The sequence below is a fragment of the Moschus berezovskii genome, chromosome 3 (assembly GCF_049115385.1).
Source record: "Moschus berezovskii isolate FMDL1 chromosome 3, NW_MosBer_1.0, whole genome shotgun sequence".
NCBI lineage: Eukaryota > Metazoa > Chordata > Mammalia > Artiodactyla > Moschidae > Moschus > Moschus berezovskii.
Window position 1 is genome coordinate 47810161 of NC_142462.1, and position 102458 is coordinate 47912618.

The 102458-nt window shown below is 37.6% G+C and overlaps 1 protein-coding gene across 1 annotated transcript; it reads right to left on the bottom strand.

Moving 5' to 3' along the window:
• Positions 1-10916: 10916 nt before the first annotated feature.
• Positions 10917-75935, bottom strand: LOC129552342 (platelet glycoprotein 4-like). Its single transcript, XM_088833961.1, has 12 exons — positions 75756-75935; positions 48695-48855; positions 42850-42997; positions 41845-42024; positions 39910-40001; positions 37704-37750; positions 27424-27493; positions 26031-26218; positions 24491-24609; positions 23436-23509; positions 16625-16679; positions 10917-12114 (listed from the first exon to the last, which is right to left on the bottom strand). Exons 1-12 carry the CDS (start codon positions 75879-75881, stop codon positions 11896-11898), a joined length of 1479 nt encoding a protein of 492 aa, XP_088690087.1. The 5' UTR covers positions 75882-75935; the 3' UTR covers positions 10917-11895.
• Between the last annotated feature and the right edge of the window lie 26523 nt (positions 75936-102458).

The following is a 102458-nucleotide window of genomic DNA, read 5'->3' on the forward strand; positions in this document are numbered from 1 at the left end:
TAAACGACTCCACGGGCAATGCAGGAGATGCAGGATGCACAGGTTTGATCCTTGAGTCTGGAAGATCCCCTGGAGAAGGAAATGGCAACCCACTCCAGTATTCTTGCCTGGAGAACCCCATGGATAGAGGAGCCTGGCAGGCTACAGTTCATGGGGTCTCAAAGAGTCGGACGTGACTGAGTGATTATGCGGGCAAATCCATATTTACATGTGGAGGGCTAACTCTGATCTCAGGACTGTGACTTCATTCAGAGTGGATAAATACCACAGGTTATTTGGGGTCATTTACTGGCACCTCCTCCTCAGCTCTGTCTGGACCTCTCCAAGACAGTGCTGTCTTGGATCCCTCAAGGGATGCCTCAAGGAGGTGACCTTAACCCAGAACACCCAGGCCTGAGGGAAATACAGTAGCTGTTTCTCATGTGAAATTTTATCATTGTTTCTATTGGAATATACTTCATTTCCAATGTTGTATTTTTTGAAGGTGCTCAATAACGAGCTTCAGGTATACACTGACCAATTTCTAGCCTTCTCCTGAGTCCTTAGCTCTGTTGGCTATTTCAGGGATTTGAGTGGGATTCCCCTTTGTGTGGTGTAGCCCCTTGTAAATGATGCGTTTTTTTGTACATGAGTGTGTTTATGTTAATCCCTACATCCTGATTTGTTCCTCACCCCCAAAATTCCCCTCAATTTTCCAAGTATGTGAATCTCTTTCATCTGTGTAAATGATTTCATTTTTATCAATTTTTAGATTCTCCCTATAATTAATACCATATGATATCTTTCTTCCTCTGAGTTTTTTAGTTCTTCCTTTAGAGGGGTCTAGTGATCATCCTACTATGTTGCTACAAATGGCATTATTTCAATCTCTTTTTGTGGTTTAGTAACAGTCCCTCATCTGTATAAATATACCACAATTTATTCATCCATTTATCAATGGATGGGCATTATGGTTGCTTCTGTGTCTTGTATACTGTAAATAGTGCTTTGTTGAACATTGGGTTGCATGTGACTTTTCAAAATTGTAGTTCTTTCTTGTAGAGTCCCCAAAGTGTAAATGCTGGATCATATTGTATCTCTATATTGAATCCTGAGAGAGTTTCCTTGTCTTCAGGCTCTCCCCAACTTTTACTGTTTGTAGACTTAAATGATGGTAATTCTCATCCATGAGCAATGATAGTGTAAGTGAAAGTCACTCAGCTGTGTCTGACTGTGACCCCTTGGACTATATAGTCCATGAAATTCTCCAGGCCAGAATACTGGAGTGGGTAGCCTTTCCCTTCTCCAGGGGATCTTCCCAACCCAGGTATCAAAACCCAAGTCTCCTGCATTGCAGGCAGATTCTTTACCAGCTGAGCCACAAGGGAAAGCCCAAGAATACTGGAGTGGGTAGCCTATCCCTTCTCGAGCAGATCTTCCCAGCCCAGGAATTGAACTGGGGTCTCCTGCATTGCAACAGATTCTTTACCAACTGAGCTACTAGGGAAGTGGTGATACCTTCTTGTATTTTTGATTTGTGTTTCTCTAATAGTAGTCTTCCCAGGTGGTGCTAATGGTAAAGATTCTGCTAACCAGTATAGGAGATGTAAGAGATTAAGGTTTGATCCTTGAGTCAGGAAGATCCCCTGGAGGAGGCAATGGCAACTTACTCCTTTATTCTTGCCTGGAGAATCCATGGACAGAGGAAGCTGGAGAGTTGTGGTCCATAGGGTCACAAAGAGTCAGGAAACATCTAAGGCGACTTAGCCCACCACATGCAATATTGAGTGATCTTTACATGTGTGATTTTTAAAAAAAATCCACTGGAATAAAACTTACCCAGTGAAATTGCCTTCTTGAAAACCTGCCCTGTTTCAAATTCTTATAGTTTTACCTGCCCCAGACCTTTTCTTGAGGACAACAGTAATTTCTAGGTCCTCAGGTCTTGTGAGGGATAAGTTTCCATCATCACAGGTTGCAAAGGTGTTGTTAGAGGGATGACCAGAAGGCAGCAGGATTTTTTCATTCCCCAACTCTGGTTATTAGAGCACCGGAGCCTTAGTGAAAGTCCTGTTTCTGGTTTGTCGATGAGAGTGTCATGTGGCAGAACATGTACACAAGCATTTGTATCTCATTATTTCTTCCTCATTAGCCCTCCCACCTGCAATGCCCAGGACAAATCCCCGCCCCTTCAAACCTTTGCTGTTGTTCAGTTGCATCTGACTCTGCAACCCAGTTGACTGTGGCACGCCGGGCTTCCCTGTCCTTCACCATCTCCCGGAGTTCACTCAAACTCATGTCCACTGAGTCGGTGATGCCATCCAGCCATCTCATCCTCTGTCGTCCCCTTCTCCTCCCGCCCTCAATCTTTCCCAGCATCAGGGTTTTTTCTAATGAGTCGACTCTTGGCATCAGGTGGCCAAAGGATTGGAGCTTCAGCTTTAGTCCTTCCAGTGAATATTTCAGTGAATGTTGTGGGTTGATTTCCTTTAGGATTGAAACCTTAAACCTACTGTGCTCCTGACTGGGGGGACAGGTGGTCCCTGATTGGGGCGACTCTAAAGAAAGAGACTAGAGGTGGGAACCCAACCATTGCGAGTTATGGAGTCCAGATAAATTTTCAAAGCTCAAAATTTGAGCCCAAAGGTTCCAGCATCCTTTGGGTCCATTATTCTTGTCTGTTCTGGACTGACCCTGGGGTGGAGATTGTCTGTTCATACAGAGGGACAAACATGACAGGTCCATGAGGGGCTCATTTGCTGGTACATCTTTCTCAGTTCCCTCAGCCCTAGGACAGGCCCCAAGGATGTGAACCCCAGATCAGGTCACCAAGGACTGAAGGTGATATAGTAGGAATTTCATTTTATTTACCAGATTAGTGGATATTTTTTATTGGAGTATAGTTCATTTCCTATGTTGGTTTCGTAGGTGTATAGCAGTGAGATTCAGATATTCATAGACCTAACATATAGTCTTTTTCAGAGGTTTTTCCCCTATAGGTTATTTCATACTGCTTAATAGGGTTCCCCATTATATACAGTCTTTGTGGATGATCTGTTTCTGTACATGGATATATATATGTTAATCCAAACCTCCTGATTTACTTTTCACCCCGACATTTCCACTTCAGTGTCTCTAAATTGGGTTTTCTAAGTCTGTGAGTCTGTTTCAGTTTTGTAAATGAGTTCATTTGTGTCAAATTTTAGATTCTACTTATGTGATAACACATGACATTTATCTTTTTCTCTCTTACCTGCACCACTTAGAAGGACTTAGCAATCATAATACTATATGGCTGCAAGTCATTATTTCATTCTTTTTCTCTGGTTGAGTAACATTCCCTTGTCTGTATATAAACTTACCACAACTCCTTTATCCATTCATCTCTGGTTAGACATTACAGTTACTTCACGGTTTTGGCTCTTGTAGACAGTGCTGCAGTGTACAATGGAATGCATGCATTTGTTTTTGTTTTGCTTCCAGATTACAGTTATTTTCAGGGTAGAGTTCTAAGAACTGGTGTGCTGGATCATACGGCATCCCTGTGTTTAGATTTTTATGGAACTTCCGCGCTGCTCTCCACAGCACTATTACCAATTTACATTTCCCCCAGTGGCCTAGAGGGTTCCCTTTTCTCCAGGCTCTCTCCAGCATTTGTTTTTAGTCTTTTGATGACAGTCATCTTGCCCATTGGGAGGTGATATCTCTTTGTAGTGTTGATATGCATTTCCCTAATTATGTGTGATGTTGATCATGTTTTCATTTGGTGTTTGGAAGTGCAGAGTCTTAATCATTAGACTTATGGGGAAGCCCCTGCCAATGTTTGCCAATGTATGTTAGTTGACTATCTTACAGGTATGCCTTTCCTCCCTGTGTTGTTTAGTCTTTTTTTTTTTTTTAATAAATCTCTAGTTCTGTAAGATCTTTTCTCATAGGTTCTGATCGTCTCACGGATGGTTTTTCTACAAACATTTGTGATTTTGGTTTTTCCTAGGGGCTATGAGCTCAGGGACCTTCTACTTTCTTGGACTTTCTCTCCTGAATAATTTCAGTCATATTATTTTCAAAATATAATCAATGTGATTCTGGTTTACCAACTTTTTTAGTGTATTTATGTAACAGTGTATGGTAATTATTTGCTCTTGTTTTTTTTAAAAAATAGTGTTTTCAAGATAAATAGCACTTAGTTTAGTTCAGTTGCTTCAGTTTATAGAAGAAGCAAATGAAATCCACTCAGAAAGTCATTGCCAGGACTAAGTTTCTGGGCTGGTCTGTTGTTCTTCAACCAGTTGTTCTTTCCCATTTACAATATGGACCCCAATCTGTCTGGATGACCATTTCCTAGAACCGCGTTCTACACAGTAGGTTGTTCTTCAAAAATATTTTTTTAGAAATACTGCATAACATAGCTTGTCCTTGGTAATTCTTGGGAAATCCTTATTAAAAAAATGAGACAATCTGTGTTGAGAAATCTAACTTCTCACCTCTGGACATGAAGCTGCGCAAACTCGAGGAGATAGTGAAGGAAATAGGGAGGCTGGTATGCTGTGGTTCATAGGGTCCAGTGTTTCTTAATGTAACCAAAGAATACTTCTATTCCATTAAAATATTGAGGGTAACAACACAGAAGTCTAATTTGGGAAAGCTAACATAAAGAAGTGTTCAGTGCTTCTATTCAGTAGGGCTGCTAAGTCACAGAGGGATTATGTATATTCCAGAGCTCCAGAGAAATGTGGACAATATAAAGCAATAAAGAAGAAACATGTTGGCTCAAAAAAGAAGCCACTTTACTCCTAAGTGACTGAATGGAAATAAATGAGGATGACACTCAACTTAAGCTCCAAATGCGAATAGATTAGGTAAGCAGGTGCCTAAAGCACCTGAACCTTAAGCTCTCAGTCATGAGAAAAATTTCCTGTTACATATAAAATTTTGAAGCAGATAAGCTAAGAGAAGTACAAGTGCACACACACAGAAATACATATGTGTGAACACACATGTATATATGTGTGCATGTGTTTACCTATGTCTGTGTATATATGTAAGAACATAAGAATTGTCTTATTCACAGAATGGTTTCTCAAACAAGGATATTTCCTGAATTTTATAAACAGAGATCAGAAAACCTAGTGGCTTAAAATTCGGTCAGAAAATATTTACAGAACACCTACAAAGTGCCAAATATTATTCCAGGATCATCAGATTCTAGTTCTCATTTCTCATTAAGCTTACATTACACTATGTGATAAAACACTTTTTGAAAAAAGTAAGTATAAAGAATTAAGTGAGAAAGTGGCTGAGTACTTCCTTCATATTGTGTAATCAGGGAAGACCTCTATGAGGACTTAGCATTTGCAATAAGCAGTGTGGCCCTCTAAAACTGCCTGTGCCCTAGTCCTGATAATCTGTGAATATCCTTCTCATATCACGTGCTTCAGACTTGGCAGCTGATGGGGCTGTGTTCCACAAGGTCACCCAGGAAGCCAAGCTGATGGGAGCCACCATCTCATCTGCATGTTGTCAGATATAGCAGCAGGTGAGTGCTCTGTCGCGCTTCTGAGGAAGACTTGCATACCACTTCCATCCAGTCCGCTAGAATTTATTGTATAACTGCTCCTAATTATAGGTGTCTGAGAGATTCAGGGGAGTGGACAGAATATTTGGAGCCACCACTATCTGTACCACAGCTAATAACACCCATTTTTAAAGCAAAATATCCATGGCATTAACAGATTCATCTATCATACAATTCAGGGGACACAAACTTTTGTTAGATGGTGAATAGAATTTGCACAGAATGTGAATATATTGAATATAAAGAAGTATTAAATTAATAGTAAGATATCTCACATGTAAGAGTAAAAGAATTTTAGAAAGTTACAGCAGGGAGTTAGGAATATTAGCACTTATGTACTTAGCTCTGAAGTCCAGGAATGTGTCATGTGGTACAAAAACTTAACAAAACAGTATAGTTACTACCTTGATCAGATGATTAAGGTTAGCATGTCAGTGAAAGCCACAGAATAGGGAAAACAACCATTTCAAATACTGAGCACTTTATACATACCTCTTTTTGCACTAAGTACTTTATATTCATGCATGTGCTGTGCTGTGCTTAGTCGCTCAGTTGTGTCCGACGCTTTGCACCCCCATGGACTGTTGCCCGCTATGAGCCTGGGATATGCCAGGTAAGAATACTGGAGTGGGTTGCCATGCCCTCCTCCAGGGGATCTTCTCAACCCAGGGATCGAACCCAACATTGCAGTTGGATACATTACCCTCTGAACCGCTAAGGAAGCCCGAGGGATAGGCTACTGGAGCAGGGAGCCTATCCCTCTCCAGGGGATCTTCCCAACCCAGGAACCAAACCAGGGTTTCCTGTATTGCAGGCATATTCTTTACCAGCTGAGCTACCAGGGAAGCCCATATTCATGCATAGATTAAATATAGTACAGTGTTTTTTAAGACAAAGAAATGAATTATGAGAGGCAAGCAAAATAGCAATAGCCAACAGTACTTTTTAAAAAACATACTCGGCATTCGTTATTCTTAAGTAGAAAAATCCACAGTCATAAAAGTTAAAGGAAACACTGAATAGTAATTTTTCCTCTTGGATATTTTTTATCACATTAAGAGCTCAGAGAAGCCTTCCAGAAGAAATCAGTTAGTGTCTTTTACCCAAGGTGATCAAGCTTTTTATCAGATAGGTTAAAAGAATAAAGAAAAATTAACCTGCCATACCTTGCTCAGCTTGGCATACAACTGAAAAACACAAAAAGAAACTTTTCTACCAGTTGGCTTTCAAAGTGGTCAATTCCTGAAATTCAGCCTTCCTCAGCTGTGATGGAAACCTATTATGTGCATACTTTGTTTGAATTTGTTGCATTTCCCTGTGAGATTTGAGATCAGGGGAAACTTGACAGCAGATAGGCTGATACTCATGCTTTTTACTAAGCTGTAACAAAGTCTTTTGTCTCTGTCCCAGGAGTTTCATGTGTCTCCTGCCAACGTATTAGCTTGTAAGTAACGTAAAGTCTAAAATACAATAGTGCAGCATAGTAATAATAAAATTTTTGCTATTTCCATAAGTTAGTTTCAGTACTTTTTCCTGGGCTAATAGTTTTGACAGAGGAGAAATAAGTTACTGGGCAGTCAATTCACAGATGCTCTATCAAAGTTGCAAGGTCTTTTCCTGTGTATGTGTCAGTATCACAATTTATTTTTAGGTTTTTATTTTTAATTAGAGTGTAGGTGATTAGCAACATGTAAGTTTCAAGTGTACAGCATAGTGATTCAGTTATAAATATAGATACATTTTTTTAAAAAGGTTCTTTTCCTAAATGAATGGTTACATGTTGTTGTCATCGAATGGGATCATATGGTAGCTCTGTTTTTAGTGTTTAATGAATCTTCATACTGTTGTCCAGAATAGCTGTATCAATATACATTCTCATGAACAGTGTGGGAGGGTTCCCTTTTCTCAGCACTAACTCCAGCATTTACTGTTTATAGATTTTTTGATGATGGCCATTTTGACGATGTGAGGTGATACCTCGTTGTAGTTTTGATTTGCATTTCTCCAGTAAATAGAGATGTTGAGCATCATATCATGTGCTTTTTGGCCAACTACATGTCTTCTTTAGAGAAGTATGTTTAGATGTTCTGCCCATATTTGATTGGATTGTTCATTTTTTGATGTTGAGCTACATGTGCTGTTTGTACATTTTGGATATTAATTCCTTGATAATTGCTTCATTTGCATGTATTTTCTCTCATTTTGTGAGTTGTCTTTTTATTTATGGTTTTCTTTGCTGTGAAAAGTCTAAAGTTTAATTAAGCCCCTTTTTTTCATTACTCTAGGAGGTGAATCCAAGAAGATTATTCTGTGATTTATGTCAAAGAGTGTTCTGCCTATGTTTTCCTCTAAGAGTTTTATAGTATTTGGTCTTACATTTAGGTCTTTTAGCCATTTTGAATATCTTTTTGTGTGTAGTGTTAGAGAATGATCTAATTTCATTCTTTTACATGTAGCTGTTCAGTTTTCCCAGCACCACTTATTGAAGAGACTGTCTTTTCTCCATTGCATATTCTTTCTTCCTTTGTCATAGATTAATTGACCATAGGTTCATGGGTTTATTTCTGGGCATTCTGTCCTCTTCTCATTTCATGGCTGCAGTCACCATCTGCAGTGATTTTTGGAGTCCAGGAAAATAAAGTCTGTCAGTTTCCATTGTTTCCCATTGTATTTGCTATGGAGTGATGGGACCCACTGCCATGATCTTGATTTTTCGAATGTAGAGTTTTAAGCCAGCTTTTTCACCCTCTGCTTTCATCTTCATCAAGAGGCTCTTTAGTTCCTCTTCGCTTTTTGCAAGGTGGTGTCATCTGCATATCTGAGGTTATTGACATTTCTCCCAGCAGTGTTGATTGCAGCTTGTGCTTCATGCACCCCAGCATTTTGCATGATATACTCTGCATATTAGTTAAATAAGTGGGTGACAATATACAGCCTTGATGTACTCCTTTCCCAGTTTGGAACCAGTCCATTGTTCATGTCTGGTTCTAACTGTTGCTTCTTGACCTGCATACAGGTTTCTCAGGAGGCAGGTAGGGTGCTCTGGTATCCCCATCTCTTGAAGAATTTTCTACAATTTGTGTGATTCACACACTCAAAGGCTTTAGCATAGTCAATGAGACAGAAGTAGATGTTTTTCTGGAATTCTCTTTTTCTCTGATCCAACGGATGTTGGCAATTTGATCTCTGGCTCCTCTGCCTTTTCTAAATCTAGCTTGTACATCTGAAAGTTCTCAGTTCACATGCTGTTGAAGCCTAGCTTGAAGTATTTTGAACATTACCTTGCTAGCATATGAAATGAATGCAGCTGTGCAGTAGTTTGAACATTCTTTGGCATTGCCCTTCTTTGGGATGGGAATGAAAACTGACCTTTTCCAGTCTTGTGGCCACTGCTGAGTTATCCAAATTTGCTGGCACATTGAATGCAGCAGTTTCACAGCATCATCTTTTAGGATTTGAAATAGTTCAGCTGGAATTCCATCACTTCCACTAGATTTGTTTGTGGTGATGCTTCCTAAGGCCTACTTGACTTCACATTCCAGTATGTCTGGCTCTAGGTGAGTGATCACAGCATCATGGATATCTGGGTCATTAAGATCTTTTGTGAGTAGTTCTTCTGTGTATTCTTCCCAACTCTTCTTAATCTCTTCTTCTTCTGTTAGGTCCATACCATTTCTATCCTTTATTGTGCCCATATTTGCAGAAAATGGCCCCTTGATATCTCTGATTTTCTTGAAGAGATCTCTAGTCCCTTATGATTATGCAGTGAAAGTGACAAATACATTCAAGGAATTAGATCTGATAGACGGAGTGCCTGAAGAACTATAGATGGAGGTTCATAACATTGTACAAGAGGTAGTGATCAAAACCATCCCCATGAAGAAGAAATGCAAAAAGGTAAAATGGTCGTCTGAGAAATCCTTACAAATAGCTGAGAAAAGAAGAGAATTGAAAGGCAAAGGAGAAAAGGAAAGACATACCTATCTGAATGCAGAGTTCCAAAAAATAGCAAGGAGAGATAGGAGAACCTTCCTAAGTGAACACTGCAGTTACTAATACTTTGTCCTATAATCTTCTTTGGGTAAAGCACAGAGTATGGTCTGTCTTCCCTTTCTGTGGAAAGCTATTTTAGGGGGAACTCGTACTCTCTGCTGTAAATGAACCCCTGCTAAGGAAAGCAGGATTACCTAACAATATGTATTCTAATAAAAAGAAAATGTCCTTTACAGTCTAGAACTTAAGTCCTGTTGCTGAAAAAGATGAAACCAAGTATCCTTTCCTTTTCTTCCAACTTGCTTTAAAAGTTAACTTAGAAAGGGAGTTCCCTGGTGTTTAAGAATCCACCTGCCTCTGCAGGGGACATGAGTTCGATCTCTGGTCTGGGAAGATTGTACATGCTGTGGGGCAACCAAGCCCATGAGCTGCAACTACTGAGCCAACACACAGCAACTACTGAAACATACATGCCCTGGAGCCCAAACTAGTGGAGAGCAGGGGCTACTAGTTGTGATATGTGGGCTTCTCCTTGTGGCCTTTCTTGCTGTAGACAAGCTCCGCAACAAGAGAAGGCAACGCAAGAAGCCCACACATAACAAGTTTAGCCCCGACTCACCACAACTAGAGAAAGCCTGTGGGCAGCAGTGAAGACCCACTGCAGCCAAAAAATAAATAAATGAATACATTTTTTGAAAAGGTCAGGAAATGCATTTTCAAAAGGAAAAGAAAATGAAAAACCTTATAAAAATTAATTTAGGAAAATGTGGTCAAATTTAATTTAGAAACAATGTTTCAGAAAGAAATACAGATGCAGTCTAGTCAAGGCTATGGTTTTTCCAGTGGTCATGTATGGATGTGAGAGCTGGACTGTGAAGAAAGCTGATCACCGAAGAATTGATGCTTTTGAACTGTGGTGTTGGAGAAGACTCTTGAGAGTCCCTTGGAGTGCAAGGAGATCCAACCAGTCCATTCTAAAGGAGATCGATCCTGGGTGTTCATTGGAAGGACTGATGCTAAAGTTGAAGCTCCAATATTTGGCCACCTCATGTGAAGAGTTGACTCACTGGAAAAGATTCCGATACTGGGAGGGATTGGGGGCAGGAGGAGAAGGGGACGACAGAGAATGAGATGGCTGGATGGCATCACCGACTCGATGGAAGTAAGTTTGAGTGAACTCCGGGAGTTGGTGATGGACAGGGAGGCCTGGCGTGCTGTGATTCATGGGGTTGCAAAGAGTCAGACACAACTGAGTGACTGAACTAAACTGAACTGAAAGAAAGAAAAATTCAAATAGACTGCTTCAGACAGAACATTAGACTAAATGTTTTATGATACAACAGGAACTAGACAAAGCACAGGAATAAGAAAGGGCATCTTTTAATGAATGAAACTAGTCTTCATGCAGTGACTGTAAAAGCAAGAAATATTACAATAAGTAACTATTAATGCACATTCTACTCATTGTACCCTTTCGGGCAATACTTTTTCTTTTCATTTACATCTCTTAACACTAGCACAGAATTCTTTTTATTTTTATTTATTTATATTTTGGCTGTGCTGGGTCTTCATTGCTCTGTGCAGGCTTTCTCTAATAGTGGTAAGCAGGGGCTACTTGTTGTGATACATGGGCTTCTCCTTGTGGCTTCTCTTGCTGCAGAGCATGGTCCTTAGGTGCATGGCATCGGTAATTGTAGTACTTGGGCTTAGCTGTCTTGCTGTATGTGGAATCTTCCTGAACCAGAGTTCAAACCTGGGTCCCCAGCATTGGTTGGTAGATTCTTAACCATTGGACCACCAGAGAATTCCTAGCACAGCATTCTGAAATTGCCAAGCATAAGTTGTATGCAGCTGAGTGAAAAGATCAAAATGTACTCAGTTTTCCAGAAGAGCTGATGAACATGGAAAATGACAAAATCCTTTTACATATCCATTTACATAATCATTGACAAAAATATAAGCATATATTATTAAAGAGAGTAGGATTACAAATAATTCCATAAAGAAAGAAACTGAAGAAATGTATAATAAATGGCTCAGAGGCCAAGCATTTGGTTACCATTCTTAAATGCCTTTCTAAATAGTTGATCCTCAGGAAATGCAATGTACCACCAGCCTTGGGGTCTGTGTTGTTGCAGGGACACTGATAAGGGTAATGACATTTCCTCTTTGAGGAAGGCAAGTGTTCAAGATCCAGGATTTGTTTAGGTTGTCCACTCCTCTGCCATATTTACCACCAGGGAACCAATTAGTAAATCAATACCAAATAAAAATAATTGTATCATGAATAAGTGAAGTCTGTAGAAACGTAATTCAATTGTGTGTGTATGTTGAATTTTAAAAGGTACCTATTTTTGTTCAAAGTGTGGATGGCATCTTAGTAATCCTTTAGAAATGTGCTTATGCTCAGTGCAAAACAGAAACAAAACAAAAAATGCCACTAGTTCTTCAACTATGAGATAAGGTGAGGTTGGAAAGATAAAGCATTTCAAATCTTCATTTTGTAGGTCGATATTAAGAATGGTCCTGACGTAGCTGATGCATGAATGTGAAGACTCATTTGCTCCCTGAAAAGAAGAAAGGTAAGAACTTAGTACTTATCAGAAAGTTGTAGAAAAAAAAGGTAATTCTGACATTCTTTATATTGAAGATGTCATATTTTCTTTTAATTAGCCCAGTTTCTCAAGCTCGAGAGAAACATTCTCTGATGCACTTCGTGGATAAGAGAATTATTTTCCCATTCCAGGGAACATGGAAGCCTCCTTTCCAGCACTCAAGAGCTATACACAGTCAGATAAGGAGGGTCACTCATTAAATCTGCTCTGCATGAGCATTTCCGCTCTTTGCTGTCCCTTCAGACCATCCTCTGTTTAGTGGTATATGTACTGCTACTTTCAAAAAGACTATTGGTTTATTCTCTCTGTGAGTAAAACCACGCGTTAGCTCTATCATCTTTGCTTTATTCCCTCCTGCACATCCATCTTCTTATTTTTCAGTTGTTTATAAATCTGCCCACAGACATAATTATTAAATATTCAACATGAGGCCTGTTTAAGGAAATCTATATCTGTGATTCTTCTAAATCTAGTAAATCAAATAATCTATAGAGAACAGTGTTCTCTGTTTGTAAAGGAAAAAAAAAAATTTGTCATAGTAGAAAGCTACTGCTCTTTACACAATCAGATGTTTAAGAAATATCAATATACATGTTGACAGTGACACGTTAGAGAATTCTCCATCTTTCACCTTAATTTAGCCACGTAGAGACCCAAGATACTGGATATTCAGGGTTCATTTAGTATTGATAAAATATATCATGTAACAGTTACAGGGAAGAATACAGAAGAATTTACAACTATTACAGTTAAATTTGAAAAGCATATTTTCCCACTAGAACAATTTTTTGTTGTAATATGGCTTTTAAGTGGATAATCTTTTCTGTCTATTGTATAAATGGTCACGGGTATTGCTTTGTTTAATCATAACTTATTTGTTACTTGACTAATGACAGGTCTTAAAGGTGATACACTATTTCCTTCATTACAATGTGAATATATTAGATTAGCATTTCGAATATTCTGTTCAGCTGGATTGTAGGCAGAAGTATTCAGTCTTTTTAGTGAATAAATATAGGCAGAAAGCATCAGAACAAAAGATTGAGTGGTCTTCCTAGGCCCAAGTTCTCATTCTTACATACAGAAAATACTGTTGCATGCCCTGTTTTACATTTTTTTAATAATTCATTTTGACTGATGTCACATTTGGAAAATAAACAGATTTGCACTGTTAAAATTTTCTGTAATGTCTCAAAAAGGTAGATTGAATGCTGGTGAATCCCTGGCTACTGGAAATATACAATTTTCTTAGAGATTAGTTGTGATAATTCATGTAAAATGGTTATAATTTTGGTGCATAATAGAAGGTCAGTCATCATCAGTGGCAGCTCCAGAATTTCTGAATAAGACAGCATACAGTTAACAATCTGACTGAAAGTAGAGTAAGAAGATTTGTTTTGAAGTTGTAATTTTTCATAGCAAGTATATTGCTTTTGATTGTATATAGTTTTTGATTTTCCTGGGAAGAAGGGTGGATGGAACCTAATGTAAGTGGAAAATCCTCCCGGCACCCTACCAGGCCATACCAATGCTGCCTATGATTATTAAAGGCTTCCATTTAGGGAAGATTGAGTTAGATGTTCCTCTATTTACAAGGGGGCAGAGGCACTAATAACTAAAACACGGGGACCTGAGCCATGTCTTCAATTTTGCTAAAACTCCTACTGTCCACATTTACCTGATTTTTCCTGTAAACTCTGAGTAATTTGGTTTTACTGTATTGACTTGTTTTTCTTCTATTTTTTATACTATTGTATTCAATTTTAGTTCATGAATTGTAATCATTCATCAAGGCTTCAACATTAAACATGTAGGGTACACAGTGTGATTTTGTACTGTGATTGTAGCATGTTTTTATGCTACAGTCCTTTATATTAATATGTTATCACCATCTTAAAATAGCATATTTATCCTCTTTTCTTACTATCATTTATTGAGTTTCTATTTCTCCTTAATTCCTAGCTTACTTAATAATCCTTTCTATTTTCTTTTCTCTTGTAAATTTCAGTCTCCCCAAATATCTACCATTTTCATTTATATATAAACTTTCCTAGTCTGTGTTTGTATTAATTATTTGTGATTTTAAAATAATTAGCTAGAAATTATCAAGAAATGAAAAGTTAGAACACATTTAGCTTTTGTGCAACATTTTAGCTTTTCAAAAGTGATGATTTCTTATTTTAGCCCATTCCTCTCAGAAGAACGACGTAATGTACTGATCTGCTTGGTATTACTAGGGTTTATTATTCATTCAGCCTTCATTTATGTTTTAATTTACATTCAGTTCAGTTCAGTCGCTCAGTTGTGTCTACTCTTTGCGACCCCATGAACTGCAGCACGCCAGGCCTTCCTGTCCATCACCAACTCCCGGAGTTCACTCAAACTCATGTGGATCGAGTCGGTGATGCCATCCAGCCATCTCATTCTCTGTCGTCCCCTTCTCCTCCTGCCCCCAATCCCTCCCAGAATCAGGGTCTTTTCCAATGAGTCAACTCTTCCCGTGAGGTGGCCAAAGTATTGGCGTTTCAGCCTCAGCATCAGTCCTTCCAGTGAACAACCAGGACTGACCTCCTTTAGGATGGACTAGTTGGATCCCCTTGCAGTCCAAGGACTCTCAAGAGTCTTCTCCAACACCACAGTTCAAAAGCATCAATTCTGCGGCGCTCAGCTTTCTTCACAGTCCAACTCTCACATCCATACATGACCACTAGAAAAGCATCTCAAAACTTCAAAGATATATTAAAAACAATCGTTGACTAGACAGATCCAGAAATATTTGTAGCCTAATTTATAACCTCTTTTTGATAAAATGAAAACAAGTAATATATAAACAATCACTGCAGATGCTGATTGCAGCCATGAAATTAAAAGACGCTTGCTCCTTGGAAGGAAAGTTATGACCAACCTTGATAGTATATTAAAAAGCAGAGACATTACTTTGCCAACCAAGGTCCGTCTAGTCAAGGCAATGGTTTTTCCCGTGGTCATGTATGGATGTGAGAGTTGGACTGTGAAGAAGGCTGATCGCCGAAGAATCGATGCTTTTGAACTGTGGTGTTGGAGAAGACTCTTGAGAGTCCCTTATACTGCAAGGAGATCCAACCAGTCCATTCTAAAGGAGATCAACCCTGGATGTTCATTGGAGGGACTGATGCTAAAGCTGAAACTGCAATACTTTGGCCACCTCATGCGACGAGTTGACTCACTGGAAAAGACTCTGATGCTGGGAAAGGTTGGGGGCGGGAGGAGAAGGGGACGACCGAGAATGAAATGGCTGGATGGCATCACCGACTCTGTGGACATGAATTTGAGTGTACTCCGGGGGTTGGTGATGGACAGGGAGGCCTGGCGTGCTGTGATTCATGGGGTTGCGGAGAGTCGGACACGACTGAGCGACTGAACTGAACTGAACTGAATATATAAACAAATGTTATAGAAGCTGTATATAATTTTTATTATATACTTACTTATTTAGCACATCACTTGGCATGCACAGTATGCAATCATAAAAGCAACAAACATCACTGTACCAGTACTCCATAAGGTTATTTGTATCAGGCGAAGGAGGTTTATTTTTCCAGTTACTTGATCTGTGAACATTGCTGCCTTCTCATCACCAATGGTGGCAGTCTGTAATAAAGTTAATAGTGTTTTGGGGGTAGTTTAGTGAAGCAAAATACTCAAAACCCTCAATTTATGTATCAGTTTTTTTCAAAACACTGCATAAATTTTATTTTTTTCTGTAGAACAAGCTAATGGAAGTCTCTTTGCATGTCAAAGAAGGTAATAAATGTCAAGTTGGAATATTTAGAGAAATGCAATCATTTCCCTTTAGACATGTTATATAGCATTCTTCAATACACTGACTTCTTTGTTCAATACAGTGGTCTTACAGAAATATTTTCCAATTTCCCAAAGAATGTTTCTTAGTAACAGAGGGAAATATCAAGGGTCAGCAGTTTTCTTCCTCTAAAGGCTTATACAATGCCTTTCCTAATTCTGTGGCTAATCCATTCCATGATTTTTACACTAAAAATATCTCATCAGGAGATAAACTGCCTACATTTACTATAATTTCATGTTTATAAACTTGATTGGCTTTTATTAACACTACAATATTCACACTGAGTTATTTGGAATTTTATGTTTACATGACTTCCCCATGACAAGCACTATGACAGGAGATAGTGTTTAATAGTTGCTTTATGGAAATAATCTTAAATGATAGGAAGTACTTTGTCTTTCTAAAATAAAAACACTGAAATCTAACATAATCCTGATATTTCTGCTTGGCTTAGTTCTCTCACTATAATTAATAATGTATAAACTTGCCCACATGAGTAATAGAAAGTCATACAACTTCGAATACTATGCATACTTATTCAGTTTTCAATGATCCAAGGTTTTTTCTATATACAAAGATGTTTGCTATTTTTAGTGACTAATAGATAAAAATACTAACTTCATTAAGCCAAAGAATAGGCACCAAATAGTTCTGCTGCAAATGCTTTAATGATCTGTAATATACATTGAAAATAATTATAAAATGTTAAATAATTATGAAAATAATTATATATTATACATGCATAACAAAATGTTAGTAATTATCTGTATACATGAATGTTCAGAAACTAGTTGCTCTTGTGTCTTGGTTAAATTCCTTGAGTTTTGTTCCATGTGATGAATCATTTAAATTTTAATGTCTGTTTCTGAGTTTTATAATCACTCTTATGAATCTTTCTAATATATATTTCTAATTAGATTCACTTTTTCTAATCGTTTATTTTCCCTTTCAACAAGTGATGCCCAGGAAACTGAGAGAGTCAATTCCTAGGCAGGTTGATAAGAAGTCTGGGGTCCTCAAGGAGAGAGAGGGGTCTGAAATTCTCAAGGAGGAGGAAAGGAGAAACTTTTTTCCCTCTATATTCCTTAGGATTATATAACAATAATGTAACCTGCTTGAGAAAAGTTTCTGGGAAAAAACCTTCTGGCTGATCCTATTATCATAAAATGTAAATTATGGGAGTGGGTCTAATAAGGTCTTTACAACCTCCAGACGTTGTTTTGATTCACTGTAATAACTAATTTAAAGTATGTAACTCCATTGCTAACACTAGTGATGGGGTACTCTTTCTGCCCCCTTCTGATGTCTATATCAGAAGCTTTCGCTACCTCTTTTCAGTTCAGTTCAGTTCAGTCGCTCAGTCATATCCGACTCTTTGAGACCCTGTGAATCACACCACGCCAGGCCTCCCTGTCCATCACCAACTCCTGGAGTTCTTTCAAACTCATGTCCATTGAGTCGGTGATGCCATTCAGCCCTCTCATTCTCTGTCATCTCCTTCTTCTCCTCCCCCAATCCCTCCCAGCATCAGAGTCTTTAACAATGAGTCAACTCTTCCCATGAGGTGGCCAAAGTATTGGTTTCAGCTTTAGCATCAGTCCTTCCAATGAACACCCAGGACTGATCTTCTTTAGAATGGACTGGTTGGCTGAGCAATCAAGCTGCGTCTCTGGCCCTGGATTAAATTATTCTCCTCAGGAGGCCAAGAATCCCGGTGTCTTTTGTGGTTCAGCAACAACCTTTCAAAACTAAACTTTGAATTCTGGAAACTATTGTCATAGAAATATTTGGACAGCTAGCTGAATGATCAATACCACCAACACTCATTCCAAAATGTGTGTAAATACCATTTCAATACAAACTAGATATAATTCTAAATTGCAAATGAAAGTTATTAGCACTTAACGATTTAATGAATTAAGCCAAAGAAGTTGAAATTTTATTTTATATGTTATTTCACCATTTTGGATTATTACTGCATGAGTTTATTCAAGAAAACTAAGAAGTGGCAAGAATACACAGAAGAACTATACAAAAAAGATCTTCACAACCCAGATAATCATGATGGTATGATCACACACCTAGAGCCAGACATACTGGAATGCGAATTCAAGTGGGCCTTAGGAAGCATCACTGTGTACAAAGCTAGTGGAGGTGATGGAATTCCAGTTGAGCTATTTGATATCCTAAACACCCTCTTCCAACAACACAAGAGAAGATCTACAAATGGATATCACCAGATGGTCAACACCGAAATCAGATTGATTATATTCTTTGCAGCCAAAGATGGAGAAGCTCTATACAATTAGCAAAAACAAGACCAGGAGCTGACTGTGGCTCAGATCATGAACTTCTTATTGCCAAATTCAGACTTAAATTGAAGAAAGCAGGAAAAACGACTAGATCATTCAGATATGACCTAAATCAAATCCCTTATGATTATGCAGTGGAAGTGAGAAATAGATTTAAGGGACTAGATCTGATAAAGTGCCTGATGAACTCTGGATGGAGATTCATGACATTGGACAGGAGACAGGGACCAAGACCATCTCCATGGAAAAGAAATGCAAATGAGCGAAATGGCTGTCCGAGGAGGCACATTGACTATGCCAAAGCCTTTGACTGTGTGGATCACAATAAACTGTGGAACATTCTGAAAGAGATGGGAATACCAGACCACCTGACCTGCCTGTTGAGAAACCTGTATGCAGGTCAGGAAGCAACACTCAGAACTGTACATGGAACAACAGACTGGTTCCAAATAGGAAAAGGAGTACGTCAAGGTTGTCTATTGTCACCCTGCTTATTTAACTTATATGCAGAGTGCATCATGAGGAACGCTGGGCTGGAAGAAGCACAAGCTGGAATCAAGATTGCCAGGAGAAATATCAATAACCTCAGATATGCAGATGACACCACCCTTATGGCAGAAAGTGAAGAGGAACTCAAAAGCCTCTTGGTGAAAGTGAAAGAGGAGAGTGAAAAGTTTGGCTTGAAGCTCAACATTCAGAAAACGAAGATCATGGCATCTGGTCCCATCACTTCATGGGAAATAGACGGGGAAACAGTGGAAAAAGTGGCTGATTTTATTTTGTTTGGGCTCCAGAATCACTGCAGATGCTGATTGCAGCCATGAAATTAAAAGACGCTTACTCCTTTGAAGGAAAGTTATGACCAACCAAGATAGCATATTAAAAAGCAGAGACATTACTTTGCCAACCAAGGTCTGTCTAGTCAAGGCTATGGTTTTTCCCGTGGTCATGTATGGATGTGAAAGTTGGACTGTGAAGAAAGCTGATCGCCGAAGAATTGATGCTTTTGAACTGTGGTGTTGGAGAAGACTCTTGAGAGTCCCTTGTACCGCAAGGCGATCCAACCAGTCCATTCTAAGGGAGGTCGATCCTGAGTGTTCACTGGAAGGACTGATGCTAAAGTTGAAACTCCAATATTTTGGCCACCTCATATGACGAGTTGACTCACTGGAAAAGAGTCTGATGCTAGGAGGGATTGGCGGTAGGAGGAGAAGGGGACGACAGAGAATGAGATGGCTGGATGGCATCACCGACACGATGGATATGAGTTTGAGTGAACTCTGGGAGTTGGTGATGGACAGGGAGGCCTGGCGTTCTGTGCTTCATGGGGTCGCAAAGAGTCGGACACGACTAAGCGACTGAACTGAACTGAACTGAAGAGATGATGCTGTGAAAGTGCTGCACTCAATATGCCAGCACATTGGAAAGCTCAGCAGTGGCCACAGGACTGGAAAAGGTCAATTTTCATTCCAATCCTAAAGAAAGGCAATGCCAAAGAATGCTCAAACTATGACACTATTGCACTCATCTCAGTTTGGTTCAGTTCAGTTCAGTCGCTCAGTCGTGTCCGACTCTCCGCGACCCCATGAATCACAGCATGCCAGGCCTCCCTGTCCATCACCAACTCCCGGAGTTCACTCAAACTCATGTCCATCGAGTCGGTGATGCCATCCAGCCATCTCATTCTCAGTAGTCCCATTCTCCTCCCGCCCCCAACCTTTCCCAGCATCAGAGTCTTTTCCAGTGAGTTAACTCGTCGCATGAGGTGGCCAAAGTATTGCAGTTTCAGCTCTAGCATCAGTCCTTCCAATGAACACCCAGGATCGACCTCCCTTAGAATGGACTGGTTGGATCTCCTTGAGGTACAAGGGACTCTCAAGAGTCTTCTCCAACACCACAGTTCAAAAGCATCAATTCTTCGGCGATCAGCTTTCTTCACAGTCCAACTCTCACATCCATACATGACCACGGGAAAAACCATAGCTTTGACTAGATGGACCTTTGTTGGCAAAGTAATGTCTCTGCTTTTTAATATATTATCAAGGTTGGTCATAACTTTCCTTCCAAGGAGTAGCGTCTTTTAATTTCATGGCTGCAATCAGCATCCGCAGTGATTTTGGAGCCCAAAAAAATAAAGTCTGACACTGTTTCCACTGTTTTTCCATCTATTTCCCATGAAGTGATGGGACCAGATGCCATGATCTTTGTTTTCTGAATGTTGAGCTTCAAGCCAACCTTTTCACTCTCCTCTTTCACTTTCATCAAGAGGCTTTTGAGTTCCTCTTCACTTTCTGCCATAAGGTTGATGTCATCTGCATATCTGAGATTATTGATATTTCTCCCAGCAATCTTGATTCCAGCTTGTGCTTTTTACAGCCCAGCGTTCCTCATGATGTACTCTGCATATAAGTTAAATAAGCACGGTGACAATATACAGCCTTGACACATTCCTTTTCCTATTTGGAACCAGTCTGTTGTTCCATGTACAGTTCTGACTGTTGCTTCCTGACCTGCATACAGGTTTCTCAAGAGCTAGGTCAGGTGGTCTGGTATTCCCATCTCTTTCAGGATTTTCCACAGTTTATTGTGATCCACACAGTCAAAGGCTTTGGCATAGTCAATGAAGCAGAAATAGATGCTCTTCTGGAACTCTCTTGCTTTCTCCATGATCCAGCGGATGTTGGCAATTTGATCTCTGGTGCTTCTGCCTTTTCTAAAACCTGCTTGAACATCTGCGAATTCACGGTTCACATATTGCTGAAGCCTGGCTTGGAGAATTTTGAGCATGACTTTACTAGCGTGTGAGATGAGTGCAATTGTGTGGTAGTTTGAGCATTCTTTGGCAATCCCTTTCTTTGGGATTGGAATGAAGACTGCACTCATCTCACATACTAGTAATGTTCAAAATTCTCCACGCCAGACTTCAGCAATACGTGAACTGTGAACTTCCAGATGTTCAAGCTGGTTTTAGAAAAGGCAGAGGAACCAGAGATCAAATTGCCAACATCCACTGGATCATAGAGAAAGCAAGAGAGTTCCAGAAAAACATCTATTTCTGCTTTATTGAAGGCCCAAACCTTTGACTGTGTGGATCATGACAAACTGTGGAACATTCTGAAAGAGATGGGAATACCAGACCACTTGACCTGCCTCTTGAGAAACCTGTATTCAGGTTAGGAAGCAACAGTTAGAACTGGACTTGTAACAACAGACTGGTCCCAAACTGGAAAAGGAGTACGTCAAAGCTGTATATTGTCACCCTGCTTATTTAACTTATATGCAGAGTACATCATGAGAAATGCTTGGCTGGAAGAAGCGCAGGCTGGAATCAAGATTGCCGGGAGAAATATCAATAACCTCAGATATGCAGATGACACCACCCTTATGGCAGAAAGTGAAGAGGAACTCAAAAGCCTCTTGATGAAAGTGAAAGGGGAGAGTGAAAAGGCTGGCTTTAAGCTCAACATTCAGAAAACAAAGATCATGGCATCTGGTCCCATCACTTCACGGGAAATAGATGGAAAAACAGTGGAAACAGTGTCAGACTTTATTTTTTTGGGCTCCAAAATCACTGCGGATGCTGATTGCAGCCATGAAATTAAAAGACGCTTACTCCTTAGAAGAAAATTTATGACAAACCTAGCATATTAAAAAGCAGAGACATTACTTTGCCAACAAAGTTCCATCTAATCAAAGCTATGGTTTTTCCAGTAGTCATGTATAGATGTGAGAGTAGGACTATAAAGAAAGGTGAGCACCAAAGAGTTGATGCCTTTGAACTTCGTGTTGGAGAAGATTATGGTGTTGGGAGTCCCTTGGACTGCAAGGAGATCGAATCTATCAATCTTAAAGGAAATCAGTCCTGAATATTCATTGTAAGGACTTATTCTGGAGCTGAAATTCCAATACTTTGGCAACCTGATGCGAAGAACTGACTCATTTGAAAAATCCCTGATGCTGGGAAAGATTGAAGGTGGGAGAATGGGAAGACAGGATGAGATGGGTGGATGGCATCACTGACTCAATGGACATGAGTTTGGTTATACTTAGGGAGTTGGTGATTGACAGGGAGGCCTGGCGTGCTGCAGTCCATGGGATTGCTAAGAGTTGGACATGACTGAGCAACTAAACTGATGGTGACAAAGAATACATTAATCCACAGCTTACAGTTTCTTCCTTCAGAAATTCTTGGACATAGGTCCTCAAATCATTTGATGGTCATACTTTTCTTTAGTAGCCTGTTTTGACATTCCTAAAAGGGCAGATATTCTAAAGTTATGTAGAAATTAGAAAACAATCTTATCTCTAAATCTTTAAGAGTATCAGTAAGAAAGCTGGTAGCAAGAGTTGAGCTGCAAACCTCTTACAGTGCCAACATGGAAGGATATAACCAAGCTTATACAATTTTTCATATCTCCTTTTACATTTTTTTCTGTGCATATATATTTTCCTCATACAAATTTATGCAGTCCATTCATTGGCTGTCTTCCTTGTCCAGCTACCTAAATTTCAGTAGACTTTCATTTCTATTTACCAACATTTTGCTTTATAGAGGTACAGGTAGATTTTTACTTTCATGACTCCTATTATTATCTGTGTTTGGTCAGTGCCTTGGGCTAAATAACTCTGATCATCTACATTACTTTAAAAAAACAGATTTTTTTTTTTTACATTGGAGTTTAATTGCTTTACAGTGTTGTGTTAGTTTCTTCTGTACCACAGCGGGCATCAGTTATAAGTATACATAAATCCCCTCCGTCTTCAGCCTCCCTGCCACCCCTCTACATCATCACTGAGCTGAACTCCCTGTGCTATACAGCAGCTTCCCACTACCTGTTTTACACATGGTCATGTATATATGTCAGTGCTGCTCTCTCAACTCATTCTACCCTCTCCTTCCCTCGCTGTGTCCACACATCCATTCTTGCATCCTCATCTCTATTCCAGCCCTGGAAATAGGTTCATGAGTCCCTTTTCATATAAATGTGTTAATGTATGATATTTTTCTGACTTAGAGAAGTTGAATTTTATATTCTTTGCCCTTCTTTCCATAGATATACTCTCATTCTTACAAGAAAATACTAAAAATCATAATGAAACTTGTTCAAGAGACTCACTCAATTCTTCTTGCTGGTGTAACCAGTATATTGATCTGCAGCCGTTTTGCAAACTGTAGAGTGAATCCAGTTATCTAAAGACAGAACAAACTAAATTAATTATCAGCTTCCTTTAAAAAAGTATTTTATAAATCCAAAATTTATTTTTACTGTTCCATAGAACCTAAGGTGAAACTCTACTACTTGAAATTTATTAAATAACTAATTGGACATATTGCATTGTGTACACATAATTATCCATAATTAAATTTTTTGTGTACACAAATGGTTGTATACGGATGTATATGCCCATGCATATACATGCACACAAAATTCCTTTGCCCATCCTAATGCCTAGACTTTATTTAAATTTATGATATTTATTTGAACTGGTTTTGAGGGATCCACAACATTACTGAAACCCAGAACTCATATACTGTCTATAAATCCTGAACTTTGCATGATTAAGTATATATCCATCAGAACCCATGTATCATCCGTATAATTATAATACTACTTATTATTCCTTAAACTGAAATGTGACTCCTAAAATTCTGGCATGTCATTTAAATTTTGAAAAGGAGAATATTAAAATAAATGAAAAGTTGAAAACTGTTACTCTATAGGAAATTTAATAGATTTTTCCCTACACTTAGTATAATGAATCTTATGTCAAATGCATATATACCTGTAAAATCTTTTAATTGCTTGTAATCTATAGTGCCCCTTCATGTGAACAGTACTTGCAGTTAAGCTATAAAATGAGCATAAAATCGTACTTTATACCAAATTGTTTTAAGTAGAATCGTTTCTATCATTGCTTCTCCTGACCCATGAACAATTAAAAAGGTGTATAAAATTCCACATGCTAAAAACTAAAACAGAATTACTTCATCTCATAAGCAACAATAGGAAAGAAATAAATGTAATTTTCATTGATATAAAAGTAAGTAATTTATCAAGATTGTGATATAAATATAACCAATAAGTGTGATTGAGAAAATGGAGAGAATTTAATTTTTCTTTCATTAAAAAAATAATGTTAAACCAAACAGGTCAATAATGTAGTTGCTTACAGGTTCAACATCTAAGTACGTGCTATGTTCTTCTTCATTTGGACTTAAGCCTTCAATAGGTTCTGCAATTTCTGGACTTGCATGTAGAAAATGAGGAAGTGAAATGTACACAGGTTTTCCTGCAAGCAAGTTTTAAAAGACAAATGGGATAAATACTTTTTCTTATTATACATGCCTCTCAGAAAAGATTTCCTTGAAGATAAAACTTTTTAAGTTAAAAATGAAATGTAAAGTTTGCTTTGAATACTAATTGGATGGTGAGGGTTAGAGACAGTTATAGCATCTAATCACTTTTGAACAAAAAAGAAATGTAACCAGTCATCCCTTCGGTGTTTATTTCCTATAAGTAAGGCTTAGCTTCTGAACTGAAGGCTTAGCTGGCCTTCCCTGGTAGCTCTATGGTAAAGAATCCACCTGCCAATACAGGAGATGCAGGTTTGATCGCTGGGTCAGGAAGATCCCCTGGAGAAGGAAATGGCAACCCACTCCATTTTCTTGACTGAGAAATTCCAAGAAAAAAGGAGTCTGGCGGGCTACAGTCCATGAGGTCGAAAAGAGGCAGATACGACTCAGCAACTAAGCAACAACAGCAAAGCTTAGCTGCTGAACACAAAGTTACAACCATATACCTTCATGTTGCAGGTAGTGGTGTGCCTATGGACTGATAATTTTTTAAAGAGATTCTTCTTTCTTCACACCTGCTGCTGCTGCTGCTAAGTCACTTCAGTCGTGTCCGACTCTGTGTGACCCCATAGACGGCAGCCCACCAGGCTCCCCCATCCCTGGGATTCTCCAGGCAAGAACACTGGAATGGGTTGCCATTTCCTTCTCCAATGTGTGAAAGTGAAAAGTGAAAGTGAAGTCGCTCAGTCGTGTCCGACCCTTAGCGACCCCACGGACTGCAGCCTACCAGGCTCCTCCATCCATGGGCTTTTCTAAAAGGCAAGAGTACTACTCCAATATGAAATAGGTGAGCAAAATATGATAAATTCCAAACTTTGAGTCAATTCTTGTTTTGGAGACTTCCTGAAATACACTATTTTTATTTACCATTTTCTAGGTTAGAAAAGTTAGAAAAATGTTAGATAAGTTGGGATGTGTAAAGTATTCTGGTAACTATTTTAATTTTATCCTAAATCTAAAAAGAGCACAGAGATTCTGTACAGCAGAGGACGCCATCAAAAATGAAAAGGCTACCTATGGGATGGGAAAAAATATTTTCAGAACTTGTATCCCATAAGTAACATCCAAAATATACAAGGAATTCACATAACTCAAAAAAATAATCAGTTAAAAAATGAGCAAAGGACCTTAAGATTTATTTTCCAAAGTAGCACAGAAAGATATCAGGGTGGTTTTACCTGATAACAACTAACTTTTGAAACAGTGAAAATCAGAACAAAAACAGCCTACCACCTTCTGCCATCGCTGCTTTCTCACTTTAAATTTCTTGCGGAAAGGAATCCTGGGTGAAGTTTACATTTTAAAGAATAATGCAAATTATGCCATGGATTGTGACAGTGAGAACCTGTAAACTTACCTCCTTTGCATTTGCCAATGTCTAGCACACCATATAAGGTACAATTCTTTGAGAAAAGTTTTTCTGTGCAGAAACAGTGGTTGTCTGGATTTTGAAGTGGCGATGCAAAAGCCAAGGACGGAAGAACAAATCTATACACAGGTATTCCTTTCAGATTCATTTCAGCTGAGAACACAGCATAGATAGACCTGAACACAGATACGAAAGAGCTTCATTCTGGTAAACTGAACTTCGTTCTGGAGATCCATTTTCTCTTATTTTAAAATTTATATCATTGCTTTAACTTAGGAAAATTATGTAAACTTGTTAGAATTCCTGCTTAATTCTCAGAAAAAAAATCTTGAGAGATTCTAAGGTATACCAGGACTCAATACTTGGATATTCTTACCTTTGTTTTCAAAAGCTTCTGAGATGAATTTTTGTTTGTGAACTGCAATAGAGTATTTATCCCTTGAGATGGGAATGTCCTATCACACAGATAGTGGAGCCTGGTGGGCTACAGAGCCACAGTCCACAGAGTCGGACATGATTCAGCAACTAACCACGTAGAGTATTTATACAGCAGACATTTCTCATAGTTCATTTCTTCTGTGGATTACTTATCGATGACTCTCTCAAATCCTTAATTTGTGCCCAATTTAAGTGAGATAAAAATAAAGTTTCATTCTTCCAAAACTGAATCATGGAGAGAAATTTTGCTTGGGTGTGTCCATGCTGGTCTTTAATATCTGCCTTCTACATGCCCATCGTTTACAGCTATCCACCATAACCTCAGCAATGTACTGGATCCCACTATATACTTTTTTTTTTTTTGATACCAGATGACCTTATTTGAAGAAATTCTGCTCTCTTCAATTTTACAGATAAAAAAAGATTCAGAGATCTTCAAAGCTTTCTTACACCACACAGAATTTAGAAACTAAAGGATTCAAGCATACCCAGTGCCCAGTGTGGGTGCTGATGCTCGTGTCATAGCTACTGCACCCTGACAGTTTGAATGGGTGCTGTGGTGTTAGTACAGCACATTAACATAGATCTGTGCCTGGAATATCATCATTTGAGACATTTTAAGAAAGATTGGGCATGTCTTTCTTGACTGTTATTAAGCATACTACTACTTCAGTAAAAGAGAGGGACAAACAGCTCTTGCTTGGAAACGACAAAGAAGAAAATGATTTCCATTATGCAAAATATCCTTCTACATCTTTCAGTTTTCAGGAATGTAATAAACACATTATGAATTCTATATTGTATTTATTCTTAATACATCAAAAAAATTCCTTAATTTTATTTTTCTAATGTACTATTATTGAGTGTGGTCTTCTTGATTTATCTTTTGTCACTTGGGGAAATAATTCTGACTTAGAGAAATGCAACAATGTCTTTATCTTACCTGCAAATGTCTGAGGAGAAGAATTGTAATACCCGGGTCTTCTCAATAAAAGGTGGAAATGAAGCTGCATCTGTTTAAAAGTTGGGCCAGTGGCAAGGGATTAGATGCAGTTTGTGTCTTAAATCAAGAAATCTTGATTCCAACATGCTTGATAGAAATATAATATGAACTGTAGCAATTGTACATGTAATTTTTTAAGCAGAAATTTATTTTTCTCATTCTTTTCTCTTTTATTAAATTTTATGTTGGATCATTTGATTAACCATGTTTTGTTAGTTTCAGGAGTATAGCAAAATGATTCAGTTATACATACACATGTATCTATTCTTTTTCAATTTCTTTTCCCATGTAGGATAAAAAAAGAATATTGAGTAGCATTCTTTGTGCTATACAGTAAGTCCTTGTGGGTTATCTGTTTTAAACATTAATATGTATATATGTCAATCCCATATTCCAAATCTATCTCCCCCTCCAACTTTTTCCTTCAGTCACTGCAGTTCATTGTCTTAAGTCTGTGAGTCTGTTTAGTAAGTTCATTTGTATCACTTTTTAAAAATTCTGCTTAAAAGCAATATCACATGATCCATGTCTTTCTCAGTCTGATTTACTTCACTTAGTATGATAATCTCCAGGTCCATTCATATTGCTGCAAATGGCATTATTTCATCCTTTTATAGCTGAGTAATACTGTTTCATATATGTGCCACATTTTCTTTATCTGTTGATGGACATTTAGGTTATTTCCATGTCTTGGCTATGGTAAGCAGCACTGCCATGAATCCTGGGCTGCATACAACCTTATGAACTACATTTTTTTCCAGATACGTGCCCAGGAGTGGGATTGCTAGATCATATGGTAGCTCTATTTTTAGTTTCTTAAGAAACCTCCATACTGTTCTCCATTGAGAATGTTACCAATTTAAATTCCTACCAACAGTATAGGAAGATTTCCTTTTCTGCACATACTCTCCAGCATTTATTGTTAGTGGATTTTGGGGTGATAGAGTCTGATCATTGTGAAGTGATTCCTCATTGTAGTTTTGACTTGCATTTCTCTAGTAAATAGTGATTTTGATCACATTTTTATGTACTTCTTGGCCATCTGTATGTCTTCTTTGGAGAAATGTCAACTTAGGTCTTTTGCCCATTTTTTTTTTTTTTTAACGTGTATAGAGATAGCATGAGCTGTTGCAAACTTTTGAAATTAATCCCTCATTGGTTGCATTGTTTGAAAATATTCTCCCAATGTGAGTTGTCTTTTAATTTTGTTTATGGTTTACTTTGCTGTGCAAAAGGTTTTGAGTTCAATTATGTCCTATTTGTTTATATTTCTTCCTATTTCTATTTCTCTAAGAGGTGGCTCAGTAAAGATACTGCAGTGATTTATATCACAGAGTGTTCTGCTTGTGTATTCCTCTAGGAGTTTTATAGTATTCAGTCTTTAGTTATTTAATTTAGTTATTTAATCTATTTTGAGTCTATTTGTGTATGGTGTTAAAGAATGTTCAATTTCATTTTTTTACATGCACTTGTCCCACTTTCTCAGCACCATTTGTTGAAGAGACTGTCTTTTCTCCATTGTACAGTCTTATCTACTTTGTTGTACATTAATTGACCATATGTGTGTGACCTGTTTCTGGGCTTTCTACCCTGTTCCAGTGATCTACATTTCTGTTTTGGTGACACTACCATACTGTTTTGGTGACTGTAACTTTGTAGTACAGTCTGAAGTCAGGGAGCTGTGATTCCTCCAACTTTGTTTTCTTTCTCAAGATTGCTTTGGCTATTCAAGGTCTTTTATGTCTCCATAAACATTTAAAATTTTTTGTTCTAATTCTGTGAAAAATGCCATTGGTAATTTGATAGGGATTTCATTGAGTCTTTAGATTACGTTGGATAATATAGTCATTTTAACAGTGTTGATCTTTGAATACAAGAATGTGATGTATCTTTCCATCTGTTTGTGTCATCTTTGATTTCTTTCATCATCATATAGTTTCAGAGTATAGGTCTTTTGTTTCCTTAGGCAAGTTTATTTCTAGGTGTTTTATTCTTTTTGATACAATGGCAAATGGGATTGTTTCTTTAATTTGTCTTTCTGATCTTTATTGTTAGTGTACAGAAATGGAATAGATTTCTGTGTAATAATTTTGTAATAATAATAATAATTACAAATTTACTTATCCTGCAACTTTACTGTGCTCATACACCCAGTTGTGTCTGACTCTTTGTGACCCCATGAACTGTAGACCACCAGGCTTCTCTGTCCATGTGATTCTCCTGGCAAGAATACTGGAGTGGGTTGCCATTTCCTTCTCCAGCAACTATATTACAGCTCTTCAAAAATGAATTCAGTGGTTTTCTGATAGCATCTTTAGGAATCTTTGTGTATAGTATCATGTCATCTTCAAGCAATGACAGTTTTACTTCTTTTCCAATGTAGATTCCTTTTATTTCTTTTTCTTCTCTGATTGCCATGACTAGTACTTCCAAAACTATGTTGAATAATAGTGGTGAGAGTCAACATCCTTTCTTGTTCCTGGTCTTAGAGGAAATGCTTTTATCTTTTAACTCTTGAATATGATGCTAACTATATTTTTGTCATATATGGCCTTTATTATGTTCAGATCAGTTCAGTTCAGTCGCTCAGTCATGTCCGACTCTCCGCGACCCCATGAATCACAGCACGCCAGGCCTCCCTGTCCATCACCAACTCCCGGAGTTCACTCAAACTCATGTCCACAGAGTTGGTGATGCCATCCAGCCATCTCATTCTTGGTCGTCCCCTTCTCCTCCCGCCCCCAACCTTTCCCAGCATCAGAGTCTTTTCCAGTGAGTCAACTCGTCGCATGAGGTGGCCAAAGTATTGGAGTTTCAGCTTTAGCATCAGTCCCTCCAATGAACACCCAGGATTGATCTCCTTTAGAATGGACTGGTTGAATCTCCTTGCAGTATAAGGGACTCTCAAGAGTCTTCTCCAACACCACAGTTAGGTCCCCTCTGTACCTACTTTCTAGAGTTTTTTTAAAATCTCAATGGATTTTGAGTTTTGTCAAGCTCTTTCTACCATCTATTGAGATGGTCATATAATTTTATTCTTTAATATTCTTTGTCATATATCACACAGATTGATGTCCAGATATTGCAGAATCCTTGTATCCATGGTATAAATCCCACCTTATCATGTTGTGTGATCCTTTAATGTATTGTTTGATTTGGTTTGCTAGTAGTTTGTTGAAATTTTTCTCATCTGTATTCATCAGTGACCCATGGTTTCCTTTTTTGTAGTATCTTTGTCTGGTTTTAGTATCAGGGTGATGGTATCCTCATAGAATGAGTTTGAGAATATTCCTTCTACAAATTTTTCAGTAGTCTCAGAAGGATAGGTTTAACACTTCTGTAAGTTTTCGGTAGAATATACCTGTGAAGCTATCTAGTCCTGGACATTTTTTGTTAGAAGTTTTTAAAGCACAGTTTCAATTTTATTGCTTGCGATTGGTATGTTCATATTTTCTACTTCTTCTTAGTTCATTCATGGGAGCGTATATGTTTCTAAGAATTGGTACATTTATTCCAGGTTTTCCATTTCATTGACTTACAGTTGCTTGTAGTTGTCCCTTATGATCCTTTGTATTTCTGTGGTGTTTGTTGTAACTTCTGTTCTTTTTCATTCTAATTTTATTGATTTGAACTCTCTCCCTTTTTCTTTCCTTGATGAGTTTGGCTAAAGGTTTATTCATTTTGATTTTTTTTAAATAACAAGCTTTTAGTTTTATTGATCTTTTCTATTTTTTTTTTTCTTTTTGATTCTACTCTGATTTTTATGATATGTTTTCTTCTACTAACTTTGGGTATTGTTTGTTCTTCTTTTTCTGTTGCTTTAAGGTGTAAGGTTAGGTTGTTTATTTGAAAATTTTCTTGCTTCCTGAGATAAGATTGTACTGCTATAAACTTTATTCTTACAACTGCTTTTGCTTCTTCCCATAAGTTTTGGATCATCATGCTTTTATTTTCATTTCTCTCTAGGTGCTTTCTTTTGTTATTATTCTTTGATTTATTCAGTGATCTATTGGTTTCTTGATAACATGTTGTTTACCTTCAGCCCATTTGTGTTTTTTCAGTGTTTTTCTTGTAGTTGAATTCTAATCTCATAGCATTGTGGTCAGAAAACATTCTTGATATGATTTCAGTTTTGTAAACTTATCAAGTCTCACTTTGTGGGCCCGCCTGTGATCAATCCTGGAGAATGTTCAATGTGAACTTGAAAGGAAGGTATATTCTGCTGCTTTTGGATGGAGTGCACTATAAATTAAGTCCATCTGGTCTTTCTTTTAAGGCCTGTGTTTCCTTTGGTCTTCTGTCTGGATGATCTGTCCATTGCTGAAAGCGGGATGTTAAAGTCCCCCAGTATTATTGTGTTACTGTTGATTTCTCTTTTTATGGCTGTTAGTATTTGATTTATATATTAGGATGCTCCTATTTTGGGTGCATGTACATTTGCAGCTATTACATCTTCCTCTTGGATTGATCCCTTGATCATTATGTAGTGTCCTTCTCTGTCTCTTGTGAAAGCCTTTATTTAAAGTCTATTTTATCTGATGAATGTTGCTACTGAAACTTTCTTCTGACTTCCATTTGCATGGAATACCTTTTTCCATCCTCTGACCTTCATTGTATATGTGTCCTTAGATATGAAGTGGATCTCCTGTAGACAGTATACATACAAGTCTTGCTTTTGTATCTATTTAGCTAGTCTATGTCTTTGGTTGGAGCATTTAATCCACTTACATTTAAGCTAATTAGCAATGTCTGTTCCTATTTCTATATTATTTGTTGGTTTGGATTTGTTTCTGTAGGTCTTTTTTCTTCCCTTTATCTTTTGTTCTGTTCTCTTGTGATTTGATGACGAGCTTCAGTGTTGAATTTTTCTTTTTTGTGTGTGTATCTACTGTAGATTTTCAGTTTGCTGTTCCCATGAGGATCTGATATAGCAGTTCATACATAAACAAGGTTTTTTTAAGCTGCTGATGTTTTAATTTCAAGTGCATTTCCAATATCCTGCATTTGTGCTCCCTTATTCTCACAGTTACTGGTTTTGATAGCATATTTTGCATATTTTTTGTGCAGATTATTTCCTTTCTTACCTTTTTTGCCTTTACTGGTAAGCTTTTCCATTCTTAATTTCTTTGTTTCTAGTAGTGAATTTCATTTAGGATTTGCTGCAGATCTGGTCTGGTGGTAATGAGTTCTCTGTAAAGCTTGATTTCTCTGTTGCAACTGAACGATAGTCTTCTTGGACAGGGTGTTCTTGGTTGTAGGTACAGAAGAACTGTACAAAAAAGATCTTCACGACCAAGATAGTCACGATAACGTGATCACTGACCTAGAGCCAGACATCTTGGAATGTGAAGTCAAGTGGGCCTTAGAAAGCATCACTACTAACAAAGCTAGTGGAGGTGATGGAATTCCAGTTGAGCTATTTCAAGTCTTGAAAGATGATGCTGTGAAAGTGCTGCACTCAATATGCCAGCAGATTTGGAAAACTCAGCGCTGGCCACAGGACTGGAAGAGGTCAGTCTTCATTCCAATCCCAAAGAAAGGCAATGCCAAAGAATGCTCAAACTACCGCACAATTGCACTCATCTCACATGTTAGTAAAGTCATGCTCAAAATTCTTCAAGCCAGGCTTCAGCAGTATATAAACCGTGAACTCCCAGATGTTCAAGCAGGTTTTAGAAAAGGCAGAGGCACCAGAGATCAAATTGCCAACATCCGCTGGATCATGGAGAAAGCAAGAGAGTTTCAGAAAAACATCTATTTCTGCTTCATTGACTATGCCAAAGCCTTTGACTGTGTCGATCACAATAAACTGTGGAACATTCTGAAAGAGATGGGAATCCCAGACCACCTGACCTGCCTCTTGAGAAACCTGTATGCAGGTCAGGAAGCAACAGTTAGAACTGGACATGGAACAATAGACTGGTTCCAAATAGGAAAAGGTGTATGTCAAGGTTGTATATTATCACCTTGCTTATTTAACTTATATGCAGAGTACATCATGAGGAACGCTGGGCTGGAAGAAGCACCAGCTGGAATCAAGATTGCCGGGAGAAATATCAATAACCTCAGATATGCAGATGACACTACCCTTATGGCAGAAAGTGAAGAGGAACTCAAAAGCCTCTTGATGAAAGTGAAAGAGGAGAGTGAAAAGGTTGGCTTGAAGCTCAGCATTCAGAAAACAAAAATCATGGCATCTGGTCCCATCACTTCATGGGAAATAGATGGGGAAACAGTGGAAACAGTGTCAGACTTTATTTTTTTGGGCTCCAAAATCACTGCAGATGCTGATTGCAGCCATGAAATTAAAAGACGCTTGCTCCTTGGAAGGAAAGTTATGACCAACCTTGATAGTATATTAAAAAGCAGAGACATTACTTTGCCAACCAAGGTCCGTCTAGTCAAGGCTATGGCTTTTCCCGTGGTCATGTATGGATGTGAGAGTTGGACTGTGAAGAAAGCTGATCGCCGAAGAATTGATGCTTTTGAACTGTGGTGTTGGAGAAGACTCTTGAGAGTCCCTTGTACCGCAAGGAGATCCAACCAGTTCATTCTAAGGGAGGTCGATCCTGGGTGTTCATTGGAAGGACTGATGCTAGAGCTGAAACTGCAATACTTTGGCCACCTCATGCGACGAGTTGACTCACTGGAAAAGACTCTGATGCTGGGAAAGGTTGGGGGCGGGAGGAGAAGGGGACGATGGAGAATGAGATGGCTGAATGGCATCACCGACTCTGTGGACAGGAGTTTGAGTGTACTCTGAGAGTTGGTGATGGACAGGGAGGCCTGGTGTGCTGTGATTCATGGGGTCGCGGAGAGTCGGACACGACTTAGCGACTGAACTGAACAGAACTGAACTGAGGTCCTTCCCTTTCATCACTTTGGATATATCATGCCACTCCCTTCTGGCCTGCTGAATTTCTGCTAAGAAATCAGATGATAATCTTATGGGAGTTACCCTGTATGTTATTTGTTGTTTTCCCCTACTTGCTTTTAATTTTTTTCTTTGCCTTTAATATTTGTCTATTAATTGGAGAAGGAAATGGCAACCCACTCCAGTGTTCTTGCCTGGAGAATCCCAGGGACGGGGGAGCCTGGTGGGCTTCCGTCTATGGGGTCACATAGAGTCGGACACGACTGAAGTGACTTAGCAGCAGCATTTAATTACTGTGTGTCTTGTCATATTCCTCCTTGGGTTTATCTTGCCTGAGACTCTCTGCACTTCCTGTACTATATGCACTGTTTTCTTTCCCATGTTAGGGAAAATTTTGGCAATTTACATTCATTTATCTCTCTCTTTTCCTTCAGAAACTCATATAAATGTGAATATTGGTGCATTTAACTTTGTCCCAGACTTTTAGACTCTCTTCATTTCTTTTTATTATTTTTTTTTTCTTTATTCTGTTCTACAGCATTGGTTTCCACCATTCTTTTAGTTCACTTAGCCATTCTTCTGCCTCAGTTATTTTGCTGTTGCTTGCTTCTAGTGGATTTTTCATTTCAGTTACTGAATTCTTCATCTCTTTTTGTTCTGTTTTTCTAGGTCTCTTAAACATTTCTTATATCTTCTCGATCTTTTTATGAGATCTTTTATCATCTTCACTTTCATTCCTCTGAATTCCTTTTTGGATAGATCACCTATCTCCATTTCAATAAGATGTTCTTCTAAGTTTTATCTTGTTCCATCATCTGGGACATATTCTTATGCAACCTCATTTTGTCTAATTTTCTGTGATTGTGATTTCTTTTCTGTAGGCTGTAGGATTGTAGTTCTTTTTGCTTCTGCTGTCTGTCCCCTGGGATAAGACTATCTGAGTCTGAGAGGCTTGCACAGGCTTCCTGGTGGGAGGATTTTGTTCCTGCCCACTGGCAGGTAGAGCTGGGTCTAGTCATTTTGGTGGGCAGGGCTGTACTCAGAAAGCCTATGTGCTGATGGATGGGGCTGTGTTCCTGCCTTGTTGGTTGTTTTGGATGAGGTATCCCAGCACTGGGGCCTACAGGATGTTGGGTGGGGCTAGATCTTGGGGCCGTTTCCTTGGGACCAGGAAATGGTATTCACCAGAACTTCCACTACTAGCTGTTGTTGTTGTTGTTTTCTAGTTTGTAGAAAATAATTATACCACCAGGCAGGTATGGAATTTGGTTTCATTGTGATTGTGACTTTGCCCCTCCTTCTGTCTTGTGATTTCTTCTTTGTCTGTGGATGTATTTTTTTTTTAGATGATTCTAGCATTTTGCTGATGTTGTTGTGGATGGTTGTTGAATAATTAGTTGTGATTTGGGTGTTTTTGAAAGAAGGGGTGAACTCACATTCTTCTGCCTTGCCATCTTACTGGGCAGTTGATTCAGAAATTTGTATACATGTGATTTTTAAATCCTCCAGTAGCCACATTTTAAAATGATAAAAGTATCAGTTATATTTAACCCAGTATATCTAAAATGACATAATTTTACACATAATATAAAATTAACAAAATCTCAAGATCCCATGTGTACTTATGGCATATTTTGGTTTGTACTAACCCTATTTCAAGTGATTAACACTGACAAGTGACTAGCTGCCACCTTATTCAACAAGTCTGTATACTGTACACATTCATTGGTATTCAATTTTGTATCAGATTTTACCACTGTTTAAAAATAAATGAAAGTGTTTTTTTTTTTTTAAATAGCCAAATCACCTGTTGTTAAAACTATGATTGTTTTCCTACCCTATCAGTAGAGTGGCAATTTCCTTACTTTGAGGTTCCTTTACATGTCCTTTTGGTAAATGTTGTTCTTACTTTTGATTGTGATTCATTACCTACCCTTATGGCTGATTAATATTTTTAAAATCATTTTTTGAAGTTCTCTCTCTTAGCAGGATTTCATGCAAATAGTTTGAAATTGTATACATCAAAACAAAAAAAGCATTTGTTGAGTTTATTGAACGCCTACAATGGTTATTATCCCTGGCACACATTGAATATAAGAAGAAATTCTAGATAATTTCCTCCATTTACTCCACAAATGAGTATCAGCAAAATGAGCCTCTGCTGAATGTGTTTGTTCAAAACAGTAAGACCCAGCCTTCAGTTATGAATACCACATTCTTTTTCTAGTAACAGCACCAACTTTGGAATCTCCTTACATTTCACTTAGAAAATCAGTAAACTCAATCCTGCCTTTAAGATTGGGCTATTGAAGATTAGCTTAAATGCCCAGATGGGTCTCTGACTGGGCATTGCCTACAACTGACTTCCCAATATCTTAAACATTAAAGGAGAAGAATACATTGAAAAGCTTTACATATCATCAAAGATTCTGTCATAATGATACCAGCAATTACCATGTGTCATCACCCTAGGATTTTGTCTTCTAGCAGGATCCCCCCTTTAAAAAAAAAATACATTCAAGTGTAAATCAGTATTTTAATTTTATACCTCTTTAAGCTTATTGGAAAAGGTATAGGAAGTACTTCTATCATGATAACAACACTGGAATCTTTTCTGTTTCTTTAGACTCTTTTCCTAGTGTGTAGCCAACAATCTGTCTCAAAGATATTCCATCAGAATCCTTGGTCTGCCCAGTATACCTCTACTCTTAGTATTTTTACTTCTGTTTTCCTCTTAGATACTTTTAACTTCATGATTTCTTCCCAGCTCTAGTTTAGAATGTTGATTTGTGCCTGTTTTTTCATGGTTAGTAACAATATCCAGTACAGGTATGTATTGGTTAACACATATGTAACCTTGTTTTTGTTGCTACTGTTGTTCTTTTCTCTGTAATTATGATCATCTTATTCAAAATAGATGGCTCCCCTTGCAAGGTTACTGATTCTTCTTCATATTGAAACCCCTACTTGGATATATGTTTTACCTTTTATAATTATGCTGATTGTTAAATTCTTTCAGTTTTAAATTATTATCTTTACAGTATGTACAATAGATATGAACAGTAACTACTAACTGCTTCTGTGACCAATAAGTCAGTTAATTAGTCTTTACAAAGCAAACATTTCCCTAGGAATGCAGTAATGGTTTATCCTTAGTGGTTAATCTTGAGACGTTCGATCAAATTAGTTACTAAGCCTGTATAGGAATAGAGACTCTGAATTATGTTGTATGGATACAAAGATAGGTAAAAGCATACCTATCCAGAACATTGTCGGTATGATGGCAGATTTGTGGGAGAAAGGAGGGGGTTTCATTGTGGTATTATTACAAAACAAATACTCTTACCTGTACCATTAATCATGTCACAATAACTTGCCCAATAGGAGAGATGCCTTAGGAGGAGAAAAAAAGGGAAAGGAAATGAACATTCGCATTTCAAGAGCACCATCTCATATTAATTTGTCCTTTATGGTTCAAATGATGGTGGTGGTGGTGGTTTAGTTGCTAAGTTGTGTCTGACTCTTACAGGAGTCTGTAGCCCATCAGGCTCTTTTGTCCATGGGATTGTCCAGGCACTGGAGTGAGTTACCATTTCCTTCTCCTGGCAATATTCCTGACCCAGGGCTTGAACTTGGGTCTCCTGCATTGCAGAGAGTTTCCTACATTGCAGGTGGATTCTTTACCGACTGAGCCACCAGGAAAGCTCTACTTCTGCTAAAGTAATAAACATTAATTAGACTAGTTGTGACAAATGCTAAATTTAAGAAATATTCTATATCATTTGGTCTATGTTTTGTTAGAAGTTTTCATCTTGCTGAGGTAAATGAAGTGCCTGATACCATTAAGTGGCCAGATTATAAAATAAAAACTGATAAATTTTGTTAGGAACAACTTGGAACAGACCGAGTTCTTAAACATTTTTTGAGAAATATTTATCAGAAATTTAGATCTCTGTTTAGGATTAAGTTTCGTCTTCCAGTGGGAGAAGTGGATTATTGCATTGAGTGTTCAACTGAATAGGAGGAAAATATTAAGTAGGTAACTGATGGAAACTCAGTATGAGGGAGAAGAGGGGAGTGTGGAGGAGCGAAGAAGCAGATGTTTGATCAGTAGGGACTGAAAATATAGATAACCAATTTATACTTTTCCCCTCTTTTAATTTTGCATGAACTGACATTAAAGTAGAATGGAGTTTATTAATTTATACTCTGGATTTTCATGAAATATACATATACATATATCTGGAAACAATAAAAACAATGGTACTGATTGTTTCTCTGCAGTCTCAGCCACTTTTTGGTGATAGAAAATGTGTTTTTCACCCTCCTAACATATCATACTATAAGATGTCAAGGCAAGCTGTTGCTTCTTTTTGAAACACAATAAGCTGTCAATCATGCTCAGTCTTGCCATGGTCAGTTAAATTAACCTTATCTTAACCTTAAACTCATGTGAAATTCTTATTTCAATCAGGAGCACTCAGTAACTCCTCAAAACCTCTCTGTAATATTGAAATTAAAGAAATGCTCACTGTACTCAATATATGAACACTGATATGATATCCCATAAAATGAGCATTTAGATGTATTTTTTCCTTCCATTAGATTTTCCTGTAAAAAAAAATGTGACTATGGACTCTAGATGAAAAAGGAATATGAGTAACTACTTAACTGTTTTATGCAAATTTTAGATAGGAACTCAGTGTGAGGTAATGCTTGCTTAATTAATACAAATATTTCATCTCTTGATTTTGATTATTCTTTGTCAGGAAATCACTGATCTAAAACTCATTTTAACTTTGAGGGGAAAAGTCTTTTTTTCCTTGGTATTTATTGGGGTTATTCCTATTTTAGACATACGACAGATTAGATATACTCCAGATAAGCAGGCAGGAGTTAGAGAAAAGTAGGAAATTGTGGCTATGTGAACATATCTCATTTTACTACTACTTCACAGAATATGTGCTCTTTATTTTCAAGTTCAATATGTCAGTTTTAGAACAGGAAATAATAATTCCATTTTTATAATGATAGGCTTTTTTAAAAAGCTGAGTTATTTTAAGAACGTTTGGAAGGGGAAAGTCATAAAAGTTGTGGCATGGATTCATTAAGCTTCCATCTTTATAGACATGTTTAGTCATGTCAATGGAATGAACAATATTTTTATTTTGTGCTCAGTAAAAAAAAAAATAAAACAGTATATTTTCCTAGCTCCTGAATGATGAGTTGACATATTGATATTCTTCCTTTAATTTGCTCTTATGTAATTGAAGTGTGCATGAAAACTCTGGTTATGCAACACAGATAAAAGGAGCCCCTTTAGATTTCTGTATATAAGAAACCTGTTCATAAAAGTGAACCCTCCAGTGGGACTGATACTCAGCAGCTATGTACCAGTGTGACCAGTCATCCCAACTAAAAGGTTAATGCCTGGTAGACCATAGATTGGTGCCTGTGCCTTACCAGTTGGCAAATAAGTTTATTGCCTGCCTTAAAGCATCCTAGTCACACACACACACACACAACAAAACTTACTTTGCCTGTGTACTTACTTTTTGCCTTTATATGTGTCAATTATGGCAACTTTGCTTATGTCATCTTTCCCATTGAAAACTTTATAAACTCCATCTGCAGTGTTGTTGTACTGAAGAAATACATACAAGAAAAAATTACTTCTAAAACAAGCCATGCTTTCCAAATGATAAAGTACGTAATTAACTCACTTTTGCATTTGTCAGACACTGGCTGTTCACAGTTATTTTATATGATTTGAAATATATAAGTGATGAATTTTTTTAATTACTGATTTTTAATATTTTATAAAAACAAGATATAAAAAGTACCTAGAAATAAGTGCTAGATGCTGAGATAAAGGAAGAAAACAACTATCAGAAGCTGACATGATCCAACTCCAGTACTCTCTTGTAAATAAGCCAGAAAGACCATTTTGATCACTAGTCCTGTTATATTGAGGTGAAGGGATAGTTAACAAAACCTATGAGAAAAATGACAGCTTTCCTGATGTTTTCTCAATGTTATGATCTCTAATATGTGGTTACTAAAATTTAGGTACACAAAATTAAAAACAATTAGCCAAGGAAAGAATTGAGTATTTTAGGTAAATAATAATAACTGAATTTATTATCCTTTAAGGCTTCTATACTTAAATTTAATTGATATATAACCTTGCAATCCTAAAAATCATCTCAAGTAAAATAATTAAAGAATATAACTGATACCTAATAAAATGCCAAATGAATTCACATTCAATTTTAAAATGCAGTAGTCAACTTGTTCTTTTCATGGCTCCAAACATTAAACTGTAACTAAGTATATCACCAAGTTTACATCTTCTTAAATTTCCTATATGTCATTTCATGATATTTGTAGATGTTTTTATCAACTAACTCTATGAAAATATGACATTGCTGATTTATCCTTCTTGTTGTGTAGAATTTCAGGTAACTTTAAAATTTACATTAAAACAAACTTGTAGGAGGTCTAGAGAAGGAAGAATGGTATGATGAATACATTTCATATAAAAACCGGTCATTCAACTTGATTGTTCATAGATAGAAAATCAAAGTGGAAACTGTTCAAAGTTTGTCCACTGTACACTTAATTTTAGACAATTTATATATTTGTCAAAGATGGAAACTTGATTAAATGTTAGTTTAATTTTAAGTAGTAAATTCAGACAAGTAAATTTTCCCAGCTGGGAAAGATAAAACTATGTGTGATAGACTTTGAAATAGTAAGAGTATTTATTAGGGTTAATACACTAATAGGGTTAAGAAGGCAATGGCAAGCCACTCCAGTACTCTTGCCTAGAAAATCCCATGGATGGAGAAGCCTGGTAGGCTGCGGTCCATGGGGTCGCTAGGGGTTGGACACAACTGAGCGACTTCACTTTCACTTTTCACTTTCACACATTGTAGAAGGAAATGGCAACCCACTCCAGTGTTCTTGCCTGGAGAATCCCAGGGACGGGGGAGCCTGGTGGGCTGCCGTCAGTGGGGTCGCACAGAGTCGGACATGACTGAAGTGACTCAGCAGCAGCAGGGTTAAGAAATAGGGTTAACACACTAAACAATAAAACTGTGAATTGCCAATGCCATTATATATTAGACATTGACATTCATATTGACATGAATAATATTGACATTCACACTGTTACAGGATAAAACGAACCAACTGTAGTAATAGGGTATGGAACCAAATTCAAGAATGGATCCTTATAGGCACAGTAATATATATAGTTTTTTCAAAGTTCTCTTTTGAAACATGAGAATTTGACTTTTTGATAAGTGAATTAAGTATTCAATTCACCTTTTAAACTTTTAAAAGTGACTTTTAAGAAGTTAGAATATGTACTCTGAGATCAGAAGTACAGTTGACACACTGAATGATAAACTTATGAACTGTCAATGTGATTATATTTATCTAGTTAAAGTCTAACAGTATCAACATTTATAATTGTTACTCACAGGATAAAACACACCAACTGTAGTAGTAACAGGATATGGAACCAAATTCAAGAATGGATCCGTATAGCCCCACAATAGTTCTTTCAAAGTTCTGTTTTGAAACATAGACGATTTGGACTTTTTGATAAGTGAATTGAGTATTCCTTGAACAAATGAATTTGGATAGAGATGTGGTACAGCCTGCCCCCCCAGAAAAAAAATCATAGTTTAAGACACCAGCTGTAATATCACTTTCTTAACAAATAAATATAAATACAATAATTAAACTGAATAAAACAATTTCCAGCTATCTTTAAAATGACTGCCAAATCTAGCCGGGACTAAAAATATATTATTTCTTCATCTCTTATTGATTAAATTTCTCTGTGGTTGTGTCGGCCACAGGAAGAAGAGTTTCAAAGTTAAGTCCTACTTTTTGACAATTTTCATTTATTTCCTTAGTCATTTATTTTGGCTGTGCTGACTCTTCATTGCTGTGCAGGCTTTGCTCTAGTTGCCTTGAGCAGGGCCAGTCTCTAATTGCGGTGCATGGGCTGCTCATTGTGGTGGCTTCTCTTGATGCAGAGCATGGGCTCTAGGGTGTGCAGACTTCGGTAGCTGAGGCACGTGGGCTCAGTAGTCGCGGCTCCGGCTCTAGAGTGCATGCTCAGTAGTTGTGCGCAGGCGTAGCTGCTCCGAGGCACGCGGGATCTTCCTGGACCAGGACTGAACTCAAGTCTCCTGAATTATCAGGCAGATTCTTTATCACTGAGCCACCAGGGAAGCCCCGTAAATCCTACTTTTTAAAAAAATGATACACTCTAAGTGGTCTTCTAATCAGTCTTCAGTTGATTATTCTATGATCTTGTCATCTTTCCAAATGATCATAATTCAAATAATAGCATAAGAAAGCATTTTTATAAAAATTAAAAAAAAGATATCTAATTGTAGTTTTAATCACGAGATTATTTACAGTTGGATTCTAGTGGATTTCAAAATCAGTAATTTTGCTGTTTGTCTACTCACTGCTACAGCCAGGTTGAGAATGGTGAACGTGTCATCCTCAGTTCCAACTGATAGCGAGGGTTCAAAGATAGCACCGTTGGGCTGTAGGAAAGAGACTGTGTGGGTCTCAGGGTCCTGGGTTATATTTTCCTTGGCTAGATAACGAACTCTGAAAAACAGGAGTAACTAAAACTCAAAACAGTTGTTTCAAATGAATGTCAATTATTTTAACAGAAGTTAAAATTCAAAATAGTTATTCAAATGAACATTAATTCTCAAATGCCGCTCATTTAAGCAGCGATTATTGAGTACATCGAGTATGTCAGAAATTAGGGTAACAAGTAGCTTAAAAAGATAAGCCAATGCTGAGCCTCCAGCAAATTAGAGAAGAGGAATCTTAGGTGTGCATAGCAGAGGAGGAATATGTGTCATTATAGGAATTTACGCAGATTCTGTGGGAAAACATGGAACAGGTACAAACTCAGGCTAGGGATTATGGTTGGGATAATGGACAGGATACAATTCCATATTAAGTGTTCTGAGTGACAAATAGAAGCTTAGTTAGGTAAAATGAGATAGAAAATAGCATGTTAGGTAAATGTATTATTTTAGTAATTCAGATGTTTCAATATGGTTGGTTTAAGCAAAGAGTTGGACACAAATGAGCGACTGAACTGAACTGAACTGAACTGAAGGAGAGTGGTGGAAATAAAGTGATTAAAATAGGTAAGATCTGGACCGTAAAAGGTTGCATCCCATAAAGAAATGTTTAGTTTTTATCCTGAGGGTGAGGAGAAGAAAGAGAGTTTTAAACAAGGGAACAGTAAGAGCATGTTTTCATATAAGAGAAAGACTGTTCAAAGTGCACAGACTTTCCTGTTTTGGCTTTTCCATAATTTCCAATGTTTTAATGAGAATTAAAGATGCTAATGAAATATACTTTCCACTTTACAGATCATTTCCCCTCAATCCCTGCCCCATAAACTTATTACATCTAAGCTTCTCACTCTAACACCTTTAGGCAAAGTACCATCTACCTTTAGGAAAGAGATGAGGGTGGTTTTATGGGGGAAAATCTTTGCAAGTAAAAGATATTTAGTGAGATGAAATAAGGTATACATTATTCATTGCTCTATCATTTATCTGAACATCTATTTTGTGAGGTTATAGTAGATATCTGTTGTTATATGACTAAGGTAAACACTGAAAAAACAATAAACTGAAGTGTGGAAACAAAAATAAACCAGAGAAAACCTGACTTGATTTCAATCAGGTGTAACAAAATTATAAATTCCTGTAGGATAGGTATTATGTGTGTTTTGTATGCCCAAGCAGTATCTGGTAAATGGTAATTTATTGGTAAGTATTTTAGAATGAATAAATAATGGTTCATATTCTTTAAAAAGTGAATTAACAAAAATACAGAAATATATCTTATTTCTAATATAATTTCATTAAAGCTTTATTGTTCACTATTCTTGGAGTACTGCAGGCACACAGAGAATACAAAGATCTAAAACAGCAGCCAGGATAGTCTATTATTACTCAATTGTTATTTCCTCTTAGAAAATTACATTTTAAACTTAGAATACATATTATTAATGTTTTAATGTTATACTTTAATTTTCAGGGAGATTTATAGATATATAATAATTGAAATAATAGCAAAATAGTTTTGACCCGTTGTTTTCTTAATTGTAGTTACAACACTATACCAGTAGTTGGCAATCACTAAGAGAAAAATCCTTTAAACTGAGGTCTGTGTTTAAACTGTACTTTTAAAAAGAGAACATAATCACTCAATTTTGGTTTAAAAATTACTACATACAGGTTCTAGAAAGTGTTGGCTAATGAGATCAAAGGGAGTAGTTCCCCTCTACTTTAGACCAAGATTGGCTTCTGTGTACTCCTACCAAAGCAGAGGAACTTAAAAAAAAAAAAAAATTATATTGGATCTGAGAATATTCTGAAGGAATTAACCAGGTCTTCAAAGAATTGGTATAGGTAGGAATAGACATAAGTAAGATCTCGAACTAGATAATTTTATTCTTTGACCCATGTCACATCCTGCCAGAGTTTGATCAACTTCACATTAGCAGCCAAAGATAAATAAGCCTGTGCTTCTGTTTGAGGAGGGATATCCTTCTCCACTGGAAAACGTTGGTTTCCATTCCAATCCCAAAGAAGGGCAATGCCAGAGAATGTTCAAACTACCACACAATTGCACTCATTTCACATGCTAGTAAGGTAATTCTCAAAATCCTTTAATCTAGGCTTCAACAGTGCCTAAACCAAGAACTTCCAGGTGTACAAGCTGGATTTAGAAAAGGTAGAGGAACCAGAGAGCAAACTGCCAAGATCCATTGGATCATACAAAAAGCAAGGGAATGCCAGAAAAACATCTACTTTTGCTTCATTGACTACGCTAAAGCCTTTGGCTGTGGATCACAACTAATTATGGAAAATTCTTAAAAACATGGGAATACCAAACCACCTTACTTGCCTCCTGAGAAACCTGTGTGCAGGTCAAGAAGCAACAGTAAAAACCCGGCATGGAAATCTGACTGGTTTAAAATTGGGAAAGGAGTACATCAAGGCTGTATATCATCACCCTGCTTATTTAACTTACATCATGGCACATCATGCAAAATGCTAGTCTGGATGAATCACAAGCTAGAATCAAGATTGCTGGGAAAAATATCAATAACCTCAGATATGGAGGTGACACTACCCTAATGGCAGAAAGCAAAGAGAAACTAAAGAGCCTCTTTACGAAGGTGAAATGGAGAGTGAAAAATAGCTGGCTTTAAACTCAACATTCAGAAAACTAAGATCATGGCATCTGGTCCCATCACTTCATGGTGAAATAGATGGGGAAAAAAATGGAAACAGTGACAGACTATTTTCTTGGGCTCCAAAATCACTGCAGAAGGTGACTGCAGCCATGATAGTGACACTTGCTCCTTGGAAGAAAAGCTATGACAATCCTAGACAGCATATTAAAAAGCAGACACATTACTTTGCCACCGAAGGTCCCCCTAGTCAAGACTATGGGTTTATCAGTAGTCATGTTCGGATGTTAGAGCTGGACCCATAAAGAAGGCTGAGTGCCGAAGAATTGATGCTTTTGAACAGTGGTGCTGGAAAAGACTCTTGAGAGTCCCTTGGACAGCAAGGAGATCAAACCAGTCAATCCTAAAGTAAATCAACACTGAATACTCATTGGAAGGCCTGATGCTGAAGCTCCAATACTTTGACCACCTGATGTGAACAGCTGACTCATTGGAAAAGCCCCTGAGCTGAGAAAGATTGACACAGGAGGAGAAAGGGGTGACAGAGGATGAGATGGTGGAATGTCATCATTGACTCAGTGGACTTGAGTTTGAGCAAACTCTGGGAGATTGTGAAGGACAGGGAAGCTTGGCTTGTTGCAGTCCATGGGTTCGTGAAGAGCTGGACATAACTGAGTGACTAAACAACAATTTTCCTCCACTTCCAGTTTCAACTGAATTCAGGATCTAATTGATGGAAAAAGTTATTAACTTTTCCTGAAATGTAACCAGTCATTTTCCTATTAATTAAGGCATCTAAACAGACACTAAGAACTCTGCTTTATTTACCTAATGAGACAAAATGACTCATAGTTAATCATAAATTCCTTTAATATTGTTATATATGTATACAAACTTGTTTGTATTCTTCAGTTGCAAATCTAACTTCTCTTTCCAGCAATCGCCTCTTTGCTTCTCCAAGTAAATCAATTACATCTTACTCATTTCACTTTTATCCCTTAGAGAGGTTCGCACCTCTAAGAATAAAATATACATTAACTGTCACCTATCAGAGCAGGACTAGGAGAGGAGTCAGTATTGTGTTTGTTTTTCTATACCACAATTAATATCATTAAAAGTCAAAACATAACCTCTCCAAACAAACAAAAAATTAAAAATTGTGTAAGTTCTCAAATTCTAACAACTGTTCTCTTTTCTTACATGCCATCAGTTCACTCAGTTCTCATTTTTAAAATTATGCTTAGATTCTTATTAGGTCATATGTGAATTCTAGATTTTCAAATGCACACATCATAGCTACATCATTTTTTTTGAAACAAGATATTCACATAGGCTTTTGATAATGACATAAGAACTGTAAGACTCTGAAAAAGATAAAATTTTATTTGAAGGTAAGATTTTTTTCTGTAACAATGAAAACCAGGTAATCTCTGAGAGAGTTGTGAATAGTCATAGGCATATGACTGGAGCTAGGACACATGAGGATAATTGCTAGGACAGAGTAACACTGCAGCACTCCACAGCTTACATTATGTGTTACAGCAGCAGGCATCCCCTCCCAGCTACTCTTACTTCATTATATTTGAGCATGAGTTGTTGATATAGAAATATATTAATACACAGAAAGGAAAGAAATTATGTAATTACAGACTATCTAAAACAAGGAAGAAAGTAAAACTATGAATTAGAGGAAATTATTGAAAATATGATATTTTGTACTTGACCATGGCATATGCTGCTGCTGCTAAGTCACTTCAGTCGTGTCCGACTCTGTGCGACCCCATGGACAGCAGCCCACCAGGCTCCGCCATCCCTGGGATTCTCCAGGCAAGAACACTGGAGTGGGTTGCCATTTCCTTCTCCAACGTGTGAAAGTGAAAAGTGAAAGTGAAGTCGCTCAGTCTTGTCTGACTAGTAGCGACCCCATGGACTGTAGCCCACCAGGCTCCTCTGTCCATGGGATTTTCTAGGCAAGAGTACTGGAGTGGCTTGCCATTGCTTTCTCCGGACCATGGCATATAACTAGTTGTAATTATTCTTGAGGAACAATAAAAGTTTTTATAACAAATGAAACAGCAGGACTTAACTCTTCCCATATGGGCACCATAAATATATTCCTAATATTGTGATAAAGTTAGTGTTTTTGGCACCTCTGTCCCCCCTTTTCTTACTTTGATAGTTAGAAAAAACATAGTCTATAATTTAGATAGGAGAAATTTACTTAACAGTGTAAGAGTTACTAATTCCAAAGTTTGTGTAAATCACTACATATCCCCTAGTTTCTGTTTGTTTAATTTAAAATTGAAATGTTCTGGCTAATTATTTTCCCCTAGTTCTAATAATCTAATGTTTGGTTCAGAAGTATGTTGAATTATTAAGGCGTATAAGATACTTAGTCTCAATAGTGGATAAATTATAAGAATGAAACTGTTGAATAAGTAAAAACACCCTTAAGAGCTGGAAAATAGTTTGAATAGAAATCCTTAGCAAGTTTTGTGGTTATGTAAAATCAGTTTAATGTTGAGATTCTCAAAACTGAGTATGTGCTGAAATCCTCCAGAGTATTTGTAGAATCCATTACTGGGGCCAAAACTCAAGAGTATCTGATATGTTTGGTCTAAGGTGGGACCTGAGGATTTGCATTTCTCCCTAGTTCCCAGGAGATGCTGATGTTACTGATCCAGAAGTCACACTTTGAGAACACTCTTATAACCCACACTTCCAATTTTAGGATTTTAAAATACTCTAGGTTTACATTTTTTGGATAGATTTTTTTCCTATTTAACATGCAGATTTTAGAATTTTTTTTAGAATATATGTCACAAGTAAAACTCTTATAGCTTCTTAAATGTATGGCAGTTAATTGATGCTGGTAAATTCATAATAAAATATATATTTCTTATCATCATTACATCTTTAGGGTTTTAAATAGGCAGAAACAAATATTTCAATGTATATTAATGGCAAGAAAATAACATGTATGTTTCAATACAACAACAGTTGTCAAGTGAAAGCTTTTTCAGAAATACATATGATTAAGGGAAGAGTGCCACTTATTGTAGGGACTTACTCACCTGTATGTGTAAGGACCCCTTTGCTTAACTTTAATTTTGCTGCTATGAACTGCCACGTCCTCTGGATTCTGTACATCGAATATCCAGAACTGTCTATAAACATGTGTGTCTGTTTTAACCCAGTTTTTAAAAGCAGTTGTACCTTCTTCAAGGACAGTTTCCTGTGAAAAAGAAAACAACTTTGGGTTATTTCTTTGTAGTCAGTATGGGCATTTGTGGGAGTTGCAAACCTTTAATTATCCAGTGAAAGGACTAAACTCAAGTATCTTGTTCATGAGAACCTTGGCAACCTGCCACATGCTTGCAACAGAAATGTTTCAGCACTTTATGATAGCAGTCTCTTTTAATCAACATTTTACAAAGAGAATCATGTGATATTGTAGACATGTCTGGTGATTGTAAGGCCAACCATTGGTAAGCTTTAGGGTGACCTTATGACAGTATTGTAAAAGCTTATAATACAATTATTAAGAAAATTTTATCAAAACGTTTCCAAAAAGTTCTTATCAGGTCAAACGTTAACTTCTCTTTTGCCCTCTGTGAGTTGCACTGAGGAAGGAAAGGAAAAAAATCTAATGGTACTGAAGCTTTTTCACTTTTCTTCAGAAGCTGGATACTTGAGAAAGAAATTACTTAACATTTGTTAAATAAAGGAAAACACAAATCTGACTTCTGCCTTCAAAATCCTGCTCAGTGTGGCTTCCCTAATTCTCAATATATTTACAGCAACATGTTAGTACATATTTCCAGAAATTACAACAGTCTAATTCATTACATTTAGGTTGCTACATTTTAGATAAAAGGGAGAATGAAGGTTTCTTATTATTCTTTGTGAAATCCATTAAGAATGTTAAGAATCATGGATGTTCCTTGTAGTAACTATACACAAATAGAGAAAATCTCAATGACAGAATCAGAAAACCCTGCATTAGAAATCTCTCCCATGCTTCAAGAGTTGAGACTATAGAGAGTCACCAAACCCTCGTGGGTCAACTTCATTATGTGTAAAAGGAGGGAGTTATCATAGATGCTCTCCCAGGTCCCTTCCAAGGCTTTCACTCTCTGAGCAGGAAGCCCATGAAGCCCTAGTAGCTAATACATACAAAGGTGACTTTGTAGCAGACAGTGTTTCCAATTAAGTACCTTGGAAGGAATAGGTACCCAGGTGTAAAGCTTCAGTTTATCTTAGGCCTGGAGGAAGAGGGAGAACAGTGTTTCACAGAAAATGCGCCTAAAAACACGCATGAACTCAAGGACAATCTGACTTTTCATACACCAGGAAGCTTCAGTTCATAGAATGAGGGATCAGGAAAGGACACTGAACATTAGCACGTTTTCTGGGAGAGCGTGCTGAGGCTCTGAGAAACCTGGTGTCCGGCCCAAGGGTCACCGAGGCAAATACCTAGAGGTGGAATCATGACAAGGGTCCTAGGCTCTGGCCCTTTGTTTACTACACTTTTACTCTGTGCTTTTACTAATTTTTTTGTTTGTTTCTGTCATCTCTGCACTTAGTTGATAGTAGTCAAATTAAGTTTCATATCTTCAGGATACTTTACTTATTGCTTAATGGAGAGAATAAGGGAATTTCTTAGAGATGAACAGAGTATCAGCTAAAATGACAGTACAAATGCCTGTGCTGTCATAATCCTTTTACACTGGGTACATTGCAGCCGCTAAACCTTTGTGATACTTACTTTTTGCAAGCAATTGTCCTTGAAAAACTTTTTCTTTGCTCCTAAAAAGTCTTTATTTCCATAGCAAACCCAAAATTAAAACAAAATTACTGCTATTCTAAATGTAAAGATGTTTACCCTAAATGATCAGGATGTTATAGCTGGAACCTATATGGAAACTGAAAGCTATGTTAGTTTACCCATTTTGAGAGACATTATAAAGAAAAAAACATACACCAGAATACACACATACATATGATTACTTTCACATTATAGAACCTTAATGACTAATAAATTTAGTATTTATCATGTACCTCTCAAGACATCTATTTTATTTCAGTTCTTGATAAGAGGAACTCAGTATATATTTATGGAACTGAAAAGGCACTGTGATAGAATGTACTTGGCAGGACAGAAAAATCCCTCACTATCATGTTTGTGCTTTTAATATCAAAACACATTTTAAATGTATCATGTTTTCTTCTAAACTCCATGAATCATCTTGTCTTCTTTGTTCATCTGGAGATACTTAATTTTTCTTTAGTGAGAAAGTTGAAACACAAAGAGTTGAAATGAATGCATTGAATTATCAGCTGTAGAATTAGGGTTATCTAACCCCATCCATTTTTTTTTTTTTAGAGGTAGAAGTGAGTCCTAGAGAAACATGTCTTCTTCAATATTGTATGACAATTTAGTGGTGGATAATGGGATCAGGTATTTTAGTCCAGTCTTATGTAATTTCTAAACCACCACAGTTTTTTCAGAGAGCAAGAGAAAAAATTTTGAAGCAGTCAGAATTAGGAATGCCTTCTGATCCTAACACTACCATATGTACTAGAAAACTTTATTGGCTTCAGTTCAGTCGCTCAGTCATGTCTGACACTTTGCGACCCCATGAACCATAGCACGCCAGGCCTCCCTGTCCATCACCAACTCCCGGAGTTCACTCAAACTCATTTCCATAGATTCCGTGATGCCATCCAGCCATCTCATTCTCTGTCGTCCCCTTCCCCTCCCACCCCCACTCCTTCCCAGCATCAGAGTCTTTTCCAGTGAGTCAACTCGTCGCATGAGGTGGCCAAAGTATTGGAGTTTCAGCTTTAGCATCAGTCCTTCCAATGAACACCCAGGATTGATCTCCTTTAGAATGGACTGGTTGGATCTCCTTGCAGTCCAAGGGACTCTCAAGAGTCTTCTCCAGCACCGCATTTCAAAAGCATCAATTCTTCGGCGATCAGCTTTCTTCACAGTCTAACTCTCACATCCATACATGACCACGGGAAAAACCATAGCCTTGACTAGACAGACCTTGGTTGGCAAGGTAATGTCTCTGCTTTTTAATATACTATCAAGGTTGGTCATAACTTTCCTTCCAAGGAGTAAGCATCTTTTAATTTCATGGCTGCAATCAGTTCCTTTAATTTTAAAGCAGCAAAAGTTTGTACATCCTTTGTGAATTTAAGAGGTTTTGTTTTTATTTTATTTTTTAAATTGCTAATTGGAGAGTAATTGCTAGATCTGGATTATCTGGTCTATTTTGCAAATGTTTCATTAAATTTAAAGTACAAAGGTGGTAATTATGTGTACAGCAAAAGTAATATAAGATCCTCTCCCTTGGCCAATACGTACATCAGTATCTTTCCCTTAAGTATTGAGATTACCCCAGCCTAGTAAGGAGATCAAACCTGTCAGTCCTTAAGGAAATCAATCCTGAATATTCACTGGAAGGACTGATGCTGAAGCTGAAGTTCCAATACTTTGGCCAACCTGATTTGAAGAGCCAACTCATTGGCAAAGTCCCTGATACTGGGAAAGATTGAACACAGAAGGAGAAGGGGACAACAAAGGATAAGATGGTTGGATGGTATCACCAAGTCAATAGACATGAGTTTGATCAAACTCCAGGAGCTAGTGAAGGACAAGGAAGCCTGGTGTGCTGCAGTCCATGGTGTTTCAGAGAGTCAGACATGACTGAGCCACTGAACAGCACCAACAAAATCCTAGTAATGAGTAGATTCCAGCCAGATGATTCTTACATGGCATGGTCTCCAGCTGAGTTGAAAGTCATTTACCTTGAAACTTCTTTTTGCTCCATTAGATTGAAAGCTAATTTTTGAGAGGATAGTATCTTCTGTCTAGTCACATGGTCACTTGATTATTGCTTTTATGGGAAAATGGTACTCATCCACATGATAGGCAACTTTAGTGTAACTATTAAAATGTCTTTGATATCTTCCTATGTGTGAAGTATATAGAATACATATATAAAATATATATAGTTCCATTTTTCAGTAGTGAGGGATAGAATCATATACAGCAGATTTTAATCCATGAGAAGATATCCTTAGCCTACTCGCAGCCTGACCAAGTACATTGACTTTATTACTCAAAGCCTTGATTGAAGTGGTTAATAAAGAAATAGACGCTATGAGTTTGATCCCTGATTTGGTCACATTCTAAGCATTTAACTTGGGCAGGTTACTTAATTTCTTTGTACCTCAGTTTCCTTATCTGTAAAATGGCTGTAATAATATTAATATTCAGTTCAGTTCAGTAGCTCAGTCGTGTCCAACTCTTTGTGACCCCATGAATCACAGCACGTCAGGCCTCCCTGTCCATCACCAGCTCCTGGAGTTCACTCAAACTCATATCCATCAAGTCGGTGATACCATCCAGCCATCTCATTCTCTGTCGTCCCCATACCCTCCCACCCCCAATCACTCCCAGCATCAGAGTCTTTTCCAGTGAGTCAACTCGTCGCATGAGGTGGCCAAAGTATTGGAGTTTCAGCTTTAGCATCAGTCCTTCCAATGAACACCCAGGATTGATCTCCTTTAGAATGGACTGGTTGGATCTCCTTGCAATCCAAGGGACTCTCAAGAGTCTTCTCCAACACCACAGTTAAAAAGCATCAATTCTTCGGTGATCAGCTTTCTTCACAGTCCAACTGTCACATCCATACATGACCACAGGAAAAACCATAGCCTTGACTAGATGGACCTTTGTTGGCAAAGTAATGTCTCTGCTTTTTAATATGCTATATAGGTTAGTCATAACTTTCCTTCCAAGGAGTAAGCGGCTGCAATCAGCATCCACAGTGATTTTGGAGCCCTCCCAAATAAAGTCTGACACTGTTTCCACTGTTTCCCCATCTATTTCCCATGAAGTGATGGGACCACATGCCATGATGTTTGTTTTCTGAATGTTGAGCTTCAAGCCAACCTTTTCACTCTCCTCTTTCACTTTCATCAAGAGGCTTTTGAGTTCCTCTTCACTTTCTGCCATAAAGGTGGTGTCATCTGCATATCTGAGGTTATTGATATTTTTCCCAGCAATATTGATTCCAGTTGAACTAATACAGCTAGCACTTTAGAAAGTAAAAATCAGTGGAATATGGTGAAATTAAATATTTATCCTCATACGTTGTTATAAGAATTAATAAATGTGAGCACTTAGTATAGCCTTAGCATATAGCAAGCATTCAATAAACACTGGCAGCTGTTATTATAGAAATCCTAGTCACCCTTTAGAGGGAGCACTCTCATCTTATTTACTTCTCAGATTGCTCTAACTACTTTGTTCTTAGCATTACTGTATAAACCACTCATGTTGCAATAACTTATGTAAAATCCTATGACATTTCTTTCTTTTCTTAAAAAAATTATTTTTGGCTGTGCTGAGCCTATGTTGCTGCATGTGGGCTTTCTCTAGTCGCAGTTTATAGGCTACTCATTGTGGTGGCTTTTCTTGTTGCAGAGGGCTCTCAGGCTTAGTTGTGGCTCGTGGGTATAGTCGCCTCAGGGCATGTAGGTCTTTCTAGACAAGGCACTGAACCCCTGTCCTCTTCATTGGCAGGCAGATTCTTAACTCCTGGACCACCAGGAAAGCCTCTGTGAAACTTTTTTTTCTGCTATTTAATCTGCTTCTTTTTTCTGCTGTCAGTTTAATATTGATTCGCCATCCAGTGAAACCCAAATTTCCTTGAAAAGTAGAATCATACAGAAAACAATTTTTATTATCTCTGCTCACTACTAAAATTTGTTTTGTTAGGACCAGTTACAAGCAGTTTTTACATGTTCAAAAATGTTTCTCATATGTGTGGGCATTATGCACAATTGTGACTGTGCATGTTGAAAGAGAGAAGTATTTAATTCCCTTCTTGGTGTTCAACATTATCAAATTTATTTTGAATTAAATATTTTATACAGTATTCACTAAATAGTAATCAAGTGATATTAACAACATCAAAGTGATGAATTATTCATTGAAAATATTGGTGAAACTTTGTCCTCTTTCTGAAGTCTTTTGGTGGTTTATACTTTCCACACTCCTGGCAGCTCATGTCCTTGACTTTATCTAGCAAAATTGCATAAACCTGCTGGACCTACCCAAACATAATAGGAAACATAGCCTAAAATACTGGTAAATAAATTTTCAGATACAATGCATAAAAAGCATGAAGTCCCTAAAAACTTCCATTGGAAATAAAGAGTAAATAAATACATAAATATGAAATAAAATGTATTGATTATTTTAGGCTATTTCAAATGCTCATCTTAGAGTGATAGCTCATGGTGAACGATGTTGGATTTGTGATTTCTGAAGAAGATTTAGCTTAGGGACCAGGGACCAGGCTTCAGACACTCAGAATTTTATGTGGCAGAAGTTTATTACAATGAAAAAGGACAAAGGAAGCTTCTGACATAGACGTCAGAAGAGGGCCGGAGACTGCCCCACTTGCTAGTCTTGAAAGGCCTTATGTACTTTTTCAGTTGGTTACTAACAATAGAATGATCTTACCAGACCCACTCCCACCATATCCATCTTAAGATAATAGGACTAACAATAGAAAGGTCTAACCAGACCCCAAAGAAGATGTCCTTTTCATCATAGGGGACTGGAATCCAAAAGTAGGAAGTCAAGAGATAACTGGACTAACAGGCAAGTTTAGCCTTGGGATACAACAAGAAGAAGGGCAATGGCTAGTAGAGTTTTGCCAAGAGAACACACTGGTCATAGCAAACACCCCCTTGCAACAAGACAAGAGAAGACTATTCATGGACATCACCAGATGGTCAATACCAAAATCATATTGATTATATTCTTTGCAGCTGAAGATGGAGAAGCTCTATACAATCAGCAAAAACAAGACCGGGAGCTGACTGTGGCTCAGATCATGAACTCCTTATTGCCAAATTCAGACTTAAATTGAAGAAAGTAGCGAAACCACTAGACCATTCAAGAATGACCTAAATCAAATCCGTTACAATTTTACTGTGGAAGTAACAAATAGATTCAAGGGATAAGATCTCATAGAGTACCTGAAGAACTATGGACAGAGGTTCGTGACATTGTACAGGAGGCAGTGATCAAGACCATCTCCAAGAAAAAGAAATGCAAAAAAGCAAAATCATTGTCTGAGGAGGCCTTACAAACAGCTGTGAAAAGAGGAGAAGCTAAAGGCAAAGGTGAAAAGAAAAGACAAACCCATTTGAATGCAGAGTTCCAAAGAATAGCAAGGAGAGATGAGAAAGCCTTCCTCAGTGATCAATGCAAAGCAATAGAGGAAAACAATAGAATGGGAAAGACTAGAGATCTCTTTCAGAAAATTAGAGGTACCAAGGGAACATTTCATGCAAAGATGGGCCCAATAAAGAAAAGAAAATTACGAACCTAACAGAAGCAGAATATTAAGAAGAGGTGGCAAGAATACATAGGAGAACTATACAAAAAATATTTTCATGACCCAGATAACCATGATGGTGTGATCACTCACCTGGAACCAGACATCTTGGAATGCGAAGTCAAGTGGGCCTTAGGAAGTATTACTATGAACAGAGCTAGTGAAGGTGATGGAATACCAGTTGAACTGTTTCAAATCATAAAAGATGATGCTGTTAAAGTACTGCATTCAACATGCCAGCAAATTTGGAAAACTCAACAGTGGCTACAGCACTGGACAAGATCAGTTTTCATTCCAATCCCAAAGAAAAGCAATGCCAAATAATGTTCAAACTGCCACACAATTGCAGTCATGTGAAGAAAGCTGATCGTCGAAGAATCGATGCTTTTGAAATGTGGTGTTGGAGAAGACTCTTGAGAGTCCCTTATACTGCAAGGAGATCCAACCAGTCCATTCTAAAGGAGATCAATCCTGGGTGTTCACTGGAAGGACTGATGCTAAAGCTGAAACTGCAATACTTTGGCCACCTCATGCGACGAGTTGACTCACTGGAAAAGACTCTGATGCTGGGAAAGGTTGGGGGCGGGAGGAGAAGGGGACGACAGAGAATGAGATGGCTGGATGGCATCACCGACTCTGTGGACATGAGTTTGAGTGTACTCCGGGAGTTGGTGATGGACAGGGAGGCCTGGCGTGCTGTGATTCACGGGGTCGCGGAGAGTCGGACACAACTGAGCGACTGAACTTACCTGAACTGAACATGCTAGCAAAGTCATGCTCAAAATTCTCCAAGCCAGGCTTCAACAGTACATGAACTGTGAGTTTCCTGATGTTCACACTGGTTTTAGAAAAGGCAGAGGAACCAGAGATCAAATTGCCAACATCCGCTGGATAATTGAAAAAGCAGGAGAGTTCCAGAAAAACATCTATTTCTGCTTTATTGATTACACCAAAGCCTTTGACTGTGTGAATCACAACAATGTGGAAAATTCTTCAAGGGATGGGAATACCAGACCACCTGACCAGCTCCTGAGAAACCTGTATGCAGGTCAAGAAGCAACAGTTAAAACTGGACATGGAACAGCAGACTGGTTCCAAATAGGAAAAGGAGTACGTCAAGGCTGTATATTGTCACCCTGCTTATTTAACTTACATGCAGAGTACATCATGAGGAACACTGGGCTCGATGAAGCACAAGCTGGAATCAAGATTGCTGGGAGAAATCTCAATAACCTCAGATACACAGATGACACCACCCTTATGGCAGAAAGTGAGGAGGAACTAAAGAGCCTCTTGTTGAAAGTGAAAGAGGAGAGTGAAAATACTAGCTTAAAACTCAACACAAAAAATAACAATCATGGCATCCAGTCCCATCACTTCATGGTAAATAGATGGGGAAACAATGGAAACAGTGACAGACTTTATTTTTTTGGACTCCAAAATCACTGCAGATGGTGACTGCAGCCATGAAATTAAAAGATGGTTGTTCCTTGGAAGAAAAGCTATGATCAACCTAGACAGCATATTAAAAAGCAGAGATATTACTTTGCTGACAAAAGTCCATATAATCAAAGCTATGATTTTTCCAGTAATCAATAAGGATGTGAGAGTTGTACTGTAAAGAAAGCTGAGCACAGAAGAATTGATGCTTTTGAATTGTGGTGTTGAGAGTCCCTTGGAGAACAAGGAGATCAAAGCAGTCAATCCTAAAGGAAATCTGTCCTGAATATTCATTTGAAGGACTAATGCTGAAGGTGAAGCTCCAGTACTTGGACCACCTGATGCAAAGAACTGACTCATTGGAAAAGACCCTGATGGGAAAGATTAAAGGCAGGAGGAGAAGGGGACGACACAGGATAAGAAGGTTGGATGGCATCATCAACTTGATGTACATGAGCTTGAGCAAGTTCCAGGAGTGGACAGGGAAGGTACAGGGAAACCTGGCTTGCTGCAGTCCATAGGTTGCAAAAAGTCAGACAGGACTGAGCTCCTGAACCGAACTGAACCAGATCAACTTCCACATTAGATAACAGGATTAGGCAGAAGGTTCTCGTTAAGAAGGAGAAACACATCCTTGAGCAAGGTTCATTGTTGTTATGTAATCATTTGTACCGAGCTTCAGTCCTGGGTGTTCATTGGAAGGACTGATGCTAAAGCTGAAACTCCAATACTTTGTCCACCTCATGCGACGAGTTGACTCACTGGAAAAGACTCTGATGCTGGGAAAGGTTGGGGGCGGGAGGAGAAGGGGTCGACCGAGAATGAGATGGCTGGATGGCATCACCGACTCTGTGGACATGAGTTTGAGTGTACTCCGGGAGTTGGTGATGGACAGGGAGGCCTGGCGTGCTGTGATTCATGGGGTCGCAGAGAGTCGGACATGACTGAGCGACTGAACTGAACTGAACTGACAGAGCTTAAGGAAAAATATACCCTTGAGCAAGATGAGTTGTTTTGTTGTATAGTCATTAGCTCTGGGCTTAAAGAAAATAAAGTCTTATGTGACTAAGACAAAGAAATGTAGAAAAAGTCTGTCTTTTTCTTCTCCTTGAGAGTCCTGGACCCCTTTCTCCTCCTTGAGGGTCCCAGACTCATTTTCAACCAACGTAAGAATTGACTCAAGGGTACCATCTTTTAGAATCAGAAGATAACATAGAGTCTTAACTCTGTACTTTAAAAATTAGATAACAACATGAGGTTGTTTTCTGAGCTTTTATTATTAAGCACTTTAATTCTTTTTTAAAAAATGGCTGTTGTATACAGGTAATAATTTTCAATTTGTTATTTATTAAATGAAGCAAGTAATCTGCAGTGGCTTCTATAGTAAATAAAAGTTGACAAGTTCTATACTGAATGTATTTTTAAAATAACAGAACTAATCTAAGTGCTCCTAAGGCAGGGGTAAGGCACTTTGTGCTCTGGGATTATACAAAATTCACAGGTGCAACACCTACTGTTTACCAATTTGCCTGTTCTTTTGTCTCTGCATTCAGATTCTTTATAAAACAAATTTACTGTTTAGTTTTATCTGTAATATCTATTGTAAAGATTAAATCTCTCTGAGCTCTGACCTTTGGAAGTATTTGTCCTGTGCTTGTCACTCAGTTGTATCTGACTCTTTGCAACCCCATGGACTGTAGTCCACCAGGCTCCTTTGTCCATGGGATTCTCCAGGCAAGAATACTGGAGTGCCTAATTCAGATAGCTTATAAAACCTTGGAACTTTTTTCTCCTAAGATATACGTTTCTATCAGTAACACAATTGGCCATCTTGCAGTCTGCTACTTTTACTCTTCTCTCTCTTTCTCTCTCTCCCCTTTTAGTCCCTTTATCCTATTGCATCTCATCACCCATTAGTTCTAAAATATCCACCACTCTAGACAGAGTGCATTTTGTTATGTGCATACTGTGCAAAGATCTTTCTAAAAGGGAGTCTTAAATTCTCCTTGAAAGTGGTCATGTCCTACCTAACTTTTGTTGGTTTTCTTGTTTTTGGTCTCCTCACTTTCCAACATTTTATATTTCAGAATTATACAGTTCAAGACTATGTAAAATATCTAGTCTCTCCAGATTGCCTACGTTTGGATTTGGCTCAACCTCTTTTTGGCTAGGTGAGAGTGCAAGTCAGTTTAAGCTCTTGTGACTGTAAAATGGGAAAAATAATAATATGTTCTCATAGGTATTTGTGAAGACTAGATGAATATTTATATGTATTTTTTGGTTGCTAAATCGCTTCAGTCATGTCCAACTCTTTGTGACCCTATGGCCAGTAGCCCACCAGTCTCCGCTGTCAATGGAATTCTCCAGGCAAGAATACTGGAGTGAGTAGCCATTCTGTTCTCTGGATGAAGCTGTTAGTAGTAGAAATAGCATGTCTGTGAGGGACATGGCATGCTGCAGTCCATGAAGTCACAAAGAGTTGGACATGACTTAGTGACTGAAAAACAAAATATACTAAATGCAAATTAATTTAGGGTTATTTAATACCACACAATTGCACTCATCTCACACGAGAGTAAAGTCATGCTCAAAATTCTCCAAGCCAGGCTTCAGCAATATGTGAACCGTGAACTTCCAGATGTTCAAGCTGGTTTTAGAAAAGGCAGAGGCACCAGAGATCAAATTGCCAACATCTGCTGGATCATGGAGAAAGCAAGAGAGTTCCAGAAAAACATCTATTTCTGCTTCATTGACTATGCCAAAGCCTTTGGCTGTGTGGATCACAAGAAACTGTGGAACATTCTGAAAGAGATGGGAATACCAGACCACCTGACCTGCCTCTTGAGAAACCTGTATGCAGGTCAGGAAGCAACAGTCAGAACTGGACATGGAACAACAGACCGGTTCCAACTAGGAAAAGGAGTACATCAAGGCTGTATATTGTCACCTTGCTTATTTAACTTATATGCAGAGTACATCATGAGGAACGCTGGGCTGGAAGAAGCACAAGCTGGAATCAAGATTGCTGGGAGAAATATCAATAACCTCAGATATGCAGATGACACTACCCTTATGGCAGAAAATGAAGAGGAACTCAAAAGCCTCTTGATGAAAGTGAAAGAGGAGAGTGAAAGGTTGGCTTGAAGCTCAACATTCAGAAAGCAAAGATCATGGCATCTGGTCCCATCACTTCATGGGAAATAGATGGAAAAAGTGGAAACAGTGTCAGACTTTATTTGGGGGGGCTCCAAAATCACTGTGGATGCTGATTGCAGCCGCTTACTCCTTTGAAGGAAAGTTATGACCAACCTATATAGCATATTAAAAAGCAGAGACATTACTTTGCCAACAAAGGTCCGTCTAGTCAAGGCTATGGTTTTTCCTGTGGTCATGTATGGATGTGAAAGTTGGACTGTGAAGAAAGCTGATTGCCAAAAAATTAATGCTTTTGAACTGTGGTGCTGGAGAAGACTCATGAGAGTCACTTGGACTGCAAGGAGATCCAACCAGTCCATTCTAAAGGAGATCAATCCTGCGTGTTCATTGGAAGGACTGATGTTGAAGCTGAAACTCCAATACTTTGGCCACCTCATGCGACGAGTTGACTCACTGGAAAAGACTCTGATGCTGGGAAGGATTAGTGGGGAGGAGAAGGGGACGAGAGAGAATGAGATGGCTGGATGGCATCACCGAATCGATGGAAATGAGTTTGAGTGAACTCCGGGAGTTGGTGATGGACAGGGAGGCCTGTCATGCTGTGATTTATGGTGTTGCAAAGAGTCGGATACGACTGAGCGACTGAACTGAACTGAACTGAACTGAATGACGCTCTTTTGTTGTTCAACTCTTTGCTACCCCATGGACTGCAGCATACCAGGCTTCCCTATCCTCGAGGTCTCCCAGAATTTTCTTAAACTCATGTCTGTTGAGTTGTTAATTTTATCCAGCTATCTCATCTTGTGTCACTCCCTTCTCCTTCTGCCTTTCTGCCATTAGTTCCTCTTTGCTTTCTGCCATTAGAGTGGTATCATCTGCATGTCTCAGGTTGTTGATATTACTCCTGGCAATCTTGATTCCAGCTTGTGATTCATCCAGTCTAGCATTTTTCATGATGTACACTGCATAGAAGTTAAAATAGCAGGGTGATGATATACAGCTGTGACGTACTCCTTTCCCAATTTTGAACTAGTCAGTTGTTTCATGTCCTGTTCTAACTATTGCTTCTTGACCTGCATATGAGTTTCTCAGGAGGAAGGTAAGGTGGTCTGGTATTTCCATCTCTTGAAGAATTTTCCAGTTTGTTGTGAACCACACAGTCAAAGGTTTAATGTAGTCAGAGAAGGCAGAAGTAGAAGTTTTTTTTACTGGAATTCTCTTGCTTTTTCTGTGATTCAATGGATGCTGGCAATGATCTCTGGTTTCCTCTGCCTTTTCTAAAATCAGCTTGTACATTAGGAAGTTCTTTGTTCACGTGGTGTGCAAGCTTGGCCTGAAGGATTTTGAGCATTATCTTGCTAGCATGTGAAATGAGCACAATTGTGTGGTATTTTGAAGATTTGGGGGCATTGCCCCTCTTTGGGATTTGAATGAAAACCGACCTTTCCCAATCCGGTGGCCACTGTTGAGTTTTCCAAATTTGCTGGCATATTAAGTGCAGCACATTAACAGCATCATCTTTTAGGATTTGAAATAGCTTAGCTAGAATTCTATCAACTCCATTAGTTTTCTTTGTAGTAATAGTTCCTAAGGTCTACTTGACTTCACACTCTAAGATGTCTGGTTTTAGATGAGTGATCACACCACTGTGGTTATCTGGGTCATTAAGATCTTTTTTGTATAGTTCTTCTGTGTATTCTTGCCACCTGTTCTTAATCTCTTCTACTTCTGTTGAGTCCTAGCCATTTCTATCCTTTATTGTGCCCATCTTTGCATGAAATGTTCCCTTGGTATCTCTAATTTTCTTGAAGAGATCTCTAGTCTTTCCAGTTCTATTGTTTTCCTCTACTTCTTTGCATTGCTCGCTTTATGATGGCTTTCCTATTCTCTTTTCTGTTCTCTGGACCTCTGCATTCAGATGGGTATATCTTTCTCTTTCCCCTTTGCCTTTTGCTTCTCTTCTTTTCTCAGCTATTTTAAGGTTTCCTCTTGCAATCATTTGCCTTGTTAAATTTGTTTTCTTGGGGATGGTTTTGGTAATCACCTCCGGTACAATGTTATGAGCCTCCATCCATAGTTCCTCAGACACTCTTGTGTACCAAATCTAATCCCTTGTATCTATTTGTCACATTCCACTGTGTGATCATAAGGCATGTGATTTAGGTCATACATGAATGGCCTAGTGGTTTTCCCTACTTTCTCCCATTTAAGCCTGAATTTTGCAATAAGGAGCTAATTCTCTGAGCCATAGTCAGATCCAGGTCTTGTTTTTGCTTACTTCATAGAGCTTCTCTCTTTTTGGCTACAAAGAATATAATCGTTCTGATTTTGGTATTTGACCATTTTGAGATGTCCATGTGTAGCATCATCTCTTGTATTATTGGTAAAGGGTATTTGCTATGACCAGTGTGTTCTCTCAAGGCAACTATACCTAGTATATAGTACAGTATATTTTATATCAATCTCTAAATGCAGATTTTTTAAATCCAATATCTAATGGAAAATAAGCACAAAATATTATTGTCTGTCCCATCATTAATTAAATATTGTGATATTCAGTTCAGTTCACTCAGTCACGTCCGACTTTTTGCAAACCCATGGACTGCAGCACGCCAGGCTTCGCTGTCCATCACCAACTCCCAGAGCCTACCCATACTCATGTCCATCGTGTCGGTGATGCCTTCCAATCATCTCATCCTCTGCCGTGCCCTTCTCCTCCTGCCTTCAATCTTTCTCAGCATCAGGGTGTTTTCCAGTGAGTCGGTTCTTTGCATCAGGTTGCCAAAATATTGGGGTTTCAGTTTCACGTATTCTGATATTCAAAGCATCCTAAATCTTACCCACATCGTTGTCTTTTTAATCATCTCTCTTCTTAAGCCTATATTTTTGACACATTTTCTACATTTGTCCTTCCCTTGTCACAACATTTAGTTACATTTCCACTACTTTATCCATCATATTAGCCTGTTTTTTGACCCCTTTATTTGCAGCCCTCTTTGGACATTCAAAGTTTTATACTTCAAAATTAAACTCAAGTCTCGCCTTTTCCCTGAAGTTATTTATCGCTCTGAGAAAGTTCTCTTTCTAAATTACATTTATATAGCCTCCAATTAAAATAAATAAATTTATACTAAAAAAATAAACTACATTTATGTTTCCTTATTATATACTTTATAATTCAATTATAGAATTTCACAGGTCTCCTTTATTTTTAAACTAATATGCTTTTTCCCCAATTGAAAGATATTTCTTGAAGTAAATATTTATTTTATTCTGTCTGAGTCTCTATGCAAAAGCAAATTTCTGATATCTGAAAACTCCTATTTCCTCAGGATTAGCATTGTGAATTTAGAGGGAAAATATTAAATAAACACTGAGGAAATAGAAAGCTGATCGCCAAAGAATTGATGCTTTTGAACTGTGGTGTTGGAGAAGACTCTTGAGAGTCCCTTGGACTACAAGGAGATCCAACCAGTCCATTCTAAAGGAGATCAATCCTGGATGTTCATTGGAAGGACTGCTGCTAAAGCTGAAACTCCAATACTTTGGCCATCTCATGTGATGAGTTGACTCACTGGAAAAGACTCTGATGCTGGGAGGGATTGGGGGCAGGAGAAGGGGACAACAGAGAATGAGATGGCTGGATGGCATCACCGACTCGATGGACATGAGTTTGAGTAAGCTCCAGGAATTGGTGATGGACAGGGAGGCCTGGTGTGCTGTGATTCATGGGGTTGCAGAGTCGGACATAACTGAGAGACTGAACTGAACTGAACTGAGCAAATCAGAGGGCTTCCCTGATGACCCAGCAGGTAAAGAATGTGCCTGCAGTGCGGGAGACCTGGGTTTGATCCCTGGATTGAGAAGATCCCCTAAAGGAGGGAAAGGCAACCCACTGTAGTATTCTGGCCTGGAGAATTCCATGGACTTTATAGTCCATGGGCTTGCAAAGAGTCAGACATGACTGAACGGCTAACTTAGAACTATAAAATTGGTACTACACCTTTCTTGTCATCTAACGAGAGTCTATGTCTATACTATCTTGAATAATAAAAGAATAGATTACCACTATTGAAATATTGATCATCAATTATATATTGGAAAAATAATCTTAGTATAAGATATGATGCACTGGAAGATTATTGTGACTTTCTACTCTGAAGACTTTTCCATAATATAAGTTATAGTCTCTGTGTTAGAACTGACTCTATTTTCTCTAAATAAAATGTTCAGAAGGAATCATATATTACAGAATAAGAAGAGTATTGAGCAATGAGAATTCTTTCTCACACCATTCAGTTCAGTTCAGTTCAGTCGCTCAGTCGTGTCCGACTCTCCGCGACCCCATGAATCACAGCACGCCAGGCCTCCCTGTCCATCACCAACTCCCGGAGTACACTCAAACTCATGCCCACAGAGTCGGTGATGCCATCCAGCCATCTCATTCTCCGTCGTCCCCTTCTCCTCCCGCCCCCAACCTTTCCCAGCATCAGAGTCTTTTCCAGTGAGTCAACTCGTCTCATGAGGTGGCCAAAGTATTGGAGTTTCAGCTTTAGCATCAGTCCCTCCAATGAACATCCAGGATTGATCTCCTTTAGAATGGACTGGTTGGATCTCCTTGCAGTATAAGGGACTCTCAAGAGTCTTCTCCAACACCACAGTTCAAAAGCATCGATTCTTCGGCGATCAGCTTTCTTCACAGTCCAACTCTCACATCCATACATGACCACGGGAAAAACCATTGCCTTGACTAGACGGACCTTGGTCGGCAAAGTAATGTCTCTGCTTTTTAATATACTATCAAGGTTGGTCATAACTTTCCTTCCAAGGAGCAAGCGTCTTTTAATTTCATGGCTGCAATCAGCATTTGCAGTGATTTTGGAGCCCAAAAAAACAAAGTCTGACACTGTTTCCACTGTTTTTCCATCTATTTCCCATGAAGTGATGGGACCAGATGCCATGATCTTTGTTTTCTGAATGTTGAGCTTCAAGCCAACCTTTTCACTCTCCTCTTTCACTTTCATCAAGAGGCTTTTGAGTTCCTCTTCACTTTCTGCCATAAGGGTAGTGTCATCTGCATATCTGAGGTTATTGATATTTCTCCCAGCAATCTTGATTCCAGCTTGTGCTTCTTCCAGCCCAGCGTTCCTCATGATGTACTCTGCATATAAGTTAAATAAGCAAGGTGACAATATACAACCTTGACGCACTCCTTTTCCTATTTGGAACCAGTCTGTTGTTCCATGACCGGTTCTAACTGTTGCTTCCTGACCTGCATACAGGTTTCTCAAGAGGCAGATAACCCTTATGTCACCATCTCCTGTCTGTCTCTGTTGAACCGTGTAAAAAATGGTATCAAGGAATTTGAAGGAGGGAGATAAACATTTAACTTAATAGAGTTGAAAATAGATAATCTGTTAGTAATAGAAAAGGTATAAATTATTATTATTAAGCCGATATCGCAGACAGATATGGAAAGTGTACTTTAAAATGTCCTAGTTTTCTGTTTGTTTTATTGAAACAACAGCTAGAATACTACCATGATACAATTTGTTTAACTTGTAAAACATAGTCATTTTAACTAAACAGCAGTAACAAATCAATGGAAATGATAACTTCTTGTGTGAGGAACTTGATTTGAGGTTAAATCTTCATGTTTATTTGTCAAATATGGGTGATGCAGGTGTAAAGGTCTTCACAGAACAGAAATTGTAGTGTGAGTTGGTAGTCTATCCTGTTTTGTAATTCAGTTCTTGTTCTCCACGTGCACTGTACGTACTAACATCTAGAGCACCCACATCTAAACTAGACTGAGAGCTGAGACAGCGTTCAGATATGTTTATTTGGCTAGCATTAGAATCCCAGGGACAGGGTAGCCTGGTAGGCTGCCGTCTATGGGGTCACACAGAGTCGGACACGACTGAAGTGACTTAGCAGCAGCAGCAGCAGCAGGTTTAAAAAAATGAAGACATGTGCCTTTGAGCAGGACACACATTTTCAAATTCCGGTAGTTCCTTTCTTTACTTTATCTTGTTCTTTGCATTTTCAGTTTTTTAACCTTGTCTTCAAACCCCTGAAGTTTCTTGAAATTTTAATTTTCTATCCCTGGTTTAGGATTTCAGCAGATTTGCTGCTTCTTATTCTAGTCTTCTTTATTAATTAAAATTGGTGAGTATGAAGCTGAATTAGAAGGAACTAGAATGAAGATACATTTTGTTTTGTTGTACAAAGCCTGTATATCAAGTCACTGTAATTTTAGTTAAAACTATAGCCATTTTTTTAAGTATATAATGGGATATGTCCTACATTTCATTTCTGAAAGTATTTTCTGGGAGTCAAGTTTAACGCTTCATCAAAAGGAAATAAGACAGTCATATATTACATGTATTTTAAAAAGCAGTATGGCAAGTACAAGAATTTTACCAGTTTTTCCAGATATTCATATGTTAATATTAACTACAATTATGCTTAATTTATATATAAGAAATGTGATTTTATTTTTTTCAGTATTAACCAGAGTACAGCTACTTTTATAAATGTACTGTCACAAAATACAGTTACTTGTTTCTTATTCAAAAACATATCATTATATTCTTTGGACATAATTAAAAGCAACTAATAATCAGTTAAGAGATACAGAAAATAACTAGATGTAAAATATATCAAAAAGTCATTGTGAGAGGAGGAGAATATAAATGCAAGATTTTGAAAATGCATTTGAAAATGAGATCAACAATCTAAAACAATAATGCATGTGTAAATAGACTGCTATACAATAACCATATGGTAATCACAAACCAAAAATCTAAAACATATATACATATAAAAAAGAAAAAGGAAGAAATCATAACAATAAAAAGTCAGAAAGTGAAGTCACTCAGTCGTGTCCGACTCCTTGTGACCCCATAGACTGTAGCCCACCAGGCTCCTCCGTCTGTGGGATTTTCCAGGAAGAATACTGAAGTGGGTTGCCATGCCCTTCTCCAAGGGATCTTCACAACCCAGGGATTGAACCCAGGGAACAAACCCAGTTCTCCTGCACTGTAGACAGACACTTTACCATCTGAGCCACCAGGGAAGTCCCATAACAGTAAAGATAGGCATCAAATCATAAGAGAAGAGAGCAAAAGAAAAGAGAGGAAAAAAAAGTCCTACAAAAACCTATCCATAATATTAACAAATGGCAACAAGAACTTAGATATCAATAATCACATTATATATATATGGACTCAGTGTTTCAACCAAAAAAATAGAAGGTCTGAATGGATACAAAAACAGACCCATATACATGTTGTGATATGAGATTCACTTCAGATCTAAAGATACACAGATGAAAACGAGGAATGGAAAAGGGTATTCCATGCAAACGAAATGCAAAAGAAAGCCAGAATAGCAATAGTTACATCAGACAAAATGGATTTAAAAATATAGACTGTTATAAGAGAGAAAGATACTCCATAATGATCAAGGAATCAGTCCAAGAAGATATAATACTTGCAAATAAATATTTGCCCAACATAGGAGCACACAAACATATAAGGCACATATTAATGGACATAAAAGTAGAAATCAACAATAACACAATAATAATAAAGGACTTTAATAACCCTCTTACATCATATAGATCATCCATATAGAAAATCAATCAGAAAACACTGGCCTTAAATGATACATTAGACCAAATGGGCTTACTTGATATATTATGTGTGTATACATATATGTGTGTGTGTGTGTGAGTGACTTCACTTTCCCTTTTCACTTTCACACATTGGAGAAGGAAATGGCAACCCACTCCATTGTTCTTGCCTGGAGAATCCCAGGGACGGGGGAGCCTAGTGGGTTTCCGTCTATGGGGTCACACAGAGTCGGACATGACTGAAGTGACTTAGCAGCAGCAGCAGCAGTATATATATATATATGTATATATGAACATTCCACTCGAAAACAGAATATACTTTCATTTCAACTGCATCTGGAACACCGTCCAGGAGAAATTCCATACTAGGTTACAAAAGAAACCTTGATAAATGTAAAAAAATTTAAATACTTTTAAGCACCTTTCCCAGCAATGTGATGAGACTTGAAATAAACTGAAAGAAAAAAAAAAAACTGCAGAATTTTTCTTTAAAAATCACAGAAAAGCTAGACAGTATGATACTAAACAACCAATGGATCACTGAAGAAATCAAAGAGGAAATAAAAAATTACCTACAGACAAATGAAAATGAAAACATGATGATCCAAAACCAGTGGTTTGCAGCAAAGGCAGTTTTAAGGGGAAAGTTTACAAGTTTACCTCAGGAAACAAGAAAAAAATCTCAAACCACCTAAACTTGCATCTAAAGAAATGAAAGAACAAAAAGTAGAAGAGAAGGAATCATAAACATCAGAAATAGAAACTTAAAAAATACAGAAGATCAATGGAACTAAAAGCTGATTCTTTGAAAAGATAAAGTTGATAATCCTTTAGCCAGACTCATCAAGAAAAAAACAGAAATGATCTAAATCAGTAAAATTAGAAATGCTAAAGTGGAAGTTATCACTGACACAGTAGAAGTACAAAATATCATAAGAGGCTACTGTGAACAACTGTGTGCCAATAAAATGGACAGCCTAATCTTGGACTGCAAGGAGAGCCAACCAGTCCATTCTAAAGGAGATCAGTCCTGGGTGTTCATTGGAAGGACTGATGCTAAAGCTGAAACTCCAATACTTTGGCCACCTCATGCAACGAGTTGACTCACTGGAAAAGAGTCTGATGCTAGGAGGGATTGGGGGTGGGAGGAGACGGGGACGACAGAGAATGAGATGGCTGGATGGCATCACCGACTTGATGGACATGAGTTTGAGTGAGCTCCGGGAGTTGGTGATGGACAGGGAGGCCTGGCGTGCTGTGATTCATGGGGTCGCAAAGAGTCGATCACGACTGAGTGACTGAACTGAACTGAACTGAAACACTTAGAGCCATTGTAACTACCTCTCCTTCTGAGACTAGTCCCAAAAATTTCAGAGGAAGGAATATTTCTGAACTCATTCTATGAGTCCAGCTTCACCCTGATACCAAAACCAGAGAAACCAAGTAAAAGATAAAAAGGGAACCAAAAGTCAATATCACTGATGAACATAAATGTAAATGCCCTTAACAATATAGTAGTGGAATGCAACAATACATTAAAAGGATCATCCATGTGATCAGGTGGGATTTATTCTGGTGATGGAAGGACTTTTCAGTATCTTCAAATCAACCGATGTGATATACCATATTAACTAATGAAGAATGAAAACTGTGTGATAATCTTAATAGTTGCAGGAAACTTTTTAGATAAAATTTGACATCCATTGATGATAAAAATTCTCCAGGAGGTAGGCATAGAGGTAACCTCCTCAACATAAAGGCATGATCCATCATAGCTAACATCATACTCAATGAAGAGAAGCTGAAAGTATTTCCTCTAAGATAAGGAACAAGACAAAGATGCACACTATTTCCACTTCTGTTCAATGTAGTTTTGGAAGTCCTAGCCGCACCAATCAGAGAAGAAAAGGAAAGAAGGGAATTGGAAAGGAAGAAGTAAAACTGTTACTTTTACAGATGATATATATTATGCATAGAAAATCCTAAACATACCATCTAGAAAACTACTAGAGTTCACCAATGAATTCAGTAAACATTCAGGATAGAAAATAAATATAAAGAAATCTGTTGCATTTCTATACACATAACCGTGAACTATCAAAAAGGGAAATTAAGGAAACAGTCCTATTTTCCATTGCATCAAAAAAGATATAATACCTAGAAATAAATCTACCTCAGGATATAACAGACCTGTACTTGGAAAGCTGTGAGACAGATAAAATAAAGAACACACAAGCAGATACAAAGATACTATATTCTTGGACTGGATGAAATAACGTCATTAAAATGACCGTACTACCCAAGGCAGACTAGAAATTCAGTGTAATCCCTACTAAGTAGCAATGGCATTTTTCAGAGTAGTACAACAAATAATTTAAAAATCTGTATGGAAACAAAAAGTTCCCAAATAGCCAAAACAATATTGAGGGGAAAAAATGGAGCTGGAATTATCAAGCTTCCTGAGTTCAGAGAATTATACAAACCTGCAATAACGAAAATAGTATTGTACTGTCACAAAAACAGACGTATAGATGAAAGGAGCAGAATAGAGAACCCAGAAATAAATCCACCAATCTATGATCAATCAGTCTTCAACAGAGGAGGCAAGAACTTACAATGAAAGTGAAAGTGTTAGTCACTCAGTCATGGCCAACTCTTTGTGACCCCATGGACTGTAATCCTCTAAGATCCTCTGTCCATGGGATTTCCCAGACAAAAATACTGGAGTGAGTAGCCAATCCCTTCTCCAAGGGATGTTCCTGATGCAGGGACCAACGCGGGGTTGCCTGCTTTGCAGGAAATTTCTTTAGCATCTGATTCACCAGGAAAAGAAGACCTTTTCTTCACCAAGTGGTTCTGGGAAAGCTGAATAGTCTAATTGTAAATCAATGAAATTAGAACACTCTTTCATATCATATACAAAAATAAGCTCAAAATGGATTAAAGACCTAAACTTAAACCTATATACCCATGAAACTTCTAGAAGGAAAGTAGATAGGACACTCTGTGACATAAATCCCTTTAGCTCTGTCTCCAAAAGCAAAGGGAATAAAAATGAAGTTAAACAAATGATTCCCATTTTTCTTAAAAGCTTTGGTACAACAAAGAAAAGATTGTTGAAGTGAAGATGGCTTACTGAAGGGGAAAAACTGTTTAAAAATGATAAGACCACGGGTAAGAGGTTAATTTCAAAAATATATAGATATCTCATGCAACTCAACATAAAAAAAAAAAGAAAAAACAGAATAATCTATTTTAAAAATAGGCAAAAGAACTTAGTATATTTTTAAAATTTTATTTATTTTTACTGAAGTATAATTGATTTATAATGTTCTTAATTCCTATACAGAGCATATGTGTATTAGTCACTCATTCATGTCTGATTCTCTGCAACCCCATGGACTACAGCCCACCAGGTTTCTCTGTCCATGGGATTCTCCAGGCAAGAATATGGAGTGGGTTGCCATTTCCTTCTCCATATAGAGCATAGTGATTCAGTTATACCTAAATATACATTCTTTTTAAATAGTCTTTTCCATTATCATTTACCATTGGATATGTTTTAAAATTGGACAATACTTGACTTAGAATGTTGTATTAGTTTCTGCTGTACAATAATGTTAATCAGCTACATACATCTGTCCTCTCCCTCCCATTGCCACCCCTATCCCACCCCTTTAGATTATCACTGGGCTCCATACTGAGTTCCCTGAGTTACACAGCAGCTTCGCACTAGCTATCTGTTTTATACATGATTATATATATATATATATATATATATATATATATACACACACATACACATCAATGCTACTCTCTCAATTTGTCCTGCCTTCTCCTTCCTCCACTATATCCATAAGTCTCTATATCTGCATCTTTTTCCTGCCCTGCAAATAGATTCATCAGTATCATTTGTCTAGATTCCATATATATGTGTGTGTGTGTTAACATTTGTTTTCTCTTTTTGACTTGCTTCACTCTGAATGACAGACTATAGATTCATCCACATCACTGCAAATGACCCAGTTTCACTTCTTTTTATGGCTATGTAATATTCCATGGTATGTGTGTACCATAATTTCTTTATCCATTAATCTCTCATGGACATCTAGGTTGTTTCCATGTCCTGGATATTGTAGATAGTGCTTCATTGAACACTGGTGTCAGAGATCCTAGAATGTGAAGTCAGGTGGGCCTTAGGAAACATCACTGTGAACAGAGCTAGTGGAGGTGATGGAATTCCAGCTGAGCTATTTCAAATCCTAAAAGATGATGCTGTGAAAGTGCTGCATTCAATATGCCAGCAAATTTGGAAAACTCAGCAGTGGCCACAGGACTGGAAAATGTCAGTCTTCATTCCAATCCCAAAGAAAGGCAATACCAAAGAATGCTCAACTACTGCTGCTGCTGAGTCACTTCAGTCGTGTCCAACTCTGTGTGACTCCATAGACGGCAGCCCACCAGGCTTCCCCGTCCCTGGGATTCTGCAGGCAAGAACACTGGAGTGGGTTGCCATTTCCTTCTCCAAACTACTGCACAGTTGCACTAATCTCACATGCTATCAAAGTAATGCTGAAATTCTCCAAGTCAGGCTTCAGCAATATGTGAACTTCCAGGTGTTCAAGCTGGATTTAGAAAAGGCAGAGGAACCAGAGATCAAATTGCCAACATCTGCTGGATCATCAGAAAAGCAAGAGAGTTCCAGAAAAACATCTATTTCTGCCTTATTGACTATGCCAAAGCCTTTGACTGTGTAGATCACAATAAACGGTAGAAAATTCTGAAAGAGATGGGAATACCAGACCACCTGACCTGCCCCTTGAGAAATCTGTATGCAGGTCAGGAAGCAACAATTAGAACTGGACATGGAACAACAGACTGGTTCCAAATAGGAAAAGGAGTATTTCAGGCTATATATTGTCACCCTGCCTATTTAACTTATATGAAGAGTACATCATGAGAAATGCTGGGCTGGATGAAGCACAAGCTGGAATCAAGATTGCCGGGAGAAATATCAATAACCTCAGACATGCAGATGACACCACCCTTATGGCAGAAAGTGAAGAACAAAAGAGTCTCTTGATGAAAGTGAAACAGGAGAGTGAAAAAGTTGGCTTGAAGCTCAACATTCAGAAAACTAAGATCATGGCATCCGGTCCCATCACTTCATGGCAGATAAATGGGGAAACAGTGGAAACAGTGGCTGACTTTATTTTCTTGCACTCCAAAATCACTGCAAATGATGATTGCAGTTATGAAATTAAAAGACTCTTACTCCTTGGAAGGAAAGTTATGACCAACCTAGACAGCATATTAAAAAGTAGAGACATTACTTTGTCAATAAAGGTCCATCTAGTCAAGGCTATGGTTTTTCCAGTGGTCATATATGGATGTGAGAGTTGGACTATAGAGAAAGTTGAGTTCCGAAGAATTGATGCTTTTGAACTGTGGTGTTGGAGAAGACTCTTGAGAGTCTCTTGGACAGCAAGGAGATCCAATCAGTCCATCCTAAAGGAAATCAGTCCTGAATATTCATTGGATTGATGCTGAAGCTGAAGCTGCAATATTTTGGTCACCTAATGCGAAGACCTGACTCATTTGAAAAGACCCTGATGCTGGGAAAGATTGTGGGCAGGAGGAGAAGGTGACGATGAAGGATGAGATAGTTGGATGACATCTCCGACTCAATGGACATGAGTTTGAGTAAACTCCGGGAGTTGGTGATGGTCAGGGAGGCCTGGCATGCTGTGGTTCATGGAGTTGCAAGAGTCGGACATGACTGAGCGACTGAACTGAACTGAACATTGGTGTACATGTGTCTTTTTTTTTAATTTATTTTAAATTGGAGAATAACTGCTTTACAGTGTTGGGCTGCTTTCTGCCATATATCAACATGATACAGGTATACCTATGTTTCCTCCCTCTTCTTCAACCTCCCTCCCACTTTTTACCCATCTGTTTATCACAGAGCACCAGGTGGAGCTCCTGTGTTATACCGTGACTTCACATTAGCTATCTGTTTTACATATGGTAATATATATATTTCAGTGCTCTTCTCTGTTTGTCCCATATTCTCCTTCCACCGCTGTGCCCATAAGTCTGGTCTCTATGTCAGAGTCTCTGTTCCTGCCCTGCAAATAGGTTCATCAGTACCATTTTTCTAGATTCTATCTATATACATTAATATACAGTATTTGTTTTACTCTTTCTGACTTACTTTACTCCGTGTAACAGGCTCTAGATTCATCCACCTCACTAGAACTGATTCAAATCTGTTGCTTTTTATGGCTGAGTAATATTTCATTTCATATACGTATCACAACTTCTCTTTCTATTCATCTGTCAATGAGCATCTAGATTGTTTCCATGTCCTGGCTATTGTAAATAGTACTTTAGTGAACATTGGGGTACATGTGTCTATTTCATTTATGGTTTTCTCAGGATATATGCCCAGTAGTGGGATTGCTGGATTGTGTAGTAGCTTTATTCCTAGTTTTTTAAAGAAATGTGCATACTGTTCACCGTAGTAGCTGTATCAATTTACATTCTCACCATCAGTGCTAGAGGGTTCCCTTTTCTCTGCATTCTCTCCAGCATTTATTGTTTGGAGAGGAAATAGAGATGGCCAACATCACATAACATGCCCACCCTTATTAATCATCAAGAAAATATAAATCAAAACCACAATGATATATCACCTCACACCTGTCAAAATGGCTATCAGTAAAAAAGCACAAATAACATAATGTTGGTGAGAAAAGGAAACCCTAATTCATTATTGCTGATAATGTAAGTTGGTTCAGCCACTGTAGAAAACAGTGTGGAGTTTTCTTAAAAACTTAAAATAGAACTATCGTATGACTCAGAAATCACACTCCTGGATATATAGATGAAAAAACCACTAATTTGAGAACATACATGCACCCTAATATTCATAATTGCATTATTTTCAGCTGCCAAGATATGGAAGCATCTTCAATGTCCATCAACAGATAAATGGATAAAGAAGATGTGGTATATATGCACAAAGGAATAGTTCTCAATTATAATAAAAGCAATTTAAGCAATTTAGCCATTTTCAATGTAGATGAACTTGGAGGGCCTTAAGCTAAGTGAAATAAGACAGAAAAAGACAAATACTGTATGATGTCACTTATATGTGGAATGTAAAAATACAGCAAACTGGTGGGGGAGCAGGGAACAGAAAAGAAAAAAAAAAAATGGAGAAGACTCACAGATACAGAAAACAAACTAGTGGTTACCAGTGAGGAGAAGGAAGGAGAGGGACAATACAGAAATAGGGGGGAAATGGCTATTATGAGATTATATGAAATCATGTATGTGAAATTTGAAAATTTCAAACACAATAGAGTTTAAGAATCTTTCAATAAAAATGGTATATATGTATGCAAAAAAAGCATATAACATATTCTTTGGACATACTTAAAAGCAATGACATACACTTGAATACACTTGTTCCTTTTTAACTGTCTTCTCAATAAGCATGTCTCCAACTGGCACAAGAATACCACCAAACACAACCAGGACCGCACCAATGACAGCATCAGTGATGAGCCCACAGTTTATATCACAGCCCATGTTTCTTGTTGAGGGAAAAGCTAAGATTCAGCACCTGTTTCTTTCAAACTTTCAGGTCTGATGAAGGTGGTTTCTAAGTGGTCCGGTTCTATCATTGGAAGGAGATCATAAAACAGAAACATAAATGTCAGTACAACTATCAAAGTACAAGGAAAACATACAACTAAAACAGATCATTTTGCCAGTTATAAATAAATATTTTTTTTTTAAAGAAAACTTTCTAGATCTTAGCCTTTTCTTGATTTGAGGTACCCACCGGTGATAGAAATAGTAAATATTGTCACATAGAGCATTTCTTTAAAATTCTACTTTTTAAAATTTTCTTCCTTTGAATGATTCACATACTGAAATCTTACCTAAGAAAATCATGCTTACTGTATTCTCACCTTTTGCCTTCTTTTGTCAGCCTGAGACACTTATAGGTAACCTCACCCTTTATCCGGAGAAGGCAATGGCAACCCACTCCAGTACTCTTGCCTGGAAAATCCCATGGTCGGCGGAGCCTGGTAGGCTGCAGTCCATGGGGTCTCTAAGAGTTGGACACAACTGAGCGACTTCACTTTCACTTTTCACTTTCATGCATTGGAAAAGGAAATGGCAACCCACTCCAGTGTTCTTGCCTGGAGAATCCCAGGGAATGGGGAGCCTGGTGGGTTGTCATCTATGGGGTCGCACAGAGTCGGACACGACTGAAGCTGCTTAGCAGCAGCAGCACCCTTTGTCTGGCTTCTACACCCTACCTGGAGCTCTCCTACAAACTAAATGTGGGTGTACTGATGTGTTTTCCTTCTAAATGCTAAGTGAGTGTGGTGACAAATGTTTTCTTTACTGTACATTCTTCACAGGTAGAAAGATACAGATTTTACAGGCAGTGATAGGATGAGTCTCAGAAGGAATCAATTCTTCTAATAATTGTAAGCTATCAGTTAAAACAAAAATGCATCTGTGAACTGGGAAAATACATTGTCCAGAAAATTAATACTAGATTGCTCTCTACTATCATCAAAATTATAAACATTATTTAAAGAAAATTTCATTTTCACGAATATTTAGTTCATGCTAGAATTCTTTCTTACACTTGAAAATATTGCAGTTTTAAGAAGACTATTTTCAATTTCATTTTTAATAATGACTTTTAGATAGTCTAACGGTGAAAAGAATTTCAAGAAATATTTAAGGTAGTTGTTGACTAGTTTCTGTGAGAGGCCTTGTTTTCTTACTAATCTCAGGGAGGGGTGTATGTGTGTGTGTATGTATATATCTATATCTATATACATATAAAACACATTTGAGTGGAATATAGTTCTTTTTGCCATGGGCAACTGATTTGTGCCAATTCTGTTAAAATCAACTAGATGGTATCAGTATGTGTTTTACCTAGTCAGTCTAATCTTTGGTATATTTATATGATATATGCATATTTCATAAAAATTGCAAGAAAATACTTAGTGGAATGAATAGGTTCTATTATAACAAATAATTTATTATTCTAACATTTGAAAACATACTCATTTGAGCTATTTTGGTTACAGAAGATTTTTTTAAATCGAGTTGACCTGACATTGATAAACAAGGTGTGCTTTGTAACTTTTAATCAAATATTCCCTACTTCAAAATGCCCCAGCCAAGAAAAACAAAAATGTCAACAGAATGAAGGCTATAGACAAAAAAGAGGTACATATAGTATTTTTGTCAAGCTTATAAATATAATATTAATTGTATTTTTGTTGTGGTCTTACATTTTCCCTTGCATAGCTTTGTTGTGTTAGTATCATTTTTATGAATTTATCAGCATTTTTTTCCACTTTAGTAATCAGGTTTTTTTCCCACAATTATTATATATGTGGCTAAGAAAATAATGGTAAGAAAATAAGGGAAATTAGACTTTCCCCAAAATGTGGACAGAAAAAATGTTATGAAAATTTTCATGGTAATGTTTTAATATTTTGCTCTTATCTATTAAGATCTTCCTAAGATCCTGTCTTAGTATACATCCACTGTAAATCAGGATGAACAGACTGATTCACACTGATGTCCTGGTGGCTAAGAAGCTTAAATGGTCATTAATGTCATATTTTTTTTTTAATGTAAATGAAAAACACAGAAGCCTAAACGTGACTTATTTTTTCCTGTGGAAATTTTGTGTCACTGAGCAAGTAGGGTGGGCTTTTTTACTAACTTTAGGGTTGAAAGATGAAGAGCAACATGCTACCTCCTGTGACTTTGGCCAGGGTTATCATAATGCAATGGAATGAGTTATGTAAACCTGATAACAATGACTATATATTCTCAGGTAGACTCTTTGTAAAGTCTAATTTTACAGCCACTTAACATGCTCATGGAACATAATCTCTTAAACAGTCATTGTCATTGTTAAGTAGAGAACGTCATCCAGATACTCTGTACAGATACAAGTGGGATCATATTCGGGGGGTTATTAAATAATATTTTATTGAATACCCATTTCATAGACTATTCTCCATTTCTCAAATACATGTTATACCTAGACTAGTCATCGAAATACAAGGATTTTATATTTTGTGTGATTGAGACTGGTGGACTGACAATGAAACCAGAGCCTGATTTGCCACCACTTAATCTCTCTATGCCCCTTAATTCCTTATGTGTAACATAAGATGCAAACATAACAGCTGCAGTTTTTAATATAAGCAGCTGAACTTGTTCTTCATTCAAATTCTTACAGGGAAGACCAGGCAAAGTGACTTTGATTACAGCACTGGTGGGAACCCAAGACCTCCATGTTCTTTGCAGGTCTGACAGATGGAATACAAGTGATTTAAAAATTTTAATTATGTCACTGCTAAAAATGGATTTATGTGTGTATATTTACCCCTTTTCACATTTTATGCCATCACCTAGTTAAGAATCTATTTTTCCTAGAATCATTCTCCTTTATTCACATAGCCCATGGTCTACAGGGAAGAGTCCCAAGGGAAAAAAAGATCCCAAGAAAGTCCACTGGATGATACAGGGGGCACATGTTCTTCATTGCCTCCTTCTCTAAACCTAAAAACTCATTACTAGATATCCAAGGACCTTGAGTTCAGAGATGTCAAGTCATGGGCAGATCTGGGTACTGCCTAGACTGTCTGCTTTGAACTTAAAATTGAAGTGAGTGCACACAGCCCACTACTGTTGAGTCAAGTTCATCAGAAAAGAGAACTGTCAATAATTTATTCTTTCAAATTGCATAGTTACTAGTCTAATACTGGTCTGGAATGTATGTAAGCCAAGATATGAGTGTTACTCTAATATTCCTGCGTAATGTTAGTCACTCAGTAGTATCCAACTCGAGACCCTATGGACTGTAGTCCACCAGGTTCCTCTGTCCATGGGATTTCCCAGGCAAGAATGCTGGAGTGGGTTGCCACTCCCTTCTCCAGGGGATCTTCCTGACCCAGAAGTTGAACCTGGGTCTCCTGCATTGCAGGCAGATTCTTTACTGTCTGTGCCACCAGGGAAGCCCAATATTCCTGAATACATGTACTGGTATTTTTGACAGAAAGAAATTGAGTTTTTGTACTTTTTCAAATTTTGAATTGCCTGACTCAGTCTTGTCACCTTGATGTACGTTTTCCATTTTTTTTTCCCCTCTAAGAATATGCAGCGTATTTCACATGAGTGTATTCCTCCTTTATCACATCAGCAGCTTTGCTTTCTGTGGTTTCAGGTATCCACACTTAAATAAGGTCAACTGAGGGTAACTGAAACTGTGCAGAGAAAATCTTGAATAACGGGGGACTACTTAGGGTTTGATGCTATCCGTGGTTTCATGCACAAGCTGAAGGTGATGGAATGTAACCCCCATATCCGTGGGTAAAGGAGGGATTACTGTACTTGGGTTCATTTATTATGCTTCAGTGCCTTGTCACCATGAGTAAATATTGCTGTCATAGTCATGCTTTAAACTTGTGTTCATACTATAAATTCCAAATAGAGTTGATTGACCCTTGAATATCATACAGGGGTTATAGGCACGGATCCTGTGCACAGTAGGAAATCTAGGTTATAACTATACAATCAGTCCTTCTTATCTGTGGTCCTGCATACATGGATTCAACCAATCAGCCATTGTGGATTGGGCAGTAATTCAGCTTTTATTGAAAAATATCTGCATAAAATTTGAACCATGACATTTAAATCTTTTTTTTTTTCCCCCAAAGGTCAATTATAGTTTTATTCATTCAAGCAGTGCAGGAATAAGGCATTATGTCAGACATGCACTGGATACATAGAGAAAAGTTCAGGTTACTCAGCACATTCTATTCAACAGCTCTTTCACTTATGTTCATCTTCAAAAAAAATGTGGTTTGTCCCTACTCTTCTCTCAAATGTAGCTATTTGTAGCAGGTAAAAAAATTTTCTTGCTTACTTGGTTTTCTTAAGAATGCGGTTTCTTTTTAGAAACCATATTTATCATTTCACATGTAAATTTTACTATAGCTCTTCTGTGGAAAGTTTAAAATCATTCTATAGATACATGTCTTTGAGTATCTACTACACAGTTACCAGTAATGAGGTTACAATAGATGAAAGTATCTGTGTTTTGTGAAGATGGCTTATTAAAAGAAGAAAGAATGATAGTTGCTAAATAGAAGGATACTCAACATAGGAGCCAAAATGTATATTCTATTCGGTTAATGTTTTATTTTGTGTGTTAGTCGCTCAGTCCTGTCCAACCCTGTGACCCTGTGGACTGTAGCCCGCCAGGCTGTTCTGCCCATGGAATTCTCCAGGGAAAATTATTGGAGTTGGTAGCCATTCTTTTCTCCAAAGAATCTTCCCAATGCAGGGATCAAAACCAGGTCTCCCAAATTGCAGGCAGATTCTTTACTGTCTGAGTTTCCAGGGAAGCCCTATTGTTTTATTTTACATACTGTTAAAATGAAAAAAGAGATGACTACGTAGATACTTGAAGATGGTTTGGAGATAAACAAATGAGGAAAATGAGGTCCTGAGAGGGAAAATAATTGTACATTATATTACACAACTATTGTTCTATATTACACAGCTGTTGTTCTAGAGAACAACAACAAAAAAAATTTTTTTCCCTATCTTGTTCATAAGATAGAAATTATTATTTATACATACAAACATATCAAGAGTGTTAATAATATTGCAGTGTTAAGAATATTACAGCTTCTTACATGTTAAAATTTTATTTGCTAATTTTAGATTAAATTTTATTCTTTGTTGTTTCATCTTAAGAAATAGACAAAACATCGATGTCTCTAGTAATTTATTGTTTGCTTAAAGTACTGAAGTTTAGAAAACAAAGGGGCAGGAAAGAAAACTAATTATTGGGACTTAACATCAAGAACAGGAAATAAAAAATGTGTTTTAAGATATCACTAATACTTCTCTTGAATCTGTAGGGAGATCAGCTGTATCCTGTCAGTTTATAGATCATAAATTCTATTCCTTTTGTAGAATTCAGAATGTATCTATACGTGGGCTTTCTTTGAAAAAAAGAATATAATTTTTCTGTTTCTTCTTCACTATCATATCTACAGAGTGTTTCTAAAATGAACATATAAGCACTATGCCTTTGCACAATGTTGGCAACATGGTGGTGGGAACTAAGGCTGAGCTACATGAAGTGTCTCCAATAAGTAGTTCAGAAAATCAGAGAAAGTTCCCAAAGAATCTGTAATTATTCCCATGTGTGAATAGAGCCACAGTCCCTGGGAGCCTCCACCTAGAAAAGGCATCACCCAGAGGTAAAAATTTCCTGGATTGTGAACTATGAAACTTTAAAACAGTTTCAGATTGCAAGAGAACATGCTTGTGTCATAATGAATTTATCTTATAATTTATCCCATGTGCTACTGGATCTCTACATTAAAGATTTTTTTAAATATATTTGTTGGTTAACTTTTGGATGAGTATTTAAAACAAATGTTTCTTTTGCTAGTTTATATAGTAAAGAATTGAAAAAAGTACATCAAAGATTTTAATAACATCTTTCAGTTTGTTACTTGACAATTCCAGAAACTGAAATTTTCTCTAGAGAATTTATTATTTAGAGTATGTATGAATTTACTTACTATAACTAAATTAAAAGTTTTTCTGTAGAATGATTTGTCTTTATTTAAACTTGGTATCATCATTCAAGGAAGTAATTTGCTTTTGTCTGTAATTAGCTTCCTAAATATCCAAAAATATAAATTTTGGTTTACTTTTATTCTATCAAATTGTATATAATGTATACAATTTATTTAAATCAGAATCATTATTTTGAATTAATATAATTCACTATTTCCAGGAGCAATTAAAGTGCCCTTTTTCATTAAAAAATGCATAATAAGAGCATATTCAAAATAGACATTGCGTTACTGTGTGGACAAAGTCAAGTTCACCAAAATCTGTGCAACTAAGATAGAAGATTAAACAAACTAATGACTCCCTAAAATAATAATTAGTTAACAGTTACATATTGGGAAGCATTTTGGTATAAGTATCACAAGTTATTTATAGGAACTAATCCTACTATAATGATTTTTATTTTCATTATGGTTATTTTCATTCATAATTTAAATTAAATATCATGTGCAAATAGCCTAAGTAGGCAATGACAATTCCCCAGTAATAAAAATGAATACTACATCATTTTAAATGTTAACAATCAATGTTTATGGATAAACGTATGATTTTAAACATCAAAGAAAAATGATATTGACTATTAGACAAAGTTTCAATATTTTTAAACATAAAAGGTAAGAATGAGAACTTGGAAAACACAAAACCTAATTTTTAAAAGAAAACCTAATACCTTCAAGACAACATGTCCAGCTTGCTGCTGCTGTTCTATAACTCCTTTAGAGTTATAGAGTTATTTTTATAGTAATGTCATCTCCTATCATTTGGGAGTTAGAAAGCTTTTTATTTCAAAAGCATTATGACTTACTTTTAAAAAGGCTAAGAAGGATTTTTCAAACAAATGCTCCAATATTTAAATATGCAGTTATTCTTAGGACCAAATGTTATTCTGCAGAAAAACTCTACACTGAAGTCCTTATTGCTAAGAAAAAGTGTAAGTTTAAATATGCTTAAAAAAATATGTCGGGTCCCAGCAAGTGATCTGTTGCAAAAGAAATTTAAAAAGGAGAAGAGGAAAGAAACTTGCATCCTCTTACTGACATTGTTTTTCAAGGTCTATTTTTCTATTCTGGTAATGACCCATTACCTCCATCCGAGATCCTTCAGCGGCACTTTTTTTTTTTTATTCATTTTTCCAAATAAGTCAGAGGCCAGAGAGACGGAAGGAAATAACTTGCTGAGTGGGCTCTAATATGCTCTGCTTCACTGCACAGTCATTATTGCAGATGATAAACTGGGTCCGTGCTGTGGGAAGGATTGAAGGCAGGATGAGAAGGAGACGACAGAGGACCAGATGGTTGGATGGCATCACTGACTTAATGGACATGAGTTTGAGGAGGCTTCGGGAGATGGTGAAGGATAGGGAAGCCTGGCATGCTGCAGTCCGTGGGGTCGCAAAGATTTGGACACAACTGAGCAACTGAACGACAACAACAAAATTGGGTCCAGGGGATCAGAAGTACAGATTAGGGAGAATTAGCAGAGTCTCACTTCCCTGTATGATTTAGCTTCCAGAACTCATTTCATGAAGTTTAAATAAAATGCACTTTTCCATACAGCATTGATCTAAAATGTTGTGCCTAGTACTTGTGAAAACAATTGGAGACTGTCAGTCATAAAGGAAATAACCTATTTTTCTAACTGGAATTTTTTCACCATTTGTCACTTTCTGTTAGTTTTACAAAAGTTTCATGACCGCAGCAAAATTCTTCTATGAAAACCAAAAAATATTATTTCTCTCAGATTTTTTAGACAAAAAAACAACTATTAAATAACATTTAAATATAATTACTATTTAGGATGATATTTTAATATAAAACGTATTTTCTTAAGTTAACTTTAAAAGGCATTGCATTTGGGGAGAAAAAAAAGACCCTCCATATTAAAAATACATTTTTTACAAGAAATTCTCAGAATCATACAAGCAAAATAAAAATCTTCAGAGATTAAGCTTTCATCTGACAGACCAGCTGAATAAATGCTTCTCAATCAGCCTTGAAAGACAACCTGACAATAATAGGCAGAAATGCTTTTAGTTCTTTAGATCATATTTGAACCGTGTGCAGGCTCCTTGCATTTGCTAGCTGTGCAACACAGCTGGGAAGGAACCCAAAGCACTTTTTTTTTCTCGAGAATTGCTTTCTTTTTCCAGGGTATTTTGACTGACACCTTAATGTAAAAGATAATAAGTTATATAGAAAAAATGTATATATATTGGGATTGTTTTTTCCAATGTCAGACCACTTAATTAAGACAAACTAGAAGTGGGCTGTGTGAGCTCATTATACTTTTCATTTAAGAATAACTTACAGAAAGTTTACATATTTTAAAAAGATAATTCCCTTATAACTGGGACCTTGCATCTTTGTTGAATTAGTAAGACAGTAGTATAAAGGCTAATTTAACAATTATTTTGATTAAGAATGTCTGTTTTATTGTATTTAAGCTGCTTTGATACATTTCCTTCTCAGCCTTAATTCTCACAGATACACACACCATACATACCCTCCAGTGTGACAATATTAGCCCACTAACACAGAATTCCAGCTGCTATTTTGAAACAGCATATCTTAGATATATTGAAAGGTTAATTAAATTATAATTAAAATATGAACATTAATAGAGGAAGATAATTCAGAAAAATACATGTAAATAGATGCCTAAATTGACATCGAAGTTACTTGGATCACTATTTAATCAGCCTGGGCATGCTAAGTTTCTACAGTCGTGTGGTTTCCCCCTCTGTGACCCCATGGACTGTAGCCTGTCAGGCTCCTCTGTCCATGGGATTCTCCAATTAAGAATACTGGGGCTGCCATGCCCTTCTCCAGGGGACCTTCCAGACCCAGGGATTGAACTGGTATCTCTTAGGTCTCTTGCATTGGCAGGCTGGTTCTTAACTGCTAGTGCCACCTGGGAAGCCCAATCAGTAGCCTAATGCCATCCAAATTCTCTGTCTCTGGAGAGAAAAATGTCAAACGCTTCTGTGAGCAGCCCAAAGAATTATATTTCCATTCCCAGAGACAGCTCTTAAGTGTTCAGTCCCTTAAACAAAGTTCTTGAATAGCTTAGCATACAAGACCTGGAAAATGCAGAGTTATGTAAAATCTGCAACCCTATATTTATATTTTGAGCAAAATACTCATCTGAAACTAAGTCAGAAAATTGCCATTTCCATTTCTGAGTAATGTATGTTGAGGTTTCCATTTGAAAAAGATTATGTACGTACAATATTTTGAAGGGTATGTGTCAGCAGATAACAGGGAGAGTCTAAAAGGACCCTTCCTCATGGGCCTTGGTTCTTGATAAAGACACAAAGAAGAATCTAAGGTCTTACCCATAGCAGAAATAAGTTTATTGAAGAAAGAACAGAGAGAACACCTCAAAGAAGTGGGCGAACCAAGAAAGGCCCTGCCCTGGAATGATGAGGGATGGGGTTTTTCAAGTCAGGGCTTTTGTGTATTCATCTAGGTAGACGTGGATTGATGTTTTTGATTGACAGTTGCAGGTTACATTACAATAGGCCCTATTGTGCATGTCTTCCCCATACTTGAGGACACAGCTCTGCATTAAGGAAGCATGTGGTGGAGTTGGAGATGTCCCTGTGGTTAGTTTGTCTCTACTGTGCCCTGGGACACATAGCCTGGGTGGAGTTGGAAACGTTTCTGTGGTTATTTTGTAGCATATCTGTGAACTCTTCCTCAGCCTCACCAGGTCTGTCTAGGTGGGGTTTAGAGATTAGCCTGAAACTTTTTCAGCTAGGCCACCCCTCTGTTGCTTATGCCTAACTTTCTACCTAACAGTATGTTTTATATGAGGATAAAATTTCTTGAGAGTCCCTTGGACTGCAAGGAGATCCAACCAGTCCATTCTAAAGGAGATCAATCCTGGGTGGTCATTGGACGGACTGATGCTGAAGCTGAAACTCCAATATTTTGGTCACCTCATGCGACAAGTTGACTCACTGGAAAAGACTCTGATGCTGGGAAGGATTGGGGGCGGGAGGAGAAGGGGACGACAGAGAATGAGATGGCTGGATGGCATCACCGACTCTATGGACATGAGTTTGCGTGAACTCTGGGAGTTGGTGATGGACAGGGAGGCCTGGTGTGCTGTGATTCATGGGGTCGCAAAGAGTCGGACACGACTGAGCAACTGACTGAACTGAACTGAAACCTTCAGTTCAGTTCAGTTCAGTTCTGCAAATCCACTGCAGGGGTCCGCAACCCTTGGGCTGTCTACAGGTGTGGGACCTGTTAGGAATGGGGTGCGCAGAAGGAGGTGAGTGGCAGGGGATGAAAAGTTTGGGGTCCACCGCAGAGCACTAGAAAAATTTAGTAGAATGAAAGCTAAAATTGTCTATATGCCAAAGACACCTTAAGAACAATGCTTTGGGAACTCTTTTTTATATTCTTTTTGGAGGACCACCTAGAATTTGGAATCAGACAGACATAACTGACTCCTGATACCACCACTAGCTTTATTGACTGGGGATTTGGAGTTAAATAACTTATTTTCTTAATCAAAAAAATGGAGAAAACTCAATTAAAGAATCGTAATAAAAACTAATTGAGTTAAGTTGTGTGTAGCACTTGACAGGTGCGTAATTACAAGCCAGCAAAATGCTTCCCTTTCCATTTTTGCCCCTGGCCATTTTCTCCTCTTCTCTGTTTCCTGGAGATTACATATCTCCATCAGACATATGTTTGATTGATATATATATTTTTTTGGTCCTATCTCTGCGTCTGTTAGAATGTTAGCTCTGTTGTGAGGGGAATGGGGAACTTGTCTGCTTAGTGCACTGCGGAAGCCCCAGAGCACAGAGAAGGCTGGTAGCTGGTAATCAGTTGAATGAATGGAAACACACATGATTATTATAACCACAGTGATATATTGAAAGTAATGAGAATGACCAGAAATGAGAGGTTATTATAATGCTAGGTCATATCACAAATATGCTTGAAATGAAGGGCCTATGCTAGGGAAGTAAATGGACATAAGCTGAAATCTGGAATTCATCCCTTGCGACAGTGTGTGACTTGTTGCTACTACTCTCCTCTCTCAGTCATGGTGGAAATAGTTTCTTCTCAGGTTAGTTGTAAAGATAAAGAATGGCAATATGAAGGACTTAGCACAGACCATGACATTGGAAAATGTTTATCTTATAGAATATATTAAGGTGATATGGATAGTAAAAAAATAAAATGAAAATAGTAAAAAAAAAGAAGTTGAAAAAAAATATTAATCACTGAATCACTTCTTCAGAAGTGACCAATGTTAAGTATGTCCACATCATCCTAGGAATTACATAAATTTTATATATATATGTGTGTGTGTGTGAATATGTGTGTTTGTGTATGGATAAAGTTATAAACGTATACTTGTCAGTTTATAACGCACACACAAATATATGTGTGTGGCCCAGCGGTAAAAGAACTTGCCCACAATGCAGGAATTGTGGAAGGAGAAACAGGCTTGATTCCTGGGTTGGGAGGATCCTCTGAAGAAGGAAATAGCAACCCACTCCAGTATTCTTGCCTGCAAAGTCTCATGGACAGCCAGCCCATGGGGTCACAAAAGAGTCAGACACAAATTAGTGACTAAACAACAACGGATTGAAGTATATACTGAGTCACACTTTTTGCAACTTGTCTCTTTAATATGAAGTGCCTTGGAGATATTCTCATATCATGGATAGTGTTAACTCTTTTTTTTTTCCATTATTGAAAAATAGTCCATAATAAATGTAGAATGTCTTTTAAATGACCATTACGTTTAATGTAACTTTTGTTTTTTCTAGTTCTCTGATCTTACAAAAATAATGCTAAAAATTTGTGTCTATGCAGTTTTGTTTATGTACTTGAGCACTAGTAAACACCAGAAAGTAAAGTTTTTGGATTGAAAATATACAGATTTTTTGGTATAGAGAGTTTTCACCAAATTTCAGTTAAAACAGATAAAAACAATGTTTGAAAATGCCTATCTCCATACATAACTCATAATGGTTTGTACTGAACTTTGTTTTTAACAAGTATTTATTTTATTGTTAAGTATTTAATTGAGTGAAATTTAACCTATTTCTTAACTGTATTGGCACTTGCAGTTTTAAATATTAGTGATAATAATTTTGTTCATCTTTTTTCCCCTCTGTAGGTTTTACCCTTCCTTATTAATTAGTAAGGAAATAGCCAGTCTTCTTAATTTGATAGTTAAAAAATGTTTGGACTATTTAAAATTTTTTTTGTATTTTTAAATTGCTGAAAAATTTAAACTTTTATGCCACTAACTTTCACAGTGATTCCTTTTAAGTGTCATGTTTTGAAAGGCCTTCTCAAAGAATACGAAAAATAATAAACAAGCTTTCTTCTACCATTTGTATATTTTCAAAATAATCCTTTAAAACAGTATCTCTAGAGAACTTCATTCATGGAGTTTATCATTTGTGAAGTAAAAGAGGAAGAATAAAGTGTAGTAATTTTAAGTGAAAAGTAAGTGTTAGTTGCTCAATTGTGTCTGATTCTTTTGCAACCTCATGGACTGCTGCTAGTCAGGCTCTTCTGTCTGTGAAATTCTCCAGGCAGGAATACTGGAGTGGGTTGCTATTTCCTTTTCAAGGGCATCTTCCCAACCCAGTATCAAACCTGGCTTTCCCACATTGCAGACAGATTCTTTACTGTCTGAGCCACCAGGGAAGCCCAGAACACAGATGACAGATGCTTATTAAGAGTTTTAGAAGAGAAATTTCATGGCCCACGTTCTAACCACAGCTCTGTTTATAATAACAGGTTTTGCAAACTGGCAGTACGCAGTTATACTCCTGATTTCCTTTCTTGTCAAAGAGAATAACTATACTGGCTGCCTATATCCTTAAACTGAAGATCAAATCATATGGTAGATTTAAATTTTAAAATGTGAAGCTATATGTGGATTCTTTGTGGCTGTAAAAATTTGTAGAGATTCACTTCTTTACAGTTCAGTGAATGAAAATAATTTTAATATTATATGCATTGCAATTCTAGGTTGTATGTATAAGCAAATATCTATAAATTATAATGATGATACAGTACTATCATTGATTTATATTGGAGACTTACTATCTGCCAGTTGTCCAAATAAATGTCTCACATTTATCCATATATTTATCCATAAATATCTCCATATATTACCTCATTGACCTATTATATCACCTTACTATGTTCTTTAGACAACTAGTTGAGGTCACACAACTAATATGTGTGATTAAAACCCAGATATACTGACTGAGAAGCCTATATCCTTTTTGGAAAGAAAAAAATATATACATATACACATACACATATAAATAAGTTATTGATCAGGATCTAGGCTTACATATTCTTTTCAAGACATTTGTACAGATTGAATAACAATTTTAAATATGCTATTATTAGAAAAGAAAATAACTTAAATACAGCAAACATGGAATGAACAATGACAATTCTTTAAGTGGCAAGTAATAGAATTATTTTGAGATTAAAACAAAATTCATTCTAAAGACCTGTAACACATATATTGTACACATATACTGTAAAGTATCTCAAAATATTAGTTACCAATGTAAGACCATAAGGTAAAAATATACTTTATCACTTTAATCCTTGGGGTAACTAATCATGGAGATTTACTCACACATATTTATGCACATACATAACATAGGTGACTGTGTGTCTGTATATATCCATAAAAGAACTTCTATTTTTTAACCACTGCCTTTTTTATTTATAGAAATATTAAACCAGTGGCAGGTTGTATCTGCCTTATATGGCAAAGAGGGGCTTTATATGCAGGGATTAAAAATAAACACAAATGTGCATAATTTAGAAAGAGAATATTGAATACAAAAGACAAGGCAGGATATGATAATGCCAGTGAAAGCCTGAGTGATTAAAATAGAGGCTTCTAATATCATCTTTAAAAGAAAATTTAAAGGACACCTTTAAAGATAAAACGTAGAATATCAGTGTCATTAAAATTTAGAGTTAAACCATATAGTTTAATGAATCAAACCGTACGATGAAAGTAAATGTACTGCATTAAAGATATAAAATAAACTTACCCAAATGTTTTATAGAAGCAGTGGTAAGAGCTGTGTGTAAAAGACAGATTAAAAAGAAAGCACTTCTTGATATGTAGATAGTTCTCATGTGGGCAGGGCCAGATCAATATGTAAATTTGCTGGGCCTGCTGAAAGTGTTGGCAGACCTAAACTTCTCTTGAACTTTTGCAAAGCTGACTTAACTCTCTAAGAGAAGAGGGGGAGAAGTCATTTTTATGATCTAGTCTTTATACAAGGCTTCCCTGGTGGCTCAGATGGTAAAGAATCTGCCTGCAGTGCAGGAGATGGGTTCGATCCCTGGGTTGGGAAGATCCCCTGGAAAAGGGAATGGCAACCCACTCCAGTATTCTTGCCTGGAAAATCCCATGGACAGAGGACCTGGAGGGCTACAGTCCATTGGGTCGCAAAGAGCTGGACATGACTGAGTGACTGACACCTTCACTTCAATCTTTATACACATCCATATGTAGACTAACACTCAAGTACATATCCTTGTATAGACATACAAACTTGTGTGAAGGCAGTTTACGTTTTTGTGTGTTGCACCTTGTACTTCACTTTGATCACTTGCTTCAAAATTTTTATATGTAAAGGAAATTTTTGTCTTGACTGACAAGTTCCTGGAGCTTTAGGCACCCTCTCTGACTGTTCCCATTTGGAGCTTCACTGCTGCCAGCTGAAGTTGAGGGTTGTCCTCAGTAATTTGCATCCAGTGACTTTGGAGTAAAGAGGTTTCTCTTTTGAGCCAACATGTAACTTCTTTATCTTCCTTATACTGTACCCATTTGTCTGGAGCTTCTGAAATAAATGAAATATGAAAAAATAAAATATGGAAAAGAAGTACTTAATGTTTCTCTGTATTGATTTTCATACATTGGAATCCTGTAAGTTACTGCCCAAAATAATTTTTAATATTTTATATTTTTCTGATGGGGCTTAAACATTTTACATTTACATACAATTAAAATATCTTATTTTGGTATACAGTTTGATGCATTTTTAAGCATTCACAGAATAGGTTCTTGTAAACTTCCCTACAAACAGTGTGCAGAAAATTGGCAGCACTAGTGTAATTTCCATGTACCATCAGCCACCCACTTGCCACAGTGCTAACCTGATAAATGACTGATCAGTTCTCTGTGCCTTGCTTTTTGCCTTTTGTAGACTGTCATATTGTAACTAAAGAGTCTCTTGATGAAAGTGTAAGAGGAAAGTGAAAAAGTTGGCTTAAAACTCAACATTCAGAAAACTAAGATCATGGCATCCGGTCCCATCACTTCATGGCAAGTAGATGGGGAAACAAAGGAAACAGTGACAGACTTTATTTTGGGGGGCTCCAAAATCACTGCAGATGGTGACGGCAGCCATTACATTAAAAGACACTTGCTGCTTGGAAGAAAAGTTATGACCAACCTAGATAGCATATTAAAAAGCAGAGACATTACTTTGCCAACAAAGGTCCGTCTAGTCAAAGCTATGATTTTTCCAGTGGTCATGTATAGATATGAGAGTTGGATACAAAGAAAGCTGAGTGCTGAATAATTGATGCTTTTGAACCGTGGTATTGGAGGAAACTCTTGAGAGTCCCTTAGACTGCAAGGAGATCCAACCAGTCCATCCAAAAGGAAATCAGTTCAGTTCAGTCACTCAGTCATGTCCGACTCTTTGTGACCCCATGGACTGCAGCACGCCAGGTCTCCCTGTCCATCACCAATTCCCAGAGTTTGCCCAAACTCATGTCCATTGAGTCGGTGATGCCATCCAATCATCTCATCCTCTGTTGTCCCCTTTTCCTCCCGCTTTCAATCTTTCCAGGCATCAGGGTCTTTTCTGATGAGTCAGTTCTTCACATCAAGTGGCCAAACTGGAGTTTCAGTTTCAGCATCAGTTCTTCCAGTGAATATACAGGACTGATTTCCTTTAGGATGGACTGGTTGGATCTCCTTGCAGTCCAAGGGACTCTCAAGCGTCTTCTCCAACACCACAGTTCAAAAGCATCAATTCTTCGGTGCTCAGCTTTCTTCATAGTCCAAAACTCACACCCATACATGACTACTGGAAAAACCATAGCTTTGACTAGATGGACCCTTGTAGGCAAAGTAATGGCTCTGCTTTTTAATAAGCTGTCTAGGTTGATCATAACTTTCGGTCCTGAATATTCATTGTAAGGACTGATGCTGAAGCTGAAACTCCAATATTTTGGCCACCTGATGTGAAGAACTGACTAATTGGAAAAGATCCTGATCCTGGGAAAGATTGAAGGCGGGAGGAGAAGGGGACGACAGAGGATGAGATGGCTGGATGGCATCACCAACTTGATGGACATGAATTTGAGTAAGCTCCGGGAGTTGGTGATGGACAGGGAAGCCTGGCGTCCTGCAGTCCACGGGGTTTCAAAGAGTTGGACACGATTGAGCAACTGAACTGAAGTGAACTGAGCATGTCATAACAGTGTCTATGTCATACAATATGTGGCCTTTTGAGAATGAGATTTTCACTTAGCGTAACACATTTGGAGTTTACCCATGTTGTTGGGTAAACATTTTCTTTCTTTGCTGAGTGCTGTTTCATTGTGTATTTAAACCACAGTTGGTTTAAGCACACAATGAAAAAGAATTTATTTGTGTATATATTCTTTTTTAGATTCTCATCCATTATTTATTCTTACAAGATACTGAGTATAGTTCCCTGTGCTATATAGTAGGTCCCTATGGTTATCTATTTTATTTATAGTAGTGTATATGTTTTAATCCCAAATTCCTAATTTGTCCTTTCCCCCTTCCCCTTTGGTAACCATGTTTGTTTTCTGAGTCTGTCAGTCTATTTCAGTTTTGAAAATCAGTTTCTTTGTGTCCATTTTTCATACTTCACACATAAGCAGTGTCAGGTGAAACTTGTCTTTCTCTTGTCTGACTTCCTTCACTTAGTATTATAATCTCTAGGTTCAGCTATGTTGCTGCAAATGGTATTATTTCATTCTTTTTATGTCTGAGTAATACTCCATTATGATTTTATACCACATGTTCTTTATGCGTTCATATGTTGATGGACATTTAGGCTGCTTACATGTCTTGGCTATTGTCAATAATGCTGCTAATTATATTAGGATGCTTGTGTATTTTTAATTACAGTTTTTTCTGGGTATAACCCCAGCAATGGGGTTACTGGATATATGGCAATCTATATTTTTTTAAGGAAACTCCATATTGTTCTCCACAGTGGCTGAATTAATTTACATTTCCAAAACAGTGTAGGAATTTTTCTCTACACCTTCTTCAGATGTATTATTTTTGATGATGGACATTCTAACTGGTATGAGCTGATACCTCAATGAAGTTTTGATTTGCATTTCTCTAAGAATTAGTGATATTGAGCATCTTTTAATCTGCCTGTTGGTCATCTATTTGTCCTCTTTGGAAAGCTGTCTATTTAGATATTATGCCCATTTTTTGATTGGGTGTTTTCTTTTGTTTTTTGATATTGAATTGCATGAGCTGTTTGTATATTTTGGAAATTAATCCCCTGTCAGTTACATCATTTGCAGATATATTCTCCCATTCATAGGCTGTCTTTTTGTTTTGTTTATGGTTTCTTTTGCTGTGTAAAAGCTTTTACATTTAATAAGATCCCAATTGTTATTTTTGCTTTTATTTCCATTTCTCTAGGAAGTGTATCTAAAAGGTGTTGCTATGATTTATGTCACAATATTCTGCCTATGTTTTCCTGTAGGAGTTTCATAGAATCCAGTATTATATTTAGGTCGTAAGTCATTTTGACTTTATTTTTGTATATGATGATAAAAAGTGTTCTAATTTCATTATTTTATACATAGCTGATCAGTTTTCCCAGTACCGTTTGTTGTAGAGATTATCTTTTTTTCATTGTATATTCTTACCGCATTTTTTGTGGATTAATTTACCATTAATTGGATGGGTTTCTTACTGGGCTTTGCATTCTATTTCACTGATCTAAGTATATGTTTTTGTGCCAGTACCATACTGTTTTGATGACCATAGCTTTTTAGTATTGTCCAAAGTCAGGGAGTCTGACTCTTCCATGTCTATTCTTCTTTGTCAAGAATGCTTTTGCTATTTTGAGGTCTTTTTGTATTTCCATACAATTTTTTTAAAATTACTGTTTCTGTGGAAAATACCATTGATAATTTGATAGGGATTGTACTGAATCTCTAATTGCCTTGGATAGTACAGTCATTTTAACAATATTCAGTTCAGTTGAGTCACTCAGTCGTGTCTGACTCTTTGCGACACCATGAATCACAGCATGCCAGGCCTCCCTGTCCACCACATTTCAACTCCTGGAGTTCACTCAAACTCATGTCCATCGAGTCGGTGATGCCATCCAGCCATCTCATTCTCTGTCATCCCCTTCTCCTCCTGCCCCCAATACCTCCCAGCATCAGAGCTTTTCCAGTGAGTCAACTTGTCGCATGAGGTGGCCAAAGTATTGGAGTTTCAGCTTTAGCATCAGTCCTTCCAATGAACACCCAGGATTGATCTCCTTTAGAATGGACTGGCTGGATCTCCTTGTAGCCCAAGGGACTCTCAAGAGTCTTCTCCAGCACCACATTTCAAAAGCATCAATTCTTCGGCGATCAGCTTTCTTCACAGTCCAACTCTCACATCCATACAGGACCACTGGAAAAACCGTAGCCTTGCCTAGATGGACCTTGGTTGGCAAAGTAATGTCTCTGCTTTTTAATATGCTATCTAGGTTGGTCATAACTTTCCCCCCAAGGAGTAAGCGTCTTTTAATTTCATGGCTGCAATCAGCATCTGCAGTGATTTTGGAGCCCCCCAAAAATAAAATCAGCCACTTTTTCCACTGTTTCCCCGTCTATTTCCCATGAAGTGATGGGACCAGGTGCCATGATCTTAGTTTACTGAATGTTGAGCTTCAAGCCAACCTTTTCACTCTCCTCTTTCACTTTCATTAAGAGGCTTTTGAGTTCCTCTTCACTTTCTGCCATAAGGGTGGTGTCCTCTGCATATCTGAGGTTATTGATATTTCTCCCGGCAATCTTGATTCCAGCTTGTGCTTCTTCCAGCCCAGCGTTCCTCATGATGTACTCTGCATATAAGTTATATAAGCAGGGCGACAATATACAGCCTTGACATACTCCTTTTCCTATTTAGAACCAGTCTGTTGTTCCATGTACAGTTCTGACTGTTGCTTCCTGACTTGCATATAGGTTTCTCAAGAGGCAGATCAGGTGGTCTGGTATTCCCATCTCTTTCATATTGTTCCACAGTTTCTTGTGATCCACACAGTCAAAGGCTTTGGCATAGTCAATGAAGCAGAAATAGATGTTTTTCTGGAACTCTCTTGCTTTTTCCATGGTCCAGCAGATGTTGGCAATTTGATCTCTGGTGCCTCTGCCTTTTCTAAAACCAGCTTGAACATCTGGAAGTTCACGGTTCATGTATTGCTGAAGCCTGGCTTGGAGAATTTTGAGCTTGATTTTACTAGCGTGTGAGATGAGTGCAATAACATTAATTCTTCCAATTTAAGAACAAGGTATATCTTTCTGGTTGTGTCATCTTCAGTTTGTTTCATCAGAGTCTCATTGTTTTCCATGTGCAGGTCTTTTGCCTCTTTAGCTACATTTATTTGTAGACATTTGTTCTTTGTGATATTATGGTAAATAGGATTATTTCCTTAATTTACCTTTATGTTATTTTGTTGTTACTGTAGAGAAATGCAACAAATTTCTGTATATTAATTTTGTAAACTGTAATTTTACCAAATTCATTGATGCTTGTGGACATGATACTGTAGATAGAAAATCCTAAAGTTGCCACCAGAAAAATACTAGACTGAGGAATATTACATTCAAGGATAGACTAAGTGTATTACAGTGATTTTTGTTAAAAGGTCAGTAAATAAAGGCAAGCAAAATAGCAGCAGCAACAGTACTTTTGAAAAACTGCAATTGTTATTCTTAAGTAAAAGAAACTCAGGGTCATAAAATGTAAGGAAATACTGAACAGTAAATTTTTCTTCTTGGAGATTTATAGCACATTAAGAACTTGAAAAACATTCCAAGAAGAAATCAGTTTAATAATACTAATCAGAGTTTATCAAATTTTTTATCAGAGCTAAAAAGAGTAAAAATAATAATAACCTGTCACACATGGCTGGGTAGGGTATACAACTGAAGGAAGTAGTAGTTGTTGGGCTTAGGTTTGCTGCATATTCTGCTGGTGTGCCAAAAGGAAAGGGCCTAACTGCTCATACATGGGCCTTTTCTTGGGCTTATGTTTTCAGTGCTGAACCTGCGAGAATGAGATAATGTCTTATTCCTACCCCCAAACCATCAGAGGCATTCCTTACCGCTTGCTGTGAAAGTGGTGGATCCCTCAAATTTAGGCTTCATGAGCTGCAGTACAGCCTCACTATGTGCACCGCATCCATTCGACCCTGTTATATCTCCCCTGTGAGACATAAGGTCCAAGGATGTGACAGCAAGTAGGCTGATACTTACAGTTTTTACAGCTGTAACAGAACTTTTTGTCTTTGTCCCAGGAGTATCATGTGTCTTCTGCCAACATCCATATACAGTTTAGACCAATTTATTAGCTTGTAACTAGGGTAACTTCAAATCCAGGATATACTATATATAAGAATAAGTCAGTAATAATAAACTTTCAACTCTGCATAAGTCAGTTAATTTGAATAATTTTTTCAGGGCTACCAATTTTGACAGAAGAGAAATATGAGTTATCTGACAATCAACTCACATTTACTCTTTACCAAGGTTACAGCTTTCCAGGGTGTGCAGTGGTAAAGAATCTGCCTGCCAATGCATGAGATGCAAGCGACACAGGTTTGATCCCTGGGTTGGGAAGATCCCCTGGAGTAGGAAATGGCAACCCACTCCAGTATTCTTGCCTGGTAAATTCCATGGACAGAGGAGCCTGGCAGGCTACAGTCCATGAGGTCACAAAGAGTTAGACATGACTGAGCAAGTGGGCACCAAAGTTACAGGGTCTTAATTAACATTTACTTACTCTGTTTCATACACTGTGGAAAACACTTGACACACATTATTTATAAATTAATCAAAGAGACTCCATGATTTAGGTATCAGTATGAAACTCCAATACTTTGGCCACCTCATGCGACAAGTTAACTCACTGGATAAGACTCTGATGCTAGGAGGGATTGGGGTGGGAGGAGACAGGGACAACAGAGAATGAGATGGCTGGATGGCATCACCAACTCGATGGACATGAGTTTGAGTGTACTCCGGGAGTTGGTGATGGACAGGGAGGCCTGGCGTGCTGTGATTCATGGGGTCGCGGAGAGTCGGACACGACTGAGTGACCGAACTGAACTGAACTGAACTGACTGATTTTCATTTTACATGTAAGGGAACTGACACACAGGGCTTAGTTAATTTTCGTAAGGTCGTGAAAGTGGTAGGCCTTACCTGCCAAAGTAAGTGGTAGGCCTTGAATTCAAATCCCAGGCACCAAAACCAAATTTCTATCCATCACATTTAGAGAAAGAAGGTTATAGGAATTTTAAATTTATTCAAAATAGAAAAAAGAAATGTTTTCACAGAAATAATAAAAACTAAATTGAAGATTTTTTAAAAAATATTAAAAGCCCAAATTTGCAAATGTTTACCATAAAAAGAAAAGCAAAATAAAATGTTATTGTCCAATAAATATAAATAATATCTGAGAAGAGAGCAAAGGAGTTTAGAAGTCACTTTAGTCATGTCTGACTCTTTACAACCCTGTGGACTATATGGAATTCTCCAGGCAAGAATACTGGAGTGAGTTGCCGTTTCCTTCCCCAGAGGAGTTTCCCAATCTACAGATCAAACACACACCTCTTACACCTCCTGCATTGACAGGCGGGTTTGTTACTACTAGCACCACCTGGGAAGTCCTAACAAGCTCTCTATCTGATATCTAATGAGTCACTTTAACTTCCACACTAGTTTCATATGTCCTTGTTATTTATTCTCCATTAGCTGAGTGACTTCACTTTCTCTTTTCACTCTCATGCATTGGAGAAGAAAATGGCAACCCACTCCAGTATTCTTGCCTGGAGAATCCCAGGGACGGAGGAGCCTAGTGCAGAGTAGGACACAACTGAAGCGACTTAGCAGCAGCAGCAGCAGCAGCTGAGGTAAATACACTTAAGAATATTGTATAGTTGACACACAGCCGTGTCTTTCATATCCTTGGGTCCCTAACACCAGGTTTTACCAAGCTTGGAATTCAATTTGTGCTTGGTTGAATCTGGAGATATGAAGGGCAGTTGCTTGGTTGAATCTGAGGATGTGAATGGCAGATATGGAGGACCAATGGCACTATGCCATTTTACGTAAGGAACTTGAGCCTCCCTGGATTTGGGTATTCATGGAGGTCCTGGACCAATCCTGTGCAGATACCTAGGGCTGACAGTATAACATTACCTTAGTTTCAGGTGTAAAGATTTGGTTTCTATGCACTGTGAAATAATCACTAAAATATATCTTGTTAACAACTATCACTGTAAATAACTATAGTTCTTTATTCTTGTGATAAACACTTAAGTTTTACTGTCTTAGCAGCTTTGTAATGTGCAATACAAGATTATTCACTGAGTTGTCATATTGTACAATATATCCCAAGGACATAATTACTAGAAGTTTGTATCATTTTGACACATTTTGCTGACTCATCTACCCCCACTCCTTGCCTCTGGCAACCACCAGTTTGTTTTCTGAATATCTGAGCTTGACATTTTTTTCTTTTGGATTCCATGTATAAATGAAATCATACTGTGTTTGTCTTTTTCTGTTTGACTTATTTTACTTAGCATAATGCCCTCAAAGACCATCCATGGTGTCACGAACGTCAAGATTTTACTTTTTATGGCCGCATGATAGTCTGTTCTAGATAGATCAATCAATCAATCAATTGATTGATCTTGGTTATTGTTAATGCTGCAGCAATATCGGGAATGTATAAATCTTTCAAAATCAGTGTTTTGTTTTCTTCTAGTAAATACTCAGGAGTGGAATTGCTTGATCTTATTGCATTTTTAATTTTTGGAGAAACCTCTACCTGTTTTCCATGATGGCTGTTGTTCAGTCGCTCAGTCTTGTCCAACTCTTTGTGACTGCATGGACTGCAACATGTCAGGCTTCCCTGTCTTTCACTATCTCCTGGAGTTTGCTCAAACTCATGTCCTTTGAGTTATGATACCATTCAGTCATTTCATCCTCTGTTGCCCCTGTCTTCTCCTGCTATCAATCTTTCCAGCATCAGGTTCTTTTCCAGTGAGTCAGCTCTTCGTATCAGGTGGCTAAAGAATTGGAACTTCAGCTTCAGCATCAGTCCTTCCAATGAATATACACAGTTAATTTCCTTTAGGATCGACTGGTTTGATCTCCTTGCAGTCCAAGGGACTCTCAAGAGTCTTCTCTAGCACCACAGTTCAAAAGCATCAATTCTTGGGTGCTCAGCCATCCTTATGTTCCAACTCTCACATTCATACACAACTACTGGAAAAGCCATAGCTTCGAATATTCAGACCTTTATTGACAAAGTGAGTTCTCTGTTGTCTAGGTTTGTCATAACTTTTCAACCAAGAAGCAAGAGCCTTTTAAATTCATGGCTGCAGTCACTGTCCACAGTGATTTTGTAGCCCAAGAAAATAAAATCTGTCACTGCTTGCATTTTCTCCCCCTCTGTTTGCCATGAAGTGATGGACCATATATCATGATCTTAATTTTTTGACTGTTGAGTTTTAAGCTAGCTTTTTCACTCCTCTTTTCGCCTCTATCAAGAGGCTCTTTAGTTCCTCTTTGCTTTCTGCTATTAGGGTGGTGTCATCTGCATATCTGAGGTTACTGATGTTTTTCCGGGCAGTCTTGATTCCAGCTTAAGCTTCATCTAGCCTGGCGTTTCACATAATGTACTCTGCATGTAACTTAAATAAACAGGGTGAAAATACACAACTTTGACATACTCTTTTCCCAATTTTGAACCAGTCTGTTATTCCATGTTGTTCCATGGTAGGTATGCCAATGTATATTCTCAACAACAGTACAAAAGAGTTTCCTTTTCTCCATATCTTTGCCAGAAGTTGTTATTAGTTTCCTTTTGATGACAGTCATTCTAACAAAGTGTGCAGCAGTGAGATCTCATTGTGGTTTTGATTTACTTTCACCTGATGATTAGTGATATTGAATATATTTGCATGTACCTGGTAGGCCATTCATATGTCTTATTTGAAAATGTTTGTTCAGTTCAGTTAAGTCACTCAGTCGTGTCTGACTCTTTGCGACCCCATGAATCACAGCACGCCAGGCCTCCCTGTCCATTACCAACTCCCGGAGTTCACTCAAACTCATGTCCATCGAGGCGGTGATGCCATCCAGCCATCTCACTCTCTGTCGTCCCCTTCACCTCCCACCCCCAATCCCTCCCAGCATCAGTCTTTTCCAGTGAGTCAACTCTTCGCATGAGGTGGCCAAAGTATTGGAGTTTCAGCTTTAGCATCAGTCCTTCCAATGAACACCCAGGACTGATCTCCTTTAGAATGGACTGGTTGGATCTCCTTGCAGTTCAAGGGACTCTCAAGAGTCTTCTCCAACACCACAGTTCAAAAGCATCAATCCTTCGGCGATCAGCTTTCTTCACAGTCCAACTCTCACATCCATACATGACCACTGGACGAACAATAGCCTTGATGAGACGGACCTTTGTTGACAAAGTAATATCTCTGCTTTTTAATATGCTGTCTACGTTGGTCATAACTTTCCTTCCAAGGAGTAAGCGTCTTTTAATTTCATGGCTGCAATCAGCATCTGCAGTGATTTTGGAGCCCAAAAAACTAAAGTCTGAGACTGTTTCCAATTTCCCCATGTATTTCCCATGAAGTGATGGGACCAGATACCATGATCTTAGTTTTCTGAATGTTGAGCTTCAAGCCAACTTTTTCACTCTCCTCTTTCACTTTCATCAAGAGGCTTTTGAGTTCCTCTTCACTTTTTGCCATAAGGGTGGTGTCATCTGCATATCTGAGGTTATTGATATTTCTCCCGGCAATCTTGATTCCAGCTTGTGCTTCTTCCAACCCAGCAGTCCTCATGATATACTCTGCATATATGTTAAATAAGCAGGGTGTTCAGATCTGCCAAAATTTTAATCAGATTTTTTAGGCTATTCAGTTTGAGTTCTATATTCTTTATATATTTTGCTTATTAATCCCTTGTCGTATATATGATTTGCATTTATTTTCTTCTTCTTTTTATTGTTTTCCTTTGCTCTGCAGAAGCTTTCAAGTTTGATGTAGTTCTATATATTTGTTTTTGCTTTTGTTGTAAAACTTAAAAAATTATCACCAAGGTTAGTATCAAGAAACTTACTGAATATGTTTTATTCCAAAAGTTGTATGTTTTGAGGTTTAATGTTCAAGGCTTTAGTGCCTTTTGAGTTAATTTTTGTGTATGGTGTAAGACTATGGTCTAGTTTCATTCATTTGCATGTGACTCTCCAGTTTTTGCAGCAACATTTATCGAAGAGACTTTTCTTTCGCTGTTATATATTCTCCACTACTTTGTTGTAAATGAATTGATCATATACACATAGGTTTATTGCTCTTCTCTCTATTCTTTTCCATTAATATGTGTCTTTTTATGCTAATAACATCCTGTTTTGTTTATGGTATAATACAGTTTGGAATCAGTAAGTATGATGCCTCCAGTATTGTTCTTCCTCCTCAAAATTCCTTTAGCTATTTCAGAGTCTTTTATAGTTTGGTGGTACTCTTGCCTAGAAAATCCCATGGACGGAGGAGCCTGGTAGGCTGCAGTCCATGGCGTCGCTACGAGTCAGACATGACTGAGCGACTTCACTTTCCCTTTTCACTTTCACACATTGGAGAAGGAAATGGCAACCCACTCCAGTATTCTTGCCTGGAGAATCCCTGGGACGGGGGAGCCTGGTGGGCTTCTGTCTCTGGGGTCTCACAGAGTCGGACACGACTGAAGTGACTTAGCAGCAGCAGCAGCAGCAGAGGTTTTAGGATGATTTGCTCTATTTATGTGAAAAATGCCATTGGAATTTTGATAGAGATTGCATTGAATCTGTAGTTTGCTGAGTAGTATGAACGTTTTAATAATATTAATTCTTTCAATTCATGATCATGGAAGATCTTTGTGACTTATTTATTTCATCAATGTTTCATATTTTTTAGTGTTCAGAATTTAGGAGAAAGAATTTATCTTTCACCACCTCAGTTAAGTTATTCCTATGTACATGGTTCATCTTGAACCAATTGCAAATGGGATTGTTTTCTTAGTTTTTGTGTCTGAGAGTTTATTATTAGTGTATAGAAAGGCAACATTTTTGTACTTT

What these genes read in the sequence shown, in the direction of transcription:
- LOC129552342 (XM_088833961.1), bottom strand. Translation starts at nt 75,881, where the DNA reads ATGGGCTGTGATATAAACTGTGGGCTCATCACTGATGCTGTCATTGGT. An exon ending in TTCTCAACCTGGCTGTAGCA is followed by an intron (nt 42,025 to 42,849) that starts GTGAGTAGACAA and finishes CTGGGGGGGCAG; the next exon opens with GCTGTACCACATCTCTATCC. An exon ending in CGTACTTAGATGTTGAACCT is followed by an intron (nt 23,510 to 24,490) that starts GTAAGCAACTAC and finishes TTCTGTCTTTAG; the next exon opens with ATAACTGGATTCACTCTACA.